General features: G+C 47.4%; 5 protein-coding genes, 1 long non-coding RNA gene and 1 pseudogene across 9 annotated transcripts; 6 read left to right on the forward strand and 1 right to left on the reverse strand.

Annotated features, from left to right (window-relative positions):
* Positions 1 to 34,195: 34,195 nt before the first annotated feature.
* LOC120973788 (uncharacterized) lies at positions 34,196 to 39,675 on the reverse strand. 4 transcript variants are annotated; one of them, XR_006670660.2, is made up of 11 exons: positions 39,466 to 39,675; positions 39,276 to 39,359; positions 38,795 to 38,937; positions 38,223 to 38,312; positions 37,684 to 37,861; positions 37,435 to 37,582; positions 36,685 to 36,762; positions 36,163 to 36,262; positions 35,657 to 35,715; positions 34,734 to 35,558; positions 34,196 to 34,647 (listed from the first exon to the last, which is right to left on the reverse strand). It is a non-coding gene; the product is annotated as an uncharacterized lncRNA (long non-coding RNA). The 4 variants fall into 4 exon arrangements; XR_012203410.1 differs by having other exon boundaries at positions 36,655 to 36,762; XR_006670659.2 differs by having other exon boundaries at positions 36,163 to 36,267; positions 36,655 to 36,762.
* Positions 39,676 to 45,049: 5,374 nt separating this feature from the next.
* LOC109750058 (indole-3-acetic acid-induced protein ARG7-like) lies at positions 45,050 to 45,995 on the forward strand. The gene has a single exon (XM_020309006.4). It carries the CDS (start codon positions 45,090 to 45,092, stop codon positions 45,492 to 45,494), a length of 405 nt encoding a protein of 134 aa, XP_020164595.1. The 5' UTR covers positions 45,050 to 45,089; the 3' UTR covers positions 45,495 to 45,995.
* A 6,834-nt stretch (positions 45,996 to 52,829) lies between these two features.
* On the forward strand, positions 52,830 to 54,197 carry LOC109750026 (uncharacterized). The gene is made up of 3 exons (XM_020308974.3): positions 52,830 to 52,910; positions 53,017 to 53,163; positions 53,526 to 54,197. The coding sequence occupies exons 1-3, from the start codon at positions 52,830 to 52,832 to the stop codon at positions 54,195 to 54,197; spliced, it is 900 nt and encodes a 299-aa protein (XP_020164563.3).
* Positions 54,198 to 60,667: 6,470 nt separating this feature from the next.
* On the forward strand, positions 60,668 to 62,102 carry LOC109750060 (indole-3-acetic acid-induced protein ARG7-like). The gene has a single exon (XM_020309008.4). It carries the CDS (start codon positions 61,136 to 61,138, stop codon positions 61,538 to 61,540), a length of 405 nt encoding a protein of 134 aa, XP_020164597.1. The 5' UTR covers positions 60,668 to 61,135; the 3' UTR covers positions 61,541 to 62,102.
* An 8,344-nt stretch (positions 62,103 to 70,446) lies between these two features.
* On the forward strand, positions 70,447 to 77,285 carry LOC141041799 (uncharacterized). Its single transcript, XM_073509102.1, has 4 exons — positions 70,447 to 70,865; positions 70,950 to 71,073; positions 73,070 to 76,186; positions 76,981 to 77,285. The coding sequence occupies exons 1-3, from the start codon at positions 70,575 to 70,577 to the stop codon at positions 73,177 to 73,179; spliced, it is 525 nt and encodes a 174-aa protein (XP_073365203.1). The 5' UTR covers positions 70,447 to 70,574; the 3' UTR covers positions 73,180 to 76,186; positions 76,981 to 77,285.
* LOC141041311 (uncharacterized) lies at positions 76,104 to 78,259 on the forward strand (annotated as a pseudogene).
* A 1,136-nt stretch (positions 78,260 to 79,395) lies between these two features.
* Positions 79,396 to 80,636, forward strand: LOC109750057 (indole-3-acetic acid-induced protein ARG7-like). Its single transcript, XM_020309005.3, has one exon. The coding sequence runs from the start codon at positions 79,465 to 79,467 to the stop codon at positions 79,867 to 79,869; it is 405 nt and encodes a 134-aa protein (XP_020164594.1). The 5' UTR covers positions 79,396 to 79,464; the 3' UTR covers positions 79,870 to 80,636.
* The last annotated feature ends 63,543 nt before the right edge of the window (positions 80,637 to 144,179 follow it).

Genomic DNA, 144,179 nt, shown 5'->3' on the forward strand with positions numbered 1-144,179 from the left:
TGCGTTGAGTCGGTGTGCATCCATTCAGCTGCACGGCACACGGATGCGATCCCACCGCAGCACTGAAAACCCCTTGTGAAGACGCGTCCACGTCCTGTCCACTTGTTGTTGTTGTTGTTGTCGTCGTCGTCGTCGTCGACCGTGCCGGGAGTCCACCTGTTGTTTTCGACCGTGCTGGCAACGGAGTACCTGTACCTCTCGTACGTACTACTTCTGTCCTACCGTGAAACACCGACAAAATGGCAAAAATGGCATGTATCGATCAGGTACCCAATACCAGAATCGAGTAGGTACTCCTACTGTACTTGTGTCCTAACGTGAAAACCTCCAAAATGGCATGAACCGACCGACAGCTCGCTCGTATACCAGAATCAAGTAGGTACTAGTTGAGTCTACACTTGGGACGTCCGTGCGTCCGTCCATGGTTGATCGAAAATCGGAGATGTTGTCCTGATCGACTACTTATGCACCAGAAGGTTCGAGGTGCGTAAGGAAGCAAGCATTGGCTTGTCCAACTAATTCAATTCGGACCATGATAAGTGTCACATATGTGACACGAACATATGATACCTTCGAACGTTTTTTATGATAAATTTAGTGACACGATGATGATAATTTTTTCCGGATGGCAAGTTTTAGTTTTCTTTTGATTTATTTTTTCTTTTTTAATGACAACTTCAGTTGTAAAAAAAGTCAGAACCAGATTGCTTCGTACCACACGTGTGACACTTATCATTTATGTTTAATTCTGGCTCTTGCTATAATTTCTGACATAATGATCGTGAGGCAACCCCTCTTCTGCTGACAGTTTAACGACGCGACTTCCTTCCAAGAGTAGGGCTCGTTAGCTGGATGCCCAGATGGCCAGACGGGGACTTGGCAACCGAGGCAAAGCTCTCCTGAGCCTCTGACCATGCATGCCCGCTGGCTCCGTATATACCATGCTGTGTAAGCTGGCCCGGCCGTCACTTTCATTTTATTTTTTAGCAAGGCCGTCACTTTTACGCTCTATGTTAGCAGCACTAAAGCGAGCCGTAGGGTACACACATCGAATTACAAACCACAACTCGCCGGCCGGTACGTGCATGCATGCATGCACCGGCAGTGCCACTCGAGAAACGTGGCTGTACCGGGCACAGTCTTGATAGCAACGTACATGACCGAGAGGTTAAGAGCGTGTTTGGTTGCCCGCATGCAGCTCAACCAGGCCCGTGCGGGATGTGCGCGGCTTGTTTGCTTGGCTGGGCTGCATGCGGTTTGAGGCCCGCACGAACCTCAAAGCAGCCCGCGGCCTGGCCCGGCGGGAACTGCCGAATCGGCAGTTTCTCGCGAGCCTGGCCGGGCGCGGCCGCGCGTGCGGGGCAGTAGCACGCCTCGGGCAGCGCGGGAGACGGAGGCGACGTCTCATTACTCGCCCCCCACTCTCCTGTCACCGCCCAGGCGCAGTGTTCCCACCTCTCCCTCATCGCCCCTCCCTCTCCTCTCCTCTGCTCCGATGGCTCCGTCACGCCCACCGCCACGCCGCCCTCTGACCCCAATCGACCAGCGCATCGCCAGCATCCAGGAGCGCTGACTGGCCGGGCTCCAGAACTTGGGCCACGATCTGGCGTCGGCGCTGCGGGCGCCGTCCCCCATCTGCTGCCGGCCTCCACGAGCGCCGGCCAATGCGGTGTCGGCCGCTCCTGCTCCGCCGCCGACTCCGGAGCTAGTGGACCTGGGCTCGGCGCCGGCGCCGTCGACGGAGCCGCCCCTTCTTGGGACACCATTGGGCTCGGGGGTTTTCTTGACCCCCGTCCAAGGGTTTCCTCCGGTCGGCGGGCCGTCCTTCTCGACCTCCGGCGTGGCGTTCAGCACGGGGCCGATGCCGCAGGCCGTCGCCGGGGCCGGCTCGTCCTCTGCTCCGCCACCTCTATCCTTCCCGCCGGGGTTTTCACCCCGGCCTCGGTTCGCCACAGCTGCGCGTGCTCCGGTGAGTCAAATCCCCTCAAACCTTGCTCCTAGATGTAGATTTGCGGTTAATTTCTTAGGCATGTGCTAGGATTGATAGGATTCTAGCAGATCCGATTGGATGCGATCCCAATCGAATCCAATCGGCTGATCTGTTCTTGTTTTGTACAGTGCGTGTGCTACTGCTTGTGTTCATGCTAGAATGCTAGTAGATGTGTTACATGCTAGATTCATGTTCATGCTAGAATCCTAGAATCATGCTAGTCCGAGTCCTACTACATGCTAGATTTGTGCTACATGCTAGTAGCTGTGTTCATGCTAGAATCATGTTCATGTTGAGTGATGAATGCTAGAATCATGTTGACTGATGGCATGTTCATGTTAGGATCATGTCCTTGTTTCATGTTGCATGTTGAAGCTAGGGTTTGTGCCATGAGTGGATGTTATACGTGCATGTAGTAGGACCATTTTAGGATGGTCCCAAATCAGCATGGTTGCACATGGGTGCTATTGGCACTTGTTGTTGCTATTTTTAGATATTTCCTTGTTTAGGATAGTGCAGCGATCAGTGCCAGTTGCAACAAAGAAGATGCCACTGATCAGTGACTTGCCCAACAACAAGTGTCATTGATAAGTGGCATTTGCCCCTAGGCAAATGCGACTTATCAATAGCACTTGCTGCTGGGCAAAATGGCACTTATCAATGGCACTTGCTATTGGGCAAGTCACTGATCAGTGTCATTGATCAGTGCCATTTGCACTACAGCAAGTAGATTAGTGCTCTTGCCAACACCAAGTGCCATTGGAATGAGCACATGCCACTGATCAGTGGCACTTGCTGTTGGGAAAATGCCACTAATCAGTGGCACTTGCTGTTGGGCATTCTAGCATTCATCACTGATCAGTGGCACTTGCTGTTGGGCATTCTAGCATTCATCACTGATCAGTGGCACTTGCTGTTGGGCAAGTCCACTGATCAGTGCCACTGATCAGTGGCATTTGCTTGCTTGCTTGTTTGTTTGTTTGCTTGCTTGCTTTGTTTGATACTAATACTTGTCATGTTGCCTGACAAGATACTGAAGACTGTCTGGGATGTGGCGGGTGGAGGAGCTCAGGTCGTGGCCGGAGCTGAGCGCGTCGAGGATTTCATCCACACGAACAGGTGGCTCAGGACGGTGGACCTGCCTGGCAGGATCGCCTTCATGAGCGTGCCTCGTTCAAGGGGACGATCTCCGAGGCAGGGCCACGAGGAGGGAGCCAGGGAGCCGATGAGATTCTTCCAGCAGATCAAGGACAACGAGGACCTCGCCATGCTCGTCGTCCCTCCCAAGTTCGTGGAGGTGATGAACACCTGGCTGGTCATCAAGCGACTCCCGCGCGTGGTCAGGCTCTCAGCCAACAAGCGGTGCGTGTTCTGGGTGCAGGTCCAGAACTTCGAGGGCTAGATGGTGCTTGGACGGGGGTGGAACTACTTCTGTCGCCGCCACCGCATCGTCCCCGGCGACCTCGTCGTTGTGCGCATCTCCGGACTCGGACTAAAGGTTCAGATCTACAACCACGACTCGTCGGTGATGTGCAGGTATCGTTGCAGCAGGCACAACTGCCTTGGTGGCATCGAGCAGGCTATGTAGTTAAGTTAAGTCAGGTGCTAGTGGAGAACTTTTAGGGTGTCTGGCGAGACTTGTGCTGGAAACCTGTTCATATTTTGGCCAGGAGCAGCACCCTGGCACGGCAAGGAAGGAGAATGCCCCTGCTCTTAATCTAGACTTATGCTATCTAGTTAAGTAGTTTGTTGTGTTAAGTTTGCTGTCATTACATTGCTTGCTTTGTTTGATCTTGCTGATGTGATGTTGCTGTTGTGCTGATCATGTGTGATGGTAAAGCCACCACATTTGAATGGCGTGAGCAGAACACAAACGTTGTTTGCAACCAATCAGTTGAAGCTTACATCTGCTCACACCCTAAGCACAAATGCGGGCAACCAAACAGCAGGGGGGTAAGTGCCTCTCGATGCGATGCAGACAACCAAACAAGTTGCATCTGCTGCATATGAGGTTGTTTTTCAGCAACCAGGCCGGCTAGAGATGGACATGCAATACAACTACTGTTGCAAACTGCAACCAAGCACGCCCTAACTTCCAGCTGCACGCACACGAAAGAATACTGGACCAACCGACCAGTTCACACTGCATCGAGCATGGACGGCACACACTCTGCTAAGAGCATCTCCAACGGCCGCGCTACGTGCCACGTGTAAAAAAGCGTTTGCAACATCGATCCTCTGTCTTTGCGCAACGCGAAGCGCTTGCTTCAGCGGCCGCTGTAAAGCTTAGCGCTCGCAAGCCGCTCCAGCAGTTGCTGCAAAAAAACTGCACGCGCGCTTTCGCACAAACAACATATGGACTCCAAACACAACCAAGAAGATGAAACACAAACAAAATAAATCAATAATAAATAGTTCAATTTCATTATTACAACTTAAACAAATAGTTTATCTTTCAATACAACGAATAGTTCAATAATACAACATCAAACGCATAAATGACGATGCTCTTTGTTGGCCATTCCATGCCCACCACTTCTCAATGAGATCCATCTGAAGATCATCATGTGTTTCCGCACGTTGAATGGCATGATAGAAGGCAACAAAACAGGCCACCCCGGCAGTCGTCCGCCGCACTCGCACGGTATGTCCCAAGAGCTCATACTGAGAGTAGTCTAAATCTTGGCCACGCTCATTCTCGATAATCATGTTGTGCATGATTACACAAGTTTGCATGATGTACCAAAGCATCTTTTAATTCCAAAATCTAGCCGGTCATTCACAATAGCAAATTAGGCTTGCAAAATCTCAAAAGCTCTCTCCACATCTTTTCTAGCCATTGCCTGAGCATTGTGGAAATCAAGATTTTTCTTACCTTCCGATTTTTCAACGGCTTCACAAATGTTTGCCACTTTGAATAGATGCCATCCCCAAGATAGTAGTCATAGTTGTATGTATGGCCATTTGCTACAAACTGCACCGGTGGCAGTTCACCATTTGCAATCTTATTTATCAGTGGTGACCGATTAACAACGTTGATGTCATTCAAAGATCCAGGCATTCTAAAAAAAGCATGCCAAATCCAAGTATCTTGATCGGCCACCGCTTCAAGGATTATAGTGAAACTTTTTTTTTGGCCGTGGAATTGCCCATGCCATGTCTTCCAACTCCAATGCATGCAATCTATTGATCCAAGCATACCTGGGAAAGCCGCGATATTTGTTCATCTCTAATAGCCTTGCGGCGTCTTCAGCATCGGGAGATCTCAAATACTCCTGTCCAAACAGTTGCACAATTCTGACTGCGAAGCGCTTGACACACTTGATGGCTTGACTCTCACCCATGGTCAAGTGATCATCAATTAGATCAGCGGGGATACCGTATGCCAACAAACGCAAAGCGGCTGTCACCTTCTGAAAGGTGCTATGCCCGAGCTCTCCAGTGGCATTCCTACTTTGCTGAAAAAATTGGTCATGGCTCGCTAGTTTCTCTGCAATGCGTCTGAACAACTCGGTGCTCATCCTAAACCAGCGCCGGAAGTACGACTCGGGTAAACGGGATTATCCGCAAAATAGTGCCTGATCAATCTGTTGTGGGCATCGATCCTATCCTTTTTCTGCCGACCCATAACTGAACCACCGTGCTTCGTTTTTTTATTGATGTGCATAGCTAGGATCATTGCAAGATCCTCCTCCTCTTCAATATCAAATTCTTCTTCGGAAGAATCATATGACGAACTCATCTACAATGTTCAATTTAAACTAGGCTATAAAAACTACAAACAACATGTACCAAATTCATGTAAAAAATGTGAAGTTGAAGCAATACATACCTTGCAAGCGTTTTGTCGAACACCTTGTGGGCGCCGAGCGGTAGCGGGCTGCCAGGCGCTGTTCGTCGGAGGAATGGCGCGCGCGAGGGGCGGCAGCGCCCGAAGGGAGAAGGAGGAAGCGGCGCCGGTGCCGCGTGGATAGGCCGGGGAAGCGCCGAAATGGTCGCCGGATAAGTCGGTGTGGTGCGGGCGGCGGCGCCAGCGCCTGGGTCGGGGTAGGTGGAAGTCACGAGCGGGCGCTCGAGTGTGCGGCGCACGGTAGCGGGCGCAGCAAATAAACGGCGCGTGATGGCGATTCGGACTGCGCGCTGAACTCTTTATGCCGCGTGCGCGGTTATTGCGTCTCCGCTGGAGCTCGATTAGCGATTGCGCGCGCTAAAAACCACCAATTTATGGCACGGCATTTATATGAGAGAATTCCTTATTTGGCCCTTTCTTAAAATTTGGTTCCTTTTTTGGCCCTAGTAAAAAAATTCTTCCTATTTTGACACTCAAACTTTATTTTGTTCCCTCTATGACATTTTCGTCGGTTAGGACAACTGACACCGTTAAATACAACATGAAAAGTCCATTTTACCCCTAACGTATTTGGTGACCAAAATTATGAACCGGAAGTAAAAAGCAATGGTGACAGTAGCGCGTGGACAGAATGCGTCAGCGCATTGGAGTTGCAACAGTACAGAGAAACTCGTATTACTAAGAACCAGTGCACAAACATGTATGAGCAGTACACAGGCACAACAATCTGGCGGTTACCCTCTTCACGCACAGCACACAGAAAAGATTCATCCAATTTCTCTCTTTGCACACAGCGCCCACACCAAATCACGCACACACAGCAAGCACACTCAACCATGGAAAGCACGCACCCACAGAAGAGATCCAACTCAATTTCTCTCTTTGCACACAACGCGCGTCATGTGGGAAGCTGGTCAAGCACCACTTGGGCAGGGCACCCCGGCCGGGGGAAGCTGGTTCGGCAAGGCGGGCGCGCACGACGTGGTCGTCCAGCCGGCAGCGGGAGAAGGCCAGCAACAGCCGCTCCTGGTCACCGCTATGCCCCTGCCACCAACGGACCTCGGGCGCTGCGACTTGCCCTGCACAGCGCCGCCTCGCCCGTCCTTTTTTTTTTAATTGTCACGGGAGAGAAGAAATCCTCCCCACCTAAATTGTATTCATTTGTTGTCTATAGGCCCTGCAGCCTAATACAAGATAGGGTTCAAGAGAACCATAAGTACAGGAGGCACATGAGGGAGAAATAAAGAGAAAACAACACACAGACAACACATGGCGAGGGGGGACGCTACACAACAAGAGGCACCACGGGCGCTCGACTGCAAAGGCAAGCCAAGACTAAACCATGACACTGCACCATCGACGCAATCGAAAAGCACCGGGCAACCAAGACTGCACAACGCCGCGACACCACCTGTGTCATGGGGTACATTCGAACGGTCACACCGGGCCGAGACGACGCCACGGCACCTGTGTGGCACCGGCGTAGTCGGAAGGCAACACCAAGCATAGAACTCCACAAAGCACACCCAAGACAAACACAAACAAGGGGCACCACGGGCGCTCGAACTGCAGCAGCGAGCCAAGACTAAACCATGACACTGCACCGTCGACGCAATCGAAAAGCACCGGGCAACCAAGACTGCACAACGCCGAGACGCCACCTGTGTCATGGGGTACATTCGAACGGTCGCGCCGGGCCGAGACGACGCCACGGAACCTGTGTGCCACCGGCGTAGTCGAAGGGAATCACCAAGCATAGAACTCCACAGAGCACACCCCAAACATCACAAGACCGAGGGATGAAGACAACGCCATCAAGATAGAAACGACGGGAAGCGTCGCCGCTGTCTCGGCCAGCAGCAGGCCGACCAAGGATTTCTCCCCATCCCCGGTCACATCCACCACGCGATAAGTCACATAGCAGCCGCCAATAGCGCCGGGTAGCGCTGAAATGGACGGCCCCAGATCCAGATGAATCCAACCGGCGGAGCGACGCCGGCAGGCACCCTTGGCGCCGAGGGCACCAGTGAGGACCACCGGTGCGGCGCCCCCAGCGGGTAAAGCCACGAACAGCGGCAGCCCACCGGGGGAACTGGGAGGTGGAGGGCTCCAGAGTCGCAGGAGCCACGACGCCACCTTCGTTGGCGAGCACCGCGTAGAAGCACGACGACGACGGAGCAGGGGCGATGGAGGAAGGAGACGTGGCGGCAGAACCGCAGTCGGCGACGGCGAGTGATTGAGGGCGGGAGGCAGCGGAGCCCGACCCAAGGACGCGGACCAGGGGGCGGGGCGCAGCGCCAGGAGCAGCAGGACTCCGCCGATGCAGCCACGAATCGGCCACCATGGGGGAGGAGCTTCGCCAGATTGGATCTGGGCGGGCTGGGCCGAGCGCGCGGGGAAGACATCAAGGCGCCGCCGCCGCCCCGGAACCGGCCAGGGAGGGGACAAGCGCCGTCGGAGTGGACGAGGGAGGAGGCGCTGGAGAGGGGGGCGCGGTGGTGGAGCGGCTCCAGCCAGATCGAGGGTTGGGGGAGGGATTCTGGCATGGAGATGGGAACGAGACCGCCCCGCCGCCACCTTCCCTGGGCGCGGCGCGGCTTCGCGCGGCCGGCCCTCCGGTGACGGCGCTGCGGGGAGCGGCGGTGTAGACGGAGCTTGGGCGGCGGCGCTGGTTCCCCCGTGTCGCCAGACGCGGGCGACGCGGGGGGAACTCCCGAACGTGGGGCACCTCCCTCGCCCGTCCTCCGTCCTTCATTGCTTGGCGCCCTCCGCCTCCCCACCATGGCCGCCCTCCACCGCGCCATCCGTAGCAGCGTCCGCCGTGCCCTCCTCCATGCCTCGCGCCGCTGCTGTGTGCCTCGCGTCGTGCGGTAGGGTTAGAGCTCGGATAGAAGGAAGGGGAATCGAGAGCAGTGAATCGGCAGAGGATGTGTACGGTTCGGTCAAAATATTTTTTTTCAGCGTGCTAAAGCAGGGGTAAATAAGACTTTTCAAGTTGCATTTGATGGTGTTAACAGCAAAAAGTGACGGAAGTGTCATGGAAGGAATAAAATGAATTTGTGTCAAAAAGGAAAAAAATAAAATTTCTAATGCCAAATAGGAAACCAGATTTAAAAAAAAGGGCGAAATAAGAAATTCTCTCCATTTATATAGCGCGGCTGTCGGAGATGCTCTAAGAGTAGGACTACGTCCTTGAAGCTGAATAGTGCACGGATCGTTTGACGGACCGCGCTCAGTGAATGCACTCGGCAACCACCAAACCGGCCGGCCATTATACACGACCCGACCGAGCCAAAGCCGCAGGATTTGCCGTATCGCGCTCCGCCGCTCCCACATTTTCTACCCATCTGCTCTCGACGCCGCGCGGCGGCACGTGCGCGCCACGCCGGTTTCACTGAACTTGTGTGGCTAGCTAGGTGCCGGGCGTATCATCATATTCGTATCGAGTTCCGTATCCTGGAGCCAGTCGGTCGGCCGGCGCCCGGTTGACCGGCACCGGCAAGCGACGACGCCATGCCACGAGCCCACGGCCTCCCGGCGCCGAGCTCCGCAGCGCACGTTTCTGTCGCGCCCGCGGAGCGATCCGTATGCGGCGCTCGCTGTCCTGCTGACACCGACATGCTCGTGCAATTTATCATGTGGACTGTGGATTATTCTGTAGCGTTAAGCGTGCTGGAGCGGCGAACAGCGAGCGTTTTTGGGCTGACAAGGACCCGTGCGGATGCGACTACGAGCGGAGCGTGATTTCCGTGCCGCGTGCATCCATCCACCGTCAGTTGTTGCTGGATAATGAATCTTTTTAGAGTCGTCAGAAGAACCAGTGGAAATCCGTAGAGTGGGCGGGAAGCGTGTCATGTGAACCAAGGGCACTTTGAGCAACTCCAGCAGACCCACAAAAACTTGACCCGCAAAACGCGTTTGCAGTTTCATGAAGATCGCGTTTGCGGTCGAAAACTAGCGCGGCCGAACAGATATTGTAAAACAAACTGCAAAACTAGAATAAAGAGCTCCTTCCTCCAGTCCGGCCGTTGCCGCGCCTTCCTCCAGCCGGCCGCGCCGGCCACGCCGGCCGCGCCCAACCCTGTCGGCCGCGCCCCGTCGCCCACAGGCCATGCCCCCGTCGCCCGTCAGCCGCGCCCCATCGCCCATTGGTCGCGCCCCGTCCCTGCCGGTCGCGCCCCATCACCACGCCGGTCGCGCCCAGCCTCGCCGGCCACGCCTCGTCGCCTCCGTCGTCCGCGCCTAGCCTTGCCGGCCACGCCCCGTCGCCTCCGTCGTCCGCGCCTTGCTCTATTGCCAGGCGAGCCGTGCCCCTTTGCCTGCCGCGTCGGGAGGATTTCGGCGGCCAGGCTGAGGTCATGGGAGGTCACGACGATGTCGAGCTCGTCCAATTCGAACCGGCGGCGAGCGATTGCGGCGTCTAGCGGCCTTTTTCGATGTGCGGTGATGAATTCCGACGAGTTTAGGGCGGATTCCGGCAAACTCCGCGGCGGCGTGTTTGCTCCGACGAGGTTTGACCGGTATACGGGGCCCCCTAAATTCGACCTTCCAACCTCCAAAGATAAGGGTTTCGGGTGTGCATTTGTAGTGGCCCTTAAAATTTTTACGGGTTGTACCACTTTTACGGTTTCTGTTCTAGACACTTTTTTCGCCCAAAACTGTAAAACGCGAAAATTTTGCGGTTTTGACCACTTATGCGGGGTCTGCTAGAGATGCTCTTAACCTAGATCACGGCTTCGATCAGGGGTCACATTCTTGAGGCAGTGAAAGGCGGCCGCCGGCCTGGCGCTCCGCATTGAGAAGAAAAATTCTTGTGACAATTATCCAAAACAGTTTTTCTAATTCACATCTAGATGATATTTTAAGAATGTCACATCTAAACTTTCACAAATCTATACTACTATACAGTGTAGGAGTAACTCTCAATGGACCGTTGGATGGTCTCAATCGAATGACTCACGTTTGTTTGCTCAGATTCGGGTGCAATATATACCGTTGGATAGAAAAATCCTACGGCTGTTATTCCAGGGATTCGCCGGGGTGCAGACTGGCTGCTGCATGCGCACATGGCAGCCTCCACACTGGTGCTAAGCATGTGACTATGGGGCCCATCCTACGTCGTTCCAGTAAACTCTAGGGGATTCTTTTTATAGAAAAATTGACATCTACTCTGCCCAGTTCTCACCACAACCTGCAAAGGGAAGAAAAGGCCAGCTCGGTAGAAACCTCTAGAAAAAAAATCAACATCAAAATGCAAGTGTCCACGAGTTGCATGTATAATAAAAAAATAAAACACCTATCTGGTTATCTGGTGTTGATGTGTTCGCCCAAAAAAGAAGAAAAACGCCCTGCTGGTTCACCTGCCAATATAATTTTCCGTTTCTTATTTTTTAGATTATGTACTTCTCTAAGGTCAATATAATTTAAAGAAATATGCGCACATAGCTAAATATGTATTAGTTCCACCAAAATATATTTATGTTTCATACCTTCCAAACTGCGTACACACTGGTAGAAAAAGGGGCTTTTACCCCGGTTGGTAAGGGCCTTTTGTCCCGGTTTTCGAACCGGGACTAAAGGGTCGTTACTAAAGCCCTAACCCTTTAGTCCCGGTTCTTACACGAACCGGGACAGAAGGTCCTCCACATGGCCGCTGCTGCCAGCCCAGGCAGGGGGGCCTTTGGTCCCGGTTAGTGACACCAACCGGGACCAATAGCCAGGGCCTTTTGTCCCGGTTGGTGTCACCAACCGGGACCAATAGGCATCCACGCGTCAGCATTTCAGGGGCTGGGGTTTTTGTTTTTTTTTTGAAAGGGGGGAGGTTGGGGGGTTTTGGGGGGTTAATTTAGGTGTTTCATATATTGTGTTAGCTAGCTAATTAATAGAGAGAAGTGTCCTCTCTTATCTCCGTGCTTGGTCGATGCTACGTACTATATACGTATGGAGAGGACTAGACACGCTAGCTAGTAAGCAAATGAAGGAAACAGAAGATCGTCATGAACATATGGATACAGAGAGAAGTGATATCGACCACCTCTCCTCTGAGAGATTGGTCGAACAACAAGTTCTCGTATATCTATCTGACACTACCGGCTACATATATACAATAATTATCTCTTACAATATAATCTCCTAATTAAATTGTAAGAACACAGGGTCCACATAGTATTCTCCGTTTTCAGCGATCACGTGGTCAAGGAAGAATGCCGCCAATTCCTCTTAAATTGCTCGCATACGATCTGGTGTTAGGAGTTCATCCCGCATCCGAAAGATCTAATTTGAAGAAGGGGTCAATACATATATATATATATATGAATAAATGAAACTCGACACAAATGATGGTAATAAAATAAAATTGTGAATATTATTGCTTACGCACTTCATATTGTTCGTCAGAGTAGCCCCGCTCACAGGTCGTGTGGCGGATAGACTCGCAAACGTAGTATCCACAGAAATCATTCCCTTGTTCCTGCCACAACCACTTTACAAGAAATAGAGGTCAATCTAACTGATAAGCAAGCATGCTAAATGGTATTGATGAAACTAGCGCTTGAATCACTAGGAGATGTGCGGAACATGCTACTATAGTACTTACTTTCGGGTGTCTAAATTGCAGCTTCTTCGGCAGTCCCGGAGCTTTTGTGGTGAATTTTCTCCAAACCCTGCCAGACAAAGAAAACAATTACTTGATATCAGGAAATGAACAAAGTTGCTGATATGGTGGATAATGATCGATTTAACTTACTTCTCGAGCATTTGAGTCATGTCCGCATAGTCCTGGGGATCTTTTCGTCTCGAGTCTAAGATGGTTACTACTCCCTGCTCAAGCTTAATCTCTAGGAGAATATAGTGGAAGCTGCGCATGCATGCATAAGTCATCAATTACATTACCATAACCTGGACTAATAAGGGAAACCGAATATGCACAAGACAGTAACACTCACTTGAAGTTGTAAGGAAAGAGTATTATATCTTTGTTTTGATTTAATACCAACGATCGTAGCAAGTTGGCCTCGGCTTCTTTGGCATGTTTTTCAACCATATATGCATCTATGAGATTTGTGTTAATGAACCCAATATCCGATTTGTCTTTTCTTCAATTCGGCGATATTCAATCTGCATAATATAGTGAGGATAATTATAAATACATGCAATGAAAGAGCTGACCTATATAGAGAGACTTAATGACAGAAGTAGTACTACTTACAGACAGTAGCAAGTGATCGTTGATTTATCGAGGGCCTTTTGATTGAAAAACTGGAAGAACTCCTCAAATGGAACATTCAGCAGTTCAATTCCAACGAGGTCATGCTCCGGTTTAACTCTCAGCGTCAAAGTATTCATCCCATCAGACTCTCTGCAGGTTTTCATGTACCAATCATGTAATCTTCGCATCATCGTTGTTAGAGATTTTTCATCTTTGACGAGAGGCTTCCCGTAATGGTATTTGTGTTCGTCCACCTCCATGATTTCATGATGTACATCGTCGGGCAGGTAATCTCCAAGATTGCTATAACCGGCCACCATCCTCGGATCATTAGCGACGATGTCATTAGACACCTTGAGCGGGGGGCATGATTGGTTCGCTTGTTCGCCGAGCTGGGCAATTTTTTCCCCAGCTCGTCGTTCTTTTAACCTTTGATCACTGACAGTACTTCCCGACCGCTCCGCTTCGACAAATGTCTTTGCAATAATGCGCTCATAGTTGCCTTTCGGCGGAGACTTTGGTGGTTTTGTCAGGGCAGCCAGAGTGCGCTTCGCTTTCACCGGATCTACCTTCTCCTCCGGAGGTGGATGTTTCTTTGCTTTCACCCCTTGAAAGAAGTTTGTCACTTCGGCTCGCACGATCTTCGCGTTCTCCTCCGGGGTCCTCTCGTATGGTAACTTCTCTGGAGTCTTCAGAGAAGGACTGAATCTGTATTGCCTCCCGCCTCTGGCAGCTGTACTGCTAGACGCCGGCAGAGCAGACGGAGCGGTTGCTGCTGTCTTCTTTCCTTGCTTACGAGGCAGAGGAGAAGGACTACGACGCGCCGGAGCAGCCGGAGCGGCGACGGGTCTCTTCCGCCCTTGCTGACGAGGCGGAGAAGGAGGAGGCTGGCTGCTCTGGCACGCCGGCGCAGGCGGAGAAGGAGGCGGAGTGCCACCACGCGCCGGAGAAGGAGGCTGAGTGCCCTGATCACTCGCCGGAGGAGGAGACGGAGTGCCGCCACGCGCCGGAGAAGGAGGCCGAGTGCCCTGATCACTCGCCGGAGGAGGAGGCAGAGTGCCCTTACTCGCCGGAGGCGTCCAGTTCGGAAGGTTGATGAGCTCCTTCCGCCATAGGCATGGAGTCTTCAGAGCAGAACCCAGCCGAGTCTCCCCTTCACCAGTAGGGTGGTCAAGCCGGAGGTCCTCAAATCGCTCCGTTATTTCATCCACCATCACCCTAGCATATCCTTCTGGAATCGGCCGGCAGTGGTAGGTTGCGCCGGGTTCAGGAGGTAAAACAGAGCCGACAGCCGCCTTGACTTTGAAGTTCTGCCATTGCGTCATAAGGTGGCAATGTTGAGACTCCGTGATAGCATCCACGGGGTAGCTAGCAGGAGCCGTCAAGACATGCTCCGGCTGAAGCAGCTCGGTGGAAGCCACGCTGCTTCTCCGCTGAGATGGCGGGGTAGCTTCGGGGGTAGTTTCGGCATGTCGATTGCCGTCTCGTTCCTCTAGCGCTTGAACCCTTTCGTGCAGCTTCTGAATTTGGGTCTGCTCCACTTTTTTCCTCCTCTCCTGGCTTTTGTAACCGCCTGCGTCCGGAAAACCAGCCTTCCACGGAACGGAGCCTGGCGTGCCTCGTGTCCGTCCAGGGTGCTCAGGATTCCCGAGGGCCATTGTGAGCTCGTCGTTCTCTCTGTCTGGAACGAACGTCCCTTCCTGCGCTGCATCGATATAGTGCTGAAGCCTCTTGACTGGTATTCTCAAAAGCTCGTCCGTCCAAACGCACCTCCCTGATACAGGGTCCAATTTTCCGCCAGCCCCGAAGAACCAAGTCCGGCAACGGTCTGGCCAGTTCATATTCTGTGGTTCGATCCCTTTATCAAGCAGATCATTCTCAGCCTTGGCCCACTTAGGCCGGGCTTTGAGGTAGCCACCTGACCCCGTGCGATGGTGAAGCTTCTTCTTCGCAGCATTCTTCTTGTTTGTTGCTGACATCTTCTTACTCTTTTCCGATGTCTTGTGGGCCACAAATGCGGGCCAGTGATCTCTGATCTTCTCATACCGGCCGATGAATTCTGGTGTCTCTTCTTTGTTGACAAACGTTTTCAGCTCATTCTTCCACCTCCTGAATAGATCTGCCATCTTCTTAAGAGCATGAGACTTGATTAATTGCTCTTTAACTGGCTTCTCCGGATCCTCCTCTGGCGGTAGGGTGAAATTTGCCTTCAGCTCAGTCCAAAGATCATCTTTCTGCATATCATTGACATAAGACACCTCAGGGTCTTCCTTCTTAGGCTTATACCATTGGTGGATGCTGATCGGGATCTTGTCCCTAACAAGAACCCCGCACTGAGCAGCAAATGCTTCCTTTGTCCGGATGGGTTCAATCGGTTGGCCGTCGCGCGCGATTGCTGTGATCTCAAACCTTTCATCCGAGCGCAACTTTCTCTTCAGGCCTCGTCTCTTTACCGAAGTTGTGCTTGATCCGGAGGGCTAGAAAAAAGAAGAAAGACGAGAGTTAATTAATATGTGTACATACCAAAACAATGAATACATCAATTAGCTAGTCAGCACAGGCTTAACTAATATATTTACCTGGACGGACTCTGTTCGGTCACCGGAGCCGTCACCACGGGCTCCTTCTTGCACCAGCATTGGGTCACCGGAGCCATCATAATCATGTCTTTCCTCCTCCACTCTTCGATCACCGTAGCCTGCTTCTTCACCCTGTTCTTCCAGACCATCATTATCGTTAAGATACGACAAGATATCACCTCCGGCTAAGATTATGTCCCCCAACACCTCTTCTGCTTGCTCGTCTCGTCCGTGCTCCATTGTTTCTGCAAATATTACAACATGGCAATTATTACACAAACATGACAGCAGGTGGATATATTAGTGCAAACGTAGACCTAGCTTATTCCGGGTTTGGGGTGGCCTCAGCAACGCTTCAAGGACAGGGGCGCGGCGGGAGGGGGTAGGAGACCGACACCATTTTTTCTAGGGTTTGGGTGTCCTCGCGAGTTTTGGTCGAGCGAGAGGGCCGGGGGGTGCTCCCGTGGTATAAGTTATCACGGTCGAGAGGGGGTATAAATATCGACCGTCCATCATGTCGAAGTTATCTGGGAGGGAGTTATATATATCGACAACGATGACATACATACATGGGAAAATAATGTTATCGGGGAGGGGGTATATCGACAACGACATATCCGATAAAAAATAAGAAGACGAAGAAGAAATAAAAAGAGGAGAAGAAGAAAGGAATAGAGGAGAAGATCGAAGAAAAAAGAAGAAAAAGAAGAGGAGAAGAAGAAAGGAACAGAGGAGAAGAAGAAAGGAATAGAGGAGAAGAAAAAAAAAATTCTTTTTCTTCTTTTTTCCTCTTCTTGTTTATTTCTCCTCTTCTTCTCCTTTCTTCCTCTTCTTATTTTCTTTTTTCCTATCCTTCTTTTTCTTCTTCTTCCTTTTCTTCCTAGCTAGATATATAAAACTTTTCTAAAAATGTAACTTTTGCATATATATAAAACTTTTTCTTCTTCTTCCTTGTTCCTTCTCTTCCTTCTTTTTCTAAATATATAAAACTTTTCTAAAAATGAAACTAACCTAAAATGGACTAAATCAGAGAACATATATAGATAAAACTTTTCTAAAAATCTATGTTTTGCATACATGAACATATATATACACAGAGAACATACATACATATATACATTTTTATAAAAATGCAAAAAACAAAAAAATCTGAAAAGAGGACATATAATCAGATATACACACATACATATACTCACACATATACATATAATCTAGAAAAAACATCATATATATGTAAAAAAATAGGGAGGCAGGGGGCGGCGCCGGCCTGACCAAAGGAGAGGTGCGGCGTGGTCGGGGCAGGGGCAGAGGCATGACGCGCGTCGGGGTAGAGGGCGGCGACGGCGGCGTGGTCGGGGCAGGGCGACGGCGGCGTGGTCGATCAGGGCAGGGCGAGGCAGAGGCACGGCGAGGGCCCGCAGCGTGGTCGGGGCAGGGGCGCGCGGCGTGGTCGGGGCGGGCCGACGGCGGCGTGGTCGGGGCAGGGGCGGATGCGTCGACGAGGCAGAGGGCGGCGACGACGTCGATGGGGCGAGCTCGGGCAGCCTGGCGGCGTCGTCGGGGCGGGGCAACTGCAGAGATGAATCTGAAAAACGCTAAGTGTTTTCTTATATACTCAGAGCATTGGTCCCGGTTCGTGGCACCAACCGGGACCAATGCCCCCCTTTAGTCCCGGTTGGTGCCACCAACCGGGACCAAAGGCCTCTTTTCAGCAGCCCAAAGGGCGGGAAGCGGCGGCCTTTGGTCCCGGTTCGTGGCACCAACCGGGACTAAAGAGGGGGCGTTGGTCTAAAAAGGGGGCATTGGTCCCGGTTGGTGCCACGAACCGGTACGCATGCCCCCCTTTCGTCCCGGTTGGTGGCACCAACCGGGACCAAAGGCCTTGTGCTGCCCCGCGTCAAAAGTTTAGTCCCACCTCGCTAGTTGAAAGAGCTCGAGAGTGGTTTATAAGCGCTGCTGCGCCCACCCTCTAGAGCTCCTCTCAACTGCAGGCTTTCGGGCCTAACCGTTCTCTTTGCCTGTGGGGCCTACTGGGCCTTCTGCGGGCCTGAATCCTGGCCCATGGATGGGTTTCAAGTCGTATTCAGGCCGTGGTGGCCCAGTAGATGGCACTTTTTTTTTCTTTGTTGCTCTATTTATTTTATTTTGTTTCTACTTACAACAAAATACTTACTGTTGCTATTTTTATTTATTTTATTAAATTTTATTTTTTAATTCTTTTTGCTTTTAGGTCACAAAAATTATAAACTTTCTGTTAGTGCCATTAGTTTTGAAATTTGAATAGTTTAAATTTGAATTCTTTGAAATTTGTGTGAATCACTAGTTTGTGATTAACTTTACTATAAAAATAGATTTTGGAGTGATTCTTTTTCCTGCTATTTAATATTACTGTGTTTTATGATTCTACTCAAAAACAGATTTTGTTATTTAGTTTCTAACAAAAAAATCTTTATGATAATGCTTTTTGCTATTAAAGTTTCTAACAAAAACATTCTTTATGAAAATTCCTTTTGCTATTGGAGTTTTATAAAAGCTTTTTAGTTGATTCTTTTGGCTATTGAAGAACATTATAGTTTTGTTTTAGTTGATCATAACAGCATATTTTAATTGATTATTTTTAGTTCATTCTTTTTGCTATTAGTTCATGAGCTATAAATGACCCTGAAATTGAAAAGCACTACAAATGAACTCTGAAAAGGTTGAAAGTTGGCATGGTGTCATCATTTCACCCACATAGCATGTGCTAAAAAGTTGAGATGGTTACGGCAAAAACTGGATGCACTTCGTGTACAAAATGGACAATCTCTTTCGAAGTATCAGGATTTCGGACGAAAACTCATCTGTTGCAACAGGCATTTCAAATGAACTACAAAAAGGTTGAAAGTTGGCATGGTATCATCATAATAGTTGTGGAGAGAAAGTCTTCACTTTTTCTTCGCTTGTGCCCTTTGCTTATTGCGCCGTAACCATGGATAATCTTCATCGTTTATCAGGATGCTTGGATCAGCCTTGACTTTGAAGGGAGGAATTTCATGAAACTTTTCATAATCTTCAGACATGTCTGTCTTGCCCTCCACTCCCACGATGTCCCTTTTTCCTGAAAGAACTATGTGGCGCTTTGGCTCATCGTATGATGTATTCGCTTCCTTATCTTTTCTTTTTCTCGGTCTGGTAGACATGTCCTTCACATAGATAACCTGTGCCACATCATTGGCTAGGACGAACGGTTCGTCAGTGTACCCAAGATTGTTCAGATCCACTGTTGTCATTCCGTACTGTGGGTCTACCTGTACCCCGCCTCCTGACAGATTGACCCATTTGCACTTAAACAAAGGGACCTTAAAATCATGTCCGTAGTCAAGTTCCCATATGTCCACTATGTAACCATAATATGTGTCCTTTCCCCTCTCGGTTGCTGCATCAAAGCGGACACCGCTGTTTTGGTTGGTGCTCTTTTGATCTTGGGCGATCGTGTAAAATGTATTCCCATTTATCTCGTATCCTTTGTAAGTCAATACAGCCAAAGATGGTCCCCTGGACAACGAGTACAGCTCATCACAAACAGTGTTGTCACCTCTGAGACGTGTTTCCAACCAACTGCTGAAAGTCCTGATGTGTTCACATGTAATCCAGTCGTCGCACTGCTCCGGGTGTTTGGAGCGCAGACTGTTCTTGTGTTCATCGACATACGGGGTCACCAAGGTAGAGTTCTGTAGAACTGTGTAGTGTGCTTGAGACCAAGAATATCCGTCCCTGCATATTATTGAGTCCCCCCTCCAAGCGTGCCTTTTCCAGTCAGTCTCCCCTCATACCGCGATTTAGGGAGACCTATCTTCTTAAGGCCAGAAATGAAGTCAACACAAAACCCAATGACATCCTCTGTTTGATGACCCATGGAGATGCTTCCTTCTGGCCTAGCGCGGTTACGGACATATTTATTTAGGACTCCCATGAACCTCTCAAAGGGGAACATATTGTGTAGAAATACGGGCCCCAGAATGACAATCTCTTCGACTAGATGAACTAGGACGTGCGTCATGATATTGAAGAAGGATGGTGGGAACACCAGCTCGAAACTGACAAGACATTGCGCCACATCACTCCTTAGCCTTGGTATGATTTCTGGATCGATCACCTTCTAAGAGATTGCATTGAGGAATGCACATAGCTTCACAATGGCTAATCGGACGTTTTCCGGTAGAAGCCCCCTCAATGCAACCGGAAGCAGTTGCGTCATAATCACGTGGCAGTCATGAGACTTTAGGTTTTGGAACTTTTTCTCTGGCATATTTATTATTCCCTTTATATTCGACGAGAAGCCAGTCGGGACATTCATACTGAGCAGGCATTCAAAGAAGATTTCTTTCTCTTCTTTCGTAAGAGCGTAGCTGGCAGGACCTTCATACTGCTTCGGAGGCATGCCGTCTTTTTCGTGCAAACGTTGCAGGTCCTCCCGTGCCTCAGGCGTATCTTTTGTCTTCCCATACACGCCCAAGAAGCCTAGCAGGTTCACGGAAAGGTTCTTCGTCACGTGCATCACGTCGATTGAAGAGCGGACCTCTAGCTCTTTCCAGTAGGGTAGGTCCCAAAATATAGATTTCTTCTTCCACATGGGTGCGTGTCCCTCAGCGTCATTCGGAACAGCTAGTCCGCCGGGACCCTTTCCAAAGATTACGTGTAAATCATTGACCATGTTGGTGCCACGAACGGGGACCAATGCCCCCTTTAGTCCCGGTTGGTGGCACCAACTAGGACCAAAGGCCTTGTGCTGGAACTGGCGCGGTGCGGTGGGATGTTTAGTCCCACCTCGCTAGCCGAGAGGCTTCGACAATGGTTTATAAGCGCAGCTGCGCTGACCACTTCGAGCTCCTCTCAAATGCAGGCTTACGGGCCTATTCTGTCACTATTTGCCTGTGGGCCTACTGGGCCTTCTGCGGGCCTGAATCCTGGCCCATGGATTGGTTTCTAGTCGTATTCAGGCCGTGGTGGCCTAGTAGGTGGCATAATTTTTTCCTCTGTTTTTTTTTCTCTTTTGCTTTATTTGTTTTGTTTTGTTTCTACTTACAACAAAAAACTTATTTATTTTATTTCTAATTACTTATGTATTTTACTTTAATTATTTATTTTTATTTATTTTACTGCTGCTATTTTTATTTATTTTACTGCTGCTATTTTTACTTAATTTATTAAGGTTTATTTATTGTAGTTACTATAGTTTATTTTATTTTATTTTATTAAGGTTTACGAGCTGTGGGAGGGACGAGGGGTAGCGACGTGCTGTGGGACACGATGCAGGGGCCGAGGAGGGAATTTAGGGTTAAGTTTTTATACGGGAACGGTTAGACGGGCTTTAGCGGGCTTTCACCAGGCTTGTGGGGTTTTACCAGGTCATCGATGAGAGTTTCCAAAAATGTCATTAGAAATCCGTCATGGATTAACAGGTTTCTTGTAGTGATATGTCGAGCACAATGAGTGGTGATCCTCCGGCCTCCCACTCGCACGCAGCCGCCGCCACCCTCCCGCTCGCTCGCCGCCGCCATCGTCACCAGTCCCGGCCATGGAGACGAGGCAAGGGCGCGGGGCGACGGCGAGGGCGCGGGGCGACGGCGACGAGGAGCGGGCGGCGACGGCGAGCACGGGCAGCCTGGCGGCGTCGGGGGCAGCTGGCGATGAAAACTGAAAAAATTTCACAAGTGTTTGTTATATAGTCCAAGCATTAGTCTCGGTTCGTGGCACCAACCGGGACTAATGCCCCCTTTAGTCCCGGTTGGTGCCACCAACCGGGACCAAAAGTCCCTTCTCAGCAGCGCAAAGGGCGGGAAGCGGCGGCCTTTGGTCCCGGTTGGTGGCACCAACCGGGACTAAAGGGGGGGCATTGGTCCCGGTAGGTGCCACGAACCGGTACCAATGCACCCCTTTAGTCCCGGTTGGTGCCACCAACCGGGACCAAAGGCCTCTTGCTGCCCGCGTCGTGGCCAAAAGTTTAGTCCCACCTCGCTAGTTGAGAGGGGCTCGGAGTGGTTTATAAGCCCCGCTGCGGCTGCTGTTTCGAACTCCTCTCTATAGCAGGCTTCTGGGCCTAACTTTGGCGCGCTGCCCGTTTAGCCTCCTAGCCCTTCTGGGCCTGTATTTGCAAACCTGAGGGTTGGAAGGCTAAGCGGGCAGCGCCCCAACAATTTTTTTCTGTATTTAATTTTTTGTTTTCTTTTTTGCTTTATTTATTTTGTTTTGTTTCTACTTACAACAAAAAACTTATTTATTTTATTTTATTTTGTTTCTAATTAATTATTTATTTTACTTTATGATAATTCTTTTTGCTATTAAAGTTTCTATCAAAAAAGTTCTTTATGAATTTTTTTGCTGTATTTAGTTTTTTTGTTTTGTTTCTACTTACAACAAAAAACTTATTTATTTTATTTTATTTTGTTTCTAATTACTTATTTTTTTACTTTATGATAATTCTTTTTGCTATTAAAGTTTCTATCAAAAAAGTTTTTTATGAAAATTCTTTTTGCTTTTAATGATTTTGAACAGAAAATACTTCGATAATTTTAGTTGCATCAATTTTATATGATTTTAGTTTCAATAATAATAGAGATTTCTTATAATGTTTTGAACAGAAAATACTTTGTTAATTTTAGTTTCATAAATTTTATTAAAGTTTATTTTATTTTGTCGGAACACAAGAAGTCCGGAGTTGTAATAAGTTATTAAAAATAAAAAAGAGGCGCAATGCTCGTTGATTTGCTTCAAGCCTTTCGGAATAGTGTAGACTGCACTGCACATAGCTCCATGCAGTCTACCTTATTCCTCAAGGCTTGAAGCTAAGCAACGTGAGCATTGCGCCTCTTCTTCATCGTCTCTGAACTCAGGGCTTATAAACCGCTCGTAGTGCCTCTCAGCTAGCGAGGTGGGACTAAAAAACTGCTTAGTAAGAAACTCTAGTACCGGTTCATGCCACGAACCGGTACTAAAGGTGCTCGTGGGGCCACAGCCTCATTAGTACCGGTTCGTGGCACCAACAGGGACCAAAGGGTGGAATTGGTCCCGGTTCGTGCCACCAACCGGGACCAATGGCCTTGCACAGCGGCGTGGTGGTGAGTTTAGTCCCACCTCGCTAGCTGAGAGAGAGCCGCACCTGTTTATAAGGTGCGGTGCGCCTGAGCTGTCGAGCTCCTCTCTAAAGCAGGCTTACGGGCCTAACCTCTCTGTACATGCCTGTGGGCCTACTGGGCCTTCTGCGGGCCTGAATCCTGGCCCATGGATGGGTTTCTAATCGTATTCAGGCCGTGGTGGCCCAGTAGGTGGCATAATTTTAATTTTTGGCCTGTTATTTTTCATGCATTTACTAATTATTTTGAGCTATAAGACCCTAAAATTGAAAAGCATTTCAAATGAACTCTGAGAAGGTTGAAAGTTGGCATGGTATCATCATTTCATCCACATAGCATGTGCAAGAAAGTTGAGAGGGTTACGGCAAAAACTAGATGCACTTCTTGTACAAAACGGACAATGGTATCATACTCGTCTATTACAAAGTTGGCATGGTATCATCATAATAGTTGCGGGAGAAAGTCTTCACTTTTTCTTCGCTTGTGTCATTTGCTTATTGCGCCGTAACCATGGATAATCTTCATCGTTTATCAGGATGCTTGGGTCAGCCTTGACTTTGAAGGGAGGAATTTCACGAAACTTTTCATAATCTTCACACATGTCTGTCTTGCCCTCCACTCCCACAATGTCCCTTTTTCCTGAAAGAACTATGTGGCGCTTTGGCTCATCGTATGATGTATTCGATTCCTTATCTTTTCTTTTCCTCGGTCTGGTAGACATGTCCTTCACATAGATAACCTGTGCCACATCATTGGCTAGGACGAACGGTTCGTCAGTGTACCCAAGATTGTTCAGATCCACTGTTGTCATTCCGTACTGTGGGTCTACCTGTACCCCGCCTCCTGACAGATTAACCCATTTGCACTTAAACAAAGGGACCTTAAAATCATGTCCGTAGTCAAGTTCCCATATGTCCACTATGTAACCATAATATGTGTCCTTTCCCCTCTCGGTTGCTGCATCAAAGCGGACACCGCTGTTTTGGTTGGTGCTCTTTTGATCTTGGGCGATCGTGTAAAATGTATTCCCATTTATCTCGTATCCTTTGTAAGTCAATACAGTCGAAGATGGTCCCCTGGACAACGAGTACAACTCATCACAAACAGTGGTGTCACCTCTGAGACGTGTTTCCAACCAACTGCTGAAAGTCCTGATTGTTCACATGTAATCCAGTCATCACACTGCTCCGGGTGTTTGGAGCGCAGACTGTTCTTGTGTTCATCGACATACGGGGTCACCAAGGTAGAGTTCTGTAGAACTGTGTAGTGTGCTTGAGACCAAGAATATCCGTCCCTGCATATTATTGAGTCCCCCCCCTCCAAGTGTGCCTTTTCCAGTCAGTCTCCCCTCATACCGCGATTTAGGGAGACCTATCTTCTTAAGGCCAGGAATGAAGTCAACACAAAACCCAATGACATCCTCTATTTGATGGCCCATGGAGATGCTTCCTTCTGGCCTAGCGCGGTTACGGACATATTTCTTTAGGACTCCCATGAACCTCTCAAAGAGGAACATATTGTGTAGAAATACGGGCCCCAGAATGACAATCTCGTCTACTAGATGAACTAGGACGTGCGTCATGATATTGAAGAAGGATGGTGGGAACACCAGCTCGAAACTGACAAGACATTGCGCCACATCACTCCTTAGCCTTGGTATGATTTATGGATCGATCACCTTCTGAGAGATTGCATTAAGGAATGCACATAGATTCACAATGGCTAATCGGACGTTTTCCGGTAGAAGGCCCCTCAATGCAACCGGAAGCAGTTGCGTCATAATCACGTGGCAGTCATGAGACTTTAGGTTCTGGAACTTTTTCTCTGGCATATTTATTATTCCCTTTATATTCGACGAGAAGCCAGTCGGGACCTTCATACTGAGCACGCATTCAAAGAAGATTTCTTTCTCTTCTTTCGTAAGAGCATAGCTGGCAGGACCTTCATACTGCTTCGGAGGCATGCCGTCTTTTTCGTGCAAACGTTGCAGGTCCTCCCGTGCCTCAGGTGTATCTTTTGTCTTCCCATACACGGCCAAGAAGCCTAGCAGGTTCACGCAAAGGTTCTTCGTCACGTGCATCACGTCGATTGAAGAGCGGACCTCTAGCTCTTTCCAGTAGGGTAGGTCCCAAAATATAGATTTCTTCTTCCACATGGGTGCGTGTCCCTCAGCGTCATTCGGAACAGCTAGTCCGCCGGGACCCTTTCCAAAGATTACGTGTAAATCATTGACCATAGCAAGTACGTGATCACCGGTACGCATGGCGGGCTTCTTCCGGTGATCTGCCTCGCCTTTGAAATGCTTGCCTTTCTTTCAACATTGATGGTTGGTCGAAAGAAATCGACGATGGCCCAGGTACACATTCTTCCTGCTTTTGTACAGGTATATACTTTCAGTGTCATCTAAACAGTGCGTGCATGCGTGGTATCCCTTGTGTGTCTGTCCTGAAAGGTTACTGAGAGCGGGCCAATCGTTGATGGTTACAAACAGCAACGCGTGCAGGTTAAATTCCTCCTGTTTGTGCTCATCCCACGTACGTACACCGTTTCCATTCCACAGCTGTAAAAGTTCTTCAACTAATGGCCTTAGGTACACATCAATGTCGTTGCCGGGTTGCTTAGGGCCTTGGATGAGAACTGGCATCATAATGAACTTCCGCTTCATGCACATCCAAGGAGGAAGGTAATACATACATAGAGTCATGGGCCAGGTGCTGTGATTGCTGCTCTGCTCCCCGAAAGGATTAATGCCATCCGCGCTTAAACCAAACCATACGTTCCTTGGGTCAGCTGCAAACTCAGCCCAGTACTTTCTCTCGATTTTTCTCCACTGCGACCCGTCAGCGGGTGCTCTTAACTTCCCGTCTTTCTTACGGTCCTCACTGTGCCATCGCATCAACTTGGCATGCTCTTCGTTTCTGAACAGACGTTTCAATTATAGGAGCATACCACATCACCTTCGCAGGAACCCTCTTCCTGGGGGGCTCGCCGTCAACATCACCAGGGTCATCTCGTCTGATCTTATACCGCAATGCACCGCATACCAGGCATGCGTTCAGATCCTTGTACGCACCGCAGTAGAGGATGCAGTCATTAGGGCATGCATGTATCTTCTGCACCTCCAATCCTAGAGGGCATACGACCTTCTTTGCTGCGTATGTACTGTCGGGCAGTTCGTTATCCTTTGGAAGCTTCTTCTTCAATATTTTCAATAGCTTCTCAAATCCTTTGTCAGGCACAGCATTCTCTGCCTTCCACTTCAGCAATTCCAGTACGGTACCGAGCTTTGTGTTGCCATCTTCGCAATTGGGGTACAACCCTTTTTTGTGATCCTCTAACATGCGATCGAACTTCAGCTTCTCCTTTTGACTTTCGCATTGCGTCCTTGCATCGACTATGACCCGGCGGAGATCATCATCATCGGGCACTGGTTCCTCTTGATCTTCAGCAGCTTCCCCCCTTGCAGCATCATTGGGCACATCGTCTGGTTCCTCTTGATCTTCAGCAGCTTCCCCCGTTGCAGCATCACCGTATTCAGGGGGCACATAATTGACATTGTCCTCTTCTTCTTCGCCGTCTTCTATCATAACCCCTATTTCTCTGTGCCTCGTCCAAACATTATAGTGTGGCATGAAACCCTTGTAAAGCAGGTGGGTGTGAAGGATTTTCCGGTCAGAGTAAGATTTCGTATTCCCACATGTAGGGCATGGACAACACATAAAACCATTCTGCTTGTTTGCCTCAGCCACTTCGAGAAAATCATGCACGCCCTTAATGTACTCGGAGGTGTGTCTGTCACCGTACATCCATTGCCGGTTCATCTGCGTGCATTATATATAATTAAGTGTGTCAAAAACCATTACAGAACATCATGAATAGATAATTAAGTGACCAAATTAATAGAAGGTCATCATCACATTAAAACCAAAGTACATACATAGTTCTCATCTAACAACATATATATAGCTCTCCAGAGCATCTAATTAATTAAACCATACATTGAAACTATGTAAAACATTTCAATGCAAAAACAAATGCGATCATAATCGCAACCAAGGTAACAATTGATCCAACGGCATAATGACACCAAGCCTCGGTATGAATGGCATATTTTCTAATCTTTCTAATCTTCAAGCGCATTGCATCCATCTTGATCTTGTGATCATCGACGACATCCGCAACATGGAAATCCAATATCATCTTCTCCTCCTCATTTTTTTATTTTTTCTTTCAAGTAATTGTTTTCTTCTTCAACTAAATTTAACCCCTCGAGAATAGGGTCGGTTGGAATTTCCGGTTCAACCACCTCCTAGATAAATAAAATCTATGTCACGTTGGTCGGCATATTTGTCATAAACAATAAATGAACCAAATAGTTATAAAAAGATAATATATACCACATCCGAATCATAGACAGGACGAGGGCCGACGGGGGCGGATACCAAAACCATCGCACTATGTAATAAGAAGGAATAATAAAAGTAACAAAATTAGACAAGTATCTATCTAAAGTAAGAATTTTTTTCTTTCAGAAAGAAGATAAGAACAAGAGGCTCACCACGGTGGTGCTGGCGACGAGATCGGCGCGGGCGATCGACGGCGGTGAAGACGGCGACGGGACGTGACGGACCACTAAACCTAGACAAATCTAGGGGAAAATGGAGCTCGGAGGTCGAGTTTCGAGAGGAGAAAGATTAACTAGTGTGGCTCAGACATTTCATCGAACACCTCATGTGCATAGGAGGTGAGCTAGAGCACCTAAATGCCCTCCCCTCGCCGGCCAGAAAAAACAGAGCACTGTGGAGTGCTCTGCTGTGGCGATGGGGTATATATAGGAAACTCATTGGTCCCGGTTCGTGGCACCAATCGGGACTAAAGGGGGGGCATTGGTCCTGGTTGGTGCCACGAACCGGTACGCATGCCCTCCTTTAGTCCCGGTTGGTGGCACCAACCGGGACCAAAGGCCTTGTGCTGCCCCGCGTCAAAAGTTTAGTCCCACCTTGCTAGTTGAGAGAGCTCGAGAGTGGTTTATAAGCGCTGCTGCGCCCACCCTGTCGAGCTCCTCTCAACTGCAGGCTTTCGGGCCTAACCGTTCTCTTTGCCTGTGGGGCCTACTCGGCCTTCTGCGGGCCTGAATCCTGGCCCATGGATGGGTTTCAAGTCGTATTCAGGCCGTGGTGGCCCAGTAGGTGGCATAATTTTTTTCCCTGTTTTTTGTTTTCTCTTTTGCTTTATTTATTTTGTTTTGTTTCTACTTACAACAAAAAACTTATTCATTTTGTTTCTAATTACTTATGTATTTTACTTTATTTATTTTATTTTTATTTATTTTACTGCTGCTATTTTTATTTATTTTATTAAGGTTTATTTATTTTATTTACTATAGTTTATTTTATTTTATTTTATTAAGGTTTATTTATTTTTATTTATTTTATTAAGGTTTATTTATTTTATTTACTATAAAAAAATGAACATAGATGCGCCTACAGAGAAAATTCAACCTAAATTCATAATAAATTTCTATGAAATTCAAAGAAATTTACTCTGAATTTAGGTCAAATTCCCTGTATAAGGGCATCTATTTTCACTTTGAGAGGTGCTCAACAAGGCAGAGAGGGACGGGCTTATAAAGCGGTGTGAGCGCCCTTCGATTGGCGAGGTGGGACTAAACTCTGACCGCAACTAGGACCAACCCTTTAGTCCCGGTTTGTGGTATGAACCGGGACTAAAGGGTGAGCCTCTGGTCCCGGTTCAAGCCACCAACCGGGACCAATGGTGGTGGGCCAGGAGCGAGGCCCATTGGTCTCGGTTTGTCCCACCAACCGGGACCAAAGGGGCCGGACGAACCGGGACCAATGCCCCCACGAGGCCCGGCAGGCACCTGGCCGCACGAATCGGGACCAATGCTCACATTAGTCCCGGTTCGTGACTGAACCGGGACTAATGTGAATATTGCCCTGTGACCAAAGCCCAGTTTTCTACTAGTGACATCATATGGACATAATATGAATAGAGCATTTTTTTGTATTATTTCATATGTTGCTGATACAATTATTTCATAAAGGAAAACACATGTTTTAGATAAGACGCAAATCACATATTTGAGAACGTCCCAAAATAATTGATCATCGTTTTCGTGTTTAGAATCCAGATGAGTGACTTGTGACTATATTGATATTTAAGAAAAATTCACTAAATATTGTTACTTTGTTATGTTGCGCCTGTGTACCTTTGCATAGTTCGCTATATGGGCCTGACATAAGGATCAACTTTACATATTGGAAATCTTTCTAAAAGGGTAATCAAAATAATATAACACAAGTATAGGATAAAGAGACGAATGGTTTATTTCGGGTTTTAGTTACAATGTGCGCTCCACTAACTAGGGCAAAGGGCATGTGAAAAAATCTCTTTATAAAGTGACAAGCAAAAAGACATTTAACAACTCCCTTATAAATATTGAATTAAGGGGCCCCCAATATGTCACGTGCCTAAAAACAATTTATTATAGTAAGTTATGTCCACAATCCGATTCAGGTTCAGCGGCCACAATTTCATAATCCTCCTCATTTTGGTCGTGGTGTTCTTATTTCTGGAACCATCGCCCGACGCGAGCCCAACAGCGCACTGCCACGTCCTCTACCCTGCTCGACTCCTCCTCCTCTGCCCCTTGGCCTCCCTCTAAACCTTGCTAGATTTCATCGCTAGCGAGCTCCCTGTACCCCCATTCCACCCGAATCCATCAACCTATTGACTCCCCGCCACCGACAATGATGTGGTTGCGTAGTCCCCGGCTCTGGGTCACTCCTAGCTCGGAATCACCGGCACACCTGTCTCGGCATCAGACGCTAGGTGAAATCGAATGGCCTGATTTGCGATCTCACGCAACTGATAAATACCAAAATCTTTGAATTAATTATTTGTGAGTTTCACCTAAATAATTAGTGACTAATTTGTCTATGGTATCGTCACTTCTATGTTATGCTTTATTTTTGACATTCATGTACCTTTTTTTGCAATGCTCATTGAAAAATGAAAATGTTGTGTGAGTCGTGCCTTGCTGAGTTATTCATTATCTTTGTGCATGATTAAGGTTTTTTTAGGAACGCATGATTAATTACTGACGTGCAAAGCACGTGCAACTAACTAGTATATAATATAGCAACAAAAAGTAAAAAAAAGAATAAAAAAAATAAACCACAAACATAGTGGACATCAGTTTAGATGTGACATAATTATATCAGATCTAGATGCATTCTAAACAGACTCTTGCCGAAAGGCAAAGCCTCATCACCGGCCAGATCGATCAATGCATGCCAAACAAGGCATGTACTACTACTACTACTACAGTACCCCCACAAAAAGAACACTACTACAGTACTACTATGAGATCTCTACTATCCAGATATATGTTACTTGGGAGAACATGGACGTTGTCAGAGTTCAGCGAATATGGGCCATCGGATCGAATTTTTGATGCGTTGTGGACCGTCCGATATCGCCCCGGATTGATCTCAGCCGCTGGATCGAACAGATGACACTGTTGCAATGAATAGTTACCTCTCATTCCTGCCACCGCGTGTAAATTCGTTACCCCGCTGAGGGCATTTGCGTCATTTCGCCTAGAGGCGTATAAAAGTTGACGGCTCGCGAGGAGATGACCTAGCCGCCGCCTCCTCGCGCACTCCCGCACTCGCGCCCGCTCCTCCCGCACGCTCGCCGCACCCTTACCTCTCTCTTTCTCCCTCCAAACCCTGCCACGCGCCCGCCTCCCTGCCCCGCCGCCGCTCGCCCGGGCACCCATCCATGGCCTCACAACCAGCCGTCTCCTTCTCCTATCCCAAACCTAGCCGCCGCATCGCCTCGTTCCAGCTCTCTTTCCCTCTCTCGATCGATCTCCTCTTCAAACCCTAGATGGCGCCCGCTTGCTCCCTTCCACGTCGCCGCCGCTCGCTGTGCTCCCCGTCCAGCCGTGCCTTCCACGCCGCCGCCGCTCGCTGTGCTCCTCATACACGGGCAACACAAGAAGGCCGCAGCGGGAGCAAGTCTCACGATCTTTGCCTTCACAACAGCTCTAGAGCCCCGACGAGGCGAGGTGGTCTCTCTCCATCTTCCCACCCACCCTCTCACCCGTCCTACTTCTTCTACGTATTTTGACTATTGTTTTCCTACAGATTGGTCCGTTTGGTCAATCCCCTCAGTTCTATGTTCGATCTGTGTCAGGCAGCCTTGTCTTCGTCCAAGAATCTGCAGGTCGACCCTTTTTCCCCTACTCCTCTCTGCTCCATTCCCTTTCCAGACTAGGCTTGCGTTCGTATGACGTTGTGTTTTCCTCATCTTGCGTCCGGAGCAGCCGATAGATTTAGTCTATTTGTGCTTATCGTTCGTGTTGGTCTGCAGGTTGGTAAATGAGTGAATCAGTTTATTGCATTCTTATTGGTACATGCAAAGAGTACTATTCCCTGCTTGGATTTTTGTGGTCTCCTTTTCTTCCTTGCTTGTTTTATATGTTGTTTCTTTTTGTCCTTGTCATACCAATGACCTGTGGTTTTGTTTGTTTGTCCTGCTTGCAGGTGTGTGTGTTGTTAAGGCTACCAAACAAGCCAATGGCATTGCATAAATGGTTTGTGAAAATTGTCATTGGAGTCTAGCTAGGGTAGTAGGCTGTCAAGAAGATGTGGTCGCTTGTATAACATGAGCTCAATCTGTGATGCATGCATTTTTTTTGATTATTATGTCTGTGTGCAATTTAGTAAGTGGGTTTTAGATTAATCTGGTTCATTTGGACGGTTGTGCTTAATCTGGTTTATTTGGTCTGTTTGTTTTAGGCTGTCATCTTTAGTTATATTTACTATGCCAGGTGCCTAATTTAGTGCTTAAACTCCTTTGGTTTGCTTGGATTAACTGAATTGGCCTATTCAGTCAGTTTATATTATATTCACTCTTCAGAATTAGTATTTGTTAAATGAATTAGGATATTATATTCACTCCTCAGAATTAGGATTTGTTAAATGAATTAGGATTTTGTTTGCAGAATCCATTGATTGAGAATTTGCTATGCCTGCTGGTTAGGTAATTGGTCTCTGTGTGTGTGCGGAGATCGATAAGGCGAAGTAACTAATTTTCATTGTGACATTTGTTGTGATATTATATGTATATAAATCTTCTGTACGTGCATGTTCCCCACAGCGAGCTCGGACATGTTTTTGCGCTCCTGATTTTTATGTGGTATATTATGTGTACATGTGCACGTTGCTTCTCCTTTGATGATGCACTCACTCTGGCTTCTATTTTCAGAACCATTTCTCTTGCCAGTCCTTCAAAGTCCCTCAAAAAGTCAGCGGATTCTCGCCCTTTGGGTTTGCTTAGCCATACTATGAAGATGCTCTGTTCAACTTGGCCTTTGTGTGATGAACATCAAATCATTGATGCATTTGTATCTCCTTTGGCTGGATATAGACTTCCATATTCCGAGAAGAAGGGCTTAAATGATGTATGTGAATAATTGAAGGGCAGCATTAATAGGTAACCTGCAATTATTGTATTTTTAGGCAAGATAGGATATTTATTCTTAATGCTTACAGATTGCTGGTACCACATGGATCATATTTATTTCTAATACAATGTTATTTTGTGTAGGCCTTTTCTATTTGGTCATTTGATTGCACCAAAGATTTATTATTTTCCACTGCTTTAAGGATACAACCAATGCGGCAATTTGATTGCACCAAAGATTTATTATTTTCCACTGCTTTAAGGATACAACCAACGAGACAACTTCTGAAGGTAAAAAGTTGTATGTGTTTTTCATGTAGTGAGTGCTTTGCTCTATTCTCTTCTTCACATTGGTTGAAACTTCTCTACTGCTGAGAAACTTATTGTTTAATTGCCGAGGTAGAATCTCTATTATTATGTATATTCTTACTAAAATAAACTCATGAGAATATTAAGTAATGTCCATGCTATTTGACAATCATCTTTGAACTTAAATAATGCTCTACCATCTGTGGTATTTTTTTCTGATGTGTATGAATTTAGTGATTATTTAGGTTTGCCGTTGAGATTTTACTTTCAAGATGGTTCCATTTGGATATATGAATTAATAAGAGATTACATTAGTGCAGACCAATTGGTCAAAATATAAAGCTTGAGTTCCTTTCAGTTTACTTAGTGCATATATTCTTGCCACATTCGTAACTATCAATTGCAACATTGATACTATTAATTGGATGATCAATATTGGATAGGAAAAGAGGTTGTATGAACTGAAATAGGAAACAAGCCTTTAGTGCAAAATGTGTTATGCTCAACTAATTTAAGCTCAAAGTCTCTCTGTTTTACTATGTATCCAATGACTTCTTTCTTATATCATTGGCATAATCTTGGAGATTCACTTGAGTTAAAAAGAATCTTGACATATGATATTTTCCAACTTACCTCTGGACTAGAAATTATATCGCACACATGTTCACTTTTATCTTGCAGTTTGCTTCAGCCATGGGTAAGTAGAAGACTCACAACAAACCGCGTTACCGTCCATGACCCAACGACAGAATACTTCGAGCTCAGGTGAGCAGTTGCTAGCCCTGCATTTCGAGCCTAGGAACCAAATTTGTGTCTACTTCTACGATTAGTTGCTTGTGCTTCATGGTATCTAGGGGAAACACAACATGATGCCTTGCTGGTTGCCTGAGCAAGGCCTTTTGGGACTAATATATCTCTCTCTCTCTCTAACGATAATCAAAGCAAGATTCATGCATACTCCCCTAAATGATATCAGAGAGCAGACAACTGTAGGTTTGGTTATTAGTTGAAGTATAGTAGCTGCTAGCTATTGTATATGCAACACAACATTGAATTATCCAATAGAAGTTAGGTTCACGTTCAGACTGTTTTAGATGGCTGATTGTAACATATGCAAACCCCTGATGTATATATGGAAGTGTTTGTTCATTAGTACGGCAGCATGTGTATAGATGTGGTACTGTATATTTCAATTTCCTCATGTGGTTCTGTATATTTGTATAGACTAGATGACCCGGTGCGCCAAATGGCACAGAGACCCATTTGAAACCATGTCCGCGTTGAAAATATTTGCCTTTTTTTAGTAACTTTATGTTTGATCAAGGATAGAGACCATGTCAAACCAGAAGTGTTTTGAACGTGTATTTGGACAATGTGCCATTTGGCTCTATGTTTACCCAAGTAAGGTGCATGGTCCAAATTTAAGCATCAAGGGTAATGATTCTAAACCTTTTATAACAGAAATCTTTACATTTGTTAGTAACTTCGAGTTTTAGAAAGCACTGAGGGTAATAATTCTAAACCTTTCATATGAAAAATTAAGGAATACCCATGGCGCAAAAAGTGAGAGCGAACCGAGTATTCAAACAATGCATATGAGATTGATTTAGAACTAACTTAATAGATGTTTATGTTCCATTACATGGCACTTGGTAGCTTAAAAGAAGATATTCATATCACTTGATAATGGCATACATTGGCTTTATAAAAGTAAGCTATATTAGCAAAGGCCAGAGATGCATTGTCTTGCTCGCAGCAAGGACCAAGACGCGAGAAGGTGGTGGTATTAAGTTGAGTCATCGTTACATGTCCCAGTAGTATTGAACATAATTTCATCGTCTAAGCAGGCATGCCTATGGTCAGTGGCGGCGCCAGGATTCAGCCACGCCCCCGGCCAGCCTAGGAAGCACTGCAACACTGTAGCTACAGTGTTCTCTACAGTATACAAAGGGAATCAGCCTCATGCCCCAGGCATCCGCTCGGGCTGCCTGGGGCCTGTCTCCGCCGCAACCTACGGTCGGACATAGTGGTTGTAGCCATCATCCATGTCTCAAGCATAACCCTCAATGCAGCTTGAATCTGAGTCTGGATCATATGCCTTTCTTCTGCAATGAGAGACATGCCATGCTAGTCATGCTCTGAAGCGCAACCACAACATCATGAATTTCCATAAGAGTCTATTTGAGATTACAGATAGTGCTTGAAGCAGTAGGGTCCAAGGTAGCTCGATCATGGATTTTGTTTGATGTAACACGCATTTCGTCTGATAGTGTGACGCATCCGTTTAATCTCAAGGGGACAACATCAAATTTTATTTGCTAACCAAAGTATAACAGGTAAAACAAAGTACAACAGGAAAAGCTTGAATTAAACTATTATAAAAAAATACACAAACCTATCTAGCATAAATAATTTGGCTCGGTGTATCCATGTCTGCTCACAAGCTATTTACCTATTTTCCCATCAGACAATTAAAAAAGAATACTTGTATTGCAGTGAGTTTTTTAGTTTGCATCAGTCACATCACAGATTACCAGTACCGCTCTATATTCCACATATTGCAGCAATAACTTGTAAGACATGTGAGAAATAGGAGCACTGAAGTACACCCATCTAAATAATAGATCACCATCACTACAATTCAAATCCAGTAAATTTAGCACCAAATATAATTTGATTTGTACAAGATGCAACCTGAAAAACCCAAGCTCATATTTACGACCAAATTAAGTAAATGCTCAGTTTATTCCCGCTGTGTGTCATTTAATAGCTTATTACCACTCTCCCATCATGTTATAATAATTAGGCTATTTTGGAAACACTGAGAAGATATTCAATCGAATGGTTCAGTGTCATATATCATTACACTTAGGAGTGAAATGCCTAAATTATATGCTTGAGAGATTATCTTAAGTTTCACGACATTTACCTAATATTTACAAAGCTCATCAGAATGGATTCATTTGCAAGGAACAAGCGACCCATTAAGTTCACGGCTAGCACGCATCACTTTCTCCTGTCATTTGTTAAATTAATTAAAATTTCAACTTGCAGGCACTTCTAAACTGGATATACATTAAGTCAGCATAATAGAAACTGTTCTTGGCAACTGACTTGCTTCCACCATGTGACATTGTAGTCTCGATCCTACTATCTACATCCCATTGGAACAACTGCAAGGGAAGGAAAAAACCATTAAAAAACTTATAACCAGAACCAAGTGAGAATAATAAGTACAGTCCAGTTTAATCATGCTAGGGTGTGGACCTTCTAAAGCTTCGAGTGGCGCTGCACACCCAAGTCTTTTTATGAGCATGCTATCAGCTTTCATGAGCATGTTATCAGCTTTCATGAGCATGCAATATTTGGGAGTTCGTATATGTATATTGTTGCCTCCTGATGGAGGTGTTTCATTAGTAGTCTCATGTTGACCTTACTGCCAAAGTGCACTTTGCACTATCAGGCGTTTTCTTTCTTTCCTCTGCTTCCTTAGAGGCCTTTATAAATTCTTGTTGAAATCTTAATACAGAAGCAAAACTGCTACTTTTAGTCAGAAAAAATAAAACAGAAGAACAAAATTAATATTTTCCAATTCTAAACATGTTGTGTGAGCAATTTACCAATCTACTATGGATTGCATCGGTGATGTTCCTGTAGTCGAGATCCACCAACTGACCACAGACACAGGTCATCTGACCAGACGCCTTGCCATTCCGCCACCTATTCTAGAGAAAAAACATTAATTGATATTCAACCAATGAACATGAATATTTTACCTACATGCAGTTGTATGATAGCTGAAGATAGTATACAACGATATATTAAATACAATCAGAAAGAATTTAATCATGTTTAACATAAAAATTGGTAGTACATAAGTCAGAGCATGAAACATGAGATTTAATTACGGTCATATGTGGTGAAGTTGTAGCCATTTATTCAGCTAAAAAGTATTTGTTGTGTAGGAGTGAAGATCCAACTTCAGTTATAGGATCTTCATTTTAATGTCACTTTGAGCGAGCCAAAAATTAAAACTGCACATGGAAAAGAAAACCAAATCAAGAACAACATGTGCGCTTTTTTATGAGCAAAACAGGTGCAAGATAGGGTACCTGTCATTGCACACTTGTACTTGCACGCACCTCATATCCATCTCTTCCAACTGAACATTATCTGGCTTCTGAGAAGAAGAAAAAGGCCATTGTAGGAATTAATGGCACCTGTTTAGTGACATAATAAAAGGGAAGTAAGTTGTGGTCCACATGTGTAGCAGCCAAGTAAGCTGCTTACCAGAACTGAACAAAACTGAATGTTCTATGAACCAATCGCACGTATACTTTGCCAGAAAAATATGTGTGCAAATCATTCAGATGAGCTGGAAGATAAATTGAAGAAAATACAAAAAGGAAATCATAATAATATCGCTGCAAGCAAGACTAATTGAAGTTCCAATCGATATAATTTTATACATATATTGCCTTGTCAGTCCAATTCAAATACTGCGAACAAAAGAAGGACCCATCAAGTCCGTTCATGTACTAAGGATCCATCAAGGTCAAAATAATATACTGCTTGATGGAATTTCATGCATTTGATCTCAAAACACAAAGAATCGATTATTTATGTAGCTAACAGCAGGATAATCAGATCCCCAAGGATGCCACTAAAATTACGTCAACCCTAGTTTTAAGAATTTCAAATCTTTGAATCGAAGACAAAAAATCGGCATCTCATACTAACCTTTGTCCATTCCAGTAGCAACAAATCTGCACTCGAGATCCATAACAAATTAACCATAGAAGTCAAGTTGAGAACATTGTTTTAGGAGTACCACTATCAAACAGGTTGAGGGTCACATGGTAGGAACAGGAATGAACAAGAAGAGCATATACCTGCTCATTGTCATTCGAGTCCCCACATATTTTGCCAAAAACAGGACCCATAAAAGAGGGTTCATCTTGTTCTTCCACCAGAGAAGGTCCGCCTTGTTCTTCACTCTTCCTAACATCCTTCCTCGTCTCTTCATCGTCCAATCTGCACCTATTTTGTCAGAAAAAACATGAATTGAGAAATCAAATGAGATTATTAAAAGGCAAAATTTGGAGGAAGGAGATGGCGGGGCCAAAGATGTGCAGCCTAACTTGGAGATTAGGGACGATGACCACCAAGCACCACCGTGACACAAGCGCCCGCTTTAGCTCCGGCATTGCTGTGCCTTCCCACATGCCCGTCCTCCTCACCCTCCCCTACTACATATCCATCACGTAAACCACGCCTCCCCTGCTCTCCCATGGCCGCGACCTGCGATCTCTGTCCGATCTGAAACAACAAGGGGAAGTAAGAAAATACCACAAAGATGAAAATGAACAAAAAAAATACATACACGTGTGAAGCTGCTGATAACTGAAGTTGACTATCAATATTCTAGGGAAAATGATGTTGTCAGGTTGCTCTTGCTTTCATTCTATTGATATCCTCTATAGTACCTCGATCACCGAGCAAGTTTGGAAATGATCAATATTGGTTTTTTTGTGAAACATTCCTTTGAGATCCCCACATTCTAATTTCGAATCATTCAAATAATCTCCGACTGATAAAATTGCATATTAAAATCATGCTTTAGATAAACTGATTGCGAAAACATTGCGAGAAATTAAATAATAGGTGCAGCAGTAGCAACCTATCATGCTTCTCCCTATCTGTTAGCGGATCCAACCACCACAAGGCCCAATCAAAAGCCCCACCTCACGTGCAAATTACAATCCATTTCCTACATCAAATTAGAGAAATAAACTGGAATCCGGACCACCAACTATAACAATCAGGGATATAAATATTCTTCACTTACGTGAAATAGGAATTTCTTGTTGCTCCTCTTGCAAGCCAGAATAAAGCACCACATTCATTTAATAAATCTTCATGTATGGAAAATTAGAGAATGCGCAGGGTCTCTAAGGGTCATCTATTAGCACAGCCACAAAAGTGTAATTATTCATAGAATATTAGTACAATTATGTGGCAAATGTTCTCTTACCCAAATACTTTAGATTTCACAAATTTAAGGCTGCAAGGAAAGGAATGGCTGGATGAAATCGCAATAGGAAAGGAAGTATGAGTCATTCATATACATGGAAGAAAGGCAAACTGGAAGACCACAAACACAATACGTGTCGCTCCATTAGAACTAACCTCTGAATCAAATCTTTTGCATCAGTACATGTGTAAACCTTATTACTGAAAGAAGGGCCATACCTGTCAAAGCTTCTCCAATGGCAATGTCTGACACAAAATTCCTCTTTGTGGGATGCAACTGATAGGTGTGATATACACAAATTTCCTCCCCTTCCAACGAAAGACAATGCTAAGATGGGGAGAGATCGCAACACCAAGAAATTCTGCAAATAAAGAAAGAGTAGTCATGAATAGAGCATCCATGTGAATCAAAACTCTACAATAATCCCCTAAGCCTTCTCATTCTTGCAACCTACGTACACCCAGAGAACGAAAGAGTGCTCATATCATACAGAAAATGCATTTAAGATTATATCTTCAGGCACACACATATCTCCAACCGAAGCAAAGGAAACTCGTACATATGCACATGATATCCCTATAAGGATGTGCCAAAAATATCAAGAATTAATATCAAGCAAGAAAACAAATCATGAGTTCCAAATTTAGTGAGGTGTGACAGGTTGACCTGTAACCCACCAATCACTGAAAGAAAGCTTACCTGCAAATTAGTTTGTCCCTGCTGCATCAAACAAATGAAAATTGTAACCAACTTCCTTCCTGAAGTAACATCCACCTCCAAACTCTAGAATCAAATCAAAAATCCAGATGGGAGGAATGAAAAAATAGATGTGAATGATCTTCATAGAAACCGAAAGAATTCACAGTTGCAGGGTGGAGGAAGAGCTCACCTGGCACTTAAGTGATTACGCCCTCCGCTCGCTGTTTACGCGGGTAGGAGGAGGCACCAGAACGGAGGTAGGAGAAGATGCAGCCTAGCACCAGTCTAGCGCGCGCTGCCGATGGAGCTCCAGGCCTCGCCCTCCCCTGCTCCTCCAATCCGCCCGATCTGGAACCACGGCGAGCGAAGGCAGCCGATCTGAGAGAGGAGGAAAACAAGAGAGGTGGGATGGACGGAGGCTGCGCGAGGAGCTGCAGCGGCCGGCGCGCACAAAGAAGAGGAGGCAAATCAGGAGGAGAGGAGCGGCCATGGACGCCGCGTTCCTGGACGAGGGCCAACATCTCCTTGCTATCCTCACGCCCGCGCAACTGCAGCGCCGGTGACCAAGAGAGGCCGCGTGAGGACGAGGGACAGGAACGGTGGAGCCTGACCTCACCAGCACAGGCCGATGCTAGCTGGTGACCCTCTCCCATATGCTGCCGCACCTCCCTCTCCTCTGCGTCGTCGCCCTTCGCCTACAGGTCATCGTCGCCGTCGGAGTGGAGCATGGGTGGATGGGGCAGGACGGCGGCACAGGAGAGAGAGGAGGAAGAGAAGGAGAGGCAGCGAGGGAGGTCGAGGAGGAGGGTGGGACGCGTGCGGGTGGGGAGGGCGCGGCGGCGCAGGAGAGGAGGCGGGGCTCGTGGGGGAGACGCGGGTTAGGTATCGCTCGCTACAGCTGCTCGCCCGCTTCTTCTTTTTTTCTCTCGCTTGCTCGCCCGCTTCTTCTTTTTCTCTAGCTCGCTTGCTTCTTTGCTCGCGCGGGACGCAACGCTCGCGGCACTGTTCATTGCGGACGTGGAGGCCGTCGTTGCGCCTAGCACCCCAGCGTCCTTTATAAGGTAAATGTGGTTTTGTATATTTCTTTTTTTTCATGGAGAAAACCACATACTGCCGGAAATTATTTATTATATTCTTACTTTAGATTTTCTTTTATTGCGGTGTAGGAGGAGGAGCTGGACATGGATGGATGGGGAAGAAGGAGCTGGACATGGATGGCGCCAAAGCGGCCAGACCCGAGATCGCCTACCACTGCTGTACGAGGACCACGATGTCGCCTCTTGTGTGCATCTTGAAGAGAACCCCTTCGAGCCCCATGGTCGGTACCCCCAATTAGCCTTCTGCTTCTTTGATTATTAATTAGAGGGATAAGATTGATGGATTCCGTAGTTTGTTTGTGTATGTAAGTGTGTCTAGCTGAAGGTTTTACCTTTGTTTCTTTGTGTATGCACCACATGTACCTGAGTATGCCCATAAAACAAAACAGATGTGAGCAACCTTGCTGACCTCTCTCTTTCTCTTTCTCCTCATCTTCCCTGTCCTGCCACAATAGTTGGGGCTGCAGTGGCAATTTCTAATTGCAAGAAGGTAACCTGAAATAGGTTAAGAGACATACGATCTAATTAAATATTGCCCGTAACATAATCACATTGTAAATATCCTATATATCTGCAGCCATAACGACATCTTTCAAATTATAAAGTTTTATCCCGATGAACTGTCAGGTGCTTAGTTCAGTTAAACAGATCATGCAATGTTGTCGTTCTCTCAAAGCATTTGCTCAGTTCAGTGAGTGGGCTTATTCTGGGTTATATTTTGTGGGTGGCAGGGTGTTTGCTGTGGTTCCTATGCTCGGAGGAGTCGAACTCGAAATTGATGTGCCTGAAAGCGATTCCCTGAGTATGAGGAGGTTTTTTGGGCTCAAGACGGTGTAGATTCTTGCTCACTTTACGAGAAGGATGCTTTCCAAGCTATTTGCTTTTTACAGAGTTTGTATGGGCTTGTGATGTTGTACTATAATTATGAGTGTATGTCGATTTACAGGTAGCATGCTCGCTCTGCAGTTCTTTTAGCTTTTTAGCTGTGACGTTGGTTTGGCCTGCAGTGCCTGTTGGTGTTGATGGCCCTGCCACTGCGATTGACCCTGATGTCCTTCTGCAGCGACATACTATTATTAGCAGTCATCTAAATACTCTACAGTTCCAGTAATAAATGACCCGGTCTATTAAATATGCACTAATTTCTGTCTTGCTTGGCCCCGCTTCAATTACGTTGTTCTCTTATATTAGATGTTTGTTCGCCTGTTGTGATAGCATATCTGCATTGTTTATATTGTTTAATATGTGTTTCGTGCACAAAGTCAATTGACTGTTTGATACGTTCAATAATACAGTTTGCATGATTAGTTCACTGCACAGTCATAAGGCAATCAGTATTTTTTCTATCCACGTCCCTCACTGACAGCCCCCTCACTAATGCATCATGCATTTTGCCGCACCTCTGCTGGTTGTTGTCCTGTTACATGTGCTAAACTTGCCTTTCCTACTAATGCATCATGCAGTTTGATCTTTCACCATTTGGACATATCGGTTGGACTGGCACCCTCGCGCCAAGGCGTGTTGCCGATCTAGTAATTAACAATAGTTGTACTAACTTGCAATTGACTGTACCTGCACCACCATTTCTATGACTAGCTTGTAATCAACTGTACCTGCACTACACTTCTATTACCAGGCTACAACTATAATCGTGTTGGAGGCCTCGGGCGACAAAGCTTGTTGGCAGGGGCGGAGCCAGGATGAAAAACAAGAGGGGGCAAAGATATGATTTTTTTTCCAGAAATATGTATACAAGCTAATGGCTGGATCATTTTAAAAACCAACCACACAAGCATACATAGAGTGTGTAAGAACTAAAATCGCATATATGTCCTTATATGACAATGTGAAGACACACATAATTATGACACAATCATTGCAAAAGAAAAGTAAACTAACCACTGAAGGCACAATAGCTTGAGAAATATGAATACGTCATTCCTTTTTGTTGCTACATCCCTGATTTCTAGCCTTAGAGCTACTCGAAAAAGAAACACATTTTATAAAATAGAGTGTAAACATTTGTAGATAAAGAAAGTCTTAAGCACGTTACCTCCTTCCGTTTCATCGCACGACGATTTTCCCCATGTAAGGTAATTTCTCCTAATCTCCCCATGATTGTTGATATTAAATAGGTAAGTCTCTTCTTTTTGGATGGATCCCGTGTAAGCTATTTAGATCAACTATTTCAGGCATACTGCAGTTGCCGATTTTACAAAACATCTCTCCATTAGCTTGCCTGTCAATGCCATATAGTTCAATGTTAAATAAATTGAAATACATGAAGGCAGAATATTGCTACAGATTTTATTCTACTCCCACGTGCTCAAACTTATTCATACAAAATTATTACGCAAAGCAAGATCCAATCAATCTAATAATCAATTTGTACATTATAATGTACACACATGGATATTTGATACAATTTGTTACTTTTTAACATGAAAATCAGAATATATAATAAGAGAACTGGGTTTGTAAGCAATCTATTTCTCATACAGGGGCTTTAAAAATACAACAGAAAACAAAGCAGCGGGGGCAAATATCTCGCCTGAGTTTTTTTTAGAAAAGGAGGAGGACCCCGGCCTCTGCATCTGGACGATGCATGCAGCCATTTTATTAATTATTCACACAAGACCTTACAAAGTGACACAACACTACGACTAAAGCCACTGTCTAGGCAACATCTGTCGCTACTCCTATCCAGTTGATGAAGGGATACTGATAGTCTGGGCCTAATACCAAACAGACTTCGCAGCCAAACCTAACATCTAAGACCTAAGGTCCCAACCAGGACGTCTGCCGAGTATGGGGCACCCACCAGTCCGGCGCACTTCTCAACCAGGACGCCTACCGGGTATGAGGCCGCCGGAGCCACCTGCCATCAATCCATCTTCAGTGTTGTACTGCTGCATCCACCTTGCCCGGCCTCTCTGCCATCGACGCCACCATGACATCACCCTCCTGCGCGAGTCCCTCGTCACACATCAGACGCTGCGCCACGCCGCCGAGATACGCCACCATTAATGTGTACGATGAAGCATCGCTCCACCAAATAATCAGTCCACTGGTCCCTCGAGCCCGTGCACACCTTCAAGAATGACGCCACAAGAGGGAAACGACACAAAAATGCCGCCGTCATCCGATCTACTGATCTAGGGTTTCCCCCGGAGGTAGCACGGCCTGGAACTTCTCAACAGCGATGCCTTCAACAAGGGAACGACACCGAATAGTGCCGCCATCGCCGGCCTCGGCAGCAGCCGCGAGCAGGTCTTCACCCAGATCCGTTCCAATGGCCTCCATCAAGCTTCTTGTGCACGGGTCGTCCAACATCGCGACCGCCGCATCGCCCATCGCGAGTCCACAGCCGCCGACACATCCTCCGCCGCCCCGGGATCCAGCCCTCGCTGGCCGCCGAGTCCTGCCGCCGCATGCCCGAAGCGCATCGGACCGGGACGCCGCAGACCGCGACCAGGCCTCGACCAGATCTGGGAAGAGGAATCAACCTCCACCGCAGCATCTAGCCACGCGCCGGAGCATCCAAGCGCCGCCAGGCCCCGGCCAGCGCCCGCCACGGAGCCCCGCACCCCTAGGCCGCCGTGCCCGCAAGTCCAGATCGAAGCTCCCGCGGCCCTCCTCCAGCCGCTAGATGCTCCCAAGACGAGAGGGAAGAAGAGACCTAGGGGAAACGCCCCGCCGCCGCCGTCACTGGAGCCCGCCCGGGCTTCGCCGACGGCGCCTCAGGCGGCGGCGCGACGAGGGAGGAGAATGGGAGGGCGGTGGGTGTCGCTGGGAGTCGCCCCCCGTATCGCCAGAGGAGGGCAACGCGGGGGTTGTTGGGTGCGCTCAAACAAACTTAGCTAGCATGCTTTTTAAAATTGGGGAGAATTTCACTTCCCCCGGCCTCTGCACCAACTAGGAATGCATACGGCCATTTTAGTGTGAGTACCAAAATAAACATGGTCCTCAGAATTTTTTAAATGAGTATCAAGATATTTTTTGATGAGTGGTTTCACCATACACCAAACTTGATCCTCAATAAATGGGGGAAACCTGTTGTGCATCATCTGTGAATTCTAAGAATTGAACTCGGGTCGTTAGGCTGCACAACCGCATGCCCAACCACTGAGCCAACGCTTTCTTTGCCCCCACAGCAATGCACGTAGATTCGCCCCTGCTGCTTGTTGGAGGCGTTGTACGCTCACCCTGAGCTAAGCCCGGAGGCGTGCTGCGTGGCTTCGTGTGTGAGGCTAGGGTTTCGTGTCAGACGATGCGAAAACCCGGGGAGCACTGCACATGCACGCGGCCGGGATCGATGACTGCACGAGCACAGCGCCGGGCAACATGCACGAGCACAGCGCCTCCGCCACTACCCTGACCGAGAGCCGCGGGGATCCAATCCACCGGGCATGCGCAACGATTCTTCGGCCTTCTCGTCCCCAGCACTCGCTAATGTGACGTCAACATTTCCATGTGAGCCTGCGTGAACGCCCGCAACTGTACCCAGACGCATGCACGGCTTGTCTGATACTGTACGCTTCACATGTGTTTTCCTTTTTCTTTTTCCTGAAGCATATGAAAAAATGGAAAATGTAAGAATGAAGCCCTCTTCCCTCCTATAAAACCCCTACCCCGACACCTACAGGAAGCCAGCTCTTCCTCTGCCCACCCAACAACATCAGACTCAGACCAGCAGCTCAACTCTCAACTTTCGTCGATGGCGAAATGCAGCAAGATCCACAACATCGTCTTGCTCAAGCAGACCCTGCGGCGGTGGCGCTCCCGTGCCGCGGCGCGCGCCGCTGCGGATGACCGCGCGGTGTCGGTGCCGGCGGGGCACGTGGCGGTGTGCGTGGGCAGCTCGTCTCGGCGTTTCGTGGTGCGCGCGGCGCACCTGAACCACCCCGTGTTCCGGGAGCTGCTCCGGCAGGCGGAGGAAGAGTACGGGTTCCCGTCCGGCGCGTGCGGCCCCATCGCGCTCCCCTGCGACGAGGACCGCTTCCGGGACGTCCTCCGCCGCGTCTCCTCCGAGGAGCGCCGCGGCGTGCTGGCCGTCAGCAGCCGCGACGTCGCGACGCGGCCGTTGCTGCAGAGGGTGGCGGCGGAGGAGCTCGTGTGGTGACTGGTGACCGATCGATGGGCATAGGCCATTCGGCATACGTGCTCTGTTCTAACGTGAGGTAGCCCTGGCGATTTGACTCCGGCGGCGGCAGCAGCAAGCCAGCAACTGGTCTTCCGGACGCAGAAATGGCGAAAGCATGCCGCGGCAGGGAAGACTCCGCCCGCCCACACCGCCGGAGGCCCGAATATCTTATTGACGGACGTGGTCCGGCGCCCCGAAACACGAACCGGTGACGGTGCCGCGCGTGTGAGCAACGGAGGCTCTGTACGGCTTGACAAGTTGACTGTAGTTAGAAGAAATTTGTAGCGATTAGTTCAAGATGAAGATGAAGATTTTTGTGATTGTCGTAATTAATCGGTAGCATTCCTTGCCGGTGATGATGAAGAATTGCTCCGTGTTGCACATTCACTTTCTAATTGTCTGTCATGTGCTTCAACTCATTGGTGTTGGCTCTCCATGGGTGTCATTAGCTGTTGCATTAATGTATTATCTGTTTTCCTATCTCTCCATCGACTTAGAAGTTTCTTATTTATGTGCAAGATTGACAGCTTTGTAAACTCCGAGATCACATGTTACTTATACGGTTTGTGGGGGAGGCCAAAGCTTTGCCACATCGATTAATTATGAAGAAGAGAATTTTTGCGTTCTATTTAAAACATAAGTTTCTCTCAAATGAATATATCAGTTTAAGCTGAAATTTAACCTGGCTGGCCACTAAATTCATTTTCATTCGTGATATTTTTGTAGTTTCACATGCGACTTAAAATCTACTCGGACCATAACAAAATGTAAGACGTTTTTACGCTCTATGCAAAACCAAAAACGTCTTACATTATGGTATAGAGGTAGTATTGTTTTTCTAGTGTAGAGTGAAAAGAGGCTACGTGGCAGAGAGGAGAGAGAAAATATGATGTTGGTAATTAAGACAAAACTGAAGCATGTCAAAGAACGATTAAATGAGAAAAGGTAATGTTTTAAGAGTTAACTACTCCCTCTGTAAACTAATATAAGAGCGTTTAAATCACTATTTTAGTATTCTAAACGCTCTTATATTAGTTTACGAAGGGAGTGGAGACTAAAACAAATCAAGTATTCCTATATTATGGTTATTATGAGGTGAATAGACCGACTTACGGCGGGGAATCTGAAGTTCTCTCGCAAAGTACCATATCTCCCATATCCTTCGCACCGTACCACTGTACATGGCTTCCAACAATTACATCTTAGAGCAACTCTAGCCGAGTAAACGTAAGTGCCCAATCAGCATAATAACCGTCAATATGACAATCGTGACCAAAAATGGCACTAGTCGACATATCATGCCACATCATCTTAATTTTTGAAGCATCCTCCATATTTGGCGTCTTTTGAGACGTCATTTGGAGTGCACTCTAACCATGGTGCGAAGCAAACTTTAGACCGTCTCCCACTTCTCATTCCCCTCCCCTCTACCTCCTGCGTGCCGAAATTTGCACCCCACCGTCGAAACTGCTGTCTGGCCTCTCGGAATTGGCACCCCATCGTCCAAATAGACAGCCCACCGTCAGAATCACTGCCCGCGTCTACCAACGCGATGAGACTAGGAAAGTAGGAAGGGTGCCTCGGTGCAGTACTGGCTCAAGGACGTGACCGGGGACGGAGCGTCCGCCACGGCTCTCTCGTCGATTTTTTGCGTTGTCACTGGGTACCTCGGCTATCTCGGGGAAGAAGCTGTTAACGTAATGTCTCCTCAAAACGTGGATATCTTCTGAGAACGTAAATCCCTGAGTGTATGTGATGTACTTGTGTGGTGTTTGTGCTTGTGATAGGCTCCGTAGGCTCATCCACGGCGTGTTCAGCTGGATGATGAGAGGAAAATTGGCGAAGAAAATAGGAACCGATGACAGCTGAGTCCCATTGCCAGGAAAATTTTATGCAGCTCAATTATTAACAATTCTGAGTTTACGCATGGCCTCAGCATCCTCTGTATTATTGTACCCAACCACCCAAGACGTCCTGAATAAAATTTTGCCGCGACGATCTTCGCCCGTGCACGACGTCTCAGCTAGTAGAGCGCCATGACCTCGACGTACCGGCGGCGCGTACATACGTGTCACTGCGCCGGGGCATGGCACATGCCTAACTAGGAGGGATCATGAGGCAAATTTGACAAATTTAACCTATAAACGAAATCAAATCACAGAATGAACTGTCTGTGAAACTATTTCACGCGGCTGACCCGTGGCGCCTAGCTCTCAGGCGCTGCACTAGTGCAACGCCTGGGACCTAGGCGCTGCACTAGTGCAACGCCTAGGAGCTAGGCGCTACACTGTATATTGTGGCGCTTAAGCTCTCAAGCGCTGCACACTGACTTAGTAATTTTCTGATCACACGGGTGCGACGCTGGCCGTGTAGCGCCTATCTGTGAGGCGTTGCACGGTGTAGTGTGGCGCCTTCATGTCGGGCGTCACACAAAAAGGTCAGCCGCGTGAAATAGTTTCACGGATAGTTCATTCTGTGATTTGATTTTGTCTATAGGTCAAATTTGTCAAATTTGCTGGATCATGATGTGGCCAGTGGACTGGAGCGGCCGTTCCAAACGAAATTTGTGCGTCCTTTGGGTTGCGAGATCACATCATCACCTCTCTAACAGGCTACATGATTACATCATTGCATGTATAGATCATGTCTTATTCTCAGGCGCTAAGCATAATTATTATTGTTATCGTATTCCCTCTCTGATGCATACAGGAGTGGGGCAGATGCATCCATCGTCCTTTCTGGAGCTTACTTGTACTACCCGTGCACTGTCATGTACCAGCTAGTACTGCTTTTGATTGGAGCCCCACGCATGTTCTTGCATCAGATTAGATTTTAGAGGCTAATTGTACCCAGCTAATCTGAACACAAAGTGCCTTTTGCTTACGTATTAAATTGGCTACAAGTCACACGAATCTATGGTTGAGACGCCGTGCACGGGCGCAGATACATAGGAATGCTGCGCCGTCACTCACATGCTCCCATATGCCACACCGTTGCGGATTCATCTTTTGCATTTGCAAGGTACCCACTACGTACGCTAAGTAAACAAATCATGGCGATTGGATGACCTTAAGTGCATACTACTTGGCATGGGTACTTGACACGTAGAGCATCTAGCTAGGGCACATGACCAGGCCCGATTTGGTGCATGCACCACATAGGATTAGCAACGATCGGTGAATGAATATGCTTACAGGCATATAGATCTTCTTGCAACATCGTTCCATTCTACCTACCGCAAATGGAATCTCTGATCGGTGAAAGGATAAAAAAAAATAGCGGTATAGTATTAGGTAGCAGGCTTAATCATTTTGGGAGCTAATCATTTTTCGTCAAACATGGCGCTAGTTAAAGATGTGCACCATTTCAATTGTGTGTCTATGTCTGATCATGCATGTTGGTCAACACTCAATAAGATTCAGTCGTGGTATTTTACACTTCACAGCAAAAGGACAACGCAAAACTGCGCCATGCATGTCAACTTCAACCACCCATTTAACTATGCAAACGACAAATCAACGATAATGAAAGTACGTTCTTCAATTATGTTAGGAGAACCCCCTGTATTTTTCATGTTCTTTTATATTGTTAAATGTCATGTCAAACAAAAACTCCCATTCATGTGGCAAGTTGGTTAGTTTTTTTTTTTTTGAGGGAAGTAAGTTGGGTAGTTAGTACAGGTGGTCATGGGTAAGTTGTTGCTAATGCCGTAAACTTCGTCATGTATGTCTTATCATGGATAGTTGTATTATTATGTGCCTAGGAATTAATGTTTGGTCACCATGTGACATTATCTTGGTTATAATTGGTTGATCGACGTGAGAGCAGAACAAATTTATCACATTATCTCGCCACATCATTGTTCTCTTTTTTTGCGGGTAACACATTATTGTTCTTACACAATGAGAACATAGCTAGCTACATCTCGTACAACTCAAATTAATACTTTTGGTATTCTGGATGCTAATTAAGCTTGATATGCTATACAGCTTGAAATGCACCAAGACAAATGACACCCTGGCCTAAATGAAGAAGACCTTTTTCTAATTATTCATGGGTACACACTAGGGTACTACTACTCCACCACAACGTACGCTGCACTGAAGTTGACAAGCAAGATGAACAAATTGGCTTCACTTCTATCTCTTTTTCTCCCGGCTTTGCTCGCACGAAAGCTGCAAAGGCCTTTCGGACACTTTTGTTGCACGCACTCTGTTGGCTCTTTATGTCAAGTCCTTGGATAACATTAACGGGAACTAAAGCCCGGAAGCATGCATGTGCTAACTACAGGTGATATAAACTAGGCATATTTATACAAGTTTATGGATTTTATGCCTGCAAAATATATGTCATTCTGTAAGATCTGTGCCTCGGCAGTGGCAATCTGGAGCGGAATCTCTCTCAGGCTTGATCGAGGGCGCAACATGTACCATGTGGCAGGAGAACAAAATCGAGATAACATGAGATCCTGAAGCCAAGATGCAGGAAAACTGATGCTTATTCTGGTGCTGTCTGCAGGGTGGGACAACACGTCAGTTTGCAAATTTCTGCATATTCTGAAAACTCATGTTGTGATGGAAAGCAAGCAGAATATTTTGCACAAAGAAACGCGCCATTGTGAATCTCAGAGCTGTCAGCAGCTTTTGACATCATCGCTCGGTTGACGAGACTGCTTAATTAACAAAAACATATTATAGTTATAATTAAGGGGGTTTAGGGTGCCAGACAGTTGGTCAGGATGTAGAAGAGAGTGCAGGAAAGTGAGGCATCGTTGTCATCACTCAGGCTGGGCCAGACAACAGCCAAGAATGTTGATTGGACGAAGTGCTAAACTGGTGGGTGAAAAAGGAAAATATATTTTCGTCCCCTTTTTATCCACACTTAATTTGATGGTAGACTTGAATAGAAAACAACATGTCCAGCCTGAAAAGTAAAGGGCAACCGGACAGAACGGATCAGGGCTTGAGCTCTATATATATATACATTTTCAAGGAATCTTGTGTTTTAGAAGTACCAACCCATGTACTTTATCTAGGGAAAGTTACACTAACCCCATCTTAGTTTTTTTGATAATAATACACGTAAAACTTGATGGTGCAGGGACAGACAGCCGTGATGGGGAAAGTCTCTGCGTTGCGTCGGTGTGCATCCAGATCGGCTGTAGATGCTCTGACGCCGACAAAATGGCAAAATGGCATGTATCGATCAGCTCGCCAACACCAGAATCAAGTAGGTACTCCTACAGTCCTACTGTACTTGTGTCCTACCGTGAAACACGCCAAAATGGCATGAACCGACCGACAGCTCGCTCGTACCAGAATCAAGTCAAGTAGGCAAGTATACTACGTACTCACGTACATACGCGAGGGATCGAGTACCACGGTTCGTAAGTACGTGCGTCCGTCCATGCTTGATGCCTTGATCTTGATCGGAAATCGGAGATGTTGTCCTGATCGACTGCTCATGCCTCATGCATGAGAAGGTTCGACGTACGTACAATTCATCGTACGATGGGAAGGCAACCCTTGGCTTGTCCCACTAATTTAATTCCGGCTCAGGCTATAATTTCTGACATAATGATTGTGAGGCAAAGGCAGTGCGTGCTTCTCCCCTCTTCTGGTGACAGTTTAACGACGTGACTTCCTTGTAATTGCAGGGCTCGTTAGCTGGACGCCCAGATGGGGACTTGGCAACCAAGTCAAAGCTCTGTGAGCCTCCGACCTTGCATGCTACATACCATCAGTGAGGGCGGCGTGATCTTAACAACCATCGCTATGCAAGCCGGCCGTCACTTTCATTTTATTTTTCTGCAAAGGCCGTAGGGTAGACGCACCGAATTACCAACAACAACTGGCAGGCCGGCACATGCATGCACCGCCAGTGGCACGCCAGAAACGTGGCCGTGCCGGGCACGGTCCTGGTAGCAACGTACTCCTACGTAGTAGTAGTACGTGTTGGCTGGACCAGATTAACTTCCAGCAGCCGCGCGCACACAAGAGAACACTGGACCAGCCGACCAGTTCACACCGCAGCGAGCATGGACGCCACACTCTCTGCTAGTGCTAGGGGTACGTCCGTCCGTCCGTCCTTGGAGCTTAATAATGCACGGATCGGAGACGGACCGCGCCGGCAACCACCATACCGGCCGGCCATTATACATGACCAGACCCAGCCAAAGCCGCACGATTTGCCGTATCGCACATTTTTCTGTCCTTCCGGACGAGGCAGGCACATATTCCGCCTCAAACGGCCCCGCGCGCTCGTGTCGTCTCATGCAGGCCGAAGCCGCGCGCCGCGCCGGCCGCGTTCCAGTGAACTCTGGTGGCCAGCTAGGTGCCGCGCGCGGGTATCATATTCGTATCGAGTTGCGTATCCTGGAGCGAGTCGGTCGGTCGGCGCCCGTCTGACCGGCACCGGCAACCGACGACGCCACGCCACGACCCCGACCGACCTCCCGGCGCCGAGCTCCGCAGCGCACGTTTCTGCCGCGCTCACTGGTCGATCCGTATGTGACGCTCGCTGTCCTGCTGACACTGACATGTTCGTGTAACTAATCATGTGGAATGTGGATTATTTTTGTAGCGTGGCGCGTGCTGGAGCAGCGAACAGCGAGCGTTTTGGGGCTGACAAGGACCCGTGCGGATACGACTACGATCCGAGCGTGATTCCAGCGGCGCGTGCATCCATCCACCGTCAGTTGCCGTTGGATAATCATTATTTTCTGACAGGAATTATCAGTCGTCAGAACCTGCTTGTTACTTTGTTAGAGTCGTCGGAAGAATCAGTGGAAATCCGTACTAGCGTGGATAGGAAGCGTGTCTTGTGAACCGAGGGCAGGTAACCTAGGGGGTGTTTGGTTCTCTGCATTGCATGTGACTCGCACCCACCATGCAAAAATCGCTTGTCTGGTATATACTGCATGGGCTTTTGAGCCTGGCCCGGTGGATGGAGTTAATTGCACATAAGTAGCACAATTGGGGCATCACATGCAGATTGGTACCACGATTGCTAATTTTTGCATGTCAGTACCATGATTGCTCCAGGTTTTTTAAATAAGGCTAAAACGCGTATTTATACGTATTGACGCTCGATCTGACAGCTTGGGCCCACCCGTCAGGTGCCACGCTGGCCAATCGGCGCGTGCCCGCGCGCTGACTAGGACGAGCCGGTGCGCTGCTGCTCTCCAACCCGGTCCGGTCGCACCAGCTCGCCCCCGCCGCACCATTCCCCTCCCCTCCTCCTCTCCTCACTCGTTTCCTCTGTCGCCGCCGCCCGCGTCCCGACTGCTGGCCGCCGCACCGCCCCGCCGACGCCATGGTTTTGGAGGACGAAAGCAGCGATGACCAGTCTAGCCTCCCGTACATGCATTCTTCCTCCACAGACGGTCTCAACGAGGTCAGTACAGTGAGTTTAGGGTTAGGGTTTCAGATTTGGGATTTCTTGATTTGGTTGATTTTGGTAGGTTTTGATTTGCCCAGTGTCTTTGTGCGAGCTTCTGCAGGTCCCTTTCAGCTTTGAAGATGCAGATTACAAGGGGCTTGAGCTGGATGTGATGTCTCCATGTGAGAAGCACGGCATGGCATCTGAGAGGCTTGTTGCCTTTGAAGGAACAGACACAGGCCGGCGGTTTTTAGCATGTGCACAGCCGGTATGGATTGTAGGCATAGTGTTTTTTTTTCCTTACTTTGTCAGTGCCATATTGAACTCTGTTTGCTGGAGTACTCTGCTTGCTGTCAACATTTTGGTTCATAGTGGCACTAGAGTAGCTTATTTAGGTCAAGCATGAGTATATTTTGCTGGAGTACAATGGCATAGTAATTTTGGTTAATAGTGGTACTAGAGTAGCTTAAAAATGGTAACTAACCTAGTCAGTCAGCTACTCAAGTGGCTGCTCCTCTTGTTAAATGTAGTGGTCTGATGCTAAATTTAGATATTCTTTTTGGCAACTGCAGTTATCTTGTGTAATTACTTGTTGTATGAACTATGTTGGTGTTGTTGTTGTTTTTGCAGGCAGGTAGCAATTGTGGCTTTGTTGAATGGGTTGATCACCAGTGGCCCCCAACAATGCAGAATGCATTGTTGAAGCTATGGGCAATGGTCGAAGATGCCAAAACTGTTAGGGTGAATGACAATCTTGAAAGTTCTTTCACTATCCACCATCTGACAGAAGAGAAGAACAAGCTGGAGGCCAACTATGACAAGCTAGTCCAAGATGTGCATGAGCTGATGAACTTCCAGGAAGATAAGGTGGTGGATTTCAGACATCTGCAGTCTGCCATTACATATCAGCAGGAGGTAAGAAAAGAACTGATTGATGATATGAAGGCACAGATGGCAAGTGAGATGGCAAATAAAGATGCAGAGACCCAGAAACTTACTCAGAAGTATGAGCTGCTGCTCAACCTGACAAGAGCTCAAGCAACAGTCATTCAGAACTTGAAGTTGAACAAAATGAAAGAGAAGCAAGTGCTTACTGAAGCTAGCATGAATTTGGAGCTGAAGAATGCAGAGCTAACAAAGTGTCAGGAGAAGCTCACCCAAGAGAAGCTAGAGTTGAAGCTTCAGGTTGCTGATCTGCTTAAGGGAAATGAAAAGCATATTGAAGAGAAGTGGCAGTTAGAGTTTCAGAATGAAAAGTTGAAGGAGAAGTTCAGGGGGATTCAGGCCATCTTGGAGAAGTGAAGAAGATGAAAATGAGATTAGTGGCATTGCTGACCTTTTGGGAATGATGGTTGTGTAATGACCTAGCATCTAGGAACTAAGGTTGTGTACTGTATGCTTGTACTAATGGTGAACTATGGTTGTGTATGTATGTAGTAGTTATGCTATTCATCCTTTTGTGAGAAAAGGATGAACTATGCATTTGAAGTTGAACTCCTCTATGTATTGTGAACAATGGTTATGTATGGCTATAATGAGTTGAACTCCAGAAACTAACTTCACTGATCCATTACCACTTGATCCATTACAACTTGGCTTAAACTAGAGCAACTAAACCAGACAGTACATTGCATTTAGATTGGCTGCAACTAAACCAACTAACTAACTTAATATCTTGCCTGCAACTAAGCCAAGCACAAATATAGTGAAAATAAACACATACATATTCAATAGCAACATATTCAACATTCAGATAACCACCTCAAGTTCAACACATACATATCCAGTAGCAACACATACAAGTTCAACATTCAGATAACCACCTCAAGTTCAACACATACATATCCAGTAGCAACATATTCAACACCAAAATATGGTGCCCCAACTAGAGTACTCCACCTCAAGTTCAACATTACAATAACCAGTACTGGATTGTGCCAAATTATGCATCAAGTGGCAACAACACATCAACATCAGCATCAAGTTCAACCAAAATAACACCACATCATTTCAAATTACATGGCTCCTTTTCCTCTGCTAGCAGTGAAGTAGGACATCCATCCAGTGTGTGTACCATCAGTAGGAATGTCAGCATATTGCCTAGGGGCACTGAATGGCCTTGGAGCACCTCTTCCAGCTCCTCTTCCACTGCCAGCTCCTCTTCCAGATGGTGGTGGTGTAGTAGAAGTAGCAGCTCCTCTTCCTCTGGCAGCTCCTCTGGCAGCAGCTCTTGGCTGTCTTGCTGTTGTTGTAGTAGAAGGACCAGCAGCTCTTGGTTGTGAGTTACTTGGAGTAGCCTTACAAAGAAAAGGAAAACAGTTAATAATGCTAGAAAGAAATGTACAAGAAATAAAGGAAAGATTTGTATATTTGAAGGTGAAAAATTATTACCACATGCTTATTCTTCCTCAAAGCTAGCTCAGGCTTCAACTGTTTAAGACAGTTTGTGTACCTATGCCCTTGGAGACCACAATTGCCACATGTTATGGTCCCCATTCTTGAAGTGTCTTTTGGCTTTGGTACTTCAAATTTGCCCTTGATCCTCTTTTCTTTCTTTCTTCCTCTCTTGATTTTGAATGCAGGTGGTTCTATGTCTGGACCAGGGGTCCTTGTCCAATCATGCTCACCAGGCACAGGAAAGATCATTGGTTCATAAGCTGCAACATAAAAATCTTTCTTGAAGAATTTGCTGACATAATCCTCTGGTTTCCTTTTAGCCTTGTTTATTGCAGAGATGGCATGGTTGCAAGGTATGCCACTAAGGTCCCACTTCCTGCATCCACAAGTCTCAAGTTCCAGGTTGACAGCATGTGTTTGCTGCCCACTTGTAACTTGCCATAAGTTGACCCCTGCCTGTATTGGCTTGCAATATCTGGCCCTCTCCTTCTCAACCTCTAGCTTCTCACTGTAATGAGGTGTTATATCCCATCTTGCTGCCTTTACACTCTCTCTGTTCCTATGCCACCTCACCATCTGCTTATCTTTTATCCCATCACACATTGTCCTTATAGGTTTTCTCCTAACATCTAGAATGTACTTGTTGAACACCTCAGACAAGTTGTTCACTACCAAGTCAGTCTTGCAGTTTGTGTCAAATGCATGCCTTGCCCATGTTTTTTTGGTATTGCAGTAAGCCACTCCCAAGCTTCCTCACTTTCAGCTCTAAGATCATTCATTGCAATATTAAATTTGTGTTCATTGTAGGCATAGCTAGCATTATCCATGCACTTCTTAAGATCTTCACCCCTAAACCCAGCATTTTGGAAATTTGCATATAAATGCCTAAGGCAGAATCTTTGGTTGCAATTTGGAAACACAGCATTCACTGCATTCAATAACCCCTGACACAAACAATTTAACAAGTCTAAGCTACAAGGTAAATAAATATGCATCAATGAAACTCTTATCTACTGTTAACACTTGTGCAAAACAAATGAAATGTGCAAACACATACCTTTTGTCTATCTGACATTATAGTATAAGGTCCAAACTTGCCCACTTGTCCACCTAGGCAAATTTTCAGTTGGTGTAGAAACCAACACCAACTAGGTGTGTCCTCTTGTCCAACCATGCCAAATGCCAGTGGATATATGTTGTTGTTGCCATCTCTACCAGTGGCAGCAAGGAGTTGAGCTCCTGTAGTGAGCTTAATGAAGCATCCATCAACACCTGCATAATCAACATTTCCAAACATTAAATACATTCAAGTGATATACAATATGGAGTACTCTACAATATGTAAATGGTGCACAAGGTTCAGGAACTAACCAATGAATGGCCTACACCCATTGAGAAACCCCTCCCTTGCTCCATTCAGGCAAAAGAACATGGCATGGAATCTTGGGCCTGGGTGGGGTATTTTTGCATTTGGTACTGGAGTAACAGTAGTGACTATTACTCTACTCCCAGGGTTTGTGTCCATGACAGTCTGAGCATAGTCTTTAAGCCTAGGATATTGCTTCTTGTGATCTCCTAAGACAGCTTCAATAGATATGTTCTTTGCCCTATATGCCATGCACTTGGGCACATCTACACCATATTTTTCCATGCATGCATCAATTATTGTCTGAATACCAGTAGTTATATCAGATCTGAAGAGATACTCATATTTCTGTGCTAGCCACTTAGCACTAACCCTGGTGGTCTCAGTGGTACTAGGGCAAGTGTGCTCTAGTCTCATCATCTTAATTACAAAGGTTTTCTCCCCTTTTATAACTGCTGCCACCATAAAGAACTGGCATTGTTTATCTGGACACTCAACAATTATCCTCTGATCTGAATTCCTGTGATACTTAAAATTCCTGGCCTGAGTGATGTGCAAATTCAACAAAGCATCTCTGAATTGATGCTAATCCCTAAAACACAACTTCATACACAGTTGCTCATGTGGTTGCTCCATTTTCTCATTGTACCACTTCCAAGCAGGCTTTTTTTTGCCCTACTCTTCCTTTTCTTTGGTAGGACAAAAGAGATTGGCTCAAAACCATCATCATCACTCTCCCTCAACAACCCCTTCTCTTCTTCATCTGATGATGGTCTGAAATCAGGTTCAACCTCTGGTAGCTTACTATAATGTGACCTAGTTGTTGGTCCTCTTCTAACTGGTAGCTTCTACTTCTTCTTCACAGGTTCAACTATAGTTTCTTCTTCTTCTTCAAAAGTCCTATCTTCCTCTACCTCAAATGGGTCCTCAACTTCAGTGTCACCCTCATAATGCAGCATTTCTTCCTCTTCTGATTGCTCATCATCTGATTCTTCCTCTTGTACTTCTAGCTCTCTCTGTCTCTTTCCCTCTTCCACCTCTACATCTTCATCATCACCCATGTAATGAGGGTCATTTCCAATTTGAGCATCCTCATCAAAGGAATTAGCATCACTGTCCTCATATGCGTCAAATCCTTGATATCCCTCTTCTTCTTCTTCCAAAACTGCTTTCAACTTGGCTGTTGCATTCTTGCTTTCTTGTGTGCAAACACCAGCAGGATGAGGTGTGCTAGAGTTGCTACATTGACTCTCAAAAACTACTCCTTGCTGATCAACAGCTAAGACAGGAGGCTCACTCAGATCTAAAACAATAGGCTCTTGGTACACCACAGTGGACAACTCTGGCTTCTCAAAATGTTGCATCTCAAAATCAGTATCAGGGGGTGGACAAGCCCTGACTAGCAAATCAAGCACCAATTTGTCCTGGATCTTCCTCTTTATCATCTGTAATTCTACATGACTGTCTACCAAATCCAGCCCTTTCTCTCCTAAAGATGGATTTTTAATGTGATACAAACAATCATATGCATTAAATCCTTGGGTTTCCATCACTGCAACCAAATTCAGATAAGTAATATCTGAACCACACAGCTTCATCTCCAATGGTTCTCTTGCATCAAAATGGATCCTTACTTGCCAAATGTCTTCATCCAAACTACAGAACAAACTAAATTGCATGTATTCATTATAATTACTCTTAATTTGGAGAGCAACAGTACAGTACAGAACAATTTAGAGTAACCTGTAAGTCTAATATTTACTATTAACTCTACTATTACAGATGCTATTCAGCACAGAACAATGCTATTAAAGTAACCTGTAAGTCTAATATTTACAGTACAGAACAATGTACTTTACTATTTCAGCACAATAGCAAAATTAAGGAAAAAGACAAGGTCATAATCCCAAATTGTTACTGTAATTGAACTAATTTGAGAGTGCAATACACTGAGTTACTAGGTTACTGTAATTGTCCTATACTAGTCACTACAATTGGACAAACCCTAATCCCCAACTGGATAAATAAGAAGATGAACAAACCCTAAAAATCCCCAATTGGATAAACCAGAGCAGGAGGAGGACAAGGGTACTTACAGCACGCCGCCAAGTCCATGCGTCAACTCATGGCTGCTGCTAGGGTTCGCCACCCACTGCTGCGCCAACCGCAACCGCTGCTCCATGCTGAGTAACATCGACTCCTCCTCGTCGTCGGTCGAGTACGCGGAGCTGGAGTCGTCGCCGCCATCGCCGTCGACGCCAGCGGCCAGAACGGCATCTCCCCGCCGCCGTGGACGCCCTCGCCGCCGCCTGGCGGAGTCGCCGACGCCAAAGACTAGGGTGCGGCGGCCGGCTGTCGGGACGCGGGCGGCGGCGACGGAGGAAACGAGTGAGGAGAGGAGGAGGGGAGGGGAATGGTGCGGCGGGGGCGAGCTGGTGCGACCGGACCGGGTTGGAGAGCAGCAGCGCACCGGCTCGTACTAGTCAGCGCGCGGGCACGCGCCGATTGGCCAGCGTGGCACCTGACGGGTGGCCCGAGCTGTCGGATCGAGCGTCAATACGTATAAATACGCGTTTTAGCCTTATTTGAAAAAACCTGAAGCAATTATGGTACTGACAATGCAAAAATTAGCAATCGTGGTACCAATCTGCATGTGATGCCTCAATTATGATACTTCTGTGCAATTAACTCCGATGGATGCAAAATTAGGCCTCTCAGCCAGGCTGAGGGAAACACAAGTTTCCTGCGTAGCTCGCGTGCAGGCTCGCTGCCTCGCTCGTTCCCTCCTTATCCCCTTCTTCTGTCCAACTCCGCCGCCTAGACCTAGCGCCGCCGCCGTCCTCGTTCATCCCCCGCCAAGCTCCGCCGTCGTCCTCGACCAAGCTCCGCCACCGTCCTCTACCAAGCTTCGCCGCCTCCATCCTCGACCAAACGGCGCCGCCGCCCTCGACCACGCAGCACCGCCGGATCTTGCCGCCTCGCGTGGCGGCTCGCTGGATCCTGGCGCCTCGCGCCGCCGCAAGACAGATCGCGCCACGCCATCTCCAAGCGCCGGCGCTGCCCTTGTCCAAGCTCTCCCACTAGCCTCTTCAAGTGTCGCAGTTCTTGACTGCCCTCGTCAAGCGCCGCCGCGACCCTTGTCCAAGCGTTGTCGCCGGCCTTGTCAAGCACCATCTACGCCATCTGGAGTTCACCTCATACATCCATATCATGCAAAGTTCACCAAACACCATCTAGGCTCATCCTTGCATCAGTCCAACCAGGCTACACTCACCCAGCATCCTCCATGCGATGCAGCCTAAAACTACCCGGGGAACCAAACACGCCCCTAGATCACGGCTTCGATCAGGGTCAGATTCTTCAGGCAGTGAAAGGCGGCCGCCGGCGGCCTGGTGCTCAGCATTGAAAACGATTTTTTTTTTCTTGTGGTGGTTAACCAAAGGCAAAGCTTCATCACCGGCGGGATGGATCAAGACATGTAATACTACTACTAATAAACAACAGTTGTACTACTAACTTGCAATTGACTGTACCTGCACTACACTACTATGACTAGCTTGTAATCAAACTGTACATGCACTACGCTTCTGTTACTAGGCTACGACTATAGTAGTGGTTGTCCTCGGGCGACAAAGCTTGTTGGAGGCGTTGCACGCTCACCCTAATAAGCTAGCTAGGGCCTCAAGCTGCACCATGCATGCATTCATCTAGGATGATTCGTATAGCTTTTGAGGAGAAAACAGTGTTAATTGCAACGCCATGGCCAAGTGAAACCTCTACAAGTACATCTAGCGTACATATACACGGCATTGTAATGCTCGTACCTTTTCCGTGAAAACTAGCACTCATGCAACACCCACAAAAGTTAAGACGTGCTGCGTGGCCTGAAATCCGCTTGGCGATCTTCCGAAAGCTACATCACTCAAAATCCGACGAGAGGTTGGTAGGTATACGAAGCGTGTGAGACGGGCCACATGCATTGGCCAAAATCGGACTGGCCTGGCACGCGTTGGCCAAGAACCAAAATACGTAGTTTTTTTTTACAGCAACAGTATCAAAGATATATAAGAGGAAAACATGTTTAGTTTTTATAGGAATATGTACTTAAGTGTATTATGGTCCATTTCCGAAGACATGGAGCGGCTTTTAGAATTGTTTTTGTTTCAAATCAGCTAATTAACCTGACATGCGAAAATGTAAGGAAAACAATGAACACTAGTGACCTTTGTTTGTGAGTATAAATTGTTTCAACTGAAAAATGTAAATATTTAAACACCGAAGCATGCATATGAGCAAAATGAAAAATGTAAGAATGAGGTCCTTTATACCAGGCCAACCGAACGACGGAGGCAAGTCCCGATCGTCTTCTTCCCTCCTATAAAACCTCCTCCCCCGCCACCTACAGGAAGCCAGCTCTTCCTCTGCCCACCCAACAACAACAGACTCAGACCAGCAGCTCAGCTCTCAACTGCCGTCGATGGCGAAATGCAGCAAGATCCACAACATCGTCTTGCTCCGGCAGACCCTGCAGCGGTGGCGGTCCCGTGCCGCGGCGCGCGCTGCTACGGGTGACAGCATGGTGTCGGTGCCGGCGGGGCACGTGGCGGTGTGCGTGGGCGGCGCGTCGCGGCGGTTCGTCGTGCGGGCGGCGCACCTGAACCACCCCGTGTTCCGGGAGCTGCTCCGGCAGGCGGAGGAGGAGTACGGGTTCCCCTCCGGCGCATGCGGCCCCATCGCGCTCCCCTGCGACGAGGACCGCTTCCGGGACGTCCTCCGCCGCGTGTCCTCCGAGGAGCGCCTCGGCGTGGCGGCCGTCAGCAGCTGCGACATCGCGACGCGGCCGTTGCTGCAGAGGATGGCGGCGGAGGAGCTCGTGTGGTGACCGATCGATGGAAGCAACACGCATAAGCCATTCGGCATACGTGCTCTGTTCTCACATAAGGTAGCCCTGGCGATTTGACTCCGGCGACGGCAGCCGTGGCATCAGCAAGTGGTCTTCCGTACGCGGAAATGGCGAAATCATGTCGCCGCTGGGAAGACTCCGCCCGCCCACCGGCGCGCACGGCAAGCGCCCGAGGACCAAATGTCTTATTGACGGACGTTGTCCAGTGTCCGGTGTAGCCGTCAGCGGCGCCCCGAAACACGAATCGGGGACGGTGCCGCGCGTGAGCAACCGAGCCTCTGTACGACTTGAAAAGTTAGACTGTAGTTAGAAGAAATTTGTAGTGATTAGTTCAAGATGAAGATGACGAATTTTGTGATTGTCGTAATTAATCGATTGCATTCCTTGCCGCTAATAATGTCTTGGCTCTCCATGGGTGTCATTAGCTGTTGTATTATCTGTTTTGCTAACTCTCCACCGATTAAGAACTTTCTTATTAATGTGCAAGATTCACACCTTTATAGACTACGAGATCACATGACAAGGATAACCCCGGCCGAGATCAAAGTAATGTTTTAAGAGTTTTTTCCAAAAAAAAATTTAGGACAACACCGCCCTTTGCAACGAGATATGCACACAACCATTTTATTATTTTGTTTTGTTTTATTTTTGCGGGAAAATTTTCGATCTATTCATCTTTAATCATGGCATGCGCGTTGTCGTCATCGTCCCTCCCTCACCGAACCGGGCAAAACTTGTTGAAGTAAAAAGTTGGGAAGTCGCCGTGCTAAGGCATCGTAGGGCCAGCACACTAGAACAACAATCGCCGTTGATGAAGAGTAGCGTAGATCGGAAGGATCCAATCTGAAGACACACGAATGAAGACGAACGATGATCAGATCCACCAACGACAGATCCATCGGAGACACACCTCCACACGCCTACCGACGATGCTATATGCACCACCGGAACGGGGGCTAGGCAGGAAGGACCTTATTCCATCTTCAGGGAGCCGCCACCGTCTCGCTTTCCTGAGCATGACACAAACCCAAAATGAAAGAAATATCTAAAAACGGAGCCCTCCCGCGACAAGAGTCGGGATCCACCGCGCCCTCATGGCCCTAAGGCCACTGGAGACGAGGCGGACGGGCTGCAGCGCCGGCGGGACGCAGAGGAACCCTAAGCTTTTAAGGAGAGAGGAGGCGGTGGTTGTGTCGATCCTTTGGCTAGCTAGCCATTTTATTATTTTATTTAATAGAACCAACAAAACAAATATATGGATCAACCCGAAAGCCGTCTTTCTGGCAACTATTGTGGCTATACCTACAGTCTGAATGATGTGTCCTGACCTCGCATCAATACACACCATCTAATACGGTGGTCTCACCAAGCCGCCCGCCAGCAAGCCTAAAGTACCAACTGGTCTAGCAGACCCTCATCGAGCACCACATGCGCATACTCCAAAATCAGCCGCCACCATCTTCCACCTTCCCAACTTCAGGAGAGATCAACGTATCGACCTTGCCACCACGACGCCAGACAACGCAACCACCCTGCATGTGTCCACCAGCACACGTCCAACGCCAAGATCCTGCAACGCCATGCCGTGGTTGACGCGATAGATGCCACACCGCACCACCTTCACATCCAGATCATCAACACCAACCCAACGGTGTCCACCGGCCACAGAGCTCCTAAAGTGACTCCTTCAAGAAGGGAACGACGCGGGCACCGCTTATGTTTTAAGAGTTAACTAAAAACTAAAACAAAACAAATATTTATATATTACGGTTATGAAGTGAATAGGCTGATAGTTATGGCGGGGAACGTGGAGTTCTCTCGCAAAGTATCATATCTCCCATATCCTTTGCACCACCGTGCATGGATTTCAACAAATTACATCTTAAAGAAACGGTAGCAGAGTCAATTGTAAGTGCCCAATCACCATAATAACTGTCAACATGACAATTGCTACCAAAAAGGGCACTCTAGCAGAGTCAGAATCTCGTGCCACATCATCATAATTTTTGAAGCGTCCTTCATATTTGGCGTCTATGAGATGTCGTTTGGAGCGCAGTCCAACCATGGCACGAACAAAAATTTAGACCGTCTCCCACCTCTCATTCCCCTCCCCTCTACCTCGCGCGTACCAAAATTCGCACTCCACTATCGGAATCACGGTCCGGCTTCCCGAAATTGGCACCACAACGCTGAAATAGACATCCAACCGTCAGAATCGCTGCCCTGCGTCCACCAACACCAACGACACCAGGAAAGGCGTCTCGATGCAGCAATGGCTCAGGGGAGTGACAAGGGGCGAAGCATCCGCCACATCTCTCTTGCCGATTTTCGGATCCTCGCAGAGTACCCCGGCTTTTTCGGGCAAGAAGGTTTTAGTGTAATGTCTCCTCAGAACATAAATATCTCTTGAGAACGTAAATCTCTCAGTGTGTGTGATGTGCTTATGTGGTGTGCTCCTGCTTGTGCTATGCTCCATAGGCGGGTTTAGTTGGATGACAGTAAAATTGGCGAAGAAAGTAGGAGCCGAGGACAGGTGAGTCCCATTGCTCGAAAATTTTATGCACCTCAATTTTTAACAATTAGGCAGCCTATGTATTGTGGTGCTTAGAATTGCTCTTTATCTCTATACCCGGCTACCCGAGACGTTTTGAATAAAATTTTGCCGCAACAATCCAGCAGCATCTGCGCTCATGCACGACGTCTCAGCTACAAGAGCGCCATGACCTCGACGTACCGGCGGCGCATACGTACGTGTCACCGCGCCAGGGCGTCGCACATGCTGAATTACATGATTATGGCCAGTGGACTGGAGCGGCCGTTCCAACCGAAATTTGTGCGTCCTTTTGGGCTGTGGATCACATCATCACCTCTCTAACATGCTATACGATTACATCATTACATGTATAGATCATGTCTTATTCTCAGAGGCTAAGCATAATTATTATTGTTATCGTATTCCCTCTCTGATGCATACAGGAGTGGGGCAGATGCATCCATCGTCCTTTCTGGAGCTTACTTGTACTACCCGTGGACTATCAAGTACTACCAGCTAGTACTGCCTTTGATTGGCGCCCCACGCATGTTCTTGCATCAGACTAAGATTAGATTTTAGAGGCTAATTGGACCCAGCAAATCTGAAAACAAAGTGCCTTCTGCTTAGCGTATTAAATTGGCTAGAGGTCACATGAATCTATGGTTGAGACGCCGTGCACGGGCGCAGATACATAGGAATGCTGCGGCGTCAGCCACATGCTCCCATATGCCACACCGTTGTGGATTCATCATTTGCGTTTGCAAGGTACCCACTACGTACGATAAGTAAACAAATCATGGCGATTAGATGACCTTAAGTGCATACTACTTCCTTCTTTTCTAAATATAAGTCTTTGTAGAGATTTTAATGAGGACTACATACAGAGCAAAATGAAATAATCTACACTCTAAAATATGTCTACATACATCCGTATATAATCTCTAGAGCAATCTCTACAAAGACTTATATTTAGGAACGGAGGGAGTACTTGGCATGGGTACTTGACACATAGAGCATCTAGCTAGGGCACATGACAAGGCCCGATTTGGTGCATGCACCACATATGATTAGCAACAATCGGTGAATGAATATGCTTACATGCATATAGATCTTCTTGCAATATCGTTCCATTCTACCTACCTCAAATGGAATCTCTGATCAGTGAAAGGATAAAAAAAGTGGTATAGTATTTGGTAGCAGGCTTAATCATTTTGGGAGCTAATCATTTTTCGTCAAACATGGCGCTAGTTAAAGATGTGCACCATTTCAATTGTGCGTCTATGGCTGGTCATGCATGTTGTTCAACACTCAATAAGATTCAGTCGTGGTAGTTTACACTTCAGAGCAAAAGGACAATGCAAAACTGCGCCATGCAAGTCAACTTCAACCACCCATTTAACTATGCAAACGACGAATCAACGATAATGAAAGTAAGTTCCTCAATTATGTTAGGAGAACCCCCTATATTTTTCATGTTCTTTTATATTGTTAAATGTCATGTCAAACAAAAACTCTCATTCATGTGGTAAGTTGGGTAGTTTTTTTTTAGGGAAGTAAGTTGGGTAGTTAGTACAGATGGTCATGGGTAAGTTGTTGCTAATGCCGTAAACTTGACGTCATGTATGTCTTATCATCGATAGTTGTATTTTTATGTGCCTAGGAATTAATGTTTGGTCACCATATGACATTATCTTGGTTATAATTGGTTGATCGACGTGAGAGCAGAACAAATTTATCAATAAGCAAAAAAGCATACATTATCTCGACACGTTATTGTTCTTTTTTTTGCGGGTAACACATTATTGTTCTTACACAATGAGAACCTAGCTGCTACATCTCGTACAACTCAAATTAATACTTTTGGTATTATGGATGCTAATTGAGCTTGATATGCTATACAGCTTGAAAAGACAAATGACACTCTGTCCTAAATCAAGAAGACTTTTTTCTAATTATTCATGGGTACACACTAGGGTACTACTACTCCACCACAATGTACGCTGCACTGAAGTTGACAAGCAGGATTAACAAATTGGCTTCACTTCTATCTCTTTTTCTCCCGGCTTTGCAGGCACCAAAGATGCAAAGACCTTTCAGACGCTTTTGCTGCACGCACTCTTTTGGCTCTTTATGTAAGTCCTTGGATAATACTACCTCCGTCCGATTTATTGGGCCCCTTCATATTTTGAGTACTTTGACCATTAGACTACTAGTAAAATATAAAGTATATGTTATAAAAATTATACTGTTGGATTTGTGTTCGAAAGAGCTTCCGACAATATAATTTTGTGGCATATAGTTTACATTTTGTTAGTTAAATTTTAAGAGCAGACTTTATCCCAAAGTAAGAGGGGCCCTAACAAACCCTGACGGAGGGAGTATTAACAGGAACTAAAGCGTGGAAGCATGCATCTGCTATGCTAACTACTGGTGCTGTCAACGAGGCATATTTATACAAGTTTATGGATTTTATGTCTGCAAAATATATGTCGTTCTGTAAGATCTGAGCCTCGGCAGTGGCACACGCGCACACACACGAAAGAGAACTGTACCAGCCGACCAGTTCACACTGCAGCGAGCATGGACGCCACACTCCCTGCTAGGAGTACGTACGTCCGTCCGTCCTTGGAGCTTAATAATGAACGGATCGGAGACGGACCGCCGGCAACCACCATACCGGCCGGCCATTATACACGACCAGACCCAGCCAAAGCCGCAGGATTTGCCGTATCGCGCTCCGCCGCTCCAACATTTTCTACCCATCTGCTCTCGACGCCGCGCCGGCCGCCTTCCACTGAACTTGGGTGGCTAGCTAGGCGCCGGGCGTAACATATTCGTATCGATTTCCGTGTCCTGGAGCGAGCCGATCGGTCGGCGCCCGGTTGACCGGCACCGGCAACCGACGACGCGACGCCATGTTCTCCCGGCGCCGAGCTCGGCTGCGCACGTTGCTGTCGCGCTCACTGGTCGATCCGTATGTGACGCTCGCTGTCCTGCTGATGCTGACATGTTCGTGTAACTTATAATGTGGACTGTGGATTATTTTGTGGCGTTGCGCGTGCTGGAGCGACGAACAGCCAGCGGTTTGGGGCTGACAAGGACTTGCGCAGACACGACTACGAACCGAGCGTGATTTCAGTGGCGCGTGCATCCATCCACCGTCAGTTGCTGTTTTGTTTCTCATGGATAATTTTTAGACAGGCATTAGCAGTCCTCAGAACCTATCCAAACGATCTATCCAAACGACCTAGCGCTCGCGTCGCCTCCGGGGGGCGGCTCGGGCGCCCTAGCAGCCGCCGCCTCCAGGCCCTCCCTCCCCACCCTGATTCTCCGCCGCCGGAGGAGGAGGCCGGCGAGCGAAGCTCGCCCGGCGGACGGCAGACGGTGGACCTTCCTCCTCTCCACGCGAGGGAATCCTCTGGCCGAAACATCACGGTGAACCTGGTCGCCCGGCGTGGAGGCGGAGTGGGCGTGATGGGGCGGCGGCCCGACCGGATTCCGTTGGCGGTTGTGCCTCCACGGCTGCGGGGGCAGCGTGGGGCCGGCCATGGCGGCTGGCGGCGGCGGATCTGGGGCCCCCACCCCAGATCGGTTCCCCTCCAGATGGTGTGGGCTCGGGCGCCGGCCTGGCGGCCCTGAGCGGCGGTGGGCGCGCGCCGAGGTTGCCCCCACTCACCGGCATAGTTGGGGGTGGCCAGAGGTGTGTGCGTGAGGCCGGCATCGTTCGGAGTCGGCTTTGACGTGCGCGGGGTGGGAATCTGGCAGGCGGCGGCCGGCTGTGAATCCCGGTAGCGTCATCGCGGACTCGATCTGCTCCGGTTCGTGTTAGTTCCAATACCTACCCGGTGCTGGCTAGACGGATCTGGCGGGTGGGCATGGATCCGGGGGAAACTCCAGGCTGGCGTGGCGGCCGCACCAAAGTCGACGCCCTCGGCGCCGATTCCCTTCCTGGAGGCTTCGGTGTGGATCCTACGCCCCCACCTCTGCCATAAGCGCAGGCGAAAGCCTCTGTTCCTCTGTTTGGGTGGCGATGGCACTTTGGTGTCGTGTTCCTTTCTGAAGGCGTCGGCCGAGGACTGCTCAGGATGGTGGAGTTGCTGGTAGTTCAGAGTCGACGCGAGATGGCATGTAGGTGGAGCGGTGTGGCATCAACAGTATCATCAACAGTGGGTCTCGGCGGCATGGCGCAGTGGAGACTCGGCGTCCGATGTGCGGAGATGGACTCACGCAGGAGGAGGAAGCTGACTGGCGTCGTGGTGGCGTCGACGACAGCTAGACCGTGCAAGGTCGATGCAACAATACAACTCCGAAGATGGATTGATGGCAGGTGGTTGCGGCGGCCTCATACCCGGCAGGCGTCCTGGTTGAGGAGTGCGCCGAACCGGTGGGTGCCCCTTACCCGACAGTCGTCCTGGATGGGACCTCTGGTCTTAGATGTTAGGTTTGGCTGTGAGGTCTGTTTGGTATTAGGCCCAGACTATCAGGATCCCTTCATCATTTGGATAGGAATAGCGACAGATGTTGCCCAGACGGTGACTTTAGTCTTGCTGTTGTATTATTTTGTAATGTCTTATGTGAACAATTAATAAAGTGGCTACATGCATCGTTCAGATGCAGAGGCCGGGTGTCCTTCTCCATTTTTTTAAAAAAGTAGTCCTCAGAACCTGCTAGAGTCGTAAGAATCAGTTGAAAACCGTAGCGTGGGTGGGAAGCGTGTCCTGTGAACCGAGGGCAGTTAACCGATATCACGGCTTTGATCAGGGGTCACATTCTTCAAGCAGTGAAAGGCGGCCGCCGGCCTGGTGCTCCGCATTGAAAGGGAAAAAAATAATTCTTGTGCCAATTACCGAAAGGCAAAGCTTCATCACCGGCCGGATCGATCGATGCATGCCAAACAAGACATGTACTACTAGTACAATTAACAACAGTTGTCTACTACTAACTTGCAATTCACTGTACCTGCACCACACTAGTATTACTAGCTTTTAATCAATGGTGCCTGCACTACACTTATATTACTAGGATACAGCTATAGTAGTGGTTGTGACCGGGCGACAAAGCATGTTGTAGGCGTTGCACGCTCACCCTAGGCTGAGTGGCCCGAAATCCGCATGGCGATCTTCCCGGCGAGAGATTGGTATACGACTCGAGTCAGACGATGCCAAAACCCGGCCGGGGAGCACATGCATGCATGCGGCCGGGATTGATGACTGCCGGACAGCGTCGGGCCATACTATACACGAGCACAACGCCTCCGCCACCACCTGACCGCGCGCCGCGCGGGGATCCAATCCACCGGGCAAGGCATGGGAACGATTCCTCGGTCTTCTCCTCCCCAGCACACGCAGATGTGATGTGAGCATTTTCATGTGAGCCTGCGTAAACGCCCGCAACTGTACCCAGACGCATGCACGGCTTGTCTGATACTATACGCTTCACATGTGTTTTCCTTTTTCAAGCATATCGTTTGTCTGAGCCTTTTAGCTGATTGGCAGCAGCAACAATGAGCTCGATAATCTACATCCGGACTTGTCAAAACATCCGTCCACCTATACATCCGCGGACAGCCCGTGGATAGTGACCGGATACACATCAAGAGTCCGCCTTCACAATTGCCTTTCTCAAATCAAATTTTCAAATCCATACTAGTCTCATGCATACTAAACAAATGACATAGTTTCAAATCCATAAAATTACATACGTAGTTGAACATACTACATGTCACCGGGCTTCTAAAAATCGACACATGCTACTAAACAAATGACAGGCGAAGGCAAAACAAATCGTGACAAGATGCACCACATACAATGTTTGACAGTAGCCAAAAACGCTGACGGGCGGAGCTAATTTCTGTGATGACTTTTTAATTGGTCGGGCCCTCCCGTCAGGCTTAGTTGGCAAAAAAGTTGCAAGAGGGCATTGACTTGGTCTTCTTCTCCCCCCTCTTTACCTGTGGCGTTACATGAAGCACCTCATGTGCATCAGAGAAAGCCACGGAAAATGCATCTGATGCCTCGCGCCACCGGTGGCGACTGGCCTGCGAGCAATTGCAGCTCCTCCGACGTCATTCCTCTCCTCTCGTTGCATGCAGAAAAACCAGACGAGTCGAAATCCCTGGCTCCTCAGCGATTTGGGCATTCTGGCCGTCCGATCGTTTTCCTGATGCTATTCTGGCCGTTGGATCTCGGGCTCGTCTCACGTGAGGCGTCGGATATTTAACAGATCGTTGTGAGCCGTCGAATAAAATTCCAATGGCAACAGAATGTAAATACCATGCCCCCACCGGGGCATTATGGTCATTTCGCATGGGTGGGGTATAAAAGGGCCGGCTCCCGTGGTGAACCCTAGCCTCCTCCTCTCCCCGCACTCGCGCCCCCTCCCTCGCCCGCCCCGCCCCGCCCCGCCGTCCCGCTCGCCGTGGCCGTGGCCGATGTCCACGACCCCGCCGTCCCGCCTCGCCCGTCCCGCTCGCAGTGGCCGATGCCCCGCGGCCTCGCCAGCCCCGCCCCGTCCGTCCCGTTCGCCGTGGCCGATGCCCCGCCGCCCTGCCCCTCGCCCGTCCTGCTCGCCGTGGCCGATGACCGCGCCACCAGGGCCCGCGGCCACTCGATGAGGAGGCCTGGACCTTGGCGCAGACCCAAGCTCCCGAGCGGCGGCAGCGGGCAGATCCCTCCTCATCACAGAGCTCCTCCTGCCGGCGCCACGCCGCGCCGCGATGCTGCTCGTCGCTACTCTGATCTGACCATAGTGTCGGCGCTGCTCCTCCTCAAGGTCAAGGTTCGATTTGCTCTTCCCCTTCTCACTGCTCTTCCCCCTCTCACAGATGGCCATGAGCTTGGTTTCTTCCTCATGCAGGTAGGCCGGGTAGGCTCCTCGTCGGCGTCGGCTTCCCCTGCCTGCCACTCCTCTCCTCTGATGGAGTTGACCTTTGCTGGAGCGGACAAGTTTGGATGCCCCTGCGCCTTTGGTGGTGGGCTAGGTAACCCCCCCCCCCCCTAATGCTCTCTCTTTCTGTAATGTATCCATGTCCATCTTTATGCATTTCAAGCAGGGGGCAAGCAGCTAGCAAAATACTGAATACAAAGCTCTTTGTTGTGTTTTACCAAAATACTGAATAACAACATTACATAGTGATCTGGATTTTGCTTGTCTTCTGTAAAGGTGGAATCTGAGCCTTCCTGTTCAGGAGATGCTGATGTTTAGCTAGATTCCATCAAAAGATAATTTTGTTGTCTTTCTTGCTTTGTTGGGTACCTAGCCTTTTATTTGTCATGGAGGAGGACAGTTTTGTCTGGGAGCCAGGGCCTTTTGTTCCTTTGCATGGTTAGCTTTTTTTCCCTGTCCTCAAGTGGTAGGAGTTTAGGTATGGAATTGTTTCTTTTATCTGTTATTACTGCCCGCTTGTATTTTTGTGCTTGCTTGGCATTTGGAATTGGGGATATTGTCACTTCTCTATATCCTGGCAGGACCTAGGATATTTTGTTTACCTTTCTGCTGTGTCTTAGAAGTAGCCTATTGATTTGTTTGTTGGAATTGCTTGCATGTGTCACGCTGTTGGGGCTACCAAACAAACCAATATCGTTCTAGATATGATTATAAAAAATGTTCATTGGCCTATAGCTGAAGTAGTATGTTGTCAGGTAGACATTCATTGGGCTGGTCCATTTAGGTTGGCATGCTTGGTCTATGTCCATTCTGTCTGCTTCTTTTTTAATCCCATCTAGGTTTATTTACTCTTTTAGGTTCCTACTTTAGTGACCATGGATCTTTAGGTTTTTTCAATATAATGGAATTGGGTCCTACATGATTTTTTTGCCTATTTTAGTGTATGTATTTGCCTAATATAGTTTAGACAATCTTTAGTTAGAGGTAACCCATCTTTGGTTACATATCTCACAATCAGATAAGAACATTGTGCCAGGTTAGCTAACTTTCAGATGCTGCCTGTAACCAAAGATTGGTTACCTCTGGATGGATGGATTCATTTGATTGGGTGACCTGAATTTATGATGCCCTTTTTATAGTACAGTAGATGCACCAGGCATCTAATTTTTGTCATGAAAAATGCATAGGACCATTTCTCTTGTATTGTTACCCACTTTGGAAGAGTAACATGTTGTTGTGTGTCGAGTGATGGCGACGAATTAGGTTGTTATCGCACTGAGGATGCTATGGGAAAACAGGGACATATTTGATCTTGTTATCAGTGATGTGCACATGCTAGACATGGATGGCTTTAAGCTTCTTGAGCTTGAAATGAACCTCCCTGTCATCAGTAAGTTCAAAAAATTATCCATCTCATAGCTGCCCAAATTCTTATCGGTCTTGGTAATAGGAGCCAATGAGGTACTTCTGTAAAGTAAATACAAAGATGTACTATATATGTGCAAAGTATCAATTCAGTACACCGAATCCAAATGCCAAGCAAGCACAAAGATGTCAAAAGCAGTTAAAATAATCCTAAACAATCTGGAAACATATAGCTTTGAATAGACATATATTATTTTGCTGAAGAGTTCAGCCCATGCATGTTTTTTGCCATCTAATTTTATGTTCTGGGCTTAAATCAGATAGAGGCTTTAAGAATATCCGGTTTAAATAATGACAGTCTTAATTTGGATAAATAAAATAACAAGAGCTTCAGACTAATGTGGAAAAATTGGTCAAAATATAAAAGTTTGGTTCCTCTCAGTTTAGTTAGTGGCCTATATGAATTCCATTTGGCCCACAATATTTTTGTACAGTTATTGATTTGCTAGGGTATGTTCTAAACTTAATTTTGTTAGCTTCTATCTGGTGTTCTTTCTTATAATATTTTTTTATATGTCGCAAGCTTACTCTGTTGATGAGAGTTTCTCCATGTTTATGAAGAAAAGATTTGGGTTCAGAGCACCTTCGGTTATAAGAATTAGTTTTCTAATTCTTGCTGGTCAGTCACAAAGCATTAATTTTTGTTTGTTTTACAATTTTTTTAGGAGCAATGGGAAATGATGAGCTCCTGCTTCTTTTTATGCCACTTCAGGAGTGTAGGAAGCGGTTCCTCGCCGGTTGGACGTCGTTCAACCGCAACTCTGGCACCCACTGAGTACTGCCTCGGCTACAACCTCCCTCGGTGAGCTGCATCTTCCTCCTGCTCCTCTGCTTCGGCTACTGTATGGGACATAGCCAGGGCTATGATGATCGGTTATGGTTGATATAAGCATGCTCTCGAGCAATCGAGGCACTTGTGGGTATTAAGTTGGATACCCCCTCCTTTCTTTGAGCCGTTTTGATCATGTTCTTATTTTAGCGGCTCTGTCCTTGGATGGTCATTTCTGATGAGTGATAACCAGGGTAGTTTCACCCTTGTAAGAACATCCAGAAACATGAGACCGATCAAAAACTCCGTCTCCTCAGCGATTTGGGCTTCCTGGCCGTCTGCGCGCGAGCTTGCTCTTGAGAGTCGTTGTCGTGTAGAGCATTGCGGTTTGCTTGACGATCTTGACGCGCGGCACAACGAAGAGTGTTCGATGTCGGTGTACTTGAGCCGGAGATAGTGTCGTCGGAGTGTCGACTTGAGCGGCTCCTTCTTGAGTAGGACGAAGTGGTAGAAGAGCGGTTGACCAACAAGGCACGAATCTCGTTTTTCCTGATGCTATTCTGGCCGTTGGATCTTGCTCCAGATCGATCCCGGCCACCGGATCGAAACCTGGCGCTCTACCGATGGGTTAGCTCGTTTGGCTCGCAGCATTGCTCACTCGTTCTATTCGACCCGTGCTCGCTGGCGTGTGGGGCCCTTTGCGTGTGGGACGCGTCCGTCAGCGACCGTGTGTGCGGGCATGGCATGTGCGTCCAGTCACGTGCCCCACCAGTCGGAGGCCATTCTTGCTAGGGCAATGATGATTAACCATGGCTGAAATAAATGTGCCTTTGAGCAATCAAGACACCTGTGGGCATCAAGTTGGATCCTCCCTCTTGGCTCTAGAATCCTTTTTGATCTTGTGATACTTATTGTTCTATCCTTGGATGGTCATTCTTGTTGAGTGATAACCAGGGCAGCTCCACTCTATAAACAGATTGATCTGGTGATAAGAGATGACGGAGTGGGTCATATGATCGAGAAAAGGCGAATCTGAGCCCACCATGCATTGAACCCCGAATCCTTTTTATTTGTAGTTAAAGGTGTTGCTTATTTATGCTCCGGTGTTTATAGCCGTCTTATGTAAAGATTTCTTCTCTCTCACACCTTTATTGCATATAAGTTGTTCTTGATCTTTTATTGTGTGTTATTGGTCCTTGATTTAATATGGTTAAGAGTAAGTTGCACTTTGTTATTCTGGGATAAGAGATTGTTCGGCAATGCTATTGGTTCTTCATGAGGATTTCAGAGGAGGATTTCAGATATTATTTTATTGTTAACGGGTCATGCCAGTAAGCTTTCTGTGTTTGTTTGCCGTGAGGATAAATGGGGCATTGCACACTTATGTGTACTGCTACCTGGTTATCGTTGGTCTTTTGTTATAAAGACCTTGCTATGATTTTGTACGGTCCTTCTTCCCTAAGGTGTATTATGAGTGGTTTTTCGAGCTGTGGAATGTATTCCTAATCCTGGTCTATAGGCATTTCTGAACTTGATGTATGAGTTCTACTGGACAATGCTTATTTGGCCAGATGCTCATGGGTTGAGTTATTTGATGCATTGCTTTCACTATTAAATTGTTCACTGCTTTGAGCATCTAGCTGCATACTGTATTGTTTTGTATTTGGTGCATTGGACCAAGAGCGCACAGAGGGAGATCTTCTCCACCGCGCCGGTGACAGCAATAGGGAAAATCCAGTCCACGGTGCCATAGGTTTGTGCTTCTTATCTGTCGCCCATTGTGGTGTGGGTTCATGTTCTTGGGTTATCATTTCTTCTTTTCTAGAATATCTCTTCAAATTGTGAGGAGCTTGGTACTTTTTTGTCTGATGGATTTTCCTTATAAGTAATGCTTTCTACAAGGATTATAAGAAGATTTGTCCCTGATGGTTTTTCCTTGCAAGTAGTGCTCTTTTATTTATGAGGTTTTATGGTGCATACCTACTATCTATAGGAAGGAGAGATTATTTGATTATCCCAAGGTTCTTATTTACTGGACTAGAATAACAAGGTATTTTAACTTGCGGTTTTAGGTTATTTGATTAGATCAAGGTTCTTTTTTTACTGAAATAGTAGGGTGTTTTCAACTTAAAGAGATGATTGTTTATTCTATCTCCTTTGTCTTAGAGTTTTTACACAATCGGATGTATGTAGCTGTTTGCAATGTACTAGAGCAATTACGCATTCTCAATGATATCCTGATTTTCTCAACTATAACCTTGCTTATGCTATGTTAGGAATGCAATGTAGGCAATGGCACTGTCATATGAGAAATAAAAAATAAACACACTGGTGGGTTTAGGATACAGGGCTGCTTCTCTGTGACTTCACATGGCTAACGGATTAACTTTAGATTTATGTGGTAGAAGTTCATTTGTTTATGGATTGGGCAATATGCCATTAGCAGTTAAGCATTCTTGGCTATGTCTACAATTTATGTTGCTTACTGTTTTTGGTTTTGAGTTATGCACTTATCTCACTTATTTCTTCTTCTTTATTATATGTCGGGTGAACGGACAATATATGAATGATATGTCGGGTGATAGTAGACACATGTATTGATCTTATCAAACATTGAGCAGTGTCGTTGCTAGAAAAGTGAGAAAAATGGCTACTTTTTATTGTTACTTCTGTAACACTTCTTGGGTTTCAAAATCTCATTGTTGATCATCCACTGTAGAAATATGTGGATATAGAGAGATAGATTGATCTACTTACAAACATCAAAGAGAATGCAGGGAAAGATCGATGAAGCTGCTGAAGTCATGCATGAAGTTGTTGTGAGCCATCGCCGGGAGCAGTCCGCGGGCGCTTCTCGCGCTCGCTGCTGTGGGGAGAGGAGCGCGCCATCGAGACGGTCCAGGCTGGCCACTTAGCTGGCGGGGACCCCCATGGTTGTCACCGACTGGATGCCACCACCGCTGCTGATGTCATCGTCATCCTCGCCGCTGCACCACACGGCACTATTGAACAGGTCTGTATGCCTCGATTTCACCCCATGCTTTTCTCGCCTCGCTGGTTGGTTTAGTGACCTGCTCTGCCTCCCTCTTCCTCAGCCTTACGAAAAGCATGGCGGAGGGAAAGGTTATTGTTTATCCTTTTTGTAAGTTCCCCCTGCTTCACTTTTTTACTCATGCAGGATTCTTATCAAGATTCACAAAATTTGGAAGATGCACAAAAGTTTCAGTTCTATATTCATGTTGTTATCCATTGCCTGTGGTAGTTTAGATTGGTATTATTCCACTGGGGTTGGGAATACTCTCAAAAATATATAATGAGCATCTTACTCATGCCATTTTGGTGCCATATATGTTCACCAAAATAAAAATGAAATGTCATTTTGATGCTTCTTACTCGTGCCATTTTTATGCCATATGTTTACCAAAATAAAAATGAAATGTGCATATTTACCATAGTCATCGGGCTGATTCACCTGGTAGCTGCTTATGGATGTTGGGCTTTACCAGTTTACCACTTGCTTCCAAATGAATTTACAATTGAAGAAACCATGAATTCTTTTCTTTTCTTTTTGACCTACACTTAAACTTTCATGGGAAGATACTGTGTCATTTCCCCATTAGGGTTGGAGTACTTGATGTATGCGTTGTATTATTGACATGGTCGTAACAAGCAACCATAAATATTGTTTTTGATTTCCTTGGGATGAAGACACTTTTATATGACAACCATATGTTTACTAATACATAGTGGGGTTTCGGAAACTGGCGGTTACTTTTGTTTATTGACAACAAATTACTGTGATTCCAGGAGCTCTTGGATTACAAGTCCCTATTTTGTTTGGATTCATGAACCATGGGAGTGGACTTTCATTCGATGGCACCAGCTCCTGTGATGCACCGTGTGAACACGTCCCCTTTGTCACATCTATCCATCCTTTTGTGGTCGATCTCCACCGTGTATGAACACTGCATCCTTTAATTACCTTGTATATGAACACATCTTTCAAATGTCTTGTGCTATCGTTCTGGTGGCTATGGAGATGTGTTGTACTACAGTGAATGTTTGTTCTTTCCTTTATTCTGTTATATCCTGATAAAGCCTGGCTTTCTACTAACTTGACCATTACTTGCTTTGCCACATCGTTGGGACCGGCACCCTAGCGCCAAGGCGCGATCCCGATCTAGTTGTATATATAGCACCACAAGCAGCATCTAGTAGTGCACATCATAGAAGAAAAAATATATCAAGTCTCAAGAGACAGTTCTGTAGAGAGATTGCGAGAGAAAGAGATGGAGCCAACGGCGGTGAGCCTGACCAAGACTGCCCTGGGAGGCGTGCTGGGCAGCGCGGGGACAATTATGGTCAATGAGGCAGCTCTGCTGCTGGTCGGCAGGAGGGAGGTGGATTTCATCTGCAGCGAGCTGCAAATGATGCAATCCTTCCTTCGGGTGCAATTAACTGCCGCGTGCACGGCCGAGGGGTGCCGCAAGGACACGGTGCACACGTGCCAAAAGTAGGTGCGCGACCTTGCCAGAAACCTCAAAAAACGCCTCCTCCACTTGAAGTTGCATGCCTCCCGTTCGCGCTGGCTTCAATGGGGGTCCGGCCTCGCCGGCCGCCACTGCGTCGCCGACCGAATCCGGGACCTCAAGCCCAGCGTCGTGGAGCTCGACAAGCGCAATCAGCGGTGCGACGTCTTCGCTCCCGACATCGCCCTGCCTGCCCCAGAGCAGCAATGACACATGCACGCCGATGATGAATACCCCTGTGCCGAGCTCGCGCCCGATGACAAGTGGCAGAGCATCAAGCGGGCTGACCAGATGAGGCTGGCCAATCGCGTCACCCCAGAAGAAGTGAGTGTGGTGTCTGTGTGGGGCCTGAGTGGGATGGGGAAGTCGTCCATGGTGAGGATGCCTTTTACAACGACGGCCCCCTCATTGACCGCTTCGACGGTCATGCTTAGATAACCATGCCACTATCTCGACGGGAGAAGAGAGGAAGGACAAGGAAGGAGCGGCGGCGGCGCGCCGGCCGGTTGCCGACGACGGCTCAAGGCGCAAGGTGCATCTCCCATGGTTTTGTCTGATGCACATGTGTTGCTTGATGTAATGCCATAGAGAGGGGGTATAGCAGGGGGGGGGGGGTTGAAGAAGTGAAGTGAACATCCGCGTGGCGGTTTTTTTTATTTGCCAATCAGGTGACGGGTGATCTCGACCTGTTAGAAACATCATAATTTTTTTAGCATTTACAATAAGTGTTTTTTTTTTGCACTGTCATACGTTGCGTGCTGTGCATTTTTTGTTCTCACAATTTGCATTGTGATGTTTCTTTTACTAACCAGGACGCTATTATGATGGTTTTATGTATTTCGCTCCAAAATATGGAGTAGTAGACCATGCCTCGTGATCCGCTTTCCCTAATCCCGACTCCGGCCAGACATGATATGTCTTTGTGGTTTGCGCGTACTGTAGCATTTCTGTGGGGGTTTTAAAATTTACGACTACATTGTCAAACATATAAAAGAGGAAAATATGGAGCGGGGTATTTTGGAGAATGAACTCCATAGAGGCCTTAATTTTGAAAATTCAAACCTTTAAGTTTCAACAATTTCTAGAAAAAATACACATGTAATGTGTATGTGTGTAAAATTTTAGGATGAAATACAAGCTGTACAAAAGAATCATGGACGTTGAAGATGAATTGCATGTGAGACGTATGCTAAATTGCCAAAGATTTTGTCGTTTTGTGTAGCTCTCATTTTAACGTATTTCAACCTGAAAATTTACACATGTACAATATGTCCGTAGGTATATGTGTATTTGTTTTCAGAACTTTGTGAAATTGAAAAGCTTGGATTTTGAAGTTTCAAATTAAGGTCTATATGAAGCTCGGCCTCCATTTCGCATTTCGGAGCATATGCGTAATTTTGATATGAATATGTAATTTAGTGTATTGTCATCCATTTCCGAAGACATGGGGCAACATATATATTTTTTTGTTTGAAATCAGCTAACCTGACGTGCGAAAATATAAGGAAAACAGTGAGCGCTAGTGACCTTCGTTTGTGAGTATAAAGTTATTCAACCGAAAAACGTAAATATTTAAACACCGAAGCATATGAGAAAAATGGAGTCTTTTATTCCAGGCCAACCGGATGACGGAGCCGAGTCCCCATCGTCTTCTTCCCTCCTATAAAACCTCCTGCCCCGCCACCTACAGGAAGCCAGCTCTTCCTCTGCCCACCCAACAACATCAGACTCAGACCAGCAGCTCAACTCTCAACTTTCGTCGATGGCGAAATGCAGCAAGATCCACAACATCGTCTTGCTCCGGCAGACCCTGCGACGGTGGCGCTCCCGTGCCGCGGCGCGCGCTGCTGCGGGCGACGGCGCGGTGTCGGTGCCGGCGGGGCACGTGGCGGTGTGCGTGGGCGGCGCGTCGCGGCGGTTCGTGGTGCGGGCGGCGCACCTGAACCACCCCGTGTTCCGGGAGCTGCTCCGGCAGGCGGAGGAGGAGTACGGGTTCCCGTCCGGCGCGTGCGGCCCCATCGCGCTCCCCTGCGACGAGGACCGCTTCCGGGACGTCCTCCGCCGCGTCTCCTCCGAGGAGCGCCGCGGCGTGCCGGCCGCCAACAGCCGCGACGTGGCGACGCGGCCGTTGCTTCAGAGGGTGGCGGCGGAGGAGCTCGTGTGGTAACCGATCGATGGAAGCCACACGGATTGGCCATTCATACGTGCTCTGTTCTCACATGAGATAGCCCTGGCGATGTGACTCCGGCGGCGGCAGTGGAGGAAACAGCAGCTGGTCTTCCGGACGCGGAAATGGCGAAAGCATGCCGCAGCCTGGAAGACACCACCCGCCCGTGCGCACGACAGGTGCCCGAGGTATTGAAGGACGTGGTCTGGTGCCCGGTGTAGCGGCCAGCGGCGCCCCGAAACACGAATCGGGGACGGTGCCGCGGGTGAGCAACCGAGGCTCTGTAAGGCTTGAAAAGTTGACTGCAGTTAGAAGAAATCTGTAGTGATTAGTTAAAGATGAAGATGACGGTTTTTGTGATTGTCGTAATTAATCTGTAGCATTCCTTGCCGGTAATGATAAAGAATTGCTCTACTCCATGTTGCACATTCACTTTGTCGTTGTTTGTCATGTGTTTCAACTCAGTGGTCTGTTTTGCAAACTCTCCATCGACTAAAAACTTTCTTATTCATGTGCAAGATTCCCAGCTTTGGAAACTCCCAGATCACATGTAAGTTTAAAACGTAAGTTTCTCTCAAACAATATATCAATTTAATCTGAAATTTAACCAGGTAGGCCACTAAATTAATTTTTATTAGTGATATTCTCGTATTTACATGTGCCAATTAAATTCTAATTTTTTCTAAGTGTAGAGAGAAAAGAGGCTACGTAAAGATGAGAGAAAAACATGATGTTGCTAATTAAGACAAAACTGAAATATGTCAAAGAACGATTAAACGAGACAAAGAAATGTTCCAAGAGTTAACTATAAACTAAAACAAATCAAATATTTCTATATTAGGGTTATGAAGTGAATAAGCCGACAATTAAGGCGGGGAACGTGGAGTTCTTTGGCAAAGTACCATATCTGCCATATCATTCGCACCATCATGCATGGATTTCAACAATTACATCTTAGAGCAACTCTAGCAGAGTCAATCACCATAATAACCGTCAATATGGCAATCGCGACCGCAAAGGGCACTCTAGCAGAGTCTGCCATCTTGTGCCGAATCATCATGATTTTTGAAGCGTCCTCCATATTTGGCGTCTTTGAGCTGCTGTTTGGAGTGCTCTCCAACCATGGCGCGAAGGCAACTTTAGACCGTCCCCCACCTCTCATCCCCCTCCCCTCTACCTCCCGCGTACCAAAATTGGCACACCACTATCAAAATATCTGCCGGGCCTCCTGGAATTAGCACCCCATCACCAAAATAGACATCTAACCGTTAAAATCGCTGCCCTGCGTCCACCAACACCGACGAGACTAGGAAGGGCGTCTCAATGGTGCACTGGCTCATGGAAGTGACTGATGGCGGAGTGTCAGCCACGACTCTCTCACCAATTTTCGCATCCTCGCCGAGTACCTCGGCTGTCTCGGGGAAGGTGTTAGTGTAAGAGCATCTACAGTCGGACGCCCCAAAATTGTCCTATACGCCCAGGCGGACGACCTGGTCACTGATCGGTCACGAAATTTCGACCCAAACGGGCGCCTCAAACGGGCATCAAACGCCCGGGCAGACTGGCACCCCTCATATCCAGCCCAAATATGGGGTGGATATGGGGCGCCCGGGCCCGTTCGCCACGCTGGACCTGGCCCACACTGGTCCATCCGACCCCACATGTATCCCTCCCCATACGCTCGTCGGACCAAATCCTAGCCACTTCACTCCACATCCTTCCGCCACTCAAGCTCGCCTCCAGCGATCTCCGGCATGGCAGGGTAGTGGACCTGACACCAACGAGTCCGGTTTCATAGACTGGGTTGTCACCCCGTGCGGGTTGGAAGAGGCAATGGCCGTCCGCATTGTACTCCACCACTCCCGGGAGGACAGAGCCTGGCCCACGACAGGATCTGTCCGGCGCGACTCCATAGCGTCGTCTCAACGGGCGCTCAAATCCTCTGGGAACTTGCTGAATCAACTCCTTGGAATCGGAGGCCTGACTGAGGGTCAATCCCTGGATCATCGCGGTCCTGGCAGCCTTCAAATCCCTCCTTGCCCATCTCTGGTCGGGCGGAGTACGAGTCCCACAAGGACTGGAGTGCTCGCCGTGGGAAGGAGAGCATAAAGGCCGCCGGGGCTCGAGTCACTGCAGACATGGCGGCGTCTGAGGCGGCTGAGGCGGCGGCACAGGCAGCCGTAGAGGAGGAAGCCATCCGCCACGCATTTTGAAGAAGAGGAGGAACATCCACTTCATCGCCCGAGAGCAGAATCGGACGGTCCGTGCCATGGTCGGACTGCCACCGAAGGAGAAAGGCGGCGACGAGCAGATCCGGCTCGATCCCTACTGCGTCTTCGACCGGTACTTCCGCGACAAGGACGGCAAGGGTTCCGGGAAGGGCAAGGGCAACCGTGGATGATCTTCTCCGTCATAGCCAAACATTTCAAAGTTTGGTAGTCCGATAGCATGTTTAGTGATGTAGTAGCCGGACGATGTGTGTAATGCATCGACATAGTTGCATGAGTTTGTATGAATTTGAGGTATGATAATTAAGGTGTCCGGTTGTGAGAAGGCAAACTTAAAACTTAAAGGGACGCACAAATTTTGCGTCTGGACGCGTCAGCGGGCGTTTGAGGGATCGAATTTGCCAAGTCCGGATATAGGCTCTCTAGTGCCTCCTGAGGACGTAAATATCTCTTGAGGATGGTCCTTATGCTGTGTGCTCGTGCTTGTGCAGTTGTGCTCGTCTCCGTAGGATCATCCACGGCTGGTTCAGTTGGATTATAGGAAAATTGGCAAAGAAAATAGGAGACGATGGCAGGTGGGTCCCATTGCCAAGAAATTTGCAACTTCAATTTTAACAATTATGAGTTTGCGCATCGGCTAGGCAGCCTCTCTAGTACTCCTACTCCATTATGGTGTTTACAGTTGCTCATTATCTCTGCACCCGACTACCCGGGACGACTCTTTGAATAAAATTTTGCCGCAAGCATCCAGCATCTGCGTCCGTGCACGACGTCTCAGCTAGAAGAGCGCCATGACCTCGACGTACCGGCGGGTACGTACGTACGTGTCACCGCGCCGGGGCGTCGCACATGCGGAACGGGGAGGGATCATGATTGGGCCAGTGGACTGGAGCGGCGGTTCCAACCGAAATTTGTGCGTCCCTTTGGTCTGCGAGATCACATGCATCACCTCTCTTATAAGATACACGATTACATCATTAGATCAGGTCTTATTCTCAGGCGCTAAGCATAATTATTATTGTTATATTCTCTCTCTGATGCACACAGGAGTGGGGCAGATGCATTCATCGTCCTTTCTGGTGCTTAGTTGTACTAACCATAGAGTATCAAAGTACTATCCAGTACTGCTTCTGATTGCCGCCTCCACCCATGTTCTTGCATTAGACTAAGATTAGATTTGAGTGGCTAAAGTACAAGCTATATAGGTTTATGTTAATTATACCAAGCTATTCTTAAGACAAAGCGCCTTTTTCAGTATTCCTTGGCTACAAGTCATACGAGAATCTAGTATGTAGATGGGAATGCTGCGGCATCAGCCACATGCTCCCGTATGGCACACCATTGTGGAGTCATCATTTGCGTTTGCAAGGTACCCACTACGTACGCAAAGTAAACAAATGGGGATTAGATGACCTCAAGTGCGCACTTAGCATGGGTACTTGACACGTACATCATCTAAAGCTAGGGCACATGACAAGGCTCGATTTGGTGCATGCACCACATATGATTAGCAACGATGAATGAATTGGCCTATAGGATATGGCATATAGATCTTCTTGCAATATCTCGCTCCATTCTAGCTACTGCAAAGGGTGTCTCTGATCGGTGAAAGGATAAATAAATCGATATAGTATTAGGTACCAGACTTAATCATGTTGGGAGCTAATCATTTTGCATCAAACATGGTGCTAGTTAAAGACGTACACCATTTCAATTGTGCGTCTATGGCTAATCATGCATGTTCTTCAACCACAATAAGATTCAGGCGCGGTGGATTGCTGCCAAGGAACAATGGAAATTTTCTTTGCCATGCATGTCAACGTCAACCACCCATGGAGTTATATATACAAACAACAAATCAACGATGATGAAAGCAAGTTGTTGCTCAATTATGTTAGGAGAATCCCCTATATTTTTGCCGGGGTTTCAACCTCCTTTTCGAAAAGAAAAAAAATGTCATGTCAAAGAAAAACACTGTGGTAAGCTGTTGGGTATGGGTAGTTAGTACAGATGGCCTTATCATGGGTAACAGGCAAGGTTGGAAAAAGCGGTAAGCGAGGCGGTTGGCCTTCGCCTAGTGCCTAGGCGGTGCTTAAGCGTCCTAGGCATGGCCTAGGCGGTAATATAGTTTTCACTATCAGGGTGTATTTGTGATTATTATATGTGTTCATATTGATTTAGGGTATATAAATAAGTTAATTACCAGCTACTGCGATTGGAATATGACCCGTTTGGCATATTAGTGCAATATGGCATGATTTCTCACTTGGGTAGACAAATCCTTGATTGCCCTGCCTAGTCTTTCATTTATGGCCTAGGCAAGGCGTTGGGCCATCGCCTAGCGCCTAGGCGTGCCTAAGCGCCTCCTAGGTACTTCCTTTTCCAACAGAGGTAACAGGGTAATAAGTTGTTGCTAATGCCGTAAACTTTTTTTTTCGGAAAGCCAATGCCGTAAACTTGACGTCAGGTATGCCTTATCAAGATGTATTAACATTTTCAATCTTAAACTTCATGGATAGTTGTATTATTATGTGTGTCTCTAGGTGTTTCCTAAAGATGGTCTCTCATTTTTTAGTTCTGAAACTCTCAACTAAACAATATGCCGGAGAATTAGTGTTTGGCTACCACATGACATTATCTTGGTTATAATCAGTTGATCGTCGTGGGAACAGAACAAATTCATCAATCAGCACACCAAGCATACATTGTCTCCGTACATTATTGTTCTTACACTATGAGCACCACGCTAGGTACTACATCTCGTACGAGTCAAACGAATAGTTTGAAGATTGAGTATTATGGATGCTAATTGAGCTTGATATGCTATACAGCTTGAAATGCATCAAGACGAGTGACACTCTGTCCTAAACCAACAAGACTTTCTAATTATTCATGGGTAGTACACAGTAGGGTACTACTACTCGACGTACGCTGCACTGAAGCTGACAAGTAAGATTAACAAATTGGCTTCACTTCTATCTCTTTTAATTTTTCTCCCGGCTTGGCTGGCACGAAAGATGCAAAGACCTTTCGGACGCTTTTGCTGCACGCACTCTCTTGGCTCTTTATGCAAGTCCTTGGATAATATTAACGGGAATTAAAGGTTGGAAGCATGTGCTAACTACCGGTGCTGTAAAGTAGGCGTATTTATACAAGTTTATGGATTTTATGCCTGCAAAATATATTTCGTTCTGTTTAAGATCTGAGCCTCTGCAATCGTGATCTTAAGCATAGTCGCTCTCTGGCTTGATCGAGAGCACAAAATGTGCCATGTGGCAGGAGAACCAAATCGAGATAACAAGAGATCCTGAAGAGAAGAGGCAGGAAAACTCATGTGACAAGTATATCTACATGCTGATGCCTATTCAGGTAATGTCTTTGTCTGGTACGTGGCACAACACGCCAATCTTTACATGGTGTGATGGAGAATAAGGAGGAAACTGTGGACATGTGAAATTAACGAAGGCGATGGCCGTATTTTTAATTTCAGGGCTGTCAGCATCTTTCAACATCATCACTCGGTTCACGACACTGCTTAACCCAAATATACTAATAATTAAGGGGGTTTAGTGTGCTAGACAGTTGGTTAGGATGCCCGAGAGGGTGCAGGAAAGTGAGGCATCAATCACGATTGGATGAAAGCTGCTAAACTAGGAAAAAGGGAATACCGACTTGTTAAGTTCGCTACCTTTCGTTTCATCCATCTTTAGCTAGCTAGCATAACTTGATCACAAAACTATATGTAAAGCCTGAAAAGGTAAAGGTCGAAGAGGAGTATTTATTTCCTCTGTGGGCACGTCGACCGCTAAACTTTCACCGGCCAGACGGAGTAGTGTTTTCTTAGGGAAGCTTGAGCTTTATGGTTAGTTACTAACCTCGAAGTTAGTTTTATAACACACTCAAAACTTAACCATACAGGGTCAGTCAGTCGTTGTGGCGACAGTACGCTACTCGTGTCCTGCCAAGTACTACTAGTGTACGGTGGTCACCCTCAGAGAGGGCAGAGAGGACTCTCTGACAGTCTGACACGTGTGTGGTGGTGCACATATATATGGAGAATACAACAAAAGTGTATGTAAAGGTTCCGGGTCGGCCGGTCGGTGTGCGTCCAGCTGCACGGACGCGCTCTGGCCGGCACCGGAAACCACGGGAACTCGCCGCAAGTTGCGACGACGCTGCCTCTTCTTGTTGTTGTTTTCCCTACTGCCCACCCGTGAACCAGCGTTGTCATACCTACGTCTCGTACGTACTACTACCTCCGTCCTACCGTTTTCCGAAACGGACCTCCGTCCTACCGTGAAACACTGCCAAAACGGTATGTATCGCAAGCTAGCTCCTTTTTTCATTCGTATCATAAACTAATATAAGAGCGTTTAAAACACTACTTTAGTGTTGTAAACGTACTTTTTTGGATAAAGCAGTAGGTGGTACTTGTGTACTACTCACGTACGTGCACGAGCGATCGAGTTTACAGTTGGCTCGTACGTGCGTCCATGGTCTGAAACCAGAGATGTTGTCCTGATTGGTCGAGAGAAGCTAGGTTGGCAGCATGGCGGTGTATTACAGTGTCCAACCACAACTAGGCGCGTACGATTATGTGTAGGATGAGAAAGCAGCTGTTGGCTTGTCCCACTAATTAATGGAATTCTTATTCATACTAGTACGTATAACTTGTGCCGTGATGATTGTGTTATTGGGTGGCTGGCGAATGCACAGAACGCATGGTTCCCACTGTAACGAGAGGAGCCAGATGGGGACTTGACAACCAATGGTAAAATTAACTCCATCTATACCATCAGCAAGGCCTGCATCATATGCAGTACATCGAATTAGCAACACCTAGCGGGGTACATGCATGCACTGGCAGTGGCACTCGAGAAACGTGGCTCCTGGCAACGTACTACGTAGGAGTACATGATGTTGGCTGGACAAGGTTCCCGGCCGGGCACACAGGAAAGAAAAGAAAAACTGGACCAGCCTAGGGCGACATGGCTACGCCCTTCTTTTGCTAGCTTAAGATATGCACGGATGAGAGATGGACCACGCTCGGTGAGTGCACCCGGCAACCACCATATCGGCCGGCCATTGATCCACCGGATGGGTGACCAGACCGAGCCAAAGCCGAAGGATTCGCCGTATCGCCCTCCGCCGTCCGCACATTTTCTATCCTCCCGGCGCCCCCGCCCGCTCCCACACATGGCAGGCAAGGCACATTCCATCTGCTCGATCTGGGCTCCCACGGCGACGGCTTAACCACGCCTCGCCTCCTACGCTCTCGCCTCGTCTCGTGGATCCCGACGACGACCTCGATTCAGTGAACTTGTGCTTCAACGTGCCGTGCCGCGCCGCGCGTATCATACTCGTATCGAGCTTGGTGTCCTGGAGCGGGTCGGCGGGCGCCCTGTTGACCGGCATGCAAGCCACGACCTCCCGGCTCCGAGCTCGGCTGCGCACGTTTCGGTCAAGCCCACTGATCGATTGTGACGATCTGTTGATCCCGACAAGCTGATGTAGTGGGATGTGGACTGTGGAGTAGTAGTATTTTGTAGCGTTGCGCGCGCTGGAGCGGCGAACAGCGAGCGTTCTGGGCCGGACAAAGGACTTGCGCATCGGTCGACGGTCAGTTGGTGCATATAGTCACTGCACACACTTGTCCCAGAAAAGAAAAACCGTTCCTGCGTCTGTCCTCATTTAGTAGTTAGGCCAAGCGCGACCCCATCCTGTCCACGCGCGTCCGTTTAAGATAAAACGGACGAACCAGACGGCCGACCGCGCGGGAGCAAACGGACTTTTGTCCGTTTTGTGTCCGCTTTCGACCCATCCCCGAGCCAAGTTTGCGCCGATTTTGGGTTGAAACGGACAGCGCGCGGACGGGGGACGCGCGCGCTTGTCCTTCCCTGGCCCGTCTGTCGGTGGCACAAAGCAAAACCCCCCGCGCCCCATTTGGCGCCATTTCCGTCAAACCCTCCCACGTCCCTCCCGCCGCCCCCTCCCTCCCCCGTCCATGGCCGACGCCCAGCCGAATTCCGGCGACCTGGCTGTCGACCCGCCCGAAAGGTGAAGAAGAAGGCGGCCAAAGCGCCAAGGAAGCCGCGGTCGGAGTGCACGCCGGAGGAGATCGCCAAGTTGGACGCGGAATCGGCGAAGAGGAGGAACCGGAGGGCGGTCGTCAAGGTCAATGCCGCCACGGCCAAGTTCGCCGCCGAGCGCGATGCGATGGAGGCCGCGGTCGACGAGAAGGAGGACATCATCAACAAAGCGCACGCCCTCCTCATGCTTGGCATGTGCCGTCCAGCCGGTTTCCCTGCAGTGGCCGTCGGCCCGGCGAGCATAGACTCGTCGGTCGCCCGGCCTCCGCACTTCCAGTCGCCGACATCGCGGACCACGCCTATGTCGCCCGGATTTCCCCCGCCAAGGCACGACGCCCAGACCCGTTTCTCGGGGTCGCCGGACGTTGGCGTGATCGCGCCGTCCACCCCGCGCCCCTCGGCCGTCATCGACCTCAACGTCACGCCTGGGTCCAGCAGCGGCGGCCGGGCGCCGTCCGTCGAGATGCAAAGAAAGCATGCACGGCCACCGTTTACGGGCACCATGCCGCCCCCCCCCCCCCCCCCCCCCCGCTTCTTGTTCGACGGAATGCCAACACCAACGCCACCGGTCGACGAGCCCTTCTACAACCAGTTCATGGAGGATGTGATCTACGAGGGTGGGCAGGGTCGTGCCTACGACCCCGACGAGACCCAAAGTCAGGATGGCCGCGCCCAATACGTTGCCGATGAAGAGGCCGACGACCGTGCTGACTACGACCATCGTGACTCGTGGCATGAAGACGATGACATCTATTACGAAGGTGATAGTGATGAAGAAGAAGGCAATGACATTGATATTGGTGGCGGGCCATTGTTCATCGACGAGCTCACCCAAAGAGCGAAAGCACAAAAGAGGAGGAAGAGCATTCGCACGGGTTCATATACACAAGATGAGGACAAGTTGATTTGCCAATGTTGGATGGAGATTAGCCAAGATCCGAAGACCGTCGCGCAACAAAAGGGCCTTGTTTTTTGGACGAGAGTCCACAAAACATTCCATGAAAGGAAGATGTTTGAGCCCTACCAAATTGCAAGCAACCGTGGCATCACCTTGATTCAAAAGAGGTGGTTGTTCATCTAACAAGAGTGTAACAAGTATTGCGCCACATTTGAGAGCGTTGAAGCACGGCCCATGAGTGGTCTCCGCGTTGGGGACATGGTATGCTCTCCTTATCCTAGTCCTTTCCTTGCTACGGCCATGGGACTTCGGCCTTGTATATGTTTGCATGTTCATTTGTTGTTGATCATGTGGTGTAGGCATTTCAATCTTTGGAAGCATTCAAGGCCCGGCACAATGACAAGCCATTCACTCTTACGCATTGTTGGACGATCATCAACAATTGCCCTAAGTTTAAGGATCAATATCATGAACTACAAAGGAAGAGAGGCAAGAAGACGGCCAAGTTCGCCGGAGGTGGAGATGGCGAGGCGTTGAAGAGGCCGAGGGGCAAGACCAACTCCAAGGTGGACGACATCTGTGATGCCTCATCCATGGCCTTGCATGAGACTTTGCATGGCATGATGTCTCAAAAGGATGTGAGGGGCGAGAAGAAGCGGCAAAGCAAGGACGAGCAAATGAAGCAATACCTAGAGCTTCAAAGGAAGAAGCTTGAGATGGAGGAGGCGGCTAAGAGGAGGAAGATTGACATGGAGGAGGCGTCCCGGCAAAGGCAGCTCGACACCGAGGCCGCCAATGTCTCAGCCAGGCAGCGGCAGCTCGACATCGAGGCCACCAATGCCGCAACCAAAGCAAAGGAGATGACCCTTGCGATCATGAGCGTGGACTTGACCAAGATGAGCGAGAAGACATACACACCCGCAAAAGATGAGCGAGAATCCTTATCCGTACAACTAAACTTTGTTTTGAAGAGAAAAACGCCGTGCATGATCGAGCGGACAAGCTCCACCGCAACGTCTACGTCTATACATACACACCCGCAAAAGTAGCGTTTGTACAATGGAGTACGTGCACGTACCTTTCCTCGAAAAACCAGCAATCATGCAACACCCACAAAAAAGTTAACGGGCAAAGCCAAGCTCGGAGGCGTGCTGCGTGTCCCGAAATCCGCATGGCGATTTTCCGAAAGCTACGACTCCACCCAGCAATGCCATGACATACTCCTTCCTACATCGCACAAAATCCGACGAGAGATTGGTACGGTCTGTGATTGGTGTGAGACGATGCCAAAACCCGGGGAGGGGGCACATGCAGCTGGTATCGACGGCCGGACAGCGCCGGGCCACATGCACGAGCACGAGCACAGCGCCTCCGCCACCACCTGACCGACCGCGCGCCGCGGGGATCCAGCGAACCACCGCGCATGGGCTCAGTCGATCGGACCAGAACGGTTCCTTCTCTTTCCGTCCTCAGCTTTTCCCGGCACACGCCGATGCGATGTGGCCATGCATGTGAGCCTGCGTGCTACCCACCGTGCCTAGACGCAAGCATGCAAGCATGGTACGCCACTGTACTGTACTGTACGCTTCACATGTGTTTTCCCTTTTTTTCTGAAGCGTATAAATCGTTTTGATCGGTTTGCAGCGGCAGCAACGGTGAGCTTGATACCGATGACCAGTCTACCATATTTTCGCACCCGGCCCACGCCTGACGGGCCAGTATGGCCCGTGATGCGCTCTCCTGTGCCTGTACGTGGCAAGTCTTTCTGCGTCTAAAAAAAAAAAAGTCTTTCTGCGTCTCCGCAAAACAGAAAAAGGCACCTTTTTTAAGCAACCGTAGAATCGTAGTACGAGTAGTAGCGTCTCACGGTCTCCGTGTGTCCACCACTATTGGGAGACAATATTTATAGTTAGCGGAAATTGCACGAATACAAAAATTTTAGGGCTGAGGTAACAAAAAACACAAACTGCTTCCATAACTCACTTAATGAGAAATATGACGTTTTTCACAACAACAAAAAAAGAGAAATATGCCGTGCAGACCCCATGTGTGAAGTGACTAGATGTATATTTCGCAAAAAAAAGTTAGTAGAGGTATGACTTGGCTTGAGCCGAGCCAAGCCAAGAAGCCCTCTAAACAAATTATAATATTAAAAGTTGTATGAAAATAAATAAATAAATAAAATCACAAAAACTGTAAAAAAAATCTGAAACAATTTCACTAATTCAATCCATCTCCACTGATCAATCTGGGAAAAAAATTTAGCCTATTTTGCTTAGCCGTGTTAAAGTTTGGCAAATTTTTGTAAGTCAACTCATTCACGTTCATACAAAAAATGTCCAAACGTTAAAGTGGCTAAGCAAAATTAGCTGAAAATCTCCAAGATTTATCAACAAAGACGGAACGATTAAGACAAAATTTTCAGCTTTTAATTGATTTTTAAAAAAAATCGGAATTTTCTATAAACTTTGAATATTATAATTTTTTTGGAGAGCTGAGCTCGGCTCGACTCGGCTTGGCTCGGCTCAAGCCAAGCCGTCCCTCTAGTCACTTAGCACATGGGGCCTGCATGTCAGATTTCTTATCAAGTGATGAATCAGAGAAATTTATGTTTTTGTTACTGATTAGTCCCAGAGTTGTGCAATTTGCTAACTGAGTGCTGAGATAGTTCTCTTGGCTCTTTATGCCATGTCCTTGGATAACATTAACAGAAATTAAAGCTTGGAAGCATGTGCAAACTACGGATGCTGTAAATCAGGCATGTTTAAACTAGTTTACGGATTTCATGCATGCAAATTAAAATATATTTTGCTTGATCTGAACATCTGCAATGCCAATCTTAAGCGGAATCTCCCTCTGGCTTGATGGAGAGAACAAAATGTACCATGTGACAAGGGAACGAAATCAAGATCACAAGCGATCCTGAAGATAAGATACTGGAAAACTCATCTGACAAGTATATTTGCATACTGATGCTTATTCGGGCATTGTCTGATAGGTGGCACAACAGTCAATTTTACAAATTGCTGCATGGTTCGAATCGTATTTTAATGGATAGTGAACAGGAAACTCTGCGCAGATGAAACCAAAACAATGGTTGCATTCTGAATTTCAGGGCTGTTAGCAGCTTTCGGCATCATCACTCGGTTGATGCCACCGCTTAACACACACATAGTACTCCAGGCAAGCACCCGGAGTAATAATTAAGGGGAGTTCAGGGATGAAGCTGCATGCTAAACTTGGATGACACATGTTAGGATGCAAGAGAGTTAATTACCAAACCCTATACTTTAGTTTTATAAAAAAAAAGTAGGCGAAGTTATACTAACCCAACTCCCTTTTTTTTTGTTTGCCCACTCTTTTTCTTACATCAGTTAGTACTAACCTCGATGTTAGTTTTATGATACACCCTCAAACCTAACCGTGCACGGTCAGTACGCTGCTCGTGTCCTGCCAAGTACAGTACTACTCCAGTACCAGTACTAGTGTACGGTGGTATAGAGGCCTCTCTGATCGTCTGACACACGTGCAAAGTGGTGCACATATATATTTCTGTAGCTGGGAGCCTGGGAGAATACAGCGACAGCAAAATTGTACAGGATCTCGGTCGGCGTGCGTCCAGCTGCACACCGCACACGGACGCGCCGCAACTTGCGACGACGCTGCCATTTCCTTCTTGTTGTTTTCGATCGTGCCCGTCCCGTGAACCACCGTTGTTTACTTGTCGACGACGTACGCACCCTACCAGCTCGCGCCATTTGTTTCTCTGGGCACTCGGGGAGACAAAAATGGCACGGAGCACGTACGTACATCTCGTAGTACTTGTGTCCTAGTACTGTGGAACACCGTCAAAATGGCATGTATCTGTCGCTAGCTTGATCGATCGTCCACCAGCAGAAGAATCAAGTAGGTACTGCACGCACGCACACAAGCGATCGGGTTTGCATGTACATGCGTCCATGCATGGTCCGAGACCGGAGATGTTGTCCTGATCTATCGGTGGTTGTTGGTTGGTCGATGGAAGCTTGGTTGGGAGCATGGTGATGTGTTACTGTGTCCAAGATTACGATCGAGCTAGGAGCGTACGATGAGAAAGCAACTGTTGGCCTGTCCCACTAATTGATTCTCACTCATGCTATAACCTCTGCCGACTGCCATAATGATTGTGCCATTGTGTGGCTGGCGAGGCGAGTGCAGTATGCATGCTTCCCTCCATGGGTGACATTGTAACGAGAAGAGTTCCGCTTAATTGGAGGGCTGGCTGGCCAGATTGGGACTAGACAACCAGAGGCAAAGCTCTGACCAAGTGACCATGCCCATGGCAAAATTGACTCCATATAACCATCAAAGCAAGGGCTGCAAGTCGGCCGTTGCTCCACACACACCAGAATACAAGCACCTCGCGGTCAAATTTCGTGTTTTGACCCTTTTAACAAACAAAATCGGGATCTGACCCTCTTTGATTTTTTTTTTTGATATTTGACCCTTTTCTCTATCGCTACGAGGTCCGGCGGTAGGATTAGCTAGGCTACCGCCGGAAACTGCGGCGGTAGGAAATTTATCCGCGTCAGCAGCGTAAACGGCCTCCGTCCCCCCCTCCGTCCCACCCTACCGCCGCATGACATGGCGGTAGCCTGTCCGTCCTACCGCCGAGGGCCCTGGCGGTAGGGTGCGGGCAGTTATAAGCCGCCGGCCGGCCCACCCCTCCCCTTCTCCCCCAACCACCCGCACGAGAACAGAGGAGTTCTTCCTCTCGCCCCTCTCTCTTCTCCTCCACTCCCCCCTCAGATCTTCGTCGTTTCTTCACCGTTTTTGCGGATCGAGATGGCCCCGAAGAAAGAAAAGTAAGCTCCTTCGATCCCTCCAATTAGTTTTAGTCAAATAGGTTCCAATTCGTCGCATTATTTGATTCAAATCACCCCCTTCTTGAACTAGATTTAAATATTTTGAACCCTAGGATTGATTTAGGTTGATTATAGATGTTATATTGTGTTAGATAGGAACTCTAGTCACTAGTTGGTATGGTTATGTGAAGATGAACCCTAGTTCATATTATTTTTGGAGGGTTTTTTTATATGATGCATGCTGGAGGAATTTATTGTGATATGATGATGCATGTTGATATGCTATGATGCAAGTAGTGGATATGGTTGGAGAACAAATGTTGCACCCTCAAGATGAACCTAGTTCATAAATTTTTGTGTTAAAAAAATTTATGATATGATGAATATTGGAGATATTTGTTTTGATATAGGATGCATGTGGATCTTATATGATGCAAGTAGTGGATTTTGTTGGAGTAAACATGGTTAATCCCTCAAGATGAACCCTAGTTCATGGTTTTTGTTTTTGAAAACAATATGATATGATGCATGTTGGGTGTTGTTGGAGAAATATGATATGATATGATATGATGCATTTGAACCATGGTGATTGCATCTTGATAAATGTATTTTAATTAGTTCTTGATATATGTATTGTATTTAGTTCATGTTCATGATAATCTTGATATATGATTATTCAAAGGTTGAACTCATAGGTGGTCATTGGATGTGATGAACCTTTGTTATGCATCGATATGTTTCGTAGTTAATGATGAACCCTAGTTCATGTTGAAAAATCTTTTGATATGCTTATGCAATTTTTTAGGAGGCCACCTCTTGCGGACAACATCCGCACGAAGTACACAATGCTTGACCCTAGGTTCGACAGGCGTCACCGTGCCCGTTTCATTGAGAATGGAGTGGTAATTACCATTTTAAACCAAATCTTTCGAATTGATGAAAACAAGTTGCTAACTATTATGTCCATGCTAATTATGCTTTGGTTATTGATTTTCACAGATGCTGCCGCCACTGCGGATGAGGGCTCACAAGACGACGGTTAAGGTGGAGTACGACGAGCGGTACGCACCGTTCTTCAGGAGAGCCCGACTATTGGGTTTCGTCCTGCAGTTCAAGCGTAAGCCGCCGACGCTCGTCCACTCAGCTCTCACGGCTTTGATCGACCGGTGGCGGCCAGAGACGCACATCTTTCATCTTCCATGTGGGGAGATGACCATGACCCTCGAGGATTGGGCGATGATTACGGCCCTACCGCTCGAGGGTCGTGCTCTCACAGGAAGAGTGGAGAGGGCGAATTGGCACGATAGGGTTGTCAATTTCATAGGCGACTGCCCCCCCCCCCCCCCCCCGCTAAGAGCAACCAGACTTCCGGCATACCGCTGCCATGGCTCCTCAAGCACCGGAGCAAGTGACCGGAAGATGCCGAGCCCCGGGTGGTGGAGCAGTACGCCAGGGCCTACCTGTCGTACATTCTCACGGAGGTAGTGTTTCCAGACTGCTCCGGGAACTCTGCCCTATGGATGTATCTCGACTTCCTAAAGGACTGGGATGCGGGGTACAGCTGGGGGGCCGCGGACTCGCCTACCTATACCGTTCGGTAAGTGAATATCACTTTCTTTCAAATATCATGGATGTATGCTGCTTTAGATTTTGACATCTTATCATCTATACTTGGTTTGTAGCTTGACGACGCGACCCAGAGAGCGGAAGTCACGTCCGGTATGTGTGGATGTGTATGGGGCCTCTCCATTTGGATGTGGGAGCGAATCCCGGTGGGCCGTCCGAAGAAGCTGCGCTCGCGTGCATGGACGGACTACGGCGTAGATGACGAAGATGATCGGAACCCGACCGTCGCATACGCTTGGGACGTGGTGCGTGTCTACACGGGCGAATCGAAGGCCTTGTACAAGGTCTTCAGCAACAAGCTTGATGCTCTCATGCCTTTCTAGGTATAAGAACTACATTTTGAATAGTTTCGATAACACTTTCACTTGAGCTTATCATTGTTTGGTTATAGGTTACTTGGCGGCCGTATAGTGATGATCGAGAGTGGGGCTTCGAGCTGAACAGCATGTGCAAGCAGGACCGGCTTCTCTTCTGGTGCATCGTGCCCATGATTTGTGTCTATGCCGTGGAGTACCACTTGCCACAGCGCGTTGCCGCACAATTTGGTAAGGCGCAACACACACCACCAGCCGGCCACGATACCGCTGGCTACGACCTACACCAGTGAGTACCACAAGCCGTCCTCATCGATTCTAAGTTCTTGTTTTGATGTTTTACATTCATACAAGAAGGGTGTTTTACACTCTTTCTTATGCATTGCAGGATGAGCAGGCAGAAGAATCAATCAATCACAGATTGGGAAGCCGAACATGCGAGATACGTGAAGGAATGGAACGAGTGGAAAGGACGCAAAGACACAGAGAGGAGAGTGATTGACTGGGACGAGTACGAGGATCACATGCTATGGTACGACGATGGCATCAAGCATCGTCTGCGTCTGAGGCCCCAGTGGACGACAGCAGATGCCGAAGACCTGTTCGATGACGCCTCCGAGAATGAAGCCTACAACGAGAGCATCAGAGAGCTTCAAGGCGGGTTTAGGGAGTACGGACCCCTCATGAATAGAGTGATATGTTGTTTTTACCTCTTTTAAACCGACGGTTGGATGAAATCAGCTTTTAGTGATATTGACTCATTTTATTTCTTTGCAGTCTTCGGAGCTGAACAAAAGCATTTTTCATGCCTCTGATGCGCTTAGTGCTATCCCTGGGACTCGAGCTAGTGAGAACAAGTTGAGGGAAACGGTGAAGGTAATACGGAGTTCATTTTTGTTATCATTGGACATTCGAGAAGTTCATATTGTTTCGTTATCACTGCAGAAATACGTCAACAAAGCACACCGGCTTGTGGGCCTGCTTAGGTGCGCTACAAACACCGAGGATGTTTTTCCTCCTGCACCGATGCGTAGCCTCGCTTCATCGAGCCATGCAGCCTCGTCGTCTAGGGCGGTTCAAGATGACGAGGAGGAGAGCGAGGATGATGATGATGAAGAGGAAGATGAAGAAGATGGTGCAGAAGAAGAACATGGTGAGGAAGAGGAAGAGGACGATGAGGAGGAGGAGGAGCACGATGATGACGACGGACCTCCAGCAACTCAGCCAACCCAACGTGAGAAGAGGAATGTGCCGAAGAAGGATTGGAAGAGTCCATCCCCATTTCAGAAAGCACGTCCTACCGCCCGCAAGAAGACGGTGGCCGAGAAGCGATCCAAGGATAACGAGGACCGAACGTCGAAGAGGGGAAGGAAGGACTGAAGTTGCTACCGTGTCGTTGAACTAAAAACTTGCATATTTGCTTCGTGAACCATATGGATTTGCTCGTGAAACTGTTTCGTTAATTTGCTATGTATAACTTGGTGAAAACCTTTATGGATGTCTATTTGCTATGTATCCAACCTATCTTATTTATAGATTTGTGGTGTGTGCTTCATATATCATACATATGCTGTTTAAATGTTGTCTGCCAAAAATTTAAGACAAGAGAAGTTAGGAGGTGCAAAAAATGCACACTTGGCCACCCTACCGCCAGACACTAAGGTGGTAGGTCTGTACAGCCTACTGCCATGACACCCGGCGGTAGGGTGCCTCCCCCCCACGCCCCCTCCTGTGACAAAAAAAGCGAACAGCTCAGCGGTAAGGTTGCACACCCTACCGCCAGCGCTGTTGGCGGTAGGATGCTACCGCCGAACGCCCCGGCGGTAGGGTGTGCAACCCTAACGCTGAGCTGTTCGCTTTTTTGGGCACAAAAACTTAACACATGCTCCCGCCCTACCGCCGTGCCCTATGGCGGTAGGTTGTGGTCTCTTAGCGCCGCGCCCTATGGCGGTAGGGTTTGGGCATTTATAAACCCAACCGCCCCGCCCACCCCACCCCAACCCCTTATCCCCATCCACCCAGCCGCCTTCTTCTTCCTCTCGCCCATTTTCTCATCTCCTCCACTTCCCCCCTCCGATCTTCTTCGCCGATTCACGGATTCTGCAGATCGAGATGGCTTCGGAAAGAGGAAGGTAAGCTCCTCCCATCCCCCAATTAGTTTGAGTCAAATCAATCTGCTTTCTTATAGTCTGAAAAAGGTTCATGTTCATGTTCAAAATCATGAGGATCCCTAGTTGATATGATAAACCCTAGTTAATATAATGAACCTAGATGATTGCAATGTGATGAAGCTAGTTGATGAACCCTAGGTTTAATTTTTTTTGACCATATGAGGAACCCTCCCTAGTTGATGAACCCTAGGTTTAGGTTCAGATTTTTTTTGACAAATGTTGAACCATCAACTTCTCAATTTTTTTGGTAACAAAATTTATGATATGATGAATATTGGAGTAAGCAAAATTTATATGATGCAAGTACTGGAGTAAATATGATATGATATGATATTGCATTTGACCCATCTTGATATATGTATTTTATTTAGTTAATGAAGAACTTTTGTTATTCATCCATATGTTTAGGTCTGCAACAGTGGCGCAACCATCGCCCATTCATCTCCAACACGACCCGTCCGCCTTGCCACTTCCGTACGTGTACGAGTCCTTCCCCGAGCTTCTGCAGCCGGTGGGAGCTTTTTCAGACGAGTTCCTAGAGGCGGCGAGGGCAGTGCGGTGGCACGAGAGGGCAGAACGGATCGCCGACGATGTGAAGTGTTGGTCGCTGAGTGTGAAGGGGTGGAAGAGAGTGACTGCAGAGATGGAGGGAGATCCAACTATCTCCGGTGAACGCCGGGAAGAGACCATTGAAGTTGCCAAGCAGCACTCCAACTGGGAGCTGCGCAATTTGGGCCGGAGGATCTACTTCGAGAGCAATGCGGAGGAGAGAGCCCGGATGCCGCCCCCAAGTGCATCGACGTTCGATATCATCAGCTGGGGAAGGGCGGAGGCGAAAACTCCAGCTGGCAAGGCAAGGTGGGAGTGCTTGAACGGTCGGATGCCGACCAGCGTTCCGCCTCCGCATGAACCGGTGGATCCGCTGCTGTATCTGTCTCCACGGCCAGGCCTAACATACGAGGGGGGAGGTTTACCCGCCCTATAAACATGTATTATGCATATGCATCTATGTGTTAGTAGGGGTTGTCAAACTATGTGGACAAGTTTGCTATTTGCTATTTCCTACTTATGAATCTATGTGTAAACTGTTTGATATTTGCTATGTGGAACCTTTATTAATATGTGAGCTCATTTTCTGCTATTTGTGAAACTATGTGAAACTTGTGACAAAACAAACAATCAATAAAACTTGTAAAAACCTAAACCCACAGGACCCTACCGCCAAGACCTGCGGCGGTAGGGTAACTCAACCTACCGCCAAGACCTGCGGCGGTAGGGTAACTCAACCTACTGCCAAGACCTGCGGTGATAGGGTGTTGCGCTGGCCGTTAGCTAACGGCAGTGGGCCGTCCATGCCATCGCCGGAAGCCTTGGCGGTAGCCTGCGTGAACCTAACGCCGAGTCCTTTGGCGGTAGCAAAAGGGTCAGATGTTAAAAAAAATTCAAAGTAAGGTCAGATCCCGATTTTGTTTGTCAAAGGGGTCAAAACACGAAATTTTTTTTGCCGCACCTGGCCGGGTAGGGTACATGCATGGAGGTATGCACCGGCAGTGGGACTCAAGAAACGTGGTAGTGCCGGGCGCAGTCCAGGCAGCAACGTACTACGTAGTACGTGATGCTGGCACACAGGAAGGAAAAGAGAACTGGACCAGCCTAGGCCGACCAGTTCACACATCACCCAACATGGCTACGCCCTTCTTCTAGCATATTAAAATATGCACCGATCAGAGATGGATCACGCTCGGTGAGTCACGGTGCATGCACCCGGCAACCACCATACCGGCCGGCCATTCAACCACCGGGATGGGTAACCAGACCCAGCCGACGCCGCAGGATCCGCGGTATCGCCCTCCGCCGCCCGCACATTCTTCTGTCCTTCCTTCCGGCGCCCGCGACCGGGATAAACAGGAGCCGCTCCCACCCACGGCGGCACATGGCAGGCGTATTCCGTCTGCTCACTCGATCTCGCCGCCAACGGCGACGGCCTAACCACGCCTCGTCTCGTGGATCCCGACGGCGCCGGCCGGCCTCGTTCCACTGAACTTGGGTGGCAGCGTGCCGCGCGTATCATATTCCTATCGAGCTTCGTGTCCTGGAGCGAGAATCTGCGGGCGGTCGGCGCGGGCGCGGGCGCGGGCGCCCGGTTGACCGGCATGCACACAGCACACGAGCTCCCGGCTCCGAGGTCGGCTGCGCACGTTTCGGTCGCGCTCACTCATCGATCCGTGCGTGATGTCCTGCTAATTGTGACAAATTGATATGTAGTAAATCATGTGGACTGTGGAGTGATTTTTAACGTTGTGCGTGTTGGAGCGGCGAACAGCGAGCGTTTTGGAGCTGACAGGGACTTGCGCATTGATGGAGCGTTTTGTAGCTGTAGGCAGTCGCTCCCCACACTTGTCCTAGAAAAGATAAACTGTTCCTGCGTCCGCCTTCATTTAGTACTCCACACTATCACTAACTTCGCTTTATTAGGCTGCTAGAGTCAGAAGGAAAAGCCGTAACGTGGGTAGGAAGCGTGTCTTCTCAGCCGAGGGCAGTTAACCGATATCACGGCTTTGATCCGGGGTCACATTCTGCTTCTGGCAGTGAAAGCCGCCGGCCGGCCTGTTGGTCCGCACGGCAAAAGGGAAAATTCCAATCCGCTGGCACGACTTCATCACCTTGCCAGTTGCCAAACAAGATGTACTACTAATTAACAACAGTTGTACTATCCCCTAAAAAAACAGTTGTACTTTGAACTAAAACCACGACGAGTAAATCGGAACGGAGGGAGTACTAGCTACCTTGTAAATTGTTTAGGAAGTACAACTGCACTAACTTGAAATTAACTGTACCTGCATTATTACACTAAAGTAACTTGTGATGAACTCTACCTGCACTACACTACAATTACACTAAAGTAAGACTAATATTAGTACTAGTAGTAGTACCCGGACGACAAAGCATGTTGGAGGCATTGCACGCCTACCCTAAGCTCCTAAGCTAGGGTCCTCAAGCTGCACCATGCATGATCAATCGTTATTCCTACAACAAAACTTTTTGAGGAGGAGACAGTGGTACAGCGCCGTGCATGATCGAGCGAAAAGCTCCACGGCTACGTCTACGTCTGTACATACAGTACGTGCGCGTACCTCTCCGCGAAAAACTAGCAATCATTGGACACCCACAAAAGTTCAGGGGCCAAGCTCGGAGGGAGGCGTGCTGCGTGGCCCGGAATCCGCATGGCGATCTCCCGAAAGCTACGACTCCACTCCGCTCCAATCCGGCGACGATGCATCCCGCGAAATCCGACAAGAGATTGGTACGTATGCGATTCGTGTCAGACGATGCCAAAACCCGTCCGCCGGGGAGCGACCTTGCTATACGTACGACAGACTGCCTGTCCAACACTGTACGATTAGAGCTAAATCATACATAATTCAGTTTATGGGCCATAGTAGTTAGAGATGCGTTGCTCTCTGGTCATACGGGTCGGATGGGAAGATCATCATACGTAGAGCAGTTTTGCACATGCATGCGGCCTGGGCTGATGACCGACTGCCGGACAGCGCCGGGCCACATGCACGATCGCAGCGCCTCCGCCACCTGACCGCGCGCCGCGGGAATCCACCCAATCCGCGCATGGGCTAGATCGATCGGACCAAAACGATTCTCTTTCCTTCCTCAGCTTTCCCCGGCACGGCACACACCGATCAGGATGCGACGTGGCCATGTGCGTGTGCGTGTGCGTAAGGACATCTACAACCCGCACACTTTCTTTCACGCCCTTTCGCGAACACGGATGCAGGAGACAGCCATTCCAATATTTCTCGCATACATTTTTAACAACTTTTTTAACTAGCCGAACGAAATTTGTGCAAATAAAACAGATTTTATATAAATCAAATGAGATTCATTACATTTTAGAGATTTTTGACTAAAAACTATAATGGAGTAAGGAAAAACTAGTCAACGGCTAGTGTCGGCGGATAACCATGTGCACGTCACGGATACACTCGACTAGTCTACGGTTGGCCGCGGCGGATCTCCATTTTCTTCCCTTGTCCGGCGGCCCGCTCGCCGGACTGCCGTGACCCCGGAGGTATATGCTTCAGCGTAAAGGGCGGCTCGCTTCTCCATGTTCGACAGCGCCGCTCATCGCAGTGGAACCCTCGCGATGTGCTTCAGCCGAAGGCGAAGGGGACAACGATGGCCTGCTACCGGGCAAGACACCGGCTCGCCTCAGTGGTGGCCTTCATGGGACCCAAACGGTGGCGGCCTCCCGTGTTCTACTTCTCCTCGATGATGACGGCGGCCGCGGACGTGCTGGCCACCATTTCGTCCATCTACGCGATGCCGGCTTCTTTCCCCGCCGGCAGGGTGCGGCTACACTTACGTTGACGGCGGATGTTGTGGTCCCGGGCACGAGAGCAGTTGTACGACACGGCGTTGTCCACGGCAGCCACGATGTCCGTGCCGCCGTGCTCGCTCGCTTGCCGCCCTGGGGCAACTAGCCACTCCTCGACGAGCTGACTTGGAGCGGCGAGTTGCTAAACGACGCGCCGGCTAGGAGCTTTTGCATCTGCAAGCCAGGCTGCAGCGGCATAGATCGTGGATGGTGGTGGAGCACAACATTTCCTTGCTCGTATCCGGTGGTCTCGACAGGCCTCCTGACCGGTTTTTATGCCGGAGAACTTCTTTTCCTGCTCGTCGGAGTCGTCCTTAATGGAGTCGTCCGCTGAAATTTGATGTGTCCGTTTTGATGACTTCAATTAGAGTCGCCCTTAATGGATGATTGTATTTGCAGCACCATACAAAGATTGAATGTAAAAAATTGTATGTATAGCGGCACTCTTCTACATAAAATGATTCATCGAGGATCCAACAGGATCTGCGCAGCTACAAGTGCGCCATGACATCGACTTACCGGCGGCGCATACATACGTGTCACCACGCCGAGGCGTCACACATGCCGAACGGGGAGTGATCATGATTGTGGGTTGTGGCCAGGGGACTAGAGCGGCCGTTCCAACCGAAATTGTGCGTTCGTTTGGGCTGCGAGATCACATCATCACCTCTCTAACAGGCTACACGGTTACATCATTACATGGATAGATCAGGTCTTATTCTGAGACGCCAATCACAATTATTATTGCTATAGTATTGCTTCTGATGCATACAAGAGTGGGGCAGATGCATTGATCGTCCTCTTCCTCTCTGGTGCTTAGTTGTACTAACCGCGGACTATCAAGTAGTACTAGCTAGTACTGCTTTTGATTGGCTCCTCCACGCATGTTCTTGCATCAAACTAAGATTAGATTTGGGATGCTAATTGTACCCAGCTAAAACAAACGTCTTTCCCTACAAATCATACGAATCTATGGGAATGTTGCGGCGTCAGCCACATGCTCCCATATGCCACACTATTGTGGATTCATCATTTACGTTTGCAAGGTACCCACTACGTACTCTAAGTAAACAAATGGCGATTAGATGCTCTTAAGTGCGTACTTAGCGTGGGTACTCGACACGTAGAGCATCTAGCTAGGGCACATGACAAGGCTCGGTTTGGTGCGTGCACCACATATGACTAGCGACGATGAATGAATTTGCCGATAAGCATATCGATCTTCTTGCAATATCTTTCCGTTCTAGCTACTGCAAAGGGAATCTATGATCGGTGAAAGGAAGAATAAATACGATATAATATTAGGTACCAGGCTTGACCATATTGAGAGCTAATCATTTTATGTCAGACATGGTGCTAGTTAAAGACGTGCACCGTTTTAATTGTTCGTCTATGGCTAATCATGCATGTTGTTCAACCACAATAAGATTGAGCCCATGTAGTTTAGAGCAAGAGAAGAACGGATTTGCAACAAAAAAAGAAGCAAGAGAAGAACGGAATTAGTGTCATGCATGTCAACCTCATCCACTCAATTAACAACACAAACAACAAATCAACAATGAGGAAAGTAAGTTCCTCAATTATGTCGGGAGATCCCCTTAATATATATTCTTTCATAAGGTAAAACGTCATGTCAAAGAAACCCTCTCATTCACACAGTAAGTTGTTGCTAACCCCATAAGGCCATAAGCTTGATCTCGGGTACTGTTTGTTTTATCAATATTTTCAAAATTAGATGACTTCATGGATAGTTGCGTTATTATGTGTTATATGAATTTTCTCTGTTCTCATAGTGATGTCTTATCAATAATTCAACATGAATCAATATTCACGCGGTAAAAGTCTCTCGTTTACGTCCAAGAACTCTGAACTCAACAACATGCCTAGGATAATGCTTAACCACCATATGCCATTATCTCGAATTTTCTATAGAAATAATTAAATTACTTATAATCACGTCATCACCGTGGGAACAGGGCAAATTCATCAGTGTACACACAAAGCATACATTATCTCCATACATTATTATTCTTGCACGATGAGCACCTAGCTAGCTACATCTCATAGAAGTGACACTCTGTCCTAAATCAAGAAGACTTCTTTCTAATTATTCATGGGTACACACTAGAGTACTACTACAACACCACAACGTACGCTGCACTGACAAGTAAGATTAACAAATGGGTGGTTCCGTCTCTTTTTCCCTTGGCTTCGCTGGCACAAAAGATGCAAAGGCCTTTCGGACACTTTTGTTGCACGCACTCTCTTGGCTCTTTATGTCAAGTCCTAGGATAATATTAACAGGAACTAAAGCTTCTTGGAAGCATGTGTTAACTACCGATGCTGTAAACCAGGCGTATTTATATTTGTTTATGGATCTTATGCCTGCAAAATAAATTTTGTTTTGTTTGGTCCGAGCTTCTGCAATGGTAACCTTGAGCGGAATCTCTCTCGGGCTTGATCGAGGGCGCCACATGTACCATGTGGCAGGAGAACAAAATCGAGATAACAAGAGATCCGTAAGCCAAGATGCAGGAAAACTCAAGTGACAAGATTATCAGCATACTGATGCTTATTCAGGTATTGTCTGCTACGTGGCGCATCACGTCAATTTGACAAATTTCTGCATGATTTGAAAATTCCTGCTGTGATGGAAAACAGGCAGAATATTTTGCACACGTGAAACTAAAAGGAAGGCCGCAACGTGAACTTCAGAGCTGTCAGCATCTTTTGATATCATCACTAGGTTGACGACACTGCTTAACACAAATATACTGATAATTAAGGTTGGGTTTAGGGTACAGGAAAGCGAAGCATCATCGTTAACAATCAGGCTGGGGCTGGACAGCAAGCAAGCATTTTTGGATGAAGCTGCTAAACTACGAGGAAATGGAAGACTTGTTTGGTTTGCTACATTCCGTATTATGCGGCACTAATTTTTTTTTGTTTCTTTAAATAGGCTTTAGTTTGTTGGTAGAACTTGAATTTAAAACCTGATGTCCAGCCTAAAAAGGTAAAGGTCGAAGAGTACGTATTTGTTTTCTCTGTGGGCGCGCCGGCCGTTAACTTTCACCGGCCAGAACGGATTAGGCCTTCAGTTTAGTTTTTTAGGGAAAGCTTGAGTCACCCCTATACTTCATCTTAGGGGAAGTTATACCAACCTCATACTGTACTTTTTTTCACACCAGTTACTAACCTCAATGTTAGTTCTAAAATGGTTCAGGGTCAGTCAGCCATCCGCAAAAAAAGTACGCTGCTCGTGTCCTGCCAAGTACTCAAAGTTGTACTATTGTTTGTACCACCACTCGTCTGCGGACGCGCTCCCACCGGCACCGAAAACCAGGGGAACTCGCCGCAACTTGCGACGTTCTTCTTGTTGCTTTCGATGGTGCCGGCCGTGACCAGCGTTGTTTACTTATCAGACGCACCTACCCTACCAACGCGTGCACTTCTGAGAGAAGATGGCACGGAGCACGTAAATCTCGTAGAACTTGTGTATCGCACCACAAGTCTGTTAACGTGTATTGTATCTGTGTATGTATATATACTTGTATTCCTGGTTTATAGGATCATGGAGCATGCCCGGGCCTGCGTGCCACTTCCATCGGGCTCCTTGTAACCGCTCCTCTGTGTGTATATCTTGTACTCGGTGTGGGTGAATGAATGCACAGAAACAATTGATCATTCTACTTGGTATCAGACTCCAGGCAACCCTTTCATGGCCGAGCACACGACCGCCTCCGCCACTTCTCCGGCCACCAACTCGGCCACCTCGCCGGGGACTCTCTCCAGCTCGTCCACCGGCGCCGGCACCACCGCCGGCACGTCTTCTCCCTTCATCTTCGGCACCACCCCCTCTTCCCATAGTGGCTCCTCCCCCTCGCTCGGTTCTCAGTTCGCCCCCTATTCCCCAACTCCACGGCGCCGCCGCTCTCCTTCGCCGCCGCTCCCTCCCCCCACCCCATTTTCCGTGATAGCATCCAGAACCAGATCAAGTTTCTTCTCAACCCCGACGATCACAACTACCACAAGTGGAAGTCATTCTTCCTCCTTGTTCTGATCCGCTATGGCGTCGCTCAGTTCATCGAACAGCCCCTTCCCCCTAACGCCACCACCTCCACCGCCGACGTATGGCACCGCCGGCTTGGCCACCCCAGCCCCCAAGTTACCTCTTCCTTAGCGGCCCATGATTTTCTTCCATCTTGTAATAAGATTGCGCATACACCATGTAATGCTTGCCAACTTGGACGGCAGCCGCGCCTCCCCTTTCCTACTTCACATAGTCGCACTTTTGCTCCATTTGAGCTAATCCATTGTGATTTATGGACCAGCCCCGTTGTAAGCTTTTCCGGTTATCAATATCACTTGATTGTGCTTGATGATTACACTCACTTTTCCTGGTCCTTTCCTCTTCGCAACAAGCCGGACACATCTCTTACTCTCCAACGCTTTTTCTCTTACGTTCGTACTCAATACAATGTGATCATCAAAGCACTACAATGCGATAACGGTGGCGAGTTTATCAACTCCACACTACGTGCGTTCTTCTCCGCTAATGGCATTGCCTACCGCTTCCCTTGCCCTCACACCTCACCCCAGAATGGCAAGGCCGAACGTCTTCTTCGCACCACCAACGACATCATCCGCACCCTCCTCGTCCAAGCCAACCTCACACCTTCCTTTTGGGCTGAAGCCTTGCACACGGCCACATACCTTCTCAACCGTCGCCCTTTCCGTGCCATTCACGATCACACACCTTACTTTTGAAGGAAATATGCCCTAGAGGCAATAATAAAGTTATTATTTATTTCCTTATATCATGATAAATGTTTATTATTCATGCTAGAATTGTATTAACCGGAAACATGATACATGTGTGAATACATAGACAAACAGAGTGTCACTAGTATGCCTCTACTTGACTAGCTCGTTGATCAAAGATGGTTATGTTTCCTAGCCATAGACATGAGTTGTCATTTGATTAACGGGATCATATCATTAGGAGAATGATGTGATTGACTTGACCCATTCCGTTAGCTTAGCACTCGATCGTTTAGTATGTTGCTATTGCTTTCTTCATGACTCATACATGTTCTTATGACTATGAGATTATGCAACTCCCGTTTACCGGAGGAACACTTTGTGTGCTACCAAACGTCACAACGTAACTGGGTGATTATAAAGGTGCTCTACAGGTGTCTCCGAAGGTACTTGTTGGGTTGGCGTATTTCGAGATTAGGATTTGTCACTCCGATTGTCGGAGAGGTATCTCTGGGCCCACTCAGTAATGCACATCACTATAAGCCTTGCAACATTGTAACTAATGAGTTTGTTGCGGGTTGATGTATTACAAAACGAGTAAACAGACTTGCCGGTAACGAGATTGAACTAGGTATTGAGATACCGACGATCGAATCTCGGGCAAGTAACATACCGATGACAAAGGGAACAACGTATGTTGTTATGCGGTTTAACCGATAAAGATCTTCGTAGAATATGTGGGAGCCAATATGAGGATCCAGGTTCCGCTATTGGTTATTGACCGGAGACGTGTCTCGGTCATGTCTACATAGTTCTCGAACCCGTAGGGTCCGCACGCTTAAAGTTAGATGACGGTTATATTATGAGTTTATGTGTTTTGATGCACCGAAGGAGTTCGGAGTCCCGGATGAGATCAGGGACATGACGAGGAGTCTCGAAATGGCCGAGACGTAAAGATCGATATATTGGACGACTATATTCGGACTTCGGAAAGGTTCCGAGTGATTCGGGTATTTATCGGAGTACCGGAGAGTTACGGGAATTCGCCGGGGAGAAGTATTGGGCCTTATTGGGCCATACGAGAATAGAGGAGAGAGGCCAAAAGGAAGGAGGCGCGCACCCCCCCTCTGGTCCGAATTGGACAAGGGGTGCAGCCCCTTTTTCCTTCTCCCTCTCCCCCTCTTTCCTTCTCTCCTACTCCAACAAGGAAAGGAGGAGTCCTACTCCCGGTGGGAGTAGGACTCCCCCCTTGGCGCGCCCTCCTCCTTGGCCGGCCGTCTCCCCCCTTGCTCCTTTATATACGGGGGCAGGGGGCACCCCATAGACACAACAATTGATCTATTGATCTCTTAGCCGTGTGCGGTGCCCCCCTCCACCATATTACACCTCGATAATATCGTAGCGGTGCTTAGGCGAAGCCCTGCGTCGGTAGAACATCATCATCGTCACCACGCTGTCGTGCTGACGAAACTCTCCCTCAACACTCGGCTGGATCGGAGTTCGAGGGACGTCATCGAGCTGAACGTGTGCTGAACTCGGAGGTGCCGTGTGTTCGGTACTTGATCGGTCGGATCGTGAAGACGTACGACTACATCAACCGCGTTGTGTTAACGCTTCCGCTTTCGGTCTACGAGGGTACGTGGACAACACTCTCCCCTCTCGTTGCTATGCATCACCATGATCTTGCGTGTGCGTAGGAAATTTTTGAAATTACTACGTTCCCCAACAGTGGCATCCGAGCCTGGTTTTATGCGTTGATGTTATGCACGAGTAGAACACAAGTGAGATGTGGGCGATATAAGTCATACTGCTTACCAGCATGTCATACTTTGGTTCAGCGGTATTGTGAGATGAAGCGGCTCGGACCAACATTACGCGTACGCTTACGCGAGACTGGTTTCACCGTTGCGAGCACTCGTTGCTTAAAGGTGACTGGCGGGTGTCTGTCTCTCTCACTTTAGTTGAATCGAGTGTGGCTACGCCCGGTCCTTGCGAAGGTTAAAACAACACCAACTTGACAAACTATCCTTGTGGTTTTGATGCGTAGGTAAGAACGGTTCTTGCTAAGCCCGTAGCAGCCACGTAAAACTTGCAACAACAAAGTAGAGGACGTCTAACTTGTTTTTGCAGGGCATGTTGTGATGTGATATGGTCAAAGCATGATGCTAAATTTATTGTATGAGATGATCATGTTTTGTAACCGAGTTATCGGCAACTGGCAGGAGCCATATGGTTGTCGCTTTATTGTATGCAATGCAATCGCCCTGTAATGCTTTACTTTATCACTAAGCGGTAGCGATAGTCGTAGAAGCATAAGATTGGCGAGACGACAACGATGCTACGATGGAGATCAAGGTGTCGCGCCGGTGACGATGGTGATCATGACGGTGCTTCAGAGATGAAGATCACAAGCACGAGATGATGATGGCCATATCATATCACTTATATTGATTGCATGTGATGTTTATCTTTTATGCATCTTATCTTGCTTTGATTGACGGTAGTATTATAAGATGATCTCTCACTAAATTATCAAGGTATAAGTGTTCTCCCTGAGTATGCACCGTTGCGAAAGTTCTTCGTGCTGAGACACCACGTGATGATCGGGTGTGATAGGCTCTACGTTCAAATACAACGGGTGCAAAACAGTTGCACACGCGGAATACTCAGGTTAAGCTTGACGAGCCTAGCATATAACAGATATGGCCTCGGAACACGGAGACCGAAAGGTCGAGCATGAATCATATAGTAGATATGATCAACATAGTGATGTTCACCGTTGAAACTACTCCATCTCACGTGATGATCGGACATGGTTTAGTTGATATGGATCACGTGATCACTTAGAGGATTAGAGGGATGTCTATCTAAGTGGGAGTTCTTAAGTAATATGATTAATTGAACTTAAATTTATCATGAACTTAGTCCTGATAGTATTTTTGCAAATTATGTTGTAGATCAATAGCTCGCGTTGTTGCTTCCATGTGTTTATTTTTGATATGTTCCTAGAGAAAATTATGTTGAAAGATGTTAGTAGCAAAGATGCGGATTGGATCCGTGATCTGAGGATTATCCTCATTGCTGCACAGAAGAATTATGTCCCTGATGCACCGCTAGGTGACAGACCTATTGCAGGAGCAGATGCAGACGTTATGAACGTTTGGCTAGCTCAATATGATGACTACTTGATAGTTTAGTGCACCATGCTTAACAGCTTAGAATCGGGACTTCAAAGACGTTTTGAACGTCATGGACCATTTGAGATGTTCCAGGAGTTGAAGTTAATATTTCAAGAAAATGCCCGAGTTGAGAGATATGAAGTCTCCAACAAGTTCTATAGCTAAAAGATGGAGGAGAATAGCTCAAGCAGTGAGCATGTGCTCAGATTGTCTGGGTACTATAATCGCTTGAATCAAGTGGGAGTTAATCTTCCAGATAAAATAGTGATTGACAGAATTCTCTAGTCACCATCACCAAGTTAGTAGAACTTCTGTAGCGACCAGACCTCAAATGGCCTGTGCTGCTGTGCACCAGTGTCATCCCTGGATCAGTAATGCTGACACGCACAGTACAAATGGAGGATTTATAACAGAGTAGCAATCACACACTTATTACATCGAATAACTCCGAAGAGTTTGAGTATGATAAACATGGCTTAAGGCCATCTAACACGATAACAGCGGAAGACTTGGAAGATAAGTGAGTCCATCACTCCAGCGGCATCACTGAGTATAAGACCACGACCTAAAGCACCTTACTCGTCGTCTGAAAAGTCTGCAACATGAAACGTTGCAGCCCGGAAACGGGTCAACACATAGAATATGCTGGCAAAGTAACACATAGAGAGTAATGAACAACAATAATGCTATACTACATGCATATATGGCTGGTGGAAAGCTCTATGGTTACAGTTTTGCGAAAAGCCAATTTTATCCTACTTCAAAGGAATAAATTTTATTTAACTATCATGGTGGTTGAAACATTGAGAAGGTACCTCCAACTCAATCCCATTTAAGTATCATCTTTAACCCAACAAAATTAATTATAAGTATCACGGTGATGAGATTCAAATGATAATCCAGGTACTAGATACTCAAGTTGTCCATAACCGGGGACATGGCTAACCATGATTAGTTTGTACACTCTGCAGAGGTTTGCGCACTTTTCCCCACAAGACTCGACCGCCTCCGCTTGATTCTCGCACTACATGATGTTTGAGAAACGGATGACCGAGACACAGTCTTTCAGAAACAATCACTCTTTACTCTGGATGGACCGGTACACCTACTTTCCCCTACATCTGCTAGTCCACCTCTTCAAGAGATCTTGTAACCTACTCAACTATGCTAGAGCCCATAATAGCTTGTGGCTGCACACGGAAGTTTCTAGCATGAATAATCTTATGATCCCTTTGAGCCTGGGTGGCGGACCTTATACATACAGACAACACTGGGTTCTCCAGGTGCCTCAATCCACCCAGATGTGAGTTTTAGTTGCCACCTTAAGTTGAACCATTATTAAATATCTCACAACTGTCATGAATGTCACTCAAATCCAATCCACGTCTACGAGCATAGCATGGCAATAATAAAAGCAACGTATAAGTAACTCCCAAGGGTTTGATAAGAAAACAGGTAATAGGTACTACCTCAACTACTTCCCAATACCCACAGTTTAATTAGATCCTAATCATGCAAGTGTTTGAGGAAAACAGATCTAATGCAATAAAACTGGGTATGAACGGGGTATGATCAAAGTGTTACTTGCCTTGCCGATGATCCGCAAAACCTAGCGAGTCGAAGTAACAAGCGGCACACTCCGGGTACTCTATCGCAAACAAACAAGCATACAATCAGTACTCATCTAATGCACAGGTAAAACTCGAATGAAAGAACCAACCAGAAAGTTCAACTTAAGAACTCCGGTTTGCAAAAAGAATCAACTCGAAAGAAGCAACGAAAGTCAAACGGCGAAAGAAAGAAACTTCGTTTGCTAATCTGGATCTAGGTCAAATTTTACTGTAACAAAAACTTGTTTGAGTAGGTTAAACGGAAAGAGAATTTCGAGACGAAACTCTAGGCGCTTGAATCGCCTGATTCCGATAAACGAGCGAGAAGTTAAACAGAATCGAAGATTTGATCAGAAATCAAATCTGAGAAAATAACGAGAAAAATCCGACGAAAAAGAAAAACGGTCGAACGGTTAAATAACGGACGTTCGTTATCAGAGAAAAACCGACGAACGCGTTCGTTAAAACGGACGGTTCGGTGAACGCTCGCAAAATAATAAAACCGAAAAAACCGATCTAGGGTTTTTTTTAACGAAGGGTTTTTTTTAAAACGAAAACCGGCAAAGGTCAACGGGCATCGGGCGGTACCTCGTCGGGCTACTCCGGCGAGGGGCTCCGGGCTCGGGCGCGGCTCGGGGGTGGGGGGGGGGGGGCGAGGGGCGGCGGCTCCGGCGACGAACGGGCGGCGGCGGGCGCGACTCCGGCGGCGGCGGCGGGCTCGGCGGTGAGGGCGGCGGCGGCGGCTTGCGGGTTGAGGGAGAGAGAGAGGGGGGGCTATTTAAGGAGGGGGGTCCGAAGCTTGGGGAAGGGGGCGGCCGGGGCGGCGTGGCCGGGGCGGACTCCGGCGGCGGCTCGGCGTCGTGCGGGAAGAGGAGAGGCGCGAGGCGGGCCGGCGCTCGGGTGGGCTTCGGCCCGGTCGGGCGTCGCGCTTTTTTTTAAAATAAGTTCCGCGGAAAATAATACGTAGAAAAATAAATAAAAATCGGAAAAATATAAAATAAATTTTCCCCGTCTAGTTAGAAAATCTAGAATAGGGTGAACATTTTTTTAAATCAAAATAAACAATTTGAAAACATGCAATATTTTTAATGCAATAAAAATTGCAAATAAAATCCAAATAAATTCCAAATAATGATTTTAACATTTTTCCTCCAGTATTTCAATTGTTTTGGAGAAGTCATGTTTTCTCCTCTCGTTTTATTTTAAAGTGAAATATTTTTCCGGAGAGAAAAATAATTAAAACCAAATTCTCGTCTTATTATTTGATGAAAATCAAATATGAAAATTTGAGAAAACCCCCAACTCTCTCCGAGGGTCCTTGAGTTGCTTAGGATTTATCGAGGATTTGTCAAAATGCAATAAAACATGATATGCAATGATGATCCATGTATAACATACCAAATTGAAAATTTGGGATGTTACAACTTCGTGATGAACTATAGTATGTAAGGGATGACGGAAGTAATTCCCGAGCTCTTCGCGATGCTGAAATCGACGAAGGTAGAAATCAAGAAAGAGCATCAAGTGTTGATGGTTAACAAGACCACTAGTTTCAAGAAAAGGGCAAAGGGATAGAAGGGGAACTTCAAAAAGAACGGCAAGCAAGTTGCTACTCAAGTGAAGAAGCCCAAGTCTGTACCTAAGCCTGAGACTAAGTGCTTCTACTACAAAGGGACTGGTCACTGGAAGCGGAACTGCCCCAAGTATTTGGTGGATAAGAAGGATGGCAAAGTGAACAAAGGTATATTGGATATACATGTTATTGATGTGTACTTACTAGTGTTTATAGCAACCCCTCGGCATTTGATACTGGTTCAGTTGCTAAGAGTAGTAACTCGAAACGGGAGTTGTAGAATAAACAAAGACTAGTAAAAGGCGAGGTGACGATGTGTGTTGGAAGTAGTTCCAAGATTGATATGATCATCATCGCACACTCCCTATACTTTTGGGATTAGTGTTGAAACTAAATAAGTGTTATTTGGTGTTTGCTTTGAGCATGAATATGATTTGATCATGTTTGTTGCAATACGGTTATTCATTTAAATTAGAGAATAATTGTTGTTCTGTTTACATGAATAAAACCTTGTATGGTCATACACCCAATAAAATGGTTTGTTGGATCTCGATCGTAGTGATACACATATTCATAATAGTGAAGCCAAAAGATGCAAAGTTAATAATGATAGTGCAACTTATTTGTGGCACTGCCGTTTAGGTCATATTGGTGTAAAGCGCATGAAGAAACTCCATACTGATGGGATTTTGGAATCACTTGATTATGAATCACTTGATGCTTGCGAACCGTGCCTCATGGGCAAGATGACTAAAACGCCGTTCTCCGGAACTATGGAGAGAGCAACAGATTTGTTGGAAATCATACATACAGATGTATGTGGTCCGATGAATATTGAGGCTCGTAGCAGGTATCATTATTTTCTGACCTTCACAGATGATTTGAGCAGATATGGGTATATCTACTTAATGAAACAGAAGTCTGAAACATTTGAAAAGTTCATATAATTTCAGAGTGAAGTGGAAAATCATCGTAACAAGAAAATAAAGTTTCTACGATCTGCAGTATTTGAGTTACGAGTTTGGCCTTCAGTAAAAACAATGTGAAATAGTTTCACTACTCACGCCACCTGGAACACCACAGTGTAATGGTGTGTCCGAACATCGTAACCGTACTTTATTAGATATGGTGCGATATATGATGTCTCTTACCGATCTACCACTATCGTTTTGGGGTTATGCATTAGAGACAGCTGCATTCACGTTAAATAGGGTACCATCTAAATCCGTTGAGACGACATCTTATGAACTGTGGTTTGGCAAGAAACCAAAGTTGTCGTTTCTTAAAGTTTGGGGTTGCGATGCTTATGTGAAAAAGTCTCATCCTGATAAGCTCAAACCCAAATCAGAGAAATGTGTCTTCATAGGATACCCAAAGGAGACAGTTGGGTACACCTTTTGTCACAGATCCGAAGGCAAGACATTCGTTGCTAAGTATGGATCCTTTCTAGAGAAGGAGTTTCTCTCGAAAGAAGTGAGTGGGAGGAAAGTAGAACTTGATGAGGTAATTGTACCTGCTCCCTTATTGGAAAGTAGTTCATCGTAGAAACCAATTTCTGTGACGCCTATACCAATTAGTGAGGAAGTTAATGATGATGATCATGGAACTTCAGATCAACTTATTACTGAACCTCGTAGGTCAACCAGAGTAAGATCCGCACCAGAGTGGTACGGTAATCCTGTTCTGGAGGTTATGTTACTAGACCATGACGAACCTACGAACTATGAAGAAGCGATGGTGAGCCCAGATTCCGCAAAATGGCTTGAGGCCATGAAATCTGAGATGAGATCCATGTATGAGAACAAAGTATGGACTTTGATTGACTTGCCCAATGATCGACGAGCCATTGAGATTAAATGGATCTTCAAGAGGAAGACGGACGCTGATAGTAGTGTTACTATCTATAAAGCTAGAATTGTCGCAAAAGGTTTTCAACAAGTTTAAGGTGTTGACTACGATGAGAGTTTCTCACTCGTATCTATGCTTAAGTCTGTCCGAATCATGTTAGCAATTGCCACATTTTATGAAATCTGGCAAATGGATAAACAAAACTGCATTCTTAATGGATTTATTAAAGAAGAGTTGTATATGATGCAACCAGAAGGTTTTGTCAATCCTAAAGGTGCTAACAAAATATGCAAGCTCCAGCGATCCATCTATGGACTGGTGCAAGTATCTCGGAGTTGGAATATACGCTTTGATAAGTTGATCAAAGGATATAGTTTTATACAGACTTGCGGTGAAGCCTGTATTTACAAGAAAGTGAATGGGAGCACTACAACATTTCTGATAAGTATATGTGAATGACATATTGTTGATCGGAAATAATGTAGAATTATTCTGCAAAGCATAAAGGAGTGTTTGAAAGGAGTTTTTCAAAGAAAGACCTCGGTGAAGCTGCTTACATATTGAGCATCAAGATCTATAGAGATAGATCAAGACGCTTGATAAGTTTTTTCAATGAGTACATACCTTAACAAGATTTTGAAGTGGTTCAAAATGGAACAGTCAAAGAAAGAGTTTCTTGCCTGTGTTACAAGGTGTGAAATTGAGTAAGACTCAAAGCCCGACCACGACAGAAGATAGAAAAAGAAGGAAAGTCATTCCCTATGCCTCGGCCATAGGTTCTATAAAGTATGCCATGCTGTGTACCAGATCTATTGTATACCCTACACTGATTTTGGCAAGGGAGTACAATAGTGATCTAGGAGTAGATCACTGGACAACGGTCAAAATTATCCTTACTGGAATAAGGATATGTTTCTCGATTATGGAAGTGACAAAAGGTTCGTCGTAAAGGGTTACGTCGATGCATGTTTTGACACTAATCTAGATGACTCTAAGTCTCGGTCTAGATACATATTGAAAGTGGGAGCAATTAGCTAGACTAGCTCCGTGCAGAGCATTGTAGACATAGAAATTTGCAAAATACTTACGGATCTGAATGTGACAGACCCGTTGACTAAAATTATCTCACAAGCAAAACATAATCACACCTTAGTACTCTTTGGGTGTTAATCACATAGCGATGTGAACTAGATTATTGACTCTAGTAAACCCTTTGGGTGTTGGTCACATGACGATGTGAACTATGGGTGTTAATCACATGGTGATATGAACTATTGATGTTAAATCACATGGCGATGTGAACTAGATTATTGACTCTAGTGCAAGTGGGAGACTGAAGGAAATATGCCCTAGAGGCAATAATATAGTTATTATTTATTTCCTTATATCATGATAAATGTTTATTATTCATGCTAGAATTGTATTAATCGGAAACATGATACATGTGTGAATACATAGAAAAACAGAGTGTCACTAGTATGCCTCTACTTGACTAGCTTGTTGATCAAAGATGGTTATGTTTCCTAGCCATAGACATGAGTTGTCATTTGATTAACGGGATCACATCATTAGGAGAATGATGTGATTGACTTGACCCATTCCGTTATCTTAGCACTCGATCGTTTAGTATGTTGCTATTGCTTTCTTCATGACTCATACATGTTCCTATGACTATGAGATTATGCAACTCCCGTTTACCGGAGGAACACTTTGTGTGCTACCTAACGTCACAACGTAACTGGGTGATTATAAAGGTGCTCTACAGGTGTCTCTGAAGGTACTTGTTGGGTTGGCGTATTTCGAGATTAGGATTTGTCACTCCGATTGTCGGAGAGGTATCTCTAGGCCCACTCAATAATGCACATCACTATAAGCCTTGCAAGCATTGTAACTAATGAGTTAGTTGCGATATGATGTATTACGGAACGAGTAAACAGACTTGCCGGTAACGAGATTGAACTAGGTATTGAGATACCGACGATCGAATCTCGGGCAAGTAACATACCGATGACAAAGGGAACGACGTATGTTGTTATGCGGTTTGACCGATAAAGATCTTCGTAGAATATGTGGGAGCCAATATGAGCATCCAGGTTCCGCTATTGGTTATTGACCGGAGACGTGTCTCGGTCATGTCTACATAGTTCTCGAACCCGTAGGGTCCGCACGCTTAAAGTTAGATGACGGTTATATTATGAGTTTATGTGTTTTGATGTACCGAAGGAGTTCGGAGTCCCGGATGAGATCAGGGACATGACGAGGAGTCTCGAAATGGCCGAGACGTAAAGATCGATATATTGGACGACCACTAGTAGGAAAAGGGGCTTTTACCCTAGTTCATAAGGGCCTTTAGTCCCGGTTCTGGAACCGGGACTAAAGGGTCGTTACTAATGCCCTAGCTCTTTAGTCCCGGTTCTTACACGAACCGGGACTAAAGGCCGTCCACGTGGCCGGTGCGGGGAGCCCAGGCAGGAGGGCCTTTGGTCTCGGTTGGTGCCACCAACCGGGACCAATAGGCAGGGCCTTTTGTCCCGGTTGGTGTCACCAACCGGGACCAATAGGCATCCACGCGTCAGCAGCTGTCAGGAGCTGAGGTTTTTGTTTTTTTTGAAAGGGGGTGGTTTAGGGGTTTTGGGGGGTTAATTTAGGTGTTTCATATATTGTGTTAGCTAGCTAATTAATAGAGAGAAGTGTCCTCTCTTATCTCTGTGCTTGGTCGACGCTACGTACTATATACGTACGGAGAGGAGTAGACACGCTAGCTAGTAATCAAATGAAGGAAACAGAAGATCGTCATGAACATATGCATACAGAGAGAAGTGATATCGACCACCTCTCCTTCTCCGAGATATTGGTCGAACAACAAGTTCTCGTATATCTATCCGACACTACTGGCTACATATATACAATAATTATCTCTTACAATACAATCTCCTAATTAAATTGTAGGAACACAGGGTCCACATAGTATCCTCCGTTTTCAGCGATCACGTGGTCAAGGAAGAATGCCGCCAATTCCTCTTGAATTCCTCGCATACGATCTGGTGCTAGGAGTTCATCCCGCTTCCGAAACATCAAATTTGAAGAAGGGGGTCAATACATATATATATGAATAAATGAAACTCAACACAAATGATGGTAATAAAATAAAATTGTGAATATTATTGCTTACGCACTTCATATTGTTCTTCAGTGTAGCCCCGCTCACAGGTCGTGTAGCGGATGGACTCGCAAACGTAGTATCCACAGTAATTATTCCCGGGTTCCTGCCACAACCACTTTACAAGAAATAGAGGTCAATCAAACTGATAAGCAAGCATGCTAAATGGTATTGATGAAACTAGCGCTTGAATCACTAGGAGATGCGCGGAACATGCTACTATAGTACTTACTTTCGGGTGATTAAATTGCAGCTTCTTCGGCAGTCCCGGAGCTTTTGAGGTGAATTTTCTGCCAGACAAAGAAAACAATTACTTGATATCAGGAGATGAACAAAGTTGCTGATATGGTGGATAATGATCGATTTAACTTACTTCTCGAGCATTTGAGTCATGTTTGCATAGTCCTGGGGATCTTTTCGTCTCGAGTCTAAGACGGTTACTACTCCCTGCTCAAGCTTAATCTCTAGGAGAATATAGTGGAAGCTGCGCATGCATGTATAAGTCATCAATTACATTACCATAACCTGGACTAATAAGGGAAACCGAATATGCACAAGACAGTAACACTCACTTGAAGTTGTAAGGAAAGAGTATTATATCTTTGTTTTGATTTAATACCAACGATTGTAGCAAGTTGGCCTCGGCTTCTTTGGGATGTTTTTCAACCGTATATGCATCTATGAGATTTGTGTTAATGAACCCAATATCACCGATTTGTCTTTTCTTCAATTCGGCGATCTTCAATCTGCATAATATAGTGAGGATAAGTATAAATACATGCAATGAAAGAGCTGACCTATATAGAGAGACTTAATGACAGAAGTAGTACTACTTACAGACAGTAGCAAGTGGTTGTTGTTTTATCGAGGGCCTTTTGATTGTAAAACTGGAAGAAATCCTCAAATGGAACATTCAGCAGATCAATTCCAACGAGGTCATGCTCCGGTTTAACTCTCAGCGTCAAAGTATCCATCCCATCAGACTCTCTGCAGGTTTTCATGTACCAATCATGTAGTCTTCGCATCATCGTGCTTAGAGATCTTTCATCTTTGATGAGAGGCTTCCCGTAATGGTATTTGTGTTCGTCCACCTCCATGATTTCATAATGTACATCGTCGGGCAGGTAATCTCCAAGATTGCTATAACCGGGCACCATACTCGGATCATTAGCGACGATGTCTTTTGACACCTTGAGCGGGGGGCACGATTGGTTCGCTTGTTCGCCGAGCTGGGCAATTTTTTTCCCAGCTCGTCGTTCTTTTAACCTTTTATCACTGACAGTACTTCCCGACCGCTCCGCTTCGGCATATGTCTTTGCAAGAATGCGCTCATAGTTGCCTCTCGGCGGAGACTTTGGTGGTTTTGTCAGGGCAGCCAGAGTGCGCTTTGCTTTCACCGGATCTACCTTCTCCTCCGGAGGTGGATGTTTCTTTGCTTTCACCCCTTCAAAGAAGTTCTTCACTTCGGCTCGCACGATCTTCGCGTTCTCCTCCTCGGTCCTCTCGTATGGTAACTTCTCTGGAGTCTTCAGAGAAGGACCGAATCTGTATTGCCTCCCGCCTCTGGCAGCTGTACTGCTAGACGCCGGCAGAGCAGACGGAGCGGCTGCGGCTGTCTTCTTTCCTTGCTTACGAGGCAGAGGAGAAGGACTACGACGCGCCGGAGCAGCCGCAGCGACGACGGGTCTCTTCCGCCCTTGCTGACGAGGCGGAGAAGGAGGAGGCTGGCTGCTCTGGCGCGCCAGCGCTGGCGGAGAAGGAGGCGGAGTTCCGCCACGCACCGGAGAAGGAGGCTGAGTGCCCTGATCACTCGCCGGAGGAGGAGGGGGAGGAGGAGGCGGAGTGCCCTTACTCGCCGGAGTCGTCCAGTTCGGAAGCTTGATGAGCTCCTTCCGCCATAGGCATGGAGTCTTCAGAGCGGAACCCAGCCGAGTCTCCCCTTCACCGGTAGGGTGGTCAAGCTGGAGCTCCTCAAATCCCTCCGTTATTTCATTTACCATCACCCTAGCATATCCTTCTGGAATCGGCCGGCAATGGTTGGTTGCGCCGGGTTCAGGAGGTAAAACAGAGCCAACAGCCGCCTTGACTTTGAAGTTCTGCCATTCCGCCATAAGGTGGCAATGTTGAGACTCCGTGATAGCATCCACGGGGTAGCTAGCAGGAGCCGCATGCTCCAGCTGAAGCAGCGCGGTGGAAGCCACGCTGCTTCTCCGCTGAGATGGCGGTGTAGCTTCGGGGGCAGTTTCGGCATGTCGATTGCTGTCTCGTTCCTCTAGCGCTTGAACCCTTTCGTGCAGCTTCTGAATTTGGATCTGCTCCACTTTTTTCCTCCTCTCCTGGCTTTTGTAACCCCCCGCGTCCGGAAAACCAGCCTTCCACGGAACGGAGCCTGGCGTGCCTCGTGTCCGTCCAGGGTGCTCAGGATTCCCGAGGGCCATTGTGAGCTCGTCGTTCTCTCTGTCTGGACGAACGTCCCTTCCTGCGCTCTATCGATATATTGCTGAATCTTCTTGACTGGTATTCTCAAAAGCTCGTTCGTCCAAACGCACCACCCTGATACAGGGTCCAAGGTTCCGCCAGCCCCGAAGAACCAAGTCCGGCAACGGTTTGTCCAGTTCATTGTCTGTGGTTCGATCCCTTTTTCAAGCAGATCATTCTAAGCCTTGGCCCACTTAGGTCGGGCTTTGAGGTAGCCACCTGACCCCGTGCGATGGTGAAGCTTCTTCTTCGCAGCATTCTTCTTGTTTGTCGCTGACATCTTCTTACTCTTTTCCGATGTCTTGTGGGCCACAAATGCGGGCCAGTGATCTCTGATCTTCTCATACCGGCCGATGAATTCTGGTGTCTCTTCTTTGTCGACAAACGTTTTCAGCTCATTCTTCCACCTCCTGAATAGGTCTGCCATCTTCTTAAGAGCATGAGACTTGATTAATTGCTCTATAACTGGCTTCTCCGGATCCTCCTCTGGCGGTAGGGTGAAATTTGCCTTCAGCTCAGTCCAAAGATCATCTTTCTGCATATCATTGACATAAGACACCTCAGGGTCTTCCTTCTTAGGCTTATACCATTGGTGGATGCTGATCGGGATCTTGTCCCTAACTAGAACCCCGCACTGAGCAGCAAATGCATCCTTTGTCCGGAGGGGTTCAATCGGTTGGCCGTCGCGCGCGATTGCTGTGATCTCAAACCTTTCATCCGAGCGCAACTTTCTCTTCGGGCCTCGTCTCTTTACCGAAGTTGTGCTCGATCCGGAGGGCTAGAAAAAAGAAGAAAGACGAGTGTTAATTAATATGTGTACATACCAAAACAATGAATGCATCAATTAGCTAGTCAGCACATGCTTAACTAATATATTTACCTGGCCGGACTCTGTTCGGTCACCGGAGCCGTCACCACGGGCTCCTTCTTGCACCAGCATTGGGTCACCGGAGCCATCATAATCATGTCTTTCCTGCTCCACTCTTCGATCACCGTAGCCTGCTTCTTCACCCTGTTCTTCCAAACCATCATTGTCGTTAAGATACGACAAGATATCACCTCCGGCTAAGATTATGTCCCCCAACACCTCTTCTGCTTGCTCATCTCGTCCGTGCTCCATTGTTTCTGCAAATATTACAACATGGCAATTATTACACAAACATGACAGCAGGTGGATATATTAGTGCAAACGTAGACCTAGCTTATTCCGGGTTTGGGGTGGCCTAGGCAACGCTTCAAGGGTAGGGGCGCCGCGGGAGGGGGTAGGAGACTGACATCGTTTTTTTCTAGGGTTTGGGTGTCCTCGAGAGTTTTGGTCGAGCGAGAGGGCCGGGGGGTGCTCTCGTGGTATAAGTTATCACGGTCGAGAGGGGGTATAAATATCGACCGTCCATCATGTCGAAGTTATCTGGGAGGGAGTTATATATATTGACAACGACGACATACATACATGGGAAAATAGTGTTATCGGGGAGGGGGTATATCGACCCCCCCCACGTGTTGAAGTTATCGGGAGGGGGTTATATCGACAACGACGACATACGTACATGGAAAAATAATATTATCGGTGGGGAGGGGGTATATCGACCCCCCCTCGTGTTGAAGTTATCGGGAGAGGGGTATATCGACGACGACAGACCCGATAAAACATAAGAAAATGAAGAAGAAATAAAAAGAGGAGAAGAAGAAAAGGAATAGAGGAGAAGATCGAAGAAAAAAAAGAAGAAAAAAAGAGGAGAAGAAGAAAGGAATAGAGGAGAGAAGAAGAAAAAATAGAATTTTTTCTATTTTTTCTTCTTCTCTTCTATTCCTTTCTTCTTCTCCTCTTCTTTTTCTTCTTTTTTCCTCTTCTTATTTATTTCTCCTCTTCTTCCTCTCCTCTTCTTCTCCTTTCTTCCTCTTCTTATTTTCCTTTTTCCTCTCCTTCTTTTTCTTCTTCTTCCTTTCCTAGCTAGATATATAAAACTTTTCTAAAAATGTAACTTTTGCATATATAAAACTTTTCCATGGATCATCATTTCTCATATATATCCATCTATAGCCACATACATATATAAATGGAAAAAAATGCTATGAACAAAAATACATATATACTTGGTAAATATTCTATGAACATCATTTCTCATATATATCAATGCATACATCCATGGATCATCATTGCTCATATATCCATAGTCATATATAAAAACTTTCTATATATGAACAAAAAAACATTTTTTGACATATTTAGGACATTCTAAATTTTCCTAAGTCTTTTACAACCACAAAAATTACTCCAACTTCATGAAAGTACCCACACTCCATTTCACCAAAAACCTTCTGATCCATAGTTCAAAATTTTCAAATTCCATTCAAATGAAATTTGAACCAGATTCAAATTCCTTGCTGAAAACCTATTCTAAACCAATCCAAAAATTCTGAAATTTTGCCATCACCTTTGTCTTGCATCAGTACCTCACCACAAAAAATATCATAAATTCTAAAAATGCCCAAAGCCATCTAGCATTTGATCAAACACCCTCTATATGCACTGTTCATATCTGTAAAAAAATTCAGAAATTTCAGAAAATTGGACGGCGTCTTGCTGCTGCTCCACTCCTTCTCCTCTCCTTCTGCTCTTCAATGCGTCGGGGCCGGCGGCGACCGTGGAGCAAGGGCGGCAGAGAGCAAGGGGCACTCGGGCGCAAGAGCGGCGCTCGATCGGGACCATGGGAAAGGGGGGGGCTCACTTCGAGGGGGGCGGCGATGGCAGGAGTCCGGCGACGAGGACGGCGGGCTCGGGGTGGCACGCGGTGACGGGGACGGCGGTCTCGGGACGGCAGGCGGCGACAGGGACGTGGAGGGGTGGGCTCGGGGAGGAACGCGGCGACGGGGACGACGAGGACGGCGGGCTGAGGGATGCCGACGACGAGGACGGCGCGGGCTCGGGGAGGCGACGGCGTTGGCGGCGGCGTAGACGGCGACGAGGAGTGCGCGAGCGATTTGGGCAGCCTAGCGGCGGGGGCAACTGGCGAGGGAGGCGACGGAGATGTGAAATTTTCACAAGTCCTGGTTATATAGCAAGGGCATTGGTCCCGGTTCGTGGCACCAACCGGGACCAATGCCACCCTTTAGTCTCGGTTGGTGCCACCAACCGGGACCAAAGGTCCCTTTTCAGCAGCGCAAAGGGCGGGAAGCAGCGGCCTTTGGTCCCGGTTGGTGGCACCAACCGGGACTAAAGGGGGTGCATTGGTCCCGGTTGGTGCCACGAACTGGTATCAATGCACCCCTTTAGTCCCGGTTGGTGCCACCAACCGGGACCAAAGGCCTTGCGCTGCCCGCGGCCAAAAGTTTAGTCCCACCTCGCTAGTTGAGAGGGGCTCGGAGTGGTTTATAAGCCCCACTGCGGCTGCCCTCTCGAGCTCCTCTCAAATGCAGGCTTACGGGCCTAATGTCACACGGGCCTATTGGGCCTTCTACGGGCCTGAATCCTGGCCCAGGTTGGGTTTCTAGTCGTATTCAGGCCGTGGTGGCCCAATAGGTGGCAGTTTTTTTAATTTTTTTCCAGTTTTTTGGTTCTGTTTTTTGCATTATTTATTTTCTTTTGTTTTTCGCTTTATTTTTTAATTCTTTGTGCTTTTAGGTCAGAAAATTTATAAACTTTCTGTTAGTGCCATTAGTTTTCAAATTTAAATAGTTAAAGTTTGAATTCTATGAAATTTGTGTGAATCACAAGTTTGTGATTAACTTTACTATAAAAATAGTTTTTTTTTCAGTTTTTTTGTTTTGTTTTTTGCATTATTTATTTTCTTTCGTTTTTTGCTTTATTTTTTAATTCTTTTTGCTTTTAGGTCAGCAAAATTATAAACTGTCTGTTAGTGCCATTAGTTTTAGAAAAAATATAAACTTTCTATTAGTGCCATTAGTTCTTTATGAAAATTCTTTTTGCTGTATTTAGTTTTTTTGTTTTCTTTTTTGCTATATTTATTTTGTTTTGTTTCTACTTACAACAAAAAACTTATTTACTTTATTTTATTTTGTTTCTAATTACTTATTTATTTTACTTTATGATAATTCTTTTTGCTATTAAAGTTTCTATCAAAAAAAGTTCTTTATGAAAGTTCTTTTTGCTTTTAATGATTTTGAACAGAAAATACTTCGATAATTTTAGTTGCATTAATTTTATATGATTTTAGTTTCAATAATAATAGAGGTTTCTTATAATGTTTTGAACAGAAAATACTTTGTTAATTTTCGTTTCATAAATTTTATTAAAGTTTATTTTATTTTGTCGGAACACAAGAAGTCCGGAGTTGTAATAAGTTATTAAAAATAAAAAAGAGGCGCAATGCTCGTTGATTTGCTTCAAGCCTTTCGGAATAGTGTAGACTGCACTGCACATAGCTCGATGTAGTCTACCTTATTCCTCAAGGCTTGAAGCTAAGCAACGTGAGCATTGCGCCTCTTCTTCATCGTCTCTGCACTCAGGGCTTATAAACCACTCCTAGTGCCTCTCAGCTAGCGAGGTGGGACTAAAAAACTGCTTAGTAAGAAACTCTAGTACCGGTTCGTGCCACGAACAGGTACTAAAGGTGCTCGTGGGGCCACAGCCTCATTAGTACCGGTTCGTGGCACCAACAGGGACCAAAGGGTTGGTCCCGGTTCGTGCCACCAACCGGGACCAATGGCCTTGCACAGCGGCGTGGTGGTGAGTTTAGTCCCACCTCGCTAGCTAAGAGAGAGTCGCACCTGTTTATAAGGTGCGGTGCGCCTGAGCTGTCGAGCTCCTCTCTAAAGCAGGCTTACGGGCCTAACCTCTCTGTACATGCCTGTGGGCCTACTGGGCCTTCTGCGGGCCTGAATCCTGGCCCATGGATGGGTTTCTAATCGTATTCAGGCCGTGGTGGCCCAGTAGGTGGCATAATTTTTAATTTTTGGCCTGTTATTTTTCATGCATTTACTAATTATTTTGAGCTATAAGACCCTAAAATTGAAAAGCATTTCAAATGAACTCTGAAAAGGTTGAAAGTTGGCATGGTATCATCATTTCATCCACATAGCATGTGCAAGAAAGTTGAGAGGGTTACGGCAAAAACTAGATGCACTTCTTGTACAAAACGGACAATGGTATCATACTCGTCTATTACAAAGTTGGCATGGTATCATCATAATAGTTGCGGGAGAAAGTCTTCACTTTTTCTTCGCTTGTGTCATTTGCTTATTGCGCCGTAACCATGGATAATCTTCATCGTTTATCAGGATGCTTGGGTCAGCCTTGACTTTGAAGGGAGGAATTTCATGAAACTTTTCATAATCTTCAGACATGTCTGTCTTGCCCTCCACTCCCACAATGTCCCTTTTTCCTGAAAGAACTATGTGGCGCTTTGGCTCATTGTATGATGTATTCGCTTCCTTATCTTTTCTTTTCCTCGGTCTGGTAGACATGTCCTTCACATAGATAACCTGTGCCACATCATTGGCTAGGACGAACGGTTCGTCAGTGTACCCAAGATTGTTCAGATCCACTGTTGTCATTCCGTACTGTGGGTCTACCTGTACCCCGCCTCCTGACAGATTGACCCATTTGCACTTAAACAAAGGGACCTTAAAATCATGTCCGTAGTCAAGTTCCCATATGTCTATTATGTAACCATAATATGTGTCCTTTCCCCTCTCGGTTGCTGCATCAAAGCGGACACCGCTGTTTTGGTTGGTGCTCTTTTGATCTTGGGCGATCGTGTAAAATGTATTCCCATTTATCTCGTATCCTTTGTAAGTCAATACAGTCGAAGATGGTCTCCTGGACAACGAGTACAACTCATCACAAACAGTGGTGTCACCTCTGAGACGTGTTTCCAACCAACTGCTGAAAGTCCTGATGTGTTCACATGTAATCCAGTCGTCACACTGCTCCGGGTGTTTGGAGCGCAGACTGTTCTTGTGTTCATCGACATACGGGGTCACCAAGGTAGAGTTCTGTAGAACTGTGTAGTGTGCTTGAGACCAAGTATATCCGTCGCTACATATTATTGAGTCCCCCCCTCCAAGCGTGCCTTTTCCAGTCAGTCTCCCCTCATACCGCGATTTAGGGAGACCTATCTTCTTAAGGCCAGGAATGAAGTCAACACAAAACCCAATGACATCCTCTGTTTGATGGCCCATGGAGATGCTTCCTTCTGGCCTAGCGCGGTTACGGACATATTTCTTTAGGACTCCCATGAACCTCTCAAAGGGGAACATATTGTGTAGAAATACGGGCCCCAGAATGACAATCTCGTCGACTAGATGAACTAGGACGTGCGTCATGATATTGAAGAAGGATGGTGGGAACACCAGCTCGAAACTGACAAGACATTGCGCCACATCACTCCTTAGCCTTGGTATGATTTCTGGATCGATCACCTTCTAAGAGATTGCATTGAGGAATGCACATAGCTTCACAATGGCTAATCGGACGTTTTCCGGTAGAAGCCCCCTCAATGCAACCGGAAGCAGTTGCGTCATAATCACGTGGCAGTCATGAGACTTTAGGTTCTGGAACTTTTTCTCTGGCATATTTATTATTCCCTTTATATTCGACGGGAAGCCAGTCGGGACCTTCATACTGAGCAGGCATTCAAAGAAGATTTCTTTCTCTTCTTTCGTAAGAGCGTAGCTGGCAGGACCTTCATACTGCTTCGGAGGCATGCCGTCTTTTTCGTGCAAACGTTGCAGGTCCTCCCGTGCCTCAGGTGTATCTTTTGTCTTCCCATACACGCCCAAGAAGCCTAGCAGGTTCACGCAAAGGTTCTTCGTCACGTGCATCACGTCGATTGAAGAGCGGACCTCCAGCTCTTTCCAGTAGGGTAGGTCCCAAAATATAGATTTCTTCTTCCACATGGGTGCGTGTCCCTCAGCGTCATTCGGAACAGCTAGTCCGCCGGGATCCTTTCCAAAGGTTACGTGTAAATCATTGACCATAGCAAGTACGTGATGACCGGTACGCATGGCGGGCTTCTTCCGGTGATCTGCCTCGCCTTTGAAATGCTTGCCTTTCTTTCGACATTGATGGTTGGTCGGAAGAAATCGACGATGGCCCAGGTACACATTCTTCCTGCTTTTGTCCAGGTATATACTTTCAGTGTCATCTAAACAGTGCGTGCATGCGTGGTATCCCTTGTTTCTCTGTCCTGAAAGGTTACTGAGAGCGGGCCAATCGTTGATGGTTACAAACAGCAACGCGTGCAGGTTAAATTCCTCCTGTTTGTGCTCATCCCACGTACGTACACCGTTTCCATTCCACAACTGTAAAAGTTCTTCAACTAATGGCCTTAGGTACACATCAATGTCGTTGCCGGGTTGCTTAGGGCCTTGGATGAGAACTGGCATCATAATGAACTTCCGCTTCATGCACATCCAAGGAGGAAGGTTATACATACATAGAGTCACGGGACAGGTGCTGTGATTGCTGCTCTGCTCCCCGAAAGGATGAATGCCATCCGCGCTTAAACCAAACCATACTTTCCTTGGGTCAGCTGCAAACTCAGCCCAGTACTTTCTCTCGGTTTTTCTCCACTGCGACCCGTCAGCGGGTGCTCTCAACTTCCCGTCTTTCTTACGGTCCTCACTGTGCCATCGCATCAACTTGGCATGCTCTTCGTTTCTGAACAGACGTTTCAACCGTGGTATTATAGGAGCATACCACATCACCTTCGCAGGAACCCTCTTCCTGGGGGGCTCGCCGTCAACATCACCAGGGTCATCTCGTCTGATCTTATACCGCAATGCACCGCATACCGGGCATGCGTTCAGATCCTTGTACGCACCGCGGTAGAGGATGCAGTCATTAGGGCATGCATGTATCTTCTGCACCTCCAATCCTAGAGGGCATACGACCTTCTTTGCTGCGTATGTACTGTCGGTCAATTCGTTATCCTTTGGAAGCTTCTTCTTCAATATTTTCAATAGCTTCTCAAATCGTTTGTCAGGCACAGCATTCTCTGCCTTCCACTGCAGCAATTCTAGTACGGTACCGAGCTTTGTGTTGCCATCTTCGCAATTGGGGTACAACCCTTTTTTGTGATCCTCTAACATGCGATCGAACTTCAGCTTCTCCTTTTGACTTTCGCATTGCGTCCTTGCATCGACTATGATCCGGCGGAGATCATCATCATCGGGCACTGGTTCCTCTTGATCTTCAGCAGCTTCCCCCCTTGCAGCATCATTGGGCACATCGTCTGGTTCCTCTTGATCTTCAGCAGCTTCCCCCATTGCAGCATCACCGTATTCAGGGGGCACATAGTTGTCATCGTCCTCTTCTTCTTCGCCGTCTTCCATCATAACCCCTATTTCTCCGTGCCTCGTCCAAACATTATAGTGTGGCATGAAACCCTTGTAAAGCAGGTGGGTATGAAGGATTTTCCGGTCAGAGTAAGACTTCGTATTCCCACATGTAGGGCATGGACAACACATAAAACCATTCTGCTTGTTTGCCTCAGCCACTTCGAGAAAATCATGCACGCCCTTAATGTACTCGGAGGTGTGTCTGTCACCGTACATCCATTGCCGGTTCATCTGCGTGCATTATATATAATTAAGTGTGTCAAAAACCATTACAGAACATCATGAATAGATAATTAAGTGACCAAATTAATAGAAGTTCATCATCACATTAGAACCAAAGTACATACATAGTTCTCATCTAACAACATATATATAGCTCTCCAGAGCATCTAATTAATTAAACCATACATTGAAACTATGTAAAACATTTCAATGCGAAAACAAATGCGATCATAATCGCAACCAAGGTAACAAATGATCCAACGGCATAATGATACCAAGCCTCGGTATGAATGGCATATTTTCTAATCTTTCTAATCTTCAAGCGCATTGCATCCATCTTGATCTTGTGATCATCGACGACATCCGCAACATGCAACTCCAATATCATCTTCTCCTCCTCAATTTTTTTTATTTTTTCCTTCAAGTAATTGTTTTCTTCTTCAACTAAATTTAACCTCTCGACAATAGGGTCGGTTAGAATTTCCGGTTCAACCACCTCCTAGATAAATAAAATCTATGTCACGTTGGTCGGTATATTTGTCATAAACAATAAATGAACCAAATAGTTATAAAAGATAATATATACCACATCCGCATCATAGACCGGACGAGGGCCGACGGGGGCGGATACCAAAACCATCGCACTATGTAATAAGAAGGAATAATAAAAGTAACAAAATTAGACAAGTAACTATCTAAATTAAGAATTTTTTCCTTTCAGAAAGAAGATAAGAACAAGAGGCTCACCACGGTGGTGCTGGCGACGAGATCGGCGCGGGCGATCGACGGCGGTGAAGACGGGGACGGGACGTGACGGACCGCTAAACCTAGACAAATCTCGGGGAAAATGGAGCTCGGAGGTCGAGTTTCGAGAGGACAAAGATTAACTAGTGTGGCTCAGACATTTCATCGAACACCTCATGTGCATAGGAGGTGAGCTAGAGCACCCAAATGCCCTCCCCTCGCCGGCCAGAAAAAACAGAGCACTCTGGAGTGCTCTGCTGTGGCGATGGGGTATATATAGGGAACTCATTGGTCCCGGTTGGTGGCACCAACCGGGACTAAAGGCCTTTGGTCCCGGTTGGTGCCACGAACTGGGACAAATGCCCCCTTTAATCCCGGTTGGTGGCACCAATCGGGACCAAAGGCCTTGTGCTGCCCCGCGTCAAAAGTTTAGTCCCACCTCGCTAGTTGAGAGAGCTCGAGAGTGGTTTATAAGCGCTGCTGCGCCCACCCTCTCGAACTCCTCTCAACTGCAGGCTTTCGGGCCTAACTGTTCTCTTTGCCTGTGGGGCCTACTGGGCCTTCTGCGGGCCTGAATCCTGGCCCAAGAATGGGTTTCTAGTCGTATTCAGGCCGTGGTGGCCCAGTAGGTGGCATAATTTTTTTCCTCTGTTTTTTCTCTTTTGCTTTATTTCTTTTGTTTTGTTTCTACTTACAACAAAAAACTTATTTATTTTATTTCTAATTACTTATGTATTTTACTTTAATTATTTTATTTTTATTTATTTTACTGCTGCTATTTTTATTTATTTTACTGCTGCTATTTTTACTTAATTTATTAAGGTTTATTTTTTGTAGTTACTATAGTTTATTTTATTTTATTTTATTAAGGTTTACGAGTTGTTGGAGGGACGAGGGGTGGCGACGTGCTGTGGGACACGATGCAGGGGCCGAGGAGGGAATTTAGGGTTAAGTTTTTATACGGGAACGGTTAGATGGGCTTTAGCGGGCTTTCACCGGGCTTGTGGGGTTTTACTAGGTCATCGATGAGAGTTTCCAAAAATGTCATTAGAAACCCGTCATGGATTAACAGGTTTCTTGTAGTGATATGTCGAGCACAATGAGTGGTGATCCTCCGGCCTCCCACTCGCACGCAGCCGCCGCCACCCTCCCGCTCGCTCGCCGCCGCCGTCGTCACCAGTCCCGGCCATGGCGCCGCCGCTGCCGTCGTGCCCCTGAAGACTTATTCATCTTGCCTGAAGGTGATCCTGTGTCAGATCCTGCATGATACCTCATCACTACAACACGTCGGCGGCGGTGTATGAGGCGTCCATGGCCCTGGTGGCGCCTTCAAGGGAGGACGCATGATCTTCAAGGGAGGACAGGCCATCAGATTCATCCACTTGGTAGCGTCTTTGTTCATCGAGGTTTGACGATTCATCTTTTCATTATCTAGTCTCTCAGGGATGTCAAACGTACCCTCAACAACTAACGTCAGCATTTATTTTGTTCTGTAGTGAACCCCCTCGATGAATGCATGTCTGTTGCCGTGGCTAGAGAAAATTCTACATATCCACATCCTGATAACCAACAAGATAAGTAGCAGCTTTGATATGGAGGTATTTTCCTTCACTGCGTGCTTTTTCTTTGTGCCCTTTACTGTACTGTAGTAGCATTTGCTAAATTGCATTGAGAGAATAGGACGACACAACAAGCTAGGGCTTCAAGAAAACCAACCAAATTCCTTTTTTTTGGGATCAACCAACCAAATTGCTGTAATAGCACGATCCGCAAGACCTAGAAGGGATCTACACATGACATCGGTGGCTTCTCCTCCGCCTGCTATTTGCCGCTTTGACACTGTTGACAGATCCGAGTTCCACCTGCTAGGCTCGAATGGTAGATGTTACGGGCAACTGTATGTGAATCCCACTCCAAGGGATCGCCCTTCTCTATCCCAGATATGGCGGTTATGGAGTTGATGGCTCGTGTTTTTTTTCTCTTTTGCTTTATTTGTTTTGTTTTGTTTCTACTTACAACAAAAAACTTATTTATTTTATTTCTAATTACTTATGTATTTTACTTTAATTATTTTATTTTTATTTATTTTACTGCTGCTATTTTTATTTATTTTACTGCTGCTATTTTTACTTTATTTATTAAGGTTTATTTATTGTAGTTACTATAGTTTATTTTATTTTATTTTATTAAGGTTTATTTAGTTTTATTTATTTTATTAAGGTTTATTTATTTTATTAATATAAAAAAATGAACATAGATGCGCTTATAGAGAAAATTAAACCTAAATTCACAGTAAATTTCAATTTACTGTGAATTTAGGTGAAATTCCCTGTATAAGGGCATCTATTTTCACTTTAAGAGAAGCTCAACAAGGCATAGAGGGACGGGCTTATAAACTGGTGTGAGCGCCCTTCGGTTGGCGAGGTGGGACTAAACACTGGCCCCAACTAGGACCAGCCCTTTAGTCCTGGTTTGTGGTACGAACCGGGACTAAAGGGTGGTGGGCCAGGAGCGTGGCCCATTGGTCCCGGTTTGTCCCACCAACCGGGACCAAAGGGTCCGGACGAACCGGGACCAATGCCCCCACAAGGCCCGGCAGGCCCCTGGCCGCACGAACCGGGACCAATGCTCACATTAGTCCCGGTTCGTGACTGAACCGGGACTAATGTGAATATTGCCCTGTGACCAAAGCCCAGTTTTCTACTAGTGGACTATATTCGGACTTCGGAAAGGTTCCAAGTGATTCGGGTATTTATCGGAGTACCGGAGAGTTACGGGAATTCTCCGGGGAGAAGTATTGGGCCTTATTGGGCCATACGGGAATAGAGGAGAGAGGCCAAAAGGAAGGAGGCGCGCACCCCCCCTCTGGTCCGAATTGGACAAGGGGTGCAGCCCCCTTTTCCTTCTCCCTCTCCCCCTCTTTCCTTCTCTCCTACTCCAAGAAGGAAAGGAGGAGTCCTACTCCCGGTGGGAGTAGGACTCCCCCCTTGGCGCGCCCTCATCCTTGGCCGGCCGTCTCCCCCTTGCTCCTTTATATACGGGGGCAGGGGGCACCCCATAGACACAACAATTGATCTATTGATCTCTTAGCCGTGTGCGGTGCCCCCCTCCACCATATTACACCTCGATAATATCGTAGCGGTGCTTAGGCGAAGCCCTGCGTCGGTAGAACATCATCATCGTCACCACGCCGTCGTGCTGACGAAACTCTCCCTCAACACTCGGCTGGATCGGAGTTCGAGGGACGTCATCGAGCTGAACGTGTGCTGAACTCGGAGGTGCCGTGCGTTCGGTACTTGATCGGTCGGATCGTGAAGACGTACGACTACATCAACCGCGTTGTGTTAACGCTTCCGCTTTCGGTCTACGAGGGTACGTGGACAACACTCTCCCCTCTCGTTGCTATGCATCACCATGATCTTGCGTGTGCGTAGGAAATTTTTGAAATTACTACGTTCCCCAACAACTTTATGCTTCATGGCATTCACCCCACGTACGACCATTTACGAGTGTTCGGGTGTCTTTGTTACCCCAACCTCTATTCCATCTCTCCCCACAAGCTAGCCCCGCGCTCCACTCGCTGCATTTTCCTCGGGTATCCCCTTGAACACAAAGGGTAGCGTTGCTACGATCTTGCACAACGACGCGTCATCGTCTCTCGACACGTCACGTTTGACGAAACAATTTTTCCATATGCACCACCCACACCACCACCCCAACCAGCCCGCTCCGCAGAAAATCCCACCTCTACTGCCCTCCAATCGCTGCCAGATTCGCTGCCCACCTCACCTACCTCGTACCGGGTCCCACGTGATCCCCCGGATGGGACGCCCCCATGCAGGCCAATCCCGCCTGGCCAGCTCCCCCCAGCCCACCAACCACCTCCACATGCAGCTCCCCCCTGGATCGCACCGGTCCCCCGCGCCTGCCTCCCCACCCACGCGCCCACGCGCGTCCTCGGGCCCCACGCCCGCTTCGCCCACCGCGACCGCTTCCTTGGATCGCACGCCCGATTCGCCTACCCGCGGATCCTCCTTGGATCCCGCGCCTGCCAGCCCTACCACTGACCCCACGCCATCCACCTATGATTCCACGCCATCCACTCCCGTGCAGCCACGTCTACCACCTCGCGCCCAGCCCATTCGCCCCCCGCATAACTCGCATAAAATGCACACTCGCTCCAAATCCGGTCTTTGCCAACCCAAGCGCCTTTTCCTCGCCAACACCGACTCCTCCACCATATCACCCATCCCTCCCACATACCGTTCCGCTCTCAAAGACCCCCATTGGCAACGTGCAATGCTAGATGAATATGATGCTTTAATCAAGAATTTTACTTGGTCTTTGGTTCCCAGACCTGCAGGTGTCAGTGTGGCGACCGGCAAGTGGATATATCGCTAAAAGTTCCACCCTGACGGTACCTTGGCTCGGTACAAGGCACGTTGGGTCGTGCGAGGCTTCACTCAGCGGGAGGGCGCCGACTACGACGAGACTTTCAGCCCGGTTGTCAAACCGGCCACCATTCGCGTCGTGCTCAGCATTGCCACATCAGGCAAATGGCCCATTCACCAACTTGACGTGAAGAATGCGTTCCTCCACGGCGATCTCAAGGAAACGGTGTATTGCGCTCAACCATCCGGCTTCGTAGATCCCTCCCGGCCGGACCATGTGTGCCTTCTTCGCAAATCCCTCTACGGCTTGAAACAAGCCCCTCGCACATGGTTTCACCACTTTCGTTCCTTCCTCTTGTCACTCGGGTTCACCGCATCCAAAAGCGACTCTTCGCTCTTCATCTTGCACCATGGGGCCTCTCTTGCCTATCTTCTTGTGTATGTAGATGATATCATCCTCACCGCTAGCACCCCGCACACTCTCCACCACATCATCTCCTCTCTCAAGCAAGAGTTTTCTATGTCTGATCTCGGTGAGCTCCATCACTTCTTAGGCATCAACGTCACACCCAACACCCACGACCTGTTCTTGTGCCAGCAACAATATGCTCTTGAGGTTCTTGAGCGCGCGAAGATGCTCAACTGCAAGTCTGTCTCTACTCCCATTGACACACAATCCAAACTTTCTGCCCACGATGGTCGTCTCCTTGACAATCCCACTCTATACCGTAGCCTAGCCGGTGCACTTCAATACCTCACACTCACTCGCCCCGACCTCTCCTACGCGGTTCAACAAGTGTGTCTCTTCATGCATGCGCCTAGAGATTCTCACATGCAACTCATCAAACGCATTCTTAGATATCTCCGTGGCACTACCCACTATGGCTTGCAGCTATACACATCTTCCTCCCTCGACCTTGTGGCCTATACCGACGCCGATTGGGTCGGCTGTACGAACACGCGCAAATCCACCTCCGGGTTCTGTGTGTTTCTCGGCCACAACCTACTCTCCTGGTCCTCTAAGAGGCAAGCCACTGTCTCTCGGTCTAGTGCCGAGGCCGAATACTGTGGTGTCGCAAACTGTGTTGCCGAGTCGTGCTGGTTGCGTCAGCTCTTACATGAGCTTCGTCACCCACCAGCCCATGCTACCATTGTCTATTGTGACAATGTATCGGCCTCCTACATTGCCTCCAACCCCGTCCAGCACCAGCGGACAAAACACATCGAGATCGATCTTCATTTTGTCCGTGACCGCGTGGCTCTCTGTGACATTCGTGTACTCCACGTCCCTCCGAGTTCGCAATTCGCTGATTTGTTCACCAAGGGGCTTCCCTCATAGGTCTTCCACGAGTTCAGATCCAGCCTCAACATCGTTCCACACAGCGTTCCAGCTGAGGGGGGGTGTTAACGTGTATTGTACCTGTGTATGTATATGTACTTGTATTCCTGGTTTATAGGATCATGGAGCATGCCCGGGCCTGCGTGCCACTTCCATCGGGCTCCTTGTAACCGCTCCTCTGTGTGTATATCTTGTACTCGGTGTGGGTGAATGAATGCACAGAGACAATTGATCATTCTACTAAGTCCAGAACTAAGTAGGTACTACGTACGTACGCACGCACGTACACACGCGATCGGCTCTATGATGCGTGCATTCATGTTGGTTGACAGAAGCTAGCTTGGCAGCATGGTGGTGTAGTACTGTACAGTTTCCAAGAGTATGATCGAGCTAGGTGCGTACGATTCTTTGTACGATGGGAAAGCAACCGTTGACTTGTCCCACTAATCAGTTCTTGCTCCTGCTACAACTTGTGCCATAATGATCGTGTGGCTGGGGAATGCAGTTACTATGAGGGTGCATGGATACGTTTTAGTCTTATGACTAAAAGCAGTGGGACTAAAACTTGCTAGCCTTATAGGTGGAAGCTTGGGCTGGTCAATATGTGTGTAAGAAATCCGGATGGTAGGAGTAGGGGCTTGGCGATCCTTTGGAGGCGGGGAGTGAACCTGTCCCTAAGATCTATTGGGAGAAGACACATAGATGCTGATATTACAGACGATAATGGGGTGGTGTGGAGGATGACGGGTATGTACGGTGAATCGCAGGCGAGTAGGAAGAAAGAAACGTGGAGAACCTTGTAGCTCCTGAATCAGCAACATCAAGACGGTCGACCGTGGCTTTGCATAGGGGACTTTAATGAGATCTTAACGAATGAGGAGAAGAGAGGGGGTGTCAACCGCTCCCAGGGTTGTCTGGACCTGTTTCAGGAGGCTCTTGATGTGTGCAAACTTAGTGATCTGGGGTATGAAGGGGATATGATAACATGGTGGAACAACTGTACTAATGCTGAGGGCTACATTTGCGGACGTCTAGATCGTGCTGTAGCTAATGTCCAATGGTGCTCCACATACCCGGAGTTCTGGGTACGTAATGATCTTCCAAGACACTCTGATCACCGGCCGATTGTGGTGGATACCGAGGATATGGGGGGTAGTAGGGAGCGAATGGGAGGAGGTTTCCGATTCGAAGCAAGGTGACTGAAGGAGGAGGGGTGCGATCTGGTTGTGGAGGAGGCGTGGAGAAGGGCTCGCAAGGGCCGGGTGACTGATGTTGTAGCTGGCCTTCAGGAAGTGGCAAAGGATCTCACAAGGTGGAGCAGAGATGTTCTTGGTGACACGGAGAAGAAATTAAAGGAGGCAAAGAAGGAGCTGGAGGAGTGTCGCTCACGGGCTATCTCACCTGAGAAGGTGGCGGAGGAAGTGAGGTTGCGGTGTGTGGTGGATCATCTGGAGGAGGTCATTGATATCAAATGGAGACAATGGGTATATGTCTGGTGGCTGAAGGAAGGGGATAGAAATACTAAATTCTTCTTTAGATATGCATCGGCGAGGAGGAAGGCGAATAGGATCCAGAGGTTGAGGAGGGAGGATGGAGTGATGGTGGAGAAAGGAAGGGAGCTTACTAACTATGTTGTATCTTATTTTCAGGAGCTATTCACCTCGAACGATAACACACAATTTGATGAACTTCTCCGAGATGTCCCGGTGAAAGTCACGGAGACTATGAACGAGTGTCTCACGGCTGACTTCACTCAAATGGAAATAAAGGCTACTCTGGATCACATTGGTGACCTGAAGGCTCCGGGCCCAGATGGTATGCCGGCTCTAGTGTTCAAGAAATACTGGCATCTAATGGGACGGAATGTTCTAGATGAGGTGATGAATGTACTCAAGGGGGGTGCGATCCCGGAAGGTTGGAATGATACCAATGTTGTGTTGATTCCTAAAGTCAAAAATCCATCGAGGATCAAGGATCTCAGGCCTATTAGTCTCTGTAATGTGCTCTATAAGATCATCTCTAAGGTTTTGGCCAACCGGCTCAAGATGGTGTTGCCGCAAATCATCTCGGATAACCAAAGCGCGTTCGTGCCGAGGAGGTTGATCACGGACAATATTCTCATGGCCTACGAGGTGTCGCATTTCCTGATGAATAAGAGAGCTGGCAAAGATGAGTATGCCGCTGTCAAAGTGGATACGAGCAAAGCATATGATTGGGCCGAGTGGGACTTTTTGGAAGCGCTAATGATCAAGCTTGGGTTCGTGCGCAGTTGGGTGAACCTTGTGATGAGATGTGTGAGGTCTGTCAGATACCGGATTAAGATCAATGGAGAGCTCTCCCAACAGTTTGATCCGTCTAGAAGGCTTCGGCAGGGTGACCCAATCTCGTCGTACCTCTTTGTCATTTGTGCGGAAGGGTTGTCAGCGATGCTGAAGGAACCGCAGCACCGCGAGGCGATGCATGGCATTCAAATCTGCCCAGGGCCCCCTCCATTTCTCATCTATTTTTTGCCGACGACTTGGTTCTGTTGATGAGAGCAAGGGAGGACGAAGCCAATAAGTTGAGGCGAATCCTTGATGTGTACGAACGGTGTTCGGGGCAGTGCATCAATCATGAGAAGTCCGCTATCATGTTCAGTAAAAAAAGTTCGCTGCAGTCCAAACAGAGGGTCAAGAGCACGCTCGGTATCACAAGTGAGGCGTACAATGAAAAGTACCTAGGGCTCCCGGTGTATATTGGGCGATCGAAGCGTCGGGCTTTTGCATACTTGCAGGATGTCATATGGAATCACATGCAGGGTTGGAATGAGCGGACATTGTCGCGGCAAGGCAAGGAAATCTTAGTCAAGGGTGTGGCTCAGGCAGTTCCCACATTTGCCATGTCAGTGTTTTACCTAACTAAGACCTTTTGTGATGAACTGAGTGCGATGATTGGTAGATATTGGTGGAGCCAACAGGAAAATGAGAATAAAATGCATTGGGTTAGCTGGCAGAAACTCACAAGGTCAAAAGGCAAAGGTGGGCTAGGGTTTAGAGATATACATGATTTCAACGTGGCCATGTTAGCAAGGCAGGTGTGGCGGCTTATACAGCAACCGGATAGCCTCTGTGCACAAGTCATGAAGGCCAAGTACTATCCGGATTGTGATGTTTTGGAAGCGGGGTCGAGCGCCAACATGTCATATGCTTGGAGGAGTATTCCTCATGGCATTGATCTTATCAAAAAAGGAGTAATTTGGAGGGTTGGAGATGGTCAAAACATCCAAATTTGGGATGACCCATGGATCCCTAGGGCTTGGTCCAGGAAAGTGGTCACACCACGAGGGAGCAGCTTATTAACCAGGGTGTCCGAGCTCATCAACCCGAGTACTGGGGGGTGGGACGAGGTACTCATCAGGGACACATTTTGGGAGGAGGATGCCGCCTTGATCCTCCAGATACCTTTAAGGGATGACACCGAAGATTTCCGAGCGTGGCATTTTGATAGTAAGGGTGTCTTCTCGGTTAAACAAGCCTACAAACTACAACGGGTGTTTTCAGAGCATTCCGCCGCGGGGCAAGCTGGTGAGCCACAAGCTGTGGGCGATCTTGATGGTGGCGGGGACGTGAGATGGAAAAGAATTTGGAAGCTTCCATGCCCGGGAAAAATTAGGCATTTTGCATGGAGGATGATGCATAACACGATCGCCACAAAGGACATACTAGCCAGAAGAGGAATGACCATCGATGACCACCGGTGCTTCATGTGTAATGTGCGGCAAGAATCTGGAAAAGATCTATTTGTGGATTGCACTGAGGTGAAAGAGGTGTGGAGGAGCCTAGGGCTTGAATATATCAGAGTGCAACTGTCAGAGTGCGAGGCGATAGGCGAGACCATGGACGTCCTCTGGCAGGCCACGGAGAAGGAGAGGCTGCAGGTCATGGTGATGTGGTGGCAGTGGTGGAATCAACGGAATAAGGCGCGTGAAGGGGAGAAGCCCATGGATCGCGATCAGTTCGTTTGTAGGGCTGCATGCACGGCGGAGGAATACCTGGGGTGTTTCTGCAAATCAACAAAGCCTGAGAGGGGCCCCCAGGGCTGGTCCCCACCGCCTCCGGATGAACTGAAGTTTAATGTGGATGGCGCATATATTCCGGGCAGCCAGCATGGCGCATGGGGCATCATCGTCCGAGATTCTATGGGGCATATGGTGGCGGCGCAGGCAGGACGGGTCGATCACGTGGCCTCGGCTTTCGACACGGAGCTGCATGCAGGAGAGCGAGCGCTGGAGGTAGCGGCGGAGCTAGGAGTGCTGCGGCTCACGGTGGAGACGGATGCGCTCCTGGTGCAGCAAGCTTTGAGTCGCCGAACGCCAGACTTCTCTAGGCAAGCCCATGTGCTTGAGGGTCTTAAAGTGCAAGCGCGCTTATGGTTTGCTTCTTGTGTGTTTGCTCATTGTAATAGGGAGGCCAATACAGCGGCCCATAGTCTAGCAAAGCTTGGTTTGGCACTCGCCGTGGGTGAGACCATTGTACTGGATGATGCACTTCCAGCTGATATAGCTGCTTCTGTGTTGGGCGACTATGCCCAAGATGTTGAGTAATAAAGCAATTTGCTTGACTTTCAAAAAAAAAAAAACTTGCCAGCCTCACCCATGTTTGGATCCAAATACTAAAGAGACTAAAATCAAGTTAATGAGCATTTATTATCCTCCAAACCCTCCAATCCAGAACTCGTCTGTGTTAAAAGAGAGGAGTTAAATGAGGAGAGAGAGAACTAATCCATATTTTAGCAGGGGTACCCCTGACTAAAAAATTTTAGTCTCAAGACTAGTTTTAACCCCTCTTTAGTTAGGGGTGCTTGAAACTTTAGCCTCTTAAAGAGACTATTTTTAGTCAGACTAAAATAATACCCTTGGATCCAAGCACCCTTACATGCTTCCCTCTTTTGGTGGCGATGGAACGAGACGGGTTATTATGCTTAATCGTAGAGCTTGTTTGTTAGCCAGATGGGGACCTGGCAACCAAGGAAAAGAACTATGGCCATGACCGTGGCAAAATTGACCTGCACTATAATCCCTGAGTAATTAAGCGGGCCGTCATTAACAGTCTCACCGTTACAGTGCAGAGATTACAGAGCCATCAGTAGCTACACACGCATCGAAGCCAACACACCGGGTACATGTACACACCCTAATGCCGGCAGTGGCACGCCAGAAACGTGGCCATGCCGGGCACAGTCTTGGCAACGTACGTAGTCCGTATTGGCTGGGCCAGGTTAGTTCCCGGCGGAGGACAGAGAAAGAACTGGACCAGCCTAGGCCGACCAGTTCACACAGCACCCAACGTGTCTACCACACTCTAGTACGTCCTTGGAAGCTTATAATGCACGGATCGGAGACGGTCAAGGTGAATGCACCACCCGGCAACCACCGTGCCGGCCAGCCACTGAACCACCGGATGGATAGCCAGGCCCGGCCAACGCCACAGGATACGCCGTATCGCCCTCCGCCGCCCGCACATTTTCTATCCTTCCGGCGCCCGCGGCCGGGATAAGCAGGAGCCGTGCGCACCCACCCAACTCTCGTGGATCCCGATCGACGCGGCGCGGCGCCGGCCTCGTTCCACTGAACTTGGGTGGCAGCGTGCCGCGCGTATCATGTTCGTATCGAGCTTCGTGTCCTGGAGCGAGCGAGAGCCTGCCGTCGGTCGGGGCGGGCGCGGGCGCCCCGCTTGACCGGCAACGGCGCCACGACCGACCTCCGGGCGCCGAGCTCGGCTGCGCACGTTCGGCCGCGCTCGCTTGTCGACGACCCGTACGCATATGCGACCCTCCCTGACATGTTCATGCAATCAAACACGTACGTGGACTGTGGATCACTACTATATTTTGTAGCGTTGCGCGCGCTGGAGCGGCGAACAGAGAGCGTCTTGGATCTGACAGGGACGTGCGCGTTGATCGACCGTCAGTTGCTGCATCTGCACACTTATCCCAGAAAAGAAAACAGTTCCTCCGTGCTTCTGTCACTTCATTTACTACAGTACTAGAGTCAGAATAAGCCGTAACGTAGCTAGGAAGCGTGTCTTCTCACCCGAGGGCAGTTAACCGGTATCACGGCTTCGATCAGGGGTCAGATTCAGATTCTTGGGGCAGTGAAAGGCGCCGGCGTGACGGTCTTCGCTTGGAAAGGAAAATTTTCTTCTGGAACGACCTTCATCGCCGGCCGGATCGATGCTTGCCAAACAAGGTGTACTAATTAACAGCATGTGTGTGCTAGCTTGTGATTAACTGTACCTCTTCGAAAAAGAAATTGTAATTAACTGTACCTGCACTACATTACTATCACTGAGAAATCCTTTTCTGAGCCCGGGCTCATCTGAACCCGTGTTGAATAAAAATTCAAAACAAATACTAGAAAAATTCAAAAAAACCAAAAAAATTTCCCATGATAGAAAATTTGATGCGTGAGGTCCGACCCAATTTTCATATGATTTGGCCAACTGAGCAACTCTCGGCAAAAAACATAAATTCGGGGCCTGTAAAACAGTTTACTATTCACGTATTGTTTTGACCCGATTTGTCTTTTTTGCTGAGAGTTACTCATATTTTCAAATGAGCTAATATTTGAAGCAAACCTCACGCAATAAATTGTCTACCATGGAAAAAATTAGATTTTTTTAAATTTTTCTACTATTTTTTATCGAATTTTTCTCTGATCGGGTGGAGATGAGCCTGGGCACTGAATCGCTGCACTCACTATCACTGGGCTATACAACTATAATAGTGGTAGTACTGGGGCGACAAAGCATGTTGGAGGCGTTGCACGCTTACCCTAAGCTAGGATCCTCAAGCTGCGCCATGCATGCATTTATCTAGGAGGACTATCAATCGTTATTCGTACACAACTGAGGTTTTTAGGAGGGAACAGTGCTACAGCCAGCGCCGTGCATTATCGACCGAAAAGCTCCACAGCTACGTCTACACGTACACGGTAGTACGTACGTACAATGAAGGAGTACGTGCACGTAGTACTCACAAAAGTTAAATGGCCAAGCTCAGAGGCGTGCTGCGTGGCCCGAAATCCGCACCACGATCTTTCGAAAGCTACGACTCCCCGGCAATAATATACACCCCGCAAAATCCGACGAGGGATTGGCACACGATTCGTGTCAGCTCCCATCCGTGCTTCCGCATACGTGGCTTGAATTGATTGAAAGAAAATAAGGCCCGGCCCCATTCCCTAAAAATCAGGGGGCGAGATGATTAGATTAGAAAAAAAAACAGCCGTAGGATAAAGTGGGAGCATGGATGGGAGCATGAAGAAGGAGCAGACAAGCCGGATCCGTCAGACGATGCCAAAAGCCGTCCGCCGGGGAGCACATGCACGCGGCCGGCGCCGATGACCGACTGCAGGGCAGCGCCGGGCCACATGCATGAGCGCAGCGCCTCCGCCACCACCTGACCGACCGCGCGCCGCGGGGATCTAAATCCAATCCACCACGCCACGGGCTCGATCGATCGGACCAAAACGATTCTCTTTCTCTCCTTCTTCAGCTTTCCCCCGGCACGGCACACGCCCGTCAGCACGCGATGCGGCCATGTGCATGGGAGCCCGCGTAACGCCCCAAACTGTACTACCAACTGTACCCAGACGCATGCACGGCCACTGTACTGTACGCCTCACATGTGTTTCCCCTTTCTTCTGAAGCGTATATATATACTTTCAATCGGTTGGCAGCGGCAGGAACAGTGAGCACGATACGGATGACGAGACTGGCCCGGCACCCGTCGGCCAAGTGCCAAAAGATGGTAGACAGTGCCTCGTGATCTGTTCTCATGTGCCCAGCCTCGTCCTGGACACGTACTGTAGTAGCGTCTCGGTGTGTACACCACTATACCACTATTGGGAGATATACTACAAAGAAAACAACATTTATATTTAGGGCCTCTTTGATTTGTAGGATTTTGAAAACATAGGATTAGGAAAAACATAGGGTTGGAGTGGCATGCCCACTTGGATCCTATAGGATTAACAATGACTGTTTGATGCCACAGGAAAAACAAAGGAATTGTAAAAAGAGGTTGGAGTGGATGTTAGATTTCCTATGAAATATAATACAAAAGATTCAATAGGGTTGGAGTGGCATGCCCACTTGGATCCTATA

Source organism: Aegilops tauschii, chromosome 2 (assembly GCF_002575655.3).
Source record: "Aegilops tauschii subsp. strangulata cultivar AL8/78 chromosome 2, Aet v6.0, whole genome shotgun sequence".
Taxonomy (NCBI): Eukaryota; Viridiplantae; Streptophyta; class Magnoliopsida; order Poales; family Poaceae; genus Aegilops; species Aegilops tauschii.

What these genes read in the sequence shown, in the direction of transcription:
- LOC109750060 (XM_020309008.4), top strand. Translation starts at nt 61,136, where the DNA reads ATGGCGAAATGCAGCAAGATCCACAACATCGTCTTGCTCCGGCAGACC.
- LOC109750058 (XM_020309006.4), top strand. Translation starts at nt 45,090, where the DNA reads ATGGCGAAATGCAGCAAGATCCACAACATCGTCTTGCTCAAGCAGACC.
- LOC109750057 (XM_020309005.3), top strand. Translation starts at nt 79,465, where the DNA reads ATGGCGAAATGCAGCAAGATCCACAACATCGTCTTGCTCCGGCAGACC.
- LOC109750026 (XM_020308974.3), top strand. Translation starts at nt 52,830, where the DNA reads ATGGTTTTGGAGGACGAAAGCAGCGATGACCAGTCTAGCCTCCCGTAC. An exon ending in CCACAGACGGTCTCAACGAG is followed by an intron (nt 52,911 to 53,016) that starts GTCAGTACAGTG and finishes GAGCTTCTGCAG; the next exon opens with GTCCCTTTCAGCTTTGAAGA. An exon ending in TTTTAGCATGTGCACAGCCG is followed by an intron (nt 53,164 to 53,525) that starts GTATGGATTGTA and finishes TTGTTTTTGCAG; the next exon opens with GCAGGTAGCAATTGTGGCTT.
- LOC141041799 (XM_073509102.1), top strand. Translation starts at nt 70,575, where the DNA reads ATGCCCCGCGGCCTCGCCAGCCCCGCCCCGTCCGTCCCGTTCGCCGTG. An exon ending in CGGCGCTGCTCCTCCTCAAG is followed by an intron (nt 70,866 to 70,949) that starts GTCAAGGTTCGA and finishes TTCCTCATGCAG; the next exon opens with GTAGGCCGGGTAGGCTCCTC. An exon ending in CGCCTTTGGTGGTGGGCTAG is followed by an intron (nt 71,074 to 73,069) that starts GTAACCCCCCCC and finishes CAATTTTTTTAG; the next exon opens with GAGCAATGGGAAATGATGAG.